The following is a 108,033-nucleotide window of genomic DNA, read 5'->3' as shown; positions in this document are numbered from 1 at the left end:
GTGCCATGTGGGGAGGTCCTTCCCTTCTCTGTTAAGTTTTGGGGTTTGTTTTCCTGAGTTCTGAAGGAAATGCGCGTCAAAATCTCAAGCTGCTCAAAAGTTGAGCAATATAAAAACAAAGCATATAGTTCAGTAATTTAGCAAAGTAAAGTCTGGGTCTTAATAGAGTTGTTTTGCAGTTTACTTTCTGTAAATTGGTTTTACTGCAGAATGGTTGAGTTGACTCTACAAAAATACTGGCCTCCCAACATTTTTTAGCATATTTAGTGGAAAAATTAAATGGATAAACTTAACGTGCATGTTATAGGTATTTATTTTGACTAGTTTGACTTATTTTGAACAGTCCTGAAAGTAACAAGAGAATTGTCCATTTAGGTAGCTGTGGATGGGTTAAATCTGTCAGAATTATATTTTGTTTTCCAACATTTTAATGAGGTGAGGGGGAAAAAAGAATTCAGAACTCTGAAAGCCTTTTACCACAGTGGCAGGGTGGAAATGGAGAAGAATTTTTAAATTTTGTCTGTTTTTGAACCAGGCAGCACACCTAAAATTCTGCTCAGGAGACTCTGTGCTATCAGCTCATTGTGGGGATAGATTTAAATTAATATTGACATCTAGCGTAGTTTTATTCGGTACAGAATTCCTGCTTGCTCTGTGGCCAAGAACCAAAAACATACTCGGTATGAAGTTCGAAAAAGTGTTCTCTTTAAAAACAAATCCTAATATTAAATTAGGTGGAGTGGGTGTCTTGCTGTTTTAATCATTAGTATGTGGCTTAGGTTTGAGTTCAAAAATTTGCAATAAACATTTGAAAGATAAGTAAAAATCTTCTGCCAGTGATCAAAGCCTTGAAACGCGTGCCGGTCATCCGTCGTGAGTCAATAAACCGTGATGCCGAGATCGTGTCATTCAGCCCCTGAGCATGGTTTAGTATTTTAGTGCAGCTGCCAGAAGGAAATCCAATGCTAGATTTGATGCTAGAATAAAAGAGATGGGGACTTAAGACAAAATTTATCGCCGTAAGGAGTTGTTTTGATGCTCTTTAATACTGCAGCCTCAAGATGCGTGCGTTGGCAAACAGCGATTTCCGTTTTGTCAGGTGTCGGCATGATGTTTTACAGTATCCGTTCTGTATGAATTCCGGTGCCACGGGCTCCTGCCTGTGTTTTAACAGCTCGAGATGGGAGTTTTTTTCTTAGAGCTGTATATGAAAATTGTATGAAATTGTGTGAAATAACGCCCGTTTTCTCGCTGTACTTCTGGCTGTTAAGTGCTGTGATACGCTCTCAGGGAGGAATAGGCTTGTATTCATGTTTTGTAAGGCGTTCAAAATGTTCATAATGAAACTTAGAACAACTTAAAAAGGAAAAAAATCTACAAGGTTAGAGCTGATGTATCAAAGTATATCAAAACTTCATCAGAACACTTATTGGAGAACATAAATATAATCTAGTTTGTGTACATCATGGCTTTAAAAAAAAAAAAGACTTTTTGAGGAAACAGTGAAATTTTAAAGCTCATTAAGTTAAATTTGTCATTCTGAGAATATAGCATTTGTCTGAACAGGGTTATCTCTGTGATTCCTTGGGCATACGCATGTATTGTATGTGCATAGTACATGTATCCAAAAATGAGACTTCCCTAATATTTCTTTATAATCTTAACAGCATATGGATTTGTAACAGAGCAGGTCATTTTCTTTAAAAAAAAAAAAAAAAAAAAAAAAAAAACAAACCAAAAAAGTTCTACAGCTGAGAAAGAAAACATAGCTGTAAATACAGTAAAAATGTTATTTTTAAATCAAACTTTTACTGTGAGATTAAAAGCAGGGATCTCAATTCTGTGCATGAAAAAAACGTTTAGCTGTCTCCTGGGAAGTCCCTGCTGAAACTACAGTATATACTGAAGTAGCAGAAAAATAATCTTGTTTTGCAGTTTGTCCTTTGCAGCTACGTATTCCTTATGCGATTGCTTAAATGCTGAATAATTTAGTACTTCATTTTTGCTAAATCCTCTGATGGGGCGCTGTACGTCTAAGTAGCCAGACTGATTGATTATGATCTCAGTGATGTCTTTTTTTTTAAAAAAAAAAAAAAAAGCTTTTGAAGGTATTTTATTTAGTAGAGCTGAAATTTAATATTTTCTCGACAGCTTTTACATTCTGAAAGTGTCTTTTTTGCGGTCTTCTATTTCCATAGCTTTTGGCTATTGTGTGGCTCTGCATTTTAGCAAGGTTAAATATTTTTTGACCCTTTTGCATTTCCCAGCATGTTTGCCAAAAGAGCACAGGTTTAAATTGACCCCATCTATGCTGTGGCCTGTGCTAACCGCAGACACCCCAAACGTGCCTTAAATTGAACTGCCAGCCCCCTTGTAAACTTCTCTTGGATTTTAACAGGGAATAAGATTTCGGAAAAGTGAAGAGTGGCCGAAGTTTGTGCCAAAGGTGGTGGCTGCAATGACGACATGAAATGACATTTAACATCGAGGTTAGATAAAAAGAGCAGGGTTATAATTTTCATCTTAATTTAGTTCCAACACCCCTACCTGGCTGCCCAGGGAGGACAAAAGGCAATCTGATGTAATTTAAGATAACAGCTTTAATTTCTTTTTGATTATTTCTCTTTAATCATCTGCTTTGTCACTTGATGTTTATATGTTGTAGGGGCAGAGTTGAGCAGTCAGCTAATGCCTGTGGTAGCCGTGCGCACCCTCTGTCTGTAACAGGATATTCTGGGACCATTTCCTAAAAGCAGCAATCGGATGAGAACCTGATGTCCTCCCTCCGGGCGGCTCTGTGATCTGGCGGCCACAGTCCAAGATCAAGGCGTTTCCTTGGTAGTGCTTTGTCCAACCCACACATTTCTTTTACCCATCGGTTTGTCGTGCTCCTGGGAACCTCTCGTTCTGGGTTGGTTTTCTTAATGGGATGTTTCAAGTTCATTAAGTCCGTGGGTCATAGTCGCGGACCGAGGTTTTGAATCCTGCTTGCATTATAATCCAAAGGCATGGGTAACTCCCGTTTGCAGCTTGCGCTGATTTCAGATGGTCTTCTGAGCTACAGCTGTAACTTCGACACAATCACACAATGCTCAAAAAACCAAAAACTAAGAGTAAATGCAAATACCTCAATTTCACACTTAATTAAAATTACTAGAAAGTACTTAAGAAGGAGCACTGCAGCTAACTTTAATTACATTTCTCTCACCGATCTGCAGTCAAAGCAGTGTTGTGCAGAGTCCGTGTGATTTGGGGCTCACCCTGCTGGCAGGGGCCTGCGGAGGCGAGGTTGGCTCGGAGAAGCCGAGCTGCCAAGGGCCGGTTAATGCCGTCTTCATCAGAACTGCCTATGCAGCCCCGGGGGAGGGCAGCCTCTCTGGTGGGGTGGGTCTGAAGAAAGAAAAGAAAAAACACAAAAAAAACCCAAATCCAAACAAACAAAAAACTCTCCACAAAAACAAAAGTGAGGAACAGCCTTTCTGAAATCGCCACCTGGTTTTGTAACAGTGTTGAGAGCGTAACAGCGCATGGTGTTGGGAGCCAATTCTGTGGTGCGGTTTTGCACATTTCAAATAAGGGGAGATTCCTGGAGGATGATGCTGCTGTCTTCAAAAGGGACAATCCCTCTAGCCAGGTGATATTTAAACACAGGGCCGTTGGCGTATTGCATGATCGGATGCACATTCCTCTCTGTTTAATCTTTGAGCTTGCGAGACCTTTCTCCGAAGGTCACAAAGCATTAATCTAAATGTGACTAACCAGTTCAGAAAGGTTTTGGCAACAGGGAATCTTGTCTCGGTCGGTCTTTGTATGATGCCTGGAATAGCTGTGTCTCTTGCATTCTGTATTACCACCAAAAAATTCAAATTAATGAATCAGAATTTAAAAGCCTGTATGGTTGCAAATCTTTTTTTCACTGCTCAGGTCTTTGCCGTCCCGGTATGACAGACTTTGGAAGGAAAAACAAGCTGTGCTGTAAATTGAGCGATGTTCATGCATTCTGGTTTTAGCCAGAAATGTGTGCTGAAGCTCCAGATTCTCTGTCTCGATTTTGAGATGATGAAAAGTGGGTGGGACAAAAGGCCCTGCAAGTCTGAACCCCTCCTGGCCAAGATCAGGACTTAAAAAAATATCTATATCTATATATATATATTGCTATTGTATGGTTCATTCCCTCTTCGCTGGGTATGGAAGCTGTAACTGTAATCTGGCAAGAACCGCATTTAATCTACAATTAATGCTCTGGTCTAAAAGCAAGGAAAAGGAACAAGAAGGTTTAGGGTTGCTGCGGCTTGGCACTTGCGGGTTTTGCCCATCTCCTTCCTGATGCGGTTTGTCACGGCCGGTACTGAATGGCAGATCTTAAGAGCAGGTTCCAGCTGAGATTTGTAGGTAGAATTTAGTAGCATATCACTACCTGGTTGGCAGCCCTTTGAAAGCCACGGAGACCTTCCTGCTTTTGCAGGTACCTTCAGATGTCTTCAACAAGTCCTAAAAGACCTTCTCAGCTCACAGGTGTCTCTTAGAATCCTTAAAACTTAATTATGTCTTAATTTCAAAAATCCCTTGTGAAAAGATACTCTCTCATCCAAGTATAAGGCTCTATAGTGAGTGTGGTATGTCTGCATGGCTGGTTGGCACTGGAAGTTTCTTTCGGAGAAAAGGACTCCTGTTCTGGCTTGGTACGTCTCGCAAATTTCTCTTTCATCATGTTTTTCTCGGTAGGTACAAGTGATAGACCAGTTTATTCTGAATGTCTGTGTTCAAAAGTGGTTAAGAAGAGCGTGAAGGGATGGGGTGTGGAGCACGTCTATCTTCCTCTCCTCTCCATTTGTCATCTAAAGCACTAGTGCCGTTGGGCAAAGGCTTCCCCATCTTGAGTGGACATGGACCATTGGCTGTGATGGTGACAAAGAGTTTGTCAAGCAACTACAACCCGGAGTTTCCAAAACTGCTTTCTGCTTCTGATGAACTAAAAGCTTCACTGGGTACAGGCTGTCACTCCGTATCTTAAACCCTCGTGCTCCATCATAGTGTTACAAAACGTACTCGATTCTACCTGCATTTTGGGGGGTTTTGTTTGTTTTTTGTTTTGGGGGTTTTTTTGGTGTATGTATGGTTGGACTGAATGATCTCAAAGGTCCTTTCCAACCGTGAAGATTCTATGATTCTAAGTATAAACACGTGCCAGGATGCTGCTCATCCCGGTCAAGATTCTATAGAAATACGGAATTATTTGAGTCACGGGATATTTGGTAACTGCTTTGTTCTTTTCTGTTTTAAGGTTTGTGCTGTTTTGTCGTTCTTCGTTGTTTATTCCAAAGATAAACCAGCCTTTCCTGGGCGCAGAGTTAGGTGAGACACTATTATGCAGCGATTAATGGAAGCCTAGGTGCAGTTAGCAATTACTGCAAATGGGTTGGATTTCCTAATGATTACTTTGTTCTGTATGCATTTATTTTGCCGACAACTTATTATACTGAATTCTTCTTGGATAATGAATTTGTGAAAACGTTTTCAGCGTCACCCTGAGGCGCTAGCAGAAATTGCCTCCTTGCTGACGACGCATGACAAGTAACTAAAATGGATGGGATGTTGCCCGTATCCTGCACACTTCAAAGGCCTGCACAATTCCTAGCTTTTTTGGGGGGGAAAAAAACCAAAAGGTGACGTGTAAGTGAGGAGAATTTGAGCACTATTGTCATGGTGCACTGTTCAAGTCGTGGAATATGTCTTTAGGTTAGAGGCATGAACAAATTATATGCGAAAACCAAACTGGAGTAACTGGAAGCTCTCCTAGTGTTTCCCTTTCTGCTTTATTAGTCACGGTGAACCTCCTGCTTACCCGGGTTATAACCTTGGGATTATTCTTTCTACGATGAGAATAGAGTGAAATTTTGTGTCCCATAACTTTAACTGTAGCATACGTTATTAAAAATTAATTTAATGGTCCTCTAGGATCCAACTCTGGAGGTAGCAAACAAGTGTCTCGGTTATATATGGTCTTCAATTATTCATTAAGAGCTACGGGGATTTTCTAGAACATATCTCTAGCGAAGCTCAAAGCTGTTCTCCTAATGCCAGCTGCAAAGCTCTGCTACTTAGTTTAACAGAAACGGACAAGATTTCCCTGTTGGGTTTCTCTGTTTGAACTGTGTAATATTTTATCGCATTTAATAAAGTTTATTACAAACATGACTTGGTATAAGAAAAATCCTGGCGGTAAGGCTGAAGCATAATTTAATTTTGAATGGACATTTTGCCAACAAGAATTTTAATATATCACCGTGTGTCTGAGCATAATAAATAGTATAGCACACAAATGACACAGCATCATTACGGATAATTTTCTTGTACACTAGAGCCTTTTTCTCGGCTCTTTGCACTCCCAGTTATGCTCCTTCTATCATAGAATCACAGAATGTGTTGGGTTGGAAGGGACCTTTAAAGGTCACCTAGTCCAACCCCCCTGCAGTAAGCAGGGACATCTTTAACTAGCTCAGGTTGCTCAGAACCTCGTCAAGCCTGGCCTTGAATGAATTCTATCTTCAATGTTATTCTGGTTTGGATTTTGCTGTTGTTGCCGGTTCTTTTTTTATAATGCAAACCCATTTTCCTCAAAGAAGCTGTTTAATGATGGAGCTGCCATGGCCGCGTCCTCGCCCTGGTCTCGTTCCACCTGGTGCATCAGATGCACAGTCACACAAATGCGTGCAGGCCGATGGGAAGAGTGTGTCTGGGAAAATGTCACCAGTTTGAGAGCCAAGAGTTGAATTCAGGGCAGTTATAACAGCGTAACTCCTTGTGTGGATACTTGTTCCAGTATTTCGTCTTCTTAGTTGTTGCGTTTCCTTAAGCACGTACTCCTAGCCATAAGTAAACTTTAAAAAGTATATTAACTGTTCCAGAAGTGAGTTCCCAGTGGAGAACTACACCAGAGTTACCATAAGTTAAATGTAAGCTTATAATGCTATCACTTTTGTGATGACAAGCCTTTGCTTGACTTTGGTGAAGCTGTTTCTGATTTACACCGCAGCTCATGTGTTTTAAAAATATTTCCCCATTCCTAAAGGATCGCATTGGGGTTCAGTGTTTCTGTACTCCCTGGCGGATGCTTTGCATCCAGCAATCGCTGTTCAAACAATAGTGCCCCAAGTGTCCTGGATTTCTTTTTGTCGACTTTTAATTCCTCCTATGAAAAGGTCAAATGCATAGACTTTGTGGAAAAACTTCTTTTTTTTTTCCCCCAACCTTTTTCCTTTTTAACCTCTTATTTTGAAGGGTAGAGCTTGCTTTCTCCTGCAATTTTCCTGCCCTAACAGGAGGGCAGAGCCCAGGCATAGGTACGTAGGGAGAAGATAGCTCGGTTCCATTTTCAACGTAATTATAACTGAACTTCCAACAAAAGCAATGCGACTTTTCCCTCCCGATGTGAGAAGGCTCAGAAGAGAATACTGTACCGCAAACGTCACACTGGCAAACCCCCTCTGCGAAGGCAGGCACTGGTTTTTGAAACCTTGCCGGTCACTTGACTCCGCTTTTTTGTCATGCAGAGATGGGGTTTCCCTACAGGATTCCTCATGGAGAAAGGTCCTGGCCACTCACATTCCTAGTGATATGCTGCTTCCATGGCAGAAGAGCTTGCGATAACCAAACACGGAACCGAGCGCTTTCCCTTTGCGTCTGCTCTGGGTATTTCCTCACTGATACCTCCAAAACCAGCTTATCTGCTGCCCTGCTGGTACCTGCCAGCTGGTGCAAGTCCTTTCCCAGTGGCACGTGTGTGACCTGGAGGGTGAGGGACTGGTGGCATTGTGTTGCAGGCTTGAGGGGAGCTGCTCCACTGCTATCTTCACCCATGCCAAGGCAGGAGGGCTGGGTGGATGGCAGGGTGCAGCCTCCCCCAGGAGCTGTGGGGGAACCTGAGCTGCTAGAGATGTGGTTCCTGATTAATTTGCTGGGAGAAGTTCTGGATATCTGGACCCATAGTTTCTTCGATAACCCAGATTCATATTTGACATTGGGATGATGCAAGATGACCCCCACCCCCACCTCCCGTGTGCATCTTTTCTCAAGGCCAGGCTTGATGAGGCTCTGAGCAATCTGATCTGGTTGGAGATGTCCCTGCTTACTGCAGGGGGGTTGGACTAGATGGCCTTTAAAGGTCCCTTCCAACCCAACACATTCTATGATTTTTCAAATTGGGAAGGAGTTTTTAATCTTCCTGGGCAGATTCTGTCCCTTCCACCCTTTAGGATAGGGGCACTTACCACCTCCTGGGATGGCCAGTGTCCTGCTAATGATAATTCCTATACTTGCCTTTCTTGTGACTAATTCATTAAGCCATTTTGAGACAAAACCATAATTTTTTGACCAAAGGACTGCTTTTCCACACACACATTTTCCAGATTTACCCTTATATGCCAAATGTGCATGAGTGTGTGTGTGTATTTGCTACTCGTACCTTCCAAAGGCATGCACGCAGCGTGCTGCTGTCACTCGAGGTGAGGAGAGCCGCTGGGTTAAGTGAACACCCAAGTGGGTCCCTGTACATACCCTCCCTGTGATTCATTTCCAGACCTTCTGGTTTTTTTAAATAGCTGGATCCTCTGCTAAACTTCCAGCAGACTGAAGGTGAGTAAAGGTGATCCGGCAGCTCGGAACAATTTGGCAGGCTCCAGCCCCAAGCTGGAGGGAAGAGCTGTGAGTACACAGGCTGCGCTGGGGACCGTGGGGACCCCCAGTCCTCCTTCCCTGGCACCACCTCCGTTCTTGCTGCAAGGGGAAGGTTTTGGTGATCCATCAGTATGGTCCTTGTGGGAGGAGATTCATGCATATTATTGGATTTCCCAGTCTCCATTGTCTCTGCCACCTCTGGGAACAGCATGAACCAGCACCTGAAGGACCCATTGACCTGCACAGAAAGATCATGAAAGCAAAGGCGTTGCTGGCGGTTCCTGACCATCATTCAGGTCGTGAGCTCTGTGGAGAAACAGCGCTTGGTCCTGTGATGTACATACAGTGGAGACCAGGTGAGGGTTAGAGTCCGTCTGCAGGACTTGTGGAGCCCTCAGCGAGAGGAGAGCATTTCAGCCATCCCTGCAGCGGTTCATTTGGGGGTCCCCTGCAGACAGCCTGGCTGTGAGGGGCAGCGCTGGTCACGTTGGTCATCTGCAATGAGGATGCTACATCTGATGTTACATCTGCCAGCGCGGCCTGGGGACCTGCAGGGAGCAGGTATGTCCCGGTGGGGCAAGGGGTTGGCTTCTTGTAATGGAGATGCTTAGGTTTGGTGTGGGATAACTATGAGAATTGTAGTCATCCCGGTATGGAGGGGTCACACCTGGAAAGACCACACAGTCCCCGCCAGCCTGAGGCTGCCCAGGCTCTGTGAATGGGGCTGCTTGTGGGGCAGAGCGGGCTGAGCAGGCTCCCCGCGTTTGCTCACACTTTATCTCCGTAGGTTTGCTTTATCTCCAGGCCTTACAGGTTGCTTTTCCTTCCCGAGTACGGGCAGTGATAGTCAGCAAGGGGCGTCCCTATGGGGCTACCAGATAAAAGGGCTTCAGGGGAAGGGTGCTGTAGCAGCAAAGCCGGCCGTAGAGACCCTGCCACGCTTCTCTGCTGCCCATCAGGGACCTCTCAGGATGGGCTGAACACCCCACCTCTCCATCATCGCCATGTGCTGCCCTCCTTAAACACTCACCGGGGCACAGCATCGTCTTCCCAGTGCCTTCGTGCGCTGCCACCGCCGCGTCCCCTGGGAGCACAGCCAGGCCCCTCATTGCTAGCCCCCTAAGTGGCAGTGCAGGACACGCTGTTTAGGGCTCCATTAGCTGGTAAAATTAATGATATCCTGTCTTTTTTTTAATAGCACATTCAAAGACAGAAATATCCAGGTTACTTGTATATCTTGATTTGTATATCATTCAGTCTGTCTGTCCAGGTGAACTCTTTGGGTCTATCTTTCTGAATACAAGATAGAAAATGTCTTATTTTTAGGTTACCTATTTCAAAGAGAAATGTAGTGCGAGGTGTGGTCTGATGCGGAATGAATCTCTGAAATGTTCTAACAAAGGGGAGGAGGCCGTGTGAGAGCTGGAGCTCTGTCCTGCCGGAGGAGCAGCCCCGCCAGCGCGATGAAAGATATTCCACCGGGGGATTTCTGACACACGCTGCCCCTACATTTCTGGTATTTATTATAGAGGGAAGGGAAGACAAAAGCTCAAGGGAAAACAAAAATCTAGGTCTGCCTCAGGTTATTATAAACTGAGAATTGATAGGCAGTCTCAATTGCCTGTTGCTAAGCAGCCAAGAGAATTGGTTGACCAAACCCTGGGCCTTTAAAAAAAAAAAAAAAAAAACAACAAAGCAGAAAGCTCCGTGTGTATGTGTTGGGGTATATTAAATAACATGCAAATATTGTATTAGCATACAAAGCCTCAACATTTTTTTTTGTGGAATGTGTTTGTGAGGCACTGCTGCGTGGGGGGTGTGGAACAAGTCAGGCCTTGGGTGGACAGGGTAATCTTTCTTTAAAATAAGAAGAGAAGGAGAAAGAGAAAGAGGGCGATTCTGCCATGTCAGCAAGGCCAAGCAGCACTTTCTTGGGTTTTGAAAGGTTCCTTTAGGGCATGATCTTGTGTCCCCCCAAAAAGCTGCGTGCTGATGGTCACGGGGACCAACTCCGAGGGGTCCAAGTCCCTCCTCTCCCAGCCACTGTCACCAAAGTGGCCTTCAGCGTTTTTTCAAAATGGCAACAGAAAGCACTGGGGATTCCCCATGACTAATTCCCACCAGTCCTGGTCCCAGATTACTTTTGGCCGGAGCCGTGGGAAAGGCAGGATGCAAAGCTCATAGTGGGTGAAGTGACACCCCCCCACCAGGTGCCGGCAGCCCCCGCTGCTGCCCCTGGGGAGGGGAGGGAAGGGAGACCCCAGCCCTGCCTGGGGACCCCCGCACGCTGGCCCGTCCTGCTCAGCTCCCGGCTTTTCCCCTTTGCACTCCTGGCAGTCGGGTAGCGGGAGTGGGAGAAAACCAGTGTCTGCCTGGAAAAATAGTCTGCCAGAAGGTTATGGGGTTTTTTTTTGTTATTTTCTTATTGCTCAGCTAAGCTAAAATGGTAAAGTAAAATAGACATTATGCTTGGTGAAGGGGGTGTTTTTCTTGGGAGTCAGCTTTCCTATCGCTACCCATGATTATTTCACCTCTTTTTCCTTGCTTCTGCAAGCGTCATTTTGCCTGTCTTAAATGGAAAAAACCCAGCGCCTACATCGGTTTGCAATAATCAGTCTCTAAATCAATGATTTCTACCTTCTGCCTCTGCCATGCCCAAGTCCCTCCTCCGCTCCGGTACCTTCCCGGCAGTCCCTCGCTGACCAGCCGCGCACACGGGCTTCTCCCAATGCAGAGCAAACACCTGGCAGCGCCCGCGCTCCTTCGCACCAAACCTCCTCCTTCCCCTCGCGAATCCCCAGAGCGAATCCCCTGGGGAGCTGCTCACAGCCGAGCACCGCTCTCTGTCCGAACCAGGAGATTTGGGACGGTGAAAGCATCCCGGTACCAACCCTGGCTCACTCGGGGTGCGCGGGGGCGCATGGGGCCATTGCTGCGGTGTGGGCAGGGGAGGGACAGCAGCGGCGCTGGGCTATGGGGCAGGGTCAGGCCACCCCCGCCTCCCTCCTTCCCCAAGCACGGGCCTAAAAATAGAGGTAATCAGGTTTCAAAGAGGAAAAGAAATGAAAAGGTCGAGTGTCATGACCTTAGACATGCTCTGAGGCTGCTTTTCTCCCCACGTGGCTCGCCTTCCCTGGGCCTCCCCCCGGCGTTTCCGGACCAGAAGCGGCCGGGGCGCACGGCCATCAGCCGTGGCGTCTGGTCAGGGGGTTCTTCCTTTTTATCCCTCCCTGTCTGCCTTCCTGCCGCCTGCGACCAGCTCCTTCCTCGCCTGGGGAAAAGCACGGGAGGGTGCCTGGGGCTCCATGCTTGGTTCCTCGTGGGTTTGACCAGCTCTGCAGGGGATCCTGCCGAAGCCACACTGATTTTGGGTGCTTGAGCCCCGTGCCAGGTCGACCGGGGGGAGCACCCAGCCTTTTCCTTTGGCGAGCCCACAAGCATTGAGTTGCCATGGCCGGCCCATATGGCTGCACTGCTCTGTCTGACTTTGTTCACATCATATTATAATAAAGTGGCACATTTCATGCTGGGAACGCAAGACTGGGGGCAGGGAAGGCAGAGGGTACGATGTCTTTGCAATTACAATCTCGTTTTTCCCGGTTGGTGAGAAATCCCTCCATCCTCCTTTGCTTTTCCCCTGCTCAAATAATTTCTAAAAATGTTGGATTATTATTTTTAACACATATGTGTTCTGTGCAGGCATGACTCAGGACTCACAATTTGCCTTGTCTTTCCTTTTGGTGCAGTGAGGAGCACGCAGCCCACCTTCCAGGTCCAACCAAAGAGCCAGGTAGACCATCCTCTGCCTCCGCCAGCAGCAGGTCTGCCCCAGCAGTCTGCATTTATGAAAGCGGTAGCAGAAGACACCATATTTCACCATTTATCAGTGTGTACCAGGCTGGCACAATAACAAAAACCCACTCTGTGTTCTCCATTTGCAGATCTTCGTGTTTCCTAATCGGGGATGGCTTGATTTTCTTGCAGCAGGAGAACGTAATAGCGCAGCAAACCCAACACTTGAGTGATTTCAGCTCCATGCATCCCGGGGGCAGATGAAATCTGCACCGAGCCCTGGCTGGTGCCTGCATATGCAGGAGCTGGTGGAGTGCGATCGCCGCAGGCAAAGCTCCCATAACACATTTCTTCTGCAGAGGGGAGAGAGTTGGGTCTGGGTTTCTGGGGACGCCATGCAACATCATCGTGGGAGGAGAGCCCCTCGCAAACTGCCCCTGCTCCCGCCTCTGCAGGGCTGGGGGCAAGAGGGACAAAAAATGACATATTAAATACACCTCAACATTTCTGAGGCGCCGATGGTTATTCTAACCACTTGAGGGCTCTGGAGCCCTCAGCATAGGAAGGACATGGACCTGTTGGAGCAGGTCCAGAGGAGGGCCACGAAGATGATCAAAGGGCTGGAGCACCTCTCCTATGAAGACAGGCTGAGAGAGCTGGGGTTGTTCATCATGGAGAGGAGAAGGCGCCGGGGAGACCTTACAGCAGCCTTGCAGTACCTGAAGGGGGCCTATAAGAAAGCTTTGGGGGGGCTGTTTGCAAGGGCATGTAGTGATAGGACGAGGGGCAATGGTTTTAAACTAAAGGAGGGGAGGGTTAGATTAGGCATTAGGAAGAAGTTCTTTACAATGAGGGTGATGAGACACTGGAACAGGTTGCCCAGAGAGGTGGTGGAGCCCCCATGCCTGGAGACATTCAAGGCCAGACTTGACGAGGCTCTGAGCAACCTGAACTAGTTGAAGATGTGCCTGCTTCCTGCAGGGGGGTTGGACTAGATGGCCTTTAAAGGTCCCTTCCAACCCAACACATTCCATGATTCTATGATTCTGTGATTCTATGAAATATGCAGCACTCTGTCTTTGGCACTTTGCTGTCCACTCGCTTTGTGCTTGGCCCCTGCTTTTATCCTAAAAAGCTCCAGCTGCCGCATTCCCGGTGCTTCCCTCTCGCTTGCCTGCGCCTCCTGCATCCTGCATACCTGCGATCCTTCCTTACAAAGCCAGGCGGAGGATTTCAAAGCCAGTCGTCTCCATACCAGTCCACCCATCCTTGCCCAAAATAACCGTGGCACACAGGGAGGTGGTAGCCGTCGTGCAGAAAATAACTGTTTTCCAGGAGCAGTGAGTAGCCATGAGCACAAGCCATCCTGCCAGCAGGTAGTGTCCCCGATGGACGCATGGGGTCTCACCAAATTTCCCCTTTTGCTTGCTCCTGCCGGGGCTCGGCTCCATTTTTGCATCCGCGGGTGGCCAATGCCATCCTACGCAGCCGCCCCCATCCTCTCCCGCCGTTGTGCTAAAGCTGAGTGAAGTTCTGCATAAGCTGACCATGAAAATATGTAAATAAAACCGTTATCACATATAAGAAGAGGCAGCAGAAAACAAGAATGAAAACCAGCGAAGAAGCTGGTAAGTTAGAACTGAATTTGTGGCTGATGATCACAGGATTGATGTGTTCTGCTTTGCAACTAAACATTTTTATTTATATTGATACAACAGATCAATAGATCAATATACCAATATACAGATCATATATTATATATCAACAGTATAGGTGATAATTGCTTAAAATCAAAAATGTTAATACTAGAAACTCACTCCGAAAGGATATATTCAGAATAATACCACTTTTTTTTTTACACAAGAAGAAATATCTACTAAACAAACATATTCTCTGCTTTAAAATGTTCATTACTTCTGCAATTTTTTTTCTGCTTCCATACATTTTAAATCTATTCTGGGCACGTGCCTTCCTCCGTAATGATGTGTGGAAAACCTGGTGCATGTCATTTTACTGGTTATTTGCTTCATCTGCAAAACCAGGATCCGCCATCCGAGGCGGGATTTGCCTCGGGATACTTAAAAAACATTAGCTCAGCAAATAAATCAAAGAGCCGCTTTAAAAAAATTAAAACCAAGCCCTCAGAGCAGGAAGTTTCCCTGTCCCAGATGGGATCTGCCATGCAAAATGGTGTTTTCTGTAGGAGGCTGTCTCAGCCCGGCTGGTGGTACCAAGTGGTACCTGGAGACATGGAGTGTTGCATGAGCTTTTGGCAATCCTGATTAAGCACGAGGAAGCTGATGGCCATGGGCATCCTCAGACCTGTAAGGTGTCTCCAGGCTGTGAGCCCCCCTGCTCAGCATCAGGAAGGATGTGTGTGTGCCATCTTCTCCAAAACATGCTAAGTGACCTGGTGGAGGAAAGGCGAGGTGGTGTTATGAGACTGCAGGTTTAATGCACTCGCACCCTCTTGACCTGAGGTTTGTAAAATGAGATCCATCAATTATTATTTTTTTTTATTCTTCATACTGAGCCATTCTTGCTAGAGCTATAGATGCCAATGCTCTTTTCCCTCGCTCCCCTCGATCCACCCCTGGGACGTCAGAAATAAAACCACTCGGTGCCAGACCATGTGCAGCTCCAGGGAAGGACGTGGGGACTTAGGGGGAGCCATTCCCACAGGGCTCCCACAGACCGTGCCTCAGCTGACGGAGACATTGTCAGCGAGACCCCTGCGGGCTCCCAGCCCCCTCCTCCGCCCAGGGACAGCAGCACCCAGAAGACTTCGACGACGACTGGCTTTATGGTCTTGAGCGCCGCGTGTGGTAGCTTAGCACACCCTGGCACAGTGCCCCACACCGCTGGTGAGCAGGGAATGCTATTTTGGGGATCAAAATCTTATTCTTACCGAGCTGGGGGGTTGTCACAGGCTCACTTTTCCCACCAGAGTCGGCGGGGGTTGTGTCTGTGTGTCGTCCGCCAAACTGCGTCTTGTCGGCCACATGACTGCCAAAGTGCGTGGAGCTGTGTCAGCGCTGGGAGTCACAGGATTAACTCGTGTCTGGTCCCAAAAAAATCTATGGATTTTTATGAGCAGAGATCACAACCTCTCCTGAAAGTTGATGAAAACGTTTCCCACAAGTTGGCTTGCTCGTGCAAGGAGAGCTTCCCTCTATGCCTGTCTTAGCTGAGCATCTTGAGCAGCTTGAACACGGGCATCAAGGAGGCTGGACCCAAACCTCGTGGTGGGTGGTGGGACCTCTCCAGGCAGACGAAGAGCCGCACTGGTGACCTGAGCTCTGGATGTTTTTCTCAAGGTTTTTTTCCACAGTGTTGCCTGACCTTGGCCAGATCCTTGGGCATTTACCCGCAAGCAGAAGCATTGCAGAACACATGGCAGGGGAACAAGAACACGGCAGCACGCGGTGCAGGGGGTTCTGGTACATGGAGCACGTGCCGTGGCGTAGGACCAGTGTTAATCCAGTGTCAGGCCTTCTGACACATTCCACAGAAGCCCAACATGCTTGTGCCCCATCTGCTTCGAATTTCTGCTCCAACTAGCACAACTACACGCAGACAGGGTCTGTGGCCTGCGCTATGAAGTGACTCGGCGTACCCTGTAGTGCAGCCCAGGGCCTGTGCCATGGGATCGTCCCACCTCCTCTTACTCATCCTATGAAGAAAGATGTGTGCTGGAAATGAAAACTTCCTGAAAGAAGCCTGATTTAGACAAGACTGAACACACTGGGTAAAGGAGAATTGGGCTCACTTCAAAATATTTCTTGTGGAGAGCACCAATTCCTCATGCCATTTCGGCATGACCTCCTTAAGCTCCACCAGCTTCCCAAGCTGTGAGTTTTGCATCATCCGTCCTTGAGAAACTTCATCTCCCGGCAGCCGAGTGGTGCTGCACAGAGCACAGCCGTGGCTGCGGCAGATGGAGTTCAATTAGTTGGTGTGTTGCAACCATGATTTGCAGGCTCCTGCTGCCTCGCACCTCGAGCAGGAGGGTCGGGAGCCCAGGTGCGGTTTCCCTACTGAACAGTTTGCACTTGTAGAATGGTAAATTAGAAGCAAACCTCTGGGGCCAGAGGTTTGTCTTCTGAGGTTGTGTCCACACAAAGAGCGGTCGCCAGTTGAATTCCTCCTGGCTTGTGAATCATGCTGCCGATCCCTCTGTGCCTTTTTACCCATAGTAAATATAAGGTATTGTTCTTCCCAGTCCCTGGCTGGATTGGTTTTCTCCCTGGGGGGAAGTTTGAGGCATGTCCCTGGGCAGTTACCAAGTGGTGATACCCAAGCAGGTAGTTTGGCCATCTTTTCCTGCCCTCCCGAAGGTGATACAGCTTTCTCATGTATACAGACCCTTGCTCAGCAAATTAAAATGTGACTTGGTGTACATAGTTCCTCATGTTGGACCACCAGGCAGAGGCTGGAAAGGATCTGGTGTTGAACTGTCCTTAAGAGAGGAACCAGGGAGAAATATCCGTTTTGCATGGGTGACTCTTTCCCAAAGCTTGATGGGAGGAGTGTGATACCCCTGAAACATGGAGCTCACATTTCTTTCTGCTGCTTGGCCATTTGGCTTACAACAAGGGGACTTTTTTCCAGTCTGCAGAAGTGGGATTGTCTCTGCTAATGCCAGGCACCCTGAGGACAGCACTGGTTACCCGAGACTGTACAGTCAGTGGAGAGGTCTGCTCTTTCGAGGTATGATGCCTCAGGACCTGGCACCTTTGCTAAAACTGAGAGCCAAATCAGGGTCATCATGTTCTGGCTTTTTGACACAGACACGTTTGTAAGCCACAATGCAGCAAACTGATGCCTCCAAGGTGTGTTCAATCCAGCAAGATGGACCTGTCCTATTTTAACAGAAGCTTTTTAATTACACTTTGGGGAATGCTGATGAATTATCAGAAGGAAAACTTCTCAGCTGGGTGTCCTCAGAAAGTACAGAGCAGTGCCCAAGGAAGGTGACAGACAAGCCTTGCTGAGCTGTTCGAAGTGAACGGGGGTTAAAAAACGAACACTACATAGCAGAAAGTAAAGGAATGGCGACAGTGGGTCAGATCTGGTGTGTCTCCTCACCCCAACATCCCTCTAGCAACAATGAGTAGCAGATGTTCAAGGAAAGATGAGAAACAGGGTAAATGCAAAGTGATCTTCTCCTTATACATCCTCCCAACTTTTGGCACACAGTGGTTTCAACAAATCCGTAAGTCCCAGGGAAAAATCATATACGAGGTCTTTTTTAATTGTTATTTCTGTGATGCATGACTATGGGACTTTTTTCCTGGGTGCACATGAGCTTGTTCAGCCACTGAACAGGCTTTTCAGAAAGACGGCATTATCGCAATAGCCAGATCTTCTGCGTGGCTTTCCACGTGACTGCTGTGGAAGGGCAGCCTGCCAGGCTATCTAAATCCAGCCAGGAAGTCTACCAAATACCACTCAACAAGTCACATCAACTCCAGTTTCCTAGTGGTTACGTTACTGGTTGCAACTCTGACCACAGGGGGAATGGTGCATACTCCTCTGTGGCATGACAGCAAGGCCACAACATTGTGGTGCTCAGTCCTCCAGGGCTAAAGGGACAATGACGTCCACCAGGATGGCTGCAGGTTTCTCTGTGGCTTGGTGGAACATCGCAAAGGTTTTGTGGAGATGGGAAATGCCTAAAAACACAGGGGAGAACATTTTGTCTGCGTGGGGAGCTCTACCCATGTTCTGGTGGACGGGTTTGAATAAGACCTGGGAGCCAGTTAATGTCCACCTCACACATGGAGCAAAATGCTCCGTTTGAGCCCTGGGCTTTGCACAGCAGAGGACGGGGCGGGTTGTGAGTCATAACCCCAAGAAGCTCCTGTCCCCATGCCCTCAGGGTGTCCTGGGATCCACCCCCAGGCATTGGCCACCTTGAGCCTGGAGAAGCTGCGGGTCAAGGAGAGGACATGGTCACCCCGAGAGGCAGTCCCAGGCTGTAACCCACACCGGAGACCGCCCGCTCGCTTCCACGGGCTGAGCGGTGGTAGGAGAGAAAAGGAAAGCTTGCAGCAGCCTAATCCAGCATTAAAGTCCTCACTAATTCTCTCCTTCCTGAGGACACCTGAGCCGTGGGGCTAGCGCATGGGGGCTGGTGGCCGCCAGAGCAGTTGCCTTGAGCAGCTGCCGCCATCTGCAGTACTCGTCTCCAGCAAGGTATGATTCCTGGGGGATGGATGGCCCAGGGTTGGATTTCTGCTCCTCAGGAGCCACTCCAAACCTGGGGAGGGAGAGATGCAGCTTTCTGATATGTCACACCAACATCTCTGGTGCCAGGTGGGAGGTGCTAAACCTCTGTGTCCCTCCCGTAGCATTTCTTGGGAGGAGGGAGAGTGGTTGTGGAGCTTTCCCCTTACCCGGGTAGTTTGACCTGCTGGGAGCTTGGAAAAATGCAGATGCTGTATTGAAAACTCTGCAAAGGGCAGGCAGAAAGAAGGCAGGGAAGTCCTGTCCCACGGGGGGAACAGGGCAGGTCGTGTTGTAACCTGTCCATCTAGAGATTTTATCCCCAGTTGCTGTCAACAGCAAGGGGAAGTTTTGAGTCTGGCAAAAGGGTACAATGAGAAAAACTCAAAGTGGTTCTAAAATGTATTCTTATAAGGTAGAAATGATCTATGAATTGTGGCTTTCCAGCTTTGGAGCTTTATAACGCGGTGATGCACACACCCAGAGACAAACTAACAGTAATATAAACTGACCTGAAAAAAATTCAGACTGATGCAAAACCTAAAAAGGAAAAATGGTATAAGAACAATGTGCTTCGCCTTTCCCTGTCCTTTTGGGTTGTTAGACCCACTGAGGCTGAAGCAACTTTCAAAGGGCATAAACAAATCAAAGACCTAAAAATAACACCAAACGATTAACTTGTCCAGCTGTATATTCACAAGTGACACTTACTTTTAAAATAAAAGGATCAAGATCAGATTTTTTAAATCCTTGCTATGTTAAAGTACACCACAGACTGTGGTGAGTATACATATCTACATCCTTCATTGTCTTTGCTTCCTACCCTTCACACTGATTTTTTTTTTTTCTCCTTATCTATATTTTCTGCTGCTTGGAGAATGAAATCAGCCTGGCCGGAGAAGCCTCCTGGTTCTTCTACCTTGGCACAAAGTGGCTGGGCCAATCTCCACCAGGCCATGAACATCCATCTAGGGGCTCTCACCAGCCCAAGGGGCAGGGGGTGAGGTCCAGCCTGGAGGAGGCAGGAGAAGGACAAGTAAGGTGACCAGGGCACAGGAGTGACTCCCACGAGTCTCAGTACAGGCTCAACTGCAGGACTGCGGAGTGCCCTCGGGGAGGTCCTGGGCCAAGTCCTGGGCCACAGTCCCACATCTGTAAAATGGGGATAACGTTTTCAACGCTTAAGTGGCTTTCAGGGAGGTCGTGACTCTTAATGGTCATGAGAAGCTCCACCATGGCAGAGATGTGGACCTTAAAAGAGCTGACATTTCTCTCTGGAGAGAAAAGGCTTAATTCAAATCAGCTGTCTCCTCTGGTATTAAAATTGTTATCACTGTTTGTCTTTTGGCTGCCTTGGTGCAATCTTTCTCCTTTCAGAACTAAAACTGCATTTTAAAGCTTTAAACTGCAATTTGACCTCCACAGCTTGGCCAGATTCCTTGAAAATAGGGGTTGGAACTTGCTTTTGATTTTCTTCTCACACTCCTGGCCACGACTGGGCTTGAAAACATAAATACCCGCCATCAGCATTCAAATAAAAATGACTCTGGAGTCCAAGGAAAAATGGTACCATTATTTGGAAGCCGTACTGCAAACTGCCAGCTACCCTCCTTCCGAGCGATAAAACACGGATAGTTTTAGTGAAGAAGTAAAATTAGTTCCTGAGTTTCTGGCCCGAGTTTCCTACCCCTGACTGCTATTCCAGACTGCAGTTTAATTCAGCTGTTTATGTGAAGATGCCCTATTGGGATAAGGCAGTGAATCTAGCCAATGTTGCGGAGATGAATGCCTTTATTCTTCTTGAAATAAAAATGGTGTCATGGGATCTTTCATGCCTCCCCGCAGACAGAAGCTTGATTTAAAATGTCATCCGAGAGATCACATCGCTAGAAGCGCATATTACTTCCTAGCTCGGTGCTAGGGTGTTGACAGAAAGCAATAAAGTGTCCTCAGCCATGACGTGCAGTTAGACGTTGTGCTCCCAGGCGCGGCTCAGCACCCAGGCACCTGCGCCGCGGCGAGGGACAGCCGGGCTCTTTGGCCCCTGGACTATGATGGCAGGATTGCACCCCTTCGCCGGAGATGTTTTTCTGTTCGATTGGGTATAAGCGTGGCTTTGTAAAGAGCTAATGAACTTGAAACTTCCCCGCTGCAGCATTTACTCAGCTCGGCTTTTGACAGTGTAATTTACCTCTCCCCATCCACACCGCTATTTTCAGACATGGTTAGTACTAGCATTTCAAGTGTAAAGATCCTTGCTGAGCAGCAGCTTCTCTGTAGTTGATCTATTATTTAAACCACCCTTTGAAATATGTTTGCTTAATGGCGTCAGCGACCTCCAGCTGACACCACTGGACTTCATGGACCCCCATCGCGCCCCTGATGCGGGCTGGAGTCTGGGACACTGGGAAGCAAAGGTGGCTGCTCCTGGCATCAACCGGGAGAGGTGGGGCAGCAGGCACCACCACACCTTCATCCACCCACCGCTGCAGGACCATCTCTCAGTCCAAGCCTCCTGACCCGCCAAAGAGCTACAAAATCTCCAGGGGACATTTGGTTTTGCCGTGGTCCCCACAGAGTTTCTTGATGGGGGAAAGAAGGGAAGAGTTTCATGGTTAAGAAGGTAAAAGAGGGGACTGTGAGGAGGAGTGGGGCTTCACTGGCTGGAGTGGGATTGCCCCGGGCAGAGCAGGTCTGCGACGGGCATCCAGACTGTGCCCAGAGGTGGAGGGCAGCCCAGATGCGGCTGCTTGGAGAAGCACTTTGAGATGCAAAGTGCTGCTGTTGGCACTTTGTGACTCCCCAGGCTGTGGAAAACAGGCAGCCTGGGGGAATGGAGTGCATTGCGTGGCCAGGTACACTTGCAGAAGGAGTGAAATTTTCACTGAAGTTGCTAAAACATGGTTTTTGAGCCTGGCTTGACATCCTGGCCCTCCTGTTGCCTGGTGCATTTAGGAAAGGCAGGCAGCAGGCAGCCAGGGCATTGCTTAACAAACACTTGGCCATGAGGAAAAAAAAGACTTTGTCCACAACATGGAAATCTTGACCGCACTGAGGTTACTACCAGGAATGGAGCCATCTCACCACCACCACCCCCCAGCATGCTTGGCTTTCTGCCCCAGGAGCCCATGTCCTCCGGAGCAAACCCACTCCCTGCTCCTGCATCCATCCCCAATCTCCTTGTGGGAATTTGCTGTATTGAACGCCAGCATGGGGCTAATTTTTTGGCATGGGGCCTCAGGGTCAGCTCTGCTCTGTGATGGCTTCTTCAGGTGTCCTCCAGAGATGTTTTCAAGACATTAAGTGAGCTGAATAGGTAAATTCTCCTGGGACAAAAAAAAATGTTCTTCGGTGATTTGCTGTCTTTACAACAAAGGCAAGAAGTAAATAAAATAAGCAAATAGGCATATTTGTGAGGCCATTAATCTGAGAGGGAAGAAGTTGAGCTGATGGGGGAATGATGACTCCGCAAGCGTTTATCATGTGAGAGGGTTTGATGGCAGGGGGCTATCTCCTCAGCACGCGAAATCTGGTTCAGCTCCTGCACGGCTCAAATCACCGTGTTGGTAGGCACTGGCCTGCATCACTGCTGACCATTTCTGCGAGCCGGGAAAGCTGCTGAGCAACAAACTTGCATGTTTGTCTGCAGCCAGGCTAAGGGACGCATTTCGTGCCTCTGCGCAGCATCGCTTGCTTCGCAGGTGTGAAAGGGCGGCTTTTCCTCTGGGTCTGGTCCCAGGAACAGCTTCTGAGTCCGGTCCCAGAAAGAATTCCGTGCGAAGCGTGCCGGCAGAGGCCGAGGCGGCAGGATCCCCTCTTACACTCCTACCACTGCTGCTGCTGCTGAAACACAACCCTCGTTTTAAATCAGCTGCAGTGAAACGGAAGGCTTTGAGAAAACAAACTCCCTCCAAACATATCCTTAACTTCATTTCCTCTGGTGGCCCTCCTTCTTTCTGGGCTAGGTTTCATGGGTCACTTTATATTTTATTTTTTTTTCCTCCGTCTAATTTTAATTCTTGTCCCACCAGGGGTTGTTCTTTCATAGGATCCCAACCACGAATTCTCAGATGGCAATGAGAGCTGAGACAGGGGCTTCCCTGTGTTCTCCCTGGTTTTCTCTGTTCTCTTTTTTTCTGGGTTTTAAGTTGAGCCCTAACATATCCCATATTTTATTCATTTAGGGGGATTCTTTTACACCGCAAGAAAAGTAGATTGTCTGCCCGGTCTGTAATCATGCTAAAAAGATTAAAACCAATAATAAGTACAGGTTTTTTTCTTAAAATATTTGTTCCACCAAACTCCACTTCTATTGAAATGCAGCCATTTGAGCACCATTTATTTATCACTTTCCCAAAACCACAGTTGGATCATCCTTATCAACAGTCTCTTCTTACAAAGCCAGCAATGTTCAATGCCCCAGACAGGGGTAGGGTTGAGATCTGCTCGCCCTAGGAGTTCAGCCGGAGTAAAACCATTTCTCTTGGAGCTGCCTTCTGGATCAGACCCGGAGGAGGAAGATGAGTGACAGGCTGCCTCCTGCTCTCCAGTTTGCTCTGCTGGCTGGGCTTGGTGGCCCATGGGCTCCCGCAGCTGTATGGCTCTGGCTGCTTTGCCCACCTCCAGCTCTTACCCAGCAGACATCAACTGTGCTTTGCTGTGGGCTCCAGGGCTGCTTCACTCGCCAGGAATGATTAATGTAGTCTTTGATATTCTAAGACAATGGATTAAATGATTTTTGCCAAAAATCTGTTCTTAAGTGTACTACTCCCAACCCAGGCACTCTGGCAGACTCGGCAACTCCACCAAAATGCCGCTGACTGGGATTTGGGGTGTCTCACAGATGTTCATCTCCTCTTCCATTCCATTTCTCCTGTTGGCAGAGAAAGTTGAGGTTTGTCCCGTGCAATCCAGCCCCGGAGCACCGCTCTCCCCACGCCGGGAGGCCTCCCTCAGGACAAAACGGACGGGTGGAGAAGCCCAGCTCTCTGATACTTGTAATAACAGCAAGATAAAGGTCCCAAAGTGTGTAGCTCCTTTTCTCCCCTCTCAGCACAGCAGCAGCAAGCCCAGACCTTCCCACTGGCTTCCCCAGGCCTTTGCCACTCCCTCGTGTGTGGGTGTTTTATTTAAAAAAAAAAAAAAAAAAAAAAAGAAAAAAAAAGCCAGTTTACAAGTCCTTCCCAAGGCTGGGAGCCCTGGGCGGGTGACCCACCTCCAGCCCGGCGGTGTCCCCGGCGGTGTCCCCGGCGGTGTCCCGCTCCCCGCGGAGCCCAGCGCTGGCCGCCGGCCCCTCTCCGCAGCCGGGGGGACCGGTGGCGAGGGGAGCATCCCTGTGATGGAGTCACCAGCCGCTGGGTGCCACTCTTGTCCTGCCAAACCCCGCCGAAACCGCCGCCGAGGCGTCAGACGCCGGCAGCCGGTGCCGGGGCCGCCCGGGCCGCGGGAGCTGGTCCCGCCCGCCGCCGTCTCCGCAAGAAAACCTGCGAAAACGGGCAGAAAAGCGGCCCTTCTGTCCCAAAAGGCGGCTTGCGGTGCGGGTAGGTATTCCCGCTCGCCGTCCAGAGACACGGCGAGCACGGGCACACCGGCCAAGAGCATCGCTGGGTTCACACTTGGCGTTTTCTGCGTGCCACAGCATCAGTTTGTGTGGCTGATGTCTGCCTCCTCAGCAAGCCTGCGGCCACTGACCTGCACCGCCTTGGATGCCGTGATCTGGAACAGGTTGCCCAGAGAAGCTGTGGACGCCCCATCCCTGGCAGTGTCCAAGGCCAGGCTGGATGGGGCTTTGAGCAGCCTGGTCTAGTGAGAGGTGTCCCTGCCCAGGGCAGGGGGGTGGAACTAGATGGTCTTTAAGGTCCCTTCCAACCCAAACCGTCCTATGATTCTACGACCTCCCAACCCCACCACCCGGGAAAGGTACAGGTGGCTCTGCCCAAAGACCTGCAGCAGTGGTCCACATTTCCCCGTTGAAAATGCAGGCTAGGGCTCAAAGGAATGCTGACCAGCCCTAAGAGTCAAACCACGTGCCAAAGCCCTGCCAGGGTTATGCAGAATGAAAAGCTGGAGACCCTTAGACCAAGTTTTGTAATGGTATTTAGGTGCTTTACTCCCATTGGTTTCAATGAGAGTTTGACATTCAAGTATCTTCGTGGATCTGAGTGTTAGATTACACTACAAAAAGGCAAAAGAGCAAGAGAAGTAGGCTAACATAGGCTCTTAATTTGGCAGCATCATTTCACAACATATTTTCATGATGTGAGTTCATTTTCTCCCTCTGGTAACACTAGCTACTGCATTTTTTCATGGCTTTTATTGAATGCAATTAACTTTTAGATGGAAAACACTGAATCGTGTAGCATCAGGATAATACTCTAAATTATCATCTTTTCATGGTATTTGTGGATGTTTATTTTTAATCTGGCAAAGAGCAGATGGGCAACTATCAGCAAATACCGGGTAGTGGCAAGAGCAGCTGGACAATGCATTACCTCATCTCTAGTAAAAGTATATAATTGGGACTTCAATATCAGAATTCACTCAAAAATAGGAAGCAAGTTCTTACTGCAAACATCAAACAAATTTTCCCGTGTTCATCATTGGTGAAGTTCAACAACCGACTGTACTCATGGACAATTCAGTCTGGTTAGAGAATTTACATCGACAGTTTCCAAAGAAAAGATGAAACAGGACATGGGAGCGATGACTAAGTATGGATTTCAGATGTAACATCTACTGAAAAATTCATTAAGTACCTACCTATCTGTTTGACTCCATGCCCATTAATCCCAGAGTGAAAGCTCTGACAACTACCTCTTGGTGTGGGCTTTTGGAGATGTCTTTCTTCTTGGTCCACAAGGTCCGCCCACAAAGGAAGCCCCCATCCCACGTGTGCACAGCAGCAATGTCCCCGTGTGACTTTTATATCCACTGGAGATTGACAGACCCAGATCTCCACTGACTTCTGGCCATTAAGCTCTGAGATACCTTTCTGAGTGGCTACCAACTACACTCAGTCAGAGGAATTCCTCCTGGAAATGTGTATATTGAGGGAGCGTGGATGGTATGGGATTTTATATGCTGTAGGACTGACCTTTACTCAGCCCCTAAACCGGGGAGGAGGGTTTTAATTGATGTGCTGGAAAATGTCCCCTGAAGATGCTAATCTTATTCCCTTCTTTCTTATTTCACATTAAGCCTTCTTCAAGAAATTGCCTGCAGTTTAAAGGTGAGATCTCTGATCTACCAGCAAATACATCTCCCAGGGGCCCAAATCTGCATTTCACACACAAAACCCACTTTAGCCAGCTCAGGTGTCTGTCAAAGCACTAGCGTTTAATCCAAGGCGAAGAAGAGATGCAGAGAATGGAGAAACGTGGTCCTGGGGCCACGGCAGGGGAAAGAGCCCATCTCCAGAACTCAGCAGGGAGCTCTGAAAACCGGGATACGGCACTAGCGAAACGGTTTGAACGGCCAAAGAAGTGATGATTTACCTGAATGAAAAATTGTTGAAGGTTAGGTATGCTTTTTCTTGAGCAAAACTGTATGTTGTCTTTTGGGTGGTTTGGATTTCTGAAGGCTGGATTTCCCATGTAGTCCAAATACAGCCTGAGTGGGAGTCTGGCCATTTATCACCCTGGGAATGTAAATCAGACCGTGGACTGCCCCCAAACTGCCCATTCTTGTAGGGTAATCATGAACGTGAAACAGGTTTACGTGCTTCAAACCTGAGTAGCCAGTACTTAGCACAGCAGGCCAAAGAGCATTTATTATCCCAAATCCTGCAATGAGCTGTAAAGATTTCAATTGCATCCAAAACATATTATTAAGCCTTCTCTTGATTTTTGGTAATCAGAATCTTCCCAAATATCTCTGAGCATTTTCATTACTTTGTAAATTTTCCCCAAATAGTTTAGACAAATTATTTTCAGCAGATGGCTTGTTATGAATAGCTTGTGAATTTTTCACTTTGGCATCTGCACTGTGTTTACTGGGTGGTTTAATCAGTTCCTGGGCTGAATGACTGAAATGTTTGCAAGGGAGGAAAAATGAACACAGGATACTAAGTAAGAAACAGTGCGTTTCAAGGACAAACATATTCACAAACACTTTCGGAGATATCCAGCGATCGCTGACTGCCCTGTGGATGCTGGATGCCACCATGCACCTCTGCCCGCAAATAAAACTCATCTCGCTCAGTCAAAAGCGTAATTGTGAACCTCTTCTCATTTTTAGCAGCCACGTTAGGTAGTCAGAACTCATTAGGAGAATTTTTGCCCCAACGAGTTACATTTTAACCACATGGCCAATGCTGACTATCACAATGCTGATGTGGAGGTATTGTTAAGCAGAGCTGCATGTCCAAATGGGCTACTTTTATCTCCTTGCTTTGTCTTTCTCAAAATAACATTGGAAGATAAGGTACGCTCTTTCTTTGATCACTAATCTCCGACTCTTGAATGGTGACCACAAAGGATAAGTATGCATTGAACAGAAGCCCTAATGATCAGCACATGATTACAGTTTCAAGGAATGGGAAAATTAAAACAGAAAGCGAAAACCCCAAACATGGCCGAGGCTGGAAAGGAGGGAAAAAGGGCCGGTATAGAAAACTTCAAATATCTCCAACAGAGCAAAACCATGAAGGAAACATATGCATTTGCTGATGAGAATTAGCATATTCTTGCTTTAGTGGCATCCTCTCCTACCTAAAGATAGTTTCATTAATAAGAAAATCACATTAATAGGGAGCAAACCACTGGGACAAGGATTTTCTTTGCGGGATGTTCATAGGGCGCATGGTGCAAAGGCATCCTGGCTCCTGGAACTGCCATCACGCAAATCTTAAATAAAAAATAGCGCTGTGGGGGTGGGGGTAGCGGCAGGAGGTTGTGAGACGGCAGCACCAGTGGCAAAGCCATCTGCAGCGGCGCGGGCTGCAGCACGCCGCAGGCTCCAGCCGTGCCTTTTCTCACACCAGATGCTGCTGCGCCCACCACCTCGGCTCAGCCCCCGGTCCCCGGCACGTGTGGCAAGCCACGGCCGGCCTCGGCTCCGGCTTCCTTTGAAGGCTTGTGATTTTCTGTGCTGAGGAGTTGCCATCCAAATGGTAAGTAATAAATGCTTTAATAATTCATAACCAGTCGGTAGCATCTTAAATAATTTAACCAACAATTTGTCATCTTTCCTTGTGATAGAAGATGCTGGCCGAAGAGCGGCTGAGAAAGGTTTTGTGTCCACCTCACCCCGCCCCAGGAGCAGGCTTTGCCCCAGCAGAAGCTGATCCGGGTGGATGCAGCCTTCAGGGGAGCAACGAGAGCCCACCCTAACCTCGGGGGGTGCGAGCACAGACCTGCCGGTCAGAGGAACAGGGGGACACACGTTCAGCAATCTTCTCCTGTAAATGTTGGGTGCGCTCAGAGATGTATTTCTGGAGCCCTTCTCCTGCCCACTGGCCTCGGCGACACTGAATTCTGGTCTCCTTTGTCCCTGCTTTCCTCCTGCAGAGCAGCACAGACCCTGGGAGCCACAGCTCCTGCTTCGTCAGCCAAGCTGCGACAGGATCGCAGCGGGACTAAGGCAGGCTGGCGAGTCAAACGGCCCTTCGTTCCCATGCGGTTTAAGCAGCAAGTCCCGACAAGGTGGATGTTATCTTCCAAAGGCATGGAGAAGACCTTGGAGCAATGCTTAAGTTCAGAGAACCACCTCAGGAGATAAAAACCCAAGAGAAATAACAGACCAAACACGCTGGAGTCAAAAAGGGTAGTTTTACCTGGTTAGACTGTAGCGTATATCTGCAGCATAACCCCGGCACCGCGCTAAACACAAACAGGATCCAGTGAAGCCAGCCAAGCTCTCCAGGTGCTTAAAATCATACGAGCGTTTAAGATTGTAATTCAGCAAAGCACGTAAGGAGCACAAGTACTGTCAGCTTAGGCATAAGGAATATGTAATAAGTCATAGAGAAGCGGTCTTCTTAATATGTTTTAAAAGAAGTCTATGCTCTTATTGCCAAGGAGTTCCAACCCTGCTGATGGATTCAATCCCCTGCAAACAGGTTTTTTTAGGAGAAGGTGTTGCATTGGCTCCAGTGAAGTTACGCTGGCAGAAAATGTGGTTCCCTACATCTCAGCTGTTCCCCAAAAGTCCCTTTAGCTAAGGCATTTGCCATATCTAAATATGTATTGTCATTTAAAAGGTGTATTTTCATTTAATAGCGGCCACCCCCCTATTGAAAATGTTTTAAGATGACCCCAACCTTGCTGCGGGCACTGGGCTAGAGCAAACAGCCAGCCAGCCCACTGGAGCACTGGGGAAGGCCACGAAGGATGGCAAGGGAAGCAGGACGGAGTATCAAAGAGCTGCACTGCCAAAAAACCCCATCAGAAAAGAAGCGTGGCCCGTTCCTGCCACCACAACACCCATGCTGTGCTATGAGGGCGAGAGCTCGGGCGTTTTGCAGGGCTTGCTCCCAAGGAAATGTTCTAGCCCAGAAAAGCAGGGGAAGCTCAAGCAGCGTCGTTCTTACCCTGCAAACATGTTCTTACCCTCTGAACACATCTGCGTCTAATTGGCATGGCACAGCATTTTCAACAGCACCAAAGCAAGGTTTAGGAGCTTTACCCGTCCCCAAACAGGTGTAAACTTCTAAGCATTAGATCACTTGGAAAATTCCCTCTGGGCTTAAAAGTCACTTTGGTGACTCATGACAGGAGGCTGCTTTTTCTGGGCCTTTTTAATGGTAACCCCAGGAGAAAGGAGAGCAGATGGAGACAAGCCTTTTCTTGCACGGGAGAGTGCTGGTCCACAACCTGCGGGGAGTCCCCTCACATGGAGATGCTTTTGCCAAGACCCGGCTGGTCCCAGGGACCCCTGGTCTCCTAGGGACAGCCCCAGCCCCATGGGAAACAGCCGGAGGTGGCAGGCAGCTAGGCTGAAGCGGTCCTGGAGATTTCTTTCAATCAAAGGACTTGGACTTTACCCTGTAATGCTTTCTCCGTAACGAGTGACATCTAAATTATGTCTCATAGCAGCTAGTATGGGTGTCAGTGCTGGCTGGGGGCTGCCATTGGCCCATGAAAAGAGCTTCATTGGGAGTTTCTAAATGATCTCATAAATATATGCCCTTGCCCACAGACCTGCTCACCCACAAACAGCAACGCAACGCTAATTAACTCCTCAGAAGCATCCTCCTAGCCCTCAATTCCTGCTGTCTCTCTCCAGCCCTGATGATGTTTCTTTTTTGATAGATTTTTTTGTGCTCGGGAGAATCCTAACATTGCAGGCACTGTGTGACGGCAGGGCTATCCCAAGGCTCACTCCCATTTGATGGCTGCAATAGTTTTGTACTTCTTTTTGAAGCGGTCCTTCCTCCGCCTCAGAGGTTTTTTCCCCTCAATAACCCCAGAACCATTTTTAAACAGATACAAGCTGACACAGTTGGTTGATGTCAGGAAAACTGTCAGCTACTATATGGGCAGAAATCAGCCTTCTGGGAGATGCAATACATTATTCATCATCTTCCGAAGATCATCTAAAGGTCAGGCTATTTTGGCCTGAAGGTGGATAAGATACGCATTCAGCCTTATGGGCTGGCTGCAGTTCCTGTACCTGGAAGCCTGAGGTGTTACGCAAGGCGCTTGCATCAGAAACCTGAAAAGCAGAGATGGCTTCATAGCTTTGCAGATCACTGTTGCTGGGATCAGATAGCTATTTACGGGTTTTTGGAGACACCCTCGGTGCTGGGGGAGAATCAGCACTTCAGGCTTTGCAAAAAGGTAGCGCTTTTCTGTTTCGCTGCTGAGGAACTACAGTTTTTTCACGTTTTAATCCTACCTCTTGGATCTGTGCAGTCAGAGAATAAAAGCCCAACAATAATTCATCTTAAAAGACAAATATATGAATTTAATTCAGCGCAGCTACCTGCCAGGGCCACCGTGGCAAGGTGCCCAAGGACAGTCAGGGCAGGGCAGATGCTGCCTCAACTCTCAGCTCCTGCTGTTGGCGTTGGGTGTTTTAATTTTCCCAAGATGCCCAGTTTTCCAGGTGTGCTCCGTGCTCTGGGAGCTTTGTTTTGACAGTCATGTAGTGACAGTCATGTAGTCAGTCATCCCCCAGCCATGCTTTTGGCCAATATTCAAAGTATCTTTGTATATTGGCCATTGGACATTACAGGGAGTTTAAAACATTTTCATCTTAAAACCAAAATATAATTCCCCAGTTAGGTGGAAGCTTTTAGGGTGCTGTGTCAAGCAATATCAAAACAAAACACAAAATCAATTAAAAAAAAAATTTAAGTTTTCCATATCTGGGATTTAAAAAGACAATGACTGAAAGAAGATGGGTTCCAGTATAGCTGTTACCAAGTAGAAATACTGTTTGCATTCAGGAAATACAAAGCATTTCCTGGTACCTCCAGAAATATCACAGTATTCTCCATCTGCCTCTGCATTCACTCTGCCATACACATGCAATTAAAAGGACTAGCAAGTAGAAGCAGAAATAGAAACACATAAGGCTACTAACTGTAGCAGCGATGCAGGATAATGTGTCATTTTTCTTCCACTTGAGGAACACCTGTGAATGAAATACAGTGATTTTCTCAATTGTTTGAGAAACAGAATCTAACACTGTGGATTGGTCATTGGTCAAACAGCAAGACTTCTGCAATTTTAATTGCAGTCATTAACTGTCATTGTCTTGTGTTGTCCACTATAAGCAATACTTGGGGCTTTGCAAGGTTGCCGTTCTCCAGGCTGCGCAATGCTCACTGTGACACCATGAGCGGTGGCTTCTGCAGGGGTAGCTATCACACTGCACAGGGAGCTCCACTTGCTCCTTTTATCTTACTGGAAGGCTGCTTTGTACATCCGTCAGCTTCAACCAAGAATGTGTTTGATCTGCCAATCGATACCCAATTGGAGGTCTGCTGTTAGCATCAGCCCATGTACTATCCTGTTTGGATTTGGTTGGTGAGACATAAAACATGATATTGTTTCGTCTCTCTGTTTGGGTAAGTGCAAAGCACACCTGGCCACGATGGAAAATGCAATACACGTGCACACACACTGCTGCTGGTGAAGGGCGTTATGTCCCAAATCCAGACTTAGGAACATGCTGAATAGCTTGGAGTTACGCTGGGGACCACTCTGCTGTCTCCCATCGTCAGGTGCAGACAGTAAGAGGGGGCTGGGTGCCAGCGGGAGACCCAAGTAATGAATTACCTGGTGCAGAGTTCAGCCGCAAGAACTGTAATGAGCTGCTCTGTATTTTAAATGACATCTAATTTTCCAGCTTGCATATGGGGCAGGCACCAACCCCACCAAGCTGTGATGTGCCCTGGCACACAGCGTCCTACCTAGCTGACACTTGACAATGGAAAAGCCTCATTCAGTGCCTTCTTTGCCTTACTTTTACTGGAAAGGTCTCAGCCCAGTTCCATAGACCTGGGGAGAGAAGCACTCCCCATGCTACAGGAGGGACTACGGAGATAAGCTGCACACATGCAAGTCCATGCAACCAGAGGGGATGCACCTGGGGGTGCCGAGGTGATGGCCAATGTCACTGTGAGGCCATGATCTCTCATCTCTGGAGGGACATAGGAACCAGGAGTGGTCCTGGATAACTGGAGAAAGATTCTTGCCTTCAAAAAATAAAAGGCAGAAAGGAGAATCTGGGGAAGGACCAGCTGGTCAGACTCAATCCAGTGCCTGGGAAAATTATGAAGGAAGTCCTGAGGGACTCTGTGTCCATGTCATGAAGGACAGGAGAGTGACCGGGAATAGCCAGCATGGGTTTCCAAGCACAAAATGTGCCTGACCAGCCTGCCTGCCCTCCTGGTGGAACAAGTGACCTGCTCTGCAGGGTCAAGGAAGGCAGTGGATGTACTTTCCTCAGCTTTAGCAAGGCTTTCATCATGGTCTCCCATAAAATCCTTGTAGATAAACTGAGGCGGTATGGGCTGCAAGGATGGACTAGAAGGTAGGTGAAAAACTGCCTGGATGCTTGGTCTCCAGAGGGAGTGGTTATGGATTCAGCATCCATCAGGCAGACAGTTGTAAGCAGTGAGCTTTGGGGTCAATACTGGGGCCAGAACTGATTCACACCAATATCACCAACAACTTGCACAACGAGAGATCCCATCCTCAGCAAGCCCACTGACAATATCCAACCAGGAGGAGGTCATTCCCCTGGAGGGCAGGGCTTCTGTTCAGAGGCACCTGGACAAGCTAGAGAAATGGGGCAACAGGGACCTCATGAAGTTCATCAAGGACAAATGTAAAGTCCTGCACCTCGTCTGGAATAACTCCCTGCAACTGTGGGGACCTACTACCCGAGCACCAGCTCTGCAGAAATGGACCTGAGGGTCCCAGTGAGCAGCTGGATGAACACAAGCCAGCAGCGTGCTCCCACAGCAATAAAGGCTAACCCCAGACTGGATTGGATTGAACTGGAACGTGCATAACCAGCAGGTCAAGAGAAGTGGAAACTGGTGTTTTCAGCACTAGTGAGACAGGACCTGGGGTATTGTGTCCAGTTTGGGCTTCCTGGTGAAAGAAAGACATGAACATACTGAATCAAGTGCAGCAGAGAGTCGCTAAGAAGGTTAGAGGACTGGAGCGTGATGTGTGAAAAAAAGCTAAGGGAACTGGGTTTATTGAGCCCCAAAAGACTGCAAGGACAAAAGGCAGCAATCACGAGTTGCAGGAGGGGAAATCCTACCTGGATGTAAGGAAAAATCTCTTTGTTGTGAGAGGTGGGTCAGACAGGAGCACAGAGAGGCTGGGGAACCTCCATTCACGAAGATTTTCAAAACCACCCTGGTAGCCTTTTCTCTGCCTGCTGCCAATGCAACAGCCAGTCTTGCAGGGACTACAAGAAATAAACATTTTTACTTGGCTTATTCTTAAATGCCTAGCAGGAGCCAGAGCAACAAAAAGTATCATTTACCTACCGAGTGAAGACCTGAACACTTCTTAGGACCAGAGACACTGTGACTGGCCCAAGGGCATCGTAAGGGCAGGAAGGTGAGTGCCTGGGGCTGCGGCAACACTGGGTTTCATCACCTTGGTATGGGACTTCATGAAATGATTGAGAAAGCTGCTAGCGGCCACGGTTTAGTTGGAATTTGGCCCGGAGTGAAGTCAACAAGAAAGAAAAAAGCCTCTAACATCAAAGCTTCCCTTTCAGGGTCAATTTACACCCTCAAATTGTCTGTTGTCCAAGTCAATCTAACAGCTCGCTGCTGAGCAGGGAGGGTTTGCTTACCTCCAAGGACCCCAGCCCTCTCCTGCTCATCCAGCTCCCTGGTCCCACCACCTCCTCTGCTCGAGTACTCATCAGCCCCTGCTGTCAGCTGCCCGGGGTGTCTGGAGATGAGCAGCAAAGGGCAGGGGGAAGGAGCTAGAGGGAAGGAGCAGGACTTGCCCCTTTCTGAAGTGTTGAGCTGTTAGATTGGCTCAGCCACCTCCTATCACCTCCTGCCAAAGGGCTGGGTGGGAAGGAGGGAGAAGGGACTAACGGAGCTATCTAGCTGTAAAAGAAAATCCTGCCGTTGGAAATGCACAAGACCAAATTTCCCTAACCCTCACTTGAACAGGCTCAGCATGGAAGAGGTATGTGGTGGCCACAGATGTAGCAGGGGTCCTCCCCGAACGCTCACCCTCTGATGCCACTGGCAGTGCCAAGGCAGGCACTGGCTGCTCTGCTTGGTCCCTGCAGAGCGGATTGCAGGGTGCGTTCACCACCTGCAGAGGGGAGGTCACTTACTCTGTCCCTTCGAGTGCCCAGAAGGGCAAAACCACAATTTCCAGATGGATGTTTTTCCTCCATCTACCTAGGGCCAAGGAAGCAGGATCTGCAGTTATTTAATCCTGCCCGACATAGAGACTGGAGAGGGGAGTTTATGGACTAACCATTTATTTTTAGGTAAAAGAAGCCAGCAACACGTGCGGGTCAAATTATGTTTCCACTTCATGCATCACAACCTAGGAGGCTGCTTTCCTACCACTGTTGCAAATCAATCCTTCAAAAGTTTCCCGGCTTGGTCTCCAAATCACTTATCTTTGATTATTTCTAGTTCTACTGTGGAGTCCGTCGTGTCTCAAGGCCACAGGACAAAAGCCAGGAGTCCTACAGTGCAACTGCTCACTTAATTCCTTGGGTGTCTTCCCTGCTGATACATAGCAGAGATTGGCAACTAATCTATATATAGTACAGCTCCACAGCCGAGACACAATGGCTGCATTCAGCGTGCATACATGATGATGTCAGCAATGGCTGTTTAATTGCATCATGGGAAGTGAGGGGAGAAAAGAATTGGAAGAGAAAAAAAAAAAAAAAAGAAAGGGGGCCCCTGGCCCCTCCACTTTACATAATTTCCTTCACCGCCAGATGGGAACGCATGGGAATGCCGGCCCTGCATCTCAAGAGCTCCCTCCCCAAAGCCTGGCACGGCCACATCTGTTTCCCTGATTTCCTACCCTTCTGATCTTCTTCACCTGCCCTGCACCCCACCACCTTGGGCGAGCTTCCTGAGATGCTGCTACCGCCATTTGATTTGGCTTCCTGAGGCTCGCTCCCTCCTTCCTTATTTTTACTTCTCCGGCTTGCAGTAGCATCCAAAGGCCGGTAGCCATGAAACACTGAGGAAGGGTAGGGTCTGCACTGCGGAGACCACACAAGCCCCTTGGCTGCTTTTATTTAAACAAATGAGCATCTGTACTGCCAGGCAGTGGTTCACAAAAGGGGCTGTCAGGCTCAACACAACTCCACTGCTCTGCAGCTCGCAAACAGAAGATATACAAACTTCTCTTCCCAGCAGCCATCCATCATCGTAAATGTACGTGGGTTTTATTTGAAGGGAGAGACAACACCCTGCTTTAGTAAAGCGAAAAAGGGAAAAGATCCTCAGAGCGACGGTCCCCTCTTTGAGACTTACAGCATCAGCTAAATCAATCCTGGTCTTCTGGCTCAACAGATTTAAAATTTCCCCCAATCCCCGCCTTCCCTTTAAAGTACCCGCTCCTGCAAACAGGACCTGTGGTGTCCTCCATTTTAAGAAAGCTTCCCTTTGTCTTATCCCCCAGCCTATTTATAGCTCCTGTGGCGGAGGTATACTGGGAAGGATTTACACCAGCAGGCGCACGGAGAGGAGGCACGCTGCAAAGGGACATTGAGCAGCCTCCAAGACACACACGGCTCCTTGAGGCACATTTTCTGGGAGGAGGCTCTCACCCAAAGGGTTTCAGCCACGTGTTTTCCCAGCAGCACCTGAGAGGGGCTTTGGACTGTGATGTGAGTGATGGGCTGCTTTCATAAGTCCATTTTTAGGAAGGACAGCAGGGATGCCAGCAGGGTCCCACATAGGAGAAGAGACAGCCACCCACTCCCACTGCCAGGGAATGCTGCCCAAGCAAGAGATTCTTCCTCCTTGGCTCCCTCTTGCAGCAGCGAGGAGGGGAAAGGCCTCTTCATGGGTCACTTAATGTTCCCAGAGACTTTGCAGAGAAGCCAGGACCTGAGACTCCAACCTCTTGCACATCCCACAAGCGCACAACAGCCTGATCCTGTAACCTGAGTCTGGAGGAACCGCATGATGCAAGGTAGCAAAAGCTTCCTCTGAGTCCATCTTACAGCTTTCCCTGCAGGAAACGCAATTATAACCACAAAAAATACTCAAATGAACCAGAAACTTTCATTATCACCCTGCACAGCTGCTGGCTTGTTCATTCGCTCTTGTAAAGGAACGTATTCCCTTTGCATGTACCGACCCTGACCAGTGTTGGTTTCAACATATAGAACCCTAAACATTTCAGGTCCTGATTAGCTCAAAGACCTTCCTGCTAAGGACAGTACCTCCACCTTTCTCTCTCAGCGTTCAATTTATACTTCTGGAACTGACCTGCCTTGGTCAGAGCAGCTGTGGGAGGGAGCAGCACCTGAATGCGGGCCAGGATTAGTGCTACACACATTCACACGTGACACAAAATCATCTGAGGACACAAAATCATTCTGAGGGTCACAGTTTGCCGGCGCTCAGGGAATTACATTGCATGGTCCTGAGGGAGAAGCAGTCTGTCCAGGTCCCCCGGGGAATGACGAGGAGGCAGAAGGGGATGGGCAGCGCTTGGACACAGATAGCCTTAAGATGTAGATGGTGCCTCTTTGCAAACAGGTGAGGAGATGGAAGATACTAGTGTCCCTCTGAACAGGCTACGCAAGCGCCTCACCCTTCCCAGCACAAGGTCAGCCATCACGGTGCTGCAGCGCGTTCGGGGACGCTCACACGTCCCAGCTTAGGGGCTGAACTGGGGGGGCTGGTAATGAATAGCTGAGGGTGCCAGGCTTCCCAGCTCCTGCAGCCAGATCTGGAGGGGAACAGCTGCCCGCGCCCAGAGTTTACACAGCTGTGGGGAAGCATTAGCAGCTGACAAGCCATTCTCCCTTCAGCGTAAGCGTATACCACCTCTCGCAGTTAAAAAGCACTCCCCCAGCCGAGTAAGAGGATCTTGGGGATGTGAACAGGAACGAAGGTAGGGTGGACTTTTGAGTTCCAGACAAGTTAACTGTGCGGAGAGGATAAATGCGAAGTGAGGTATCGGAGAAGCAGTAGCGTCAGGAAACGGGAGGGTAAGAACAAAACATTTGCAATTGTTAGCCCATAATGCCGGCACCTGCTTTCTACCTCCAGCTGCTCAGAGCTTGCATTTCTTGACCTGCAGAGCATGGTTACAAGACACGGCTATTCTGCCAAGCTTTTCCTGAAGGGAAAAGTGATCTGGTGGGAAATTTCATTGAAGGTGAGTTTGAAAGACTTTAATACTACTCCAGTATCAGTTTTTGCACTAGCCCAACATCCAGACAGTAAAGTCACTTCCTTGTGGGCCAGAGTCTGGATTTAGACCATTCTTAATGGCAGGCATCATGTTTGAAAGCTGTGACAGGGTATGGGTAGAGCCAGGGGGAGAACAGACATTTGCATCTTCTGGCCTTGAGCCCATCCTGGAGGGCAATAGTCTCACTGTCACCATCAGAGATTAAAGCCAACACAGGTACTTAGTCTAACAAGAAATCTGGTTGAACAGATGGTGAATAGAGAGAGATTTGAGAAGTCTGGAAGAAGAAACTAGTTTTAGAGATGCAGTCATCGGGAGGTAAAGGTGCTAAAGTCCTTGTGATGCTGAATCCCACTACATGGTTAGAAATGGATGATTTTCAGCCAGAATTTCTGAACAGAAGAAGGAATGAATCAGGATGCACAGAGGAAGGGGAAAAAAAAAAAAAGAAAGGTCATTTATTTTCCTCTCGGATGCATACCAAGTAGTAGATGAGCTACAGAGAGGCTTGAGCAGAAAAGATGCTCTGGGAGACTCTATCAATATAAGTGAAAAAAGCCCTTTCTTTAGCATATCCAAAAATGACACCTTTGCATCAGTTGCCTGCAGAGCTCTGTGCTGTAAGACAAGACAGTAGGTGTTTAGTTCTTTCTGGGAAGGGAGGGCAGAGGATCAATTCCTAAACCTGGTCATGTCTCCGGGGTTAAAAGTAATGCCAGCTGTTTGAATGCAAGATCCTTGCTTCCCAAAGCCAGCCCTTGAAGGGTGCAGAGATGCACACCAACAAGATCTATAGATTTGGCTTGCACATGTGTATAGGGGAGGCTACCTTTGCTCCCCTCTGGATCCCATCACATCCTAACAAGCACATCTTTAAACTCAAGGTGACCCTGCTGGAGGGGAGATGGATGGGAGGGGGTGTCAAGAACTTGAAATAATATGCTGAGCAAGCCAGTTCCCAATGATTTATACCATGGGGACAACACTTACTGCTTCTTTGGTCCCCAACCTTCCACCCTGCTCGAGATCCAGCATACCATACAGGAAGCTCAGCAACACATGCAGAAAGTTGAACTTACTACTGTACTTACTAATGGATCCAATGACAGATATACGGTTGAGCCAGAGTCACTACGCAAGAGCAGGCATGGCAAATTTGGAATCTGAGGCAAATTTAGAAGTTTGTGCTCGCAAGAGGAAAAATGAGGAAAGCAGGGCGGGGGGAAGCACAAATCAGCGCTAAAGTGGCTGGACTTAAGTGGCACAGTTGTCTGTGGAGTACAGTTGTAGTGAAAGCCAAAAAAAAGATGGATATTCCTCTGAGTGTAATGAATAAGTTGCTAGTAGCGAGCCAAAAAACAACAGCAAAACCTTCCTCTTTCATTTAACTGGGACTATATGACAAATGTGAAATCCCCAAAGGCTACACCAGCATCAAGGTCTTGCTTGAAGCCCTTCCCTGTGATAGACCTGTTGGAAGTGCTCCCTTTGCACATTGATTTACTAGTCGAATTCTTGAGTGTGGGAGGCAAAGATTCAAGCAGGATGCAACGCTGTGTCTCTTGCCTCTTTGTAACTGTTGACAAATAAAGGAGGAAGGGGATTCTTGGGTGCACCAGGATAGGGGGAGTTTTAGGTCTTCATAATCTCTACAAAATATTATGCAGAACTTGAAGTGCTGAACCACTGCCTTGGCTTTTAATGTCCCAGGACCTCTTTAGTATAGCAATACTGGAGACAGAAATGTTTTCTGGGTCCTTAGGTGCAAAGCAGTAACAATGATAACAGAAGTTCAGCCCTATACGGTTGTTGTTACCTGTGCACATCTGGGGACTTGCACCATCTACTCGGCTGCTTCGGTTCGCGAGCCCTGCTGCACTTTGAGCTCGCACGCTGCCTTAGCGCTCAACGTAGCAGGGCAAACAGTATCTGGCTGCTGGACCGTTTCACGCAGGTGGTAGAGGGGAGAGCTCCTTCTGTGAATGTTTGCCTCTAAAATTACAGTAAAATATCCCCAAACCCACAATTACTGTACCTGGTTCTATTTAACAAAGCTTTTAACCTCCAGACCCCTGGCTTTTCCAGCTGTATTGCTTTTGGCAGGAACACCGTTCTGTTTGTCCTGTAGTGCTGCTGGCGGAAAGCAGATGCTTTCCTTCAAGCAAACGAAGTTCCAAGTACGGCCAGTGGAAAGCACATCCCAACATTGGAAGCAGATGCTACAGAATGACTCAGGTGCAGTCTTCTGCCCCAATGTCCTATTTTCCGCTGAAATAAATGGGGAAAAGGGAAAAAATAATATGGATTTTTAACGCATAGTTTAGCTGTGGTGGCTGGGTAAGTTAGTCAAGGACAGACAAATGTTGCCAAATAGAGATTTTCTAACTAGGTGGAAGTTGGCCCATATCTTCAGAGCTATTTTGATGCTCGTTAGGTGTCTCTGAAGATCTGGCCAGTCACGCCCAGATTTTAGCATTGTTAGAATATTTTAACGGTTAATGTTTTAACACAGTTCTGATGTGATCTTGACACAGTTATGATTTCAACATGGTTTAAATGACGGGCTTGCCTTTAGTACAAACTACACCGTTTCAAATTCAGACCAGCAACAGCATATGAATGGAGGACAAAAGAAAGATGAGAGAAATGGGTATGAAAAATACTGGCGAGAAGGGAATAAATGCGAGAAACCTCAGCAGAACGACACAAAGGAGAATGAGCAGAATGCAGAGAAATGCCTGAGACGCTCACGTAAGCAGTGAGATTTCATTTATTTGGCACAGAGGGACAATAGCCCTGCTAACCAGGATAGCTATTGTTCTTTTGTTTTTAAGAAACAAAAAGGGTAAATGCAAAGCACTAGCTTCCCAGGGAAAAATCATAAAAATAAGTTCTCATCCTGCTGTCTACTGAGGAACCAGAAGCCTCTCGTACTTCACCTATCACCCTCGCGCTGTTATTCACCCACGCGTTTGTCGGCTTAGAAAACAAATGAAATATATTGAGGCCTTGCTCTACCTGAGGAGAGCTGAGGGGCTTTTTATAGCAGAACAAGTTAATTGGATCGAAAACCATCGAGTCAATGCACTAAGCAGAAAAATGCACGGTGCTATCTGCTGTGTAGTTGAGCGCACGAGTGCTCCAGCAGCTAATGTTTCAGAACGGAGTATAATATTGGCGTATTCCCTTTAGTTTTATTTCAGCATTTTTCATAACGAAGACGGAAAGCCACCCATAATCAGAGGAAGCCTCAAAATGTCGCATTCCTTCGGTGGTGGTGGAGGGAAAAGAAAAGGAGGACTTTGATTTAGAAGGACAGAGGTGCTCAAATACGAGGATGACAGCTGGGGAAGAAGGACCCCACTGTTCGGGGACAGTGAATTGCTTATAGCCTTTTACAAGCTGAGGGAGGGTATAAGCTGTAAACGAGGTTCGGGAGCTTTGGCACAAATACAGTGGATCCTGTCAGTGAAAAGGACCTTCTGCAGCGTATAGGTAGCCTCATGAACCCGTTAGAGCCATCTGAAGCACAGACGTGCAGAATTGCCCTCTTCAAGCCGGTTAGCTGGCAAGCAAACAGCTGTCACTGAGGAAGGCAGGGGTGTCAGATATGCCTGGAGACATGCATCTGGGAATTTCTGCCCAATTAAAATATTTCTGAATGCAAAAGATGACAGTTTCTACTGAGGGAGTTAGTGGAAAGCGTTATGTGGGAAACCCAAACAGATCAACCGCATATTTATTGTTCAGGGAGTTACCGTTCTTCACAATTAACTGGCTTCATCTGGAAAAGGACAAGCTCCGCAGCATCATAACCCTCTGCGGCAATCACAGGACAAACAAACAGAGCTGAGGCAAGGCTCGATGATTTTTTAACCTCTGCTAGTCAAAGCTGCGGTGGGTTTCACCTGCATGCTCAAATGTGAACATATGGATATGTAACATAAAGAACGCAGCCCCCGAGCCAAATCCTTTAGTGGTACATAAGGCAAGTTCCCAGCTGAATATACTACTGAGGGGCATAATAAATATTCATGCTTGTTTACATCTTAACGCACATTAGCTGCCCCGTGGACTTCATCAGCGATTCCCATTGCTTGGTCTTGCATAAGGGCGTTAGTGCTGATGAGTTTCTCAGTTCTCTGAAGGGCTTTTGGCAGGAGATCCTCACAGGCATGGCTCATCGCTGTGTTCAGTACCTGTCAGCAAAAGACATTTTTATTTTTAAGTAGACAATTTAAGTTGGTGTTATTTGTGTGTCTAAGGCCTAAAGAGAAGAGGAATATCATTCAATATATTTTAATAGCCAGTTTTCCTTTTCTGTGGTGTTTTTGAAAATTTGTTATCATTACTTAACAGTAACTTGTTTTGAGTTTATTTTGCTTATTTACAGATGCTTTCATCCACAAATCTGTCTGTATCTTCTCCTGGTTTTATTCCTTTTGGTATTATTTTTTTGGCTTTCCAATCCCTAAGTCCAGTTTTCGTGTTTTAAAACTTTTCAGCCTTTCCAGTTTCCTTGTTAAGGGCAAAATGCCATGTGTCCTCCCTGGCTAGGACAAGCCCCACTAAAATAGGAGGGTGGCCACTGAGCCGCGCCGCAGATGAAACTCGCCTTTTAGCAGTCGCTGGTCGCCAGGCGCTTTTCGTTAACGCAAAATAATTGTTGCGTTTTGATTTAAGTTCGGTCTCGCCGCAACGCAAATGGCATCGCCGCTAATTTTTGCTTAACTTCATCGCGTCAAGTTTAAAGGAGAAGGAAACGCCTGCCCCTGGCTACCAGCAAACCTCGGGCTCGCCCTCCCGGGGCACGGCAGACCCGGCAGCGACCGCAACGGCGCGGAAAGGAGCCAGAGATCGCCCCGAGACCGGGCGTCGGAAAACAATTAATCGAGCGACTTAACGTTTTAAAGCTGCGTTAATGCTTTCAAAGAACGGCCCCGGAGCCTCCAAACCGAAAATAAAGGGCGAGGAAATCGCCCGAGCCGCGGTCGAAGCGCGTCAAACCAAAGGGGGTTTGGGATGTGGGGGGTGGGTGGGGGGCGCCCCCCGTGCCGAAACCAGCGATATTAACAACGGGCGGGGGTGGGGTTGGGGGGTGGCAGGGCTGGATGCTGGCGGATGGGGGGGGGGGGGGTTGGGGGTGGGAGGGCAGGTCGGGCGGGCGAGCGAGCGGAGGGCGAATGTTTCCTGCCCGCCGCCACCGCCCCCCGGCCGCCCCCCGCAGCCGGGCGGAAGTCAGCCCGCGCCGTCGGAGCTTAAAAGGCTCCCGCACGCCGCGCCGCCCCAGTGCCGGCGGCCGCAGCGGGGCCGGAGCCAGCGCCGCCGCCAGCCCTGCCGGCCACGCCATGCGCTGCCCCGCGACCTGAGCTGTGTTCCCCCCCCCCCCTTATCCCCTCGCCGCCCGGCTCTGCCCCTCCGCACCCCGCCAAGCAAGGGGGGGGGAAACGGCTCCCGGTGCGATGGCTCTCCCCGGATCCCACGCCGCCCGGGACGGTGCTGCCGCATCAGTGAGTAATTCCTGCTAATTCACCCCCTGGGGTCGGTGGGCTCCGGCTCGGCAGATCGCGGGGGAGGCGGGCATTTTGGGGGTTTTTTTGCTGCTTTTTTTTTTTCCTCCTCCTCCCTCCCCTTCTCTTCGGGTTTTATATTATTTTTGTTTTCTCAATAAAACACCACGCGAAGAGGCGAGATGACAAAGGAAATGTGATCCTAGGCGCTGCAGGGGCTCAGAGCGAGCGAGAACCGGAGAGGAGGAGGAGGAGGGGGCGAGCGTAGCGCTCTCGGATAGCATTGCACAGCGGCTCCAATTTGTGCGAGCGAATATAATACACCCCCCATGAATAATTCAGGGCGGCCGGCGGGGACCTGCCGCTGCTCCTCTGCCCGGCCGCCGCCGCAGTGTGTGCGAGCCCCGCCGAACCCGCGGCGCTGACCGGGGGAGCCCACCGGAGCTCAGCCCGGCTCCGGGGGCTTGGTGCTGCCCTTTGCGGGGGGGGGGGGGAGGGGGGAAGCCCTGCTTTAAGGAGGGCGTCCAGCGGGAGCCGGGGCTCTGAGAGGCGAGAGGGGATCGCGGCTCTTCCCAGCCGTCCCCGGAGCCCTTTTCTTGCCTTCCCATCTCCTCCTCCTCCTCTGTGTCCCGCCAGCGTGAGTCTCTGCCGGTGGGGTGGGCACCAACGCCGCCCTCCATCCCCACCCCCCAGTCATGCGGTGGTGGAGCAGGCGTCGGCGGGGGAGGACTGGAGCCGGAGAAGTCTGCTTGGCCACTGTGTTTCAGTGCCTCTCTCTCTCCTAGAGCTGCTCTGGATTGCAAAAGTGGAGGGGGGAACTGAAACGAAATTTCCCCTTCCCCCCCGACAAGCACAGGTTTAAAGGAAAAGAGGAAAAAACCCAACGTCCCAAGAAGAAAGATCGAAACTTGAATTAAACCCCTGCTGCCCCCCTACCCGCGTCCTTCCCGCCCGGCCAAGAGGGACTTGCACTGTCGCCCCGGCGCCCCGACCCCGTCCTGCGGCCGTGGGAACCGGAGCCGAGCCCCGGCGGAGAGAGGTCCGGTCCCCGCTGGCTGCGGAGGGGACCGGGCGGTTGGCGCCCATGCACTTTCTGTTTAGGAAGAAGACAAGTAACCAAACCACGTTGTCAAACTGCTGACCCGAGGGGGAAATGAGAAGACTGTGTGAGGTATTGACCGATCTGGGAATCGATACAATTTGTCTAATGCGACGGGGGATCGGGGGTTAAGTACATGTGAGGGAAGAGAGAGGATCCATTTGCTGAGAGAGAACGGGACAGCTACACCTTGATACCAAAAATACGCCGCCCCCCCACCTCCGCAGCAGCGAGGTAGGAGGCGAGGATCCCGCTCCCTGCAGACCGCCGGATCGATGACACCGTATTTGCAAAACCGGCCAATCGATCCCACTTGGCAAAACGACTGATCGATGCCAGCTTGCCCGTAAGCCGTTTGCAGAACTACCTTCTCCCCACACCGCCCCAAACGCTTCCCGCGGCTTCCCCCCCCCTCCACCCATACTTTTTTTTGTGAGGGAGGGGAGATACACTTTTACCCCCCCCCTCCTCCCCCCGCATCGGGGAGTCGGGCCCCATCGCAAATGGCTTCGTTTCCCGAGTCCGACTTCCAGATCTGCCCGCTGTGCAAGGAGATGTGCGGCTCGCCGGCTCCCCTCTCCTCCAACTCCTCCACCTCCTCCTCCTCCTCGCAGACCTCCAGCTCCTCCGGGGGGGGCGGCGGCGGTGGCGGCGGCTCCTCCTGCGGGGGCCCGCCGCGGCGGCTCCACGTCCTGCCCTGCCTGCACGCCTTCTGCCGCCAGTGCCTGGAGGCGCAGCGGCACCCCGGCGCGGGGGACGCCCTCAAGCTGCGCTGCCCCATCTGCGACCAGAAGGTGGTGATCTCGGAGCCCTCGGGCATGGACGCGCTGCCCTCCTCCAACTTCCTCCTCAGCAACCTGCTGGACGTCGTCGTCGTGGCCGCCGCCGCCGAGGAGCAGAAGAACGGCCGAGCCGCCGGGGCCGGCCCCGCCGCCGGCTCCGCTGCGGGAGGAGGAGGCGGCGGTGGTAACAACCGCCACCACGGCCGCCCGCCGCCGCCTCACCGCGCCGCCGGCTCCTCGCCCGCCGCCGCCGCCTCGGCCGCGCCCTCCTCGACGACGTCGTCCTCCTCCTCCTCGGGCGGCGGCTCGGCGGCGCTCCTGCTGCGGCGGCCCCACAGCCGGCAGGGCGAGCCCCGCTGCAGCTCCTGCGACGAGGGCAACGCCGCCAGCTCCCGCTGCCTCGACTGCCAGGAGCACCTGTGCGACAACTGCGTGCGGGCGCACCAGCGCGTCCGCCTCACCAAGGACCACTTCATCGAGCGCTTCGCCGCCGCCGGACCCGGCCCGGCTGGCGGCCCCGCCGCGCCGCTCGCCCTCAGCCCGCCCTATACCACCGCCTCGCCCTACAACATCCTCTCCGTCTTCCCCGACCGGGCCAGCTACTGCCAGCACCACGACGACGAGGTGAGCGAGTGCGCGACGCGGGGAAAGGGGGTGGGGGGCGGCCGCCCCTCACCGGCGCCAGAGGGCCCTCGCACCCTCAGCGGCGGGGCCCTGAGGGGCGGGCGGGGACCGGCCGCCGCGCTTCCTCCGCCCTCCGAGGCGCGGTGGGGTCTTGCCGCCCCCGCGGGGCTCGGGGCTGGGGGCAGAGGCCGCCCCCTCACACAGGGGGGCTGGGAGCCGTTAACGGTCCGGGGGAGGGCGTGAGGCGAGGCGGCGGCCCCCTCACACGGGGGGGCGGAAGCCGTTAACGGGCCGGGGGAGGGTGTAAGGCGAGGCGGCGGCCCCCGGCGCGCCGCTCCCTCTGCGCCGCCCGGGAGGAGGAGGTGAGCACGGGGGGGAGGGGACGGGCGGCCCGCTGCGAGGTGCTGGAGCCGGTGTCCCGGGAAGCGGCCGTCGGTGCTTCGGGAAGCCGCCAAGGCGGCGCGGGGCATCGGCCGGCGGCGGGCGCTGCCGTTCGGAGGGGGCCTGTGGGGCGCCTGCCGAGGGGGTGGCGAGACCCGGGAGAGGCGAGAGGGAGAAAGTCCGGAGTCCCTTCCCCCGAGTGTTTCTAATGCGAAGTTAAATTACTTCGTGGGGTCTGCTTTGTACCGTGCTCGGCGGGTCACCCACCGGAGAAAGAGAAAACGAATAAATAGGGAAGATAACCGTAAAACGAATAAATAGGGAAGGAGGACAACTGTAACGAGGGAAGGACTCCTTTTTCATTTTAGTTATTTATTTTTTAATGGAAGGTAGTCAGAAAGCAAAGATGTTCACCACCCTTGCCTATACAATCTCCTGCTCCTGGGTGTCATTTTAGCTATCCCCGTGGTGCAAACGAGAACTTTGTGGAAGTAAAAAAAAAAAAAAAATAAAAAAAAAAAAAGGAACTTGCTTAACGTGGTCTTCATTTAAAACGCTTTGCTGGCAAGTTTTGTTTCTGATGATCCCCGGTATTGTTTCACGGATCTAAAAGAGAGGCTGCGGCTTCTTCAAAATGCACTGAAAAGTGTCTCAAGTTTCATTGGGACATAGCTTCTTGCTGTGATAGTTTGAAACTTGATTTTCATCTGAAACTGGAAAATGGCCGTCTGCTGTCCCCCCCTTCTGCTCTGGGGGTCAACGCGGGGGATTTCGCTGGAATTTTCCAGTAACTTCAGTGTTGGAGGTAGTTTCCTCCCAGTATTAAATCGGACAGCACAACAAGCTGCTCCAGGGCAAAAACCTGCCTGAGGACGGGGTAGTACAAGAGTTTTCTGTGGGATGCTTGCCGAACTGATATATGAGGGCGTTTAGCCTGGTGAAATGTGGTGGGTGATGCCTTTGTCTTCCGTTTGCAAGGAGGCTTTTCCAATCTCCTCTAATTCTAATGTACCTCTGGGATTTCTAGAAAGCTCTGGAAGAGCTTTTCTTGGTTCTTAAAAGTCGCTGGTGTCAGCGGACAGAAAGTATGGATTTGGTAGAAAAAGGAAAAACCCTAACGTGACATTTGGGGGGAGTGGTGGGGTATGCTTGAGGGCCAAGGAGGCTCTAAAAAAAACCCAAACAAACAACAAAACACCTTACTGGTGGTTGGGCTGCTTACAGCTTATAGTGGTGTCTAAGTATCTTTCTGCTAGTGGGCTTCCTAACGAACGTATGTAGTAACTGAATGGCAGAATTAAATGAAGCATGGTACTCTTAATATACTAAAAAAAAAGCTATGTTTCTGCCTTCATTTTGGAGTATAACTTTTTTGGACTTGTGGTACGGGCTAAAAAGCGTCTAGTTCTTGTGTTTTCAGTATGAAAAAAACCTTATTGTTGAAGCCTGTAAAACGAAACAATGGAGGGCTGTTGGCTGTAGCATAGACTATCGGGCTTCTAAAGCAGATGTGTTCTCCGCCACTGGGTGAAGAGGAGCTGGGACAGGAGTTCCAAGGTATTTTGTAGACTTAAAAGCTTAAATTGCAAAAGGAAGAAAGATTCTATCTGCGCTTAAACTGTACAGCTTTTCTAGAAGTAAATTCTAAAAAGGCTAGTTAACTTATTTTACATAATAAATATTTTCTCAACAGTGTGCTTTGAAGAGTATGTGTCTCAGGATTGGTTTTGGGTGTCCTTGTGTCCTGTAGACCTAGAAATCGTTTTAAAACAAGTGGGCATTTTCAAGCCTTCAGCTCCTGTTGAGAAAGGCTTTTATTCTGCAAATTAATGATCTACTACTGTTCTTGATTAGTGGGTTTTGGTGGTTCCTTAATGTGGGTGTGCCTGATCAGTATTTGTGAGTATGTATTATTCACTCAAGGGGAAACTTTGCTCTTTCTGTTGGGAACAGTTTATACTGTAAATCTTTCTCACTTTCACTAAAAATGTGGGCGAGGTGTGCAACTTTTTTGAGAAAGGGTGGCTGCAAAACTGTGAGGGTTATTGCTTGTTTAATTCTAAGAATGCTATTTACAGCCTCATAAAAGGAACGATAATAGAAGGGCAGCCTTCCAAGAGAGTGCTTCAGTGATGCACTGAGTACTTTGTTTGGCTGTCTAATAGTGTAAAAACAAACCTAAAATCCAAGGCTGGAATGGTAGCTTGAAACCATAATATTAGTAGTTATAAACTCTGGTTCTGCTTAGTACATAAGTGGGAAAAGCTGGTGACAGAGCAGGATATTTCCTCAGACTAATATCATGCAGGTAAGTTTGAGCGCAGGCAGATCTCATCTGTAAGCTGCTAGAATAGTAGTTCTTTCGGATGCGGAATTCTCCTTCCCTGGGATGTATCCTCCTCATGCTGTCTGAGATCAGTTGTTACAAGGAGTTCGACTCTGACGCTGTCCCTGAGGCTTTCCTGGGCCAAAGCAGCTGTGTCCCTTACTTTTTACCTCCTTGCCTAAACATGATACTCCTGTCCTTCCAACATCACTAGTTCAACTGTTACCTTTGGTTCTGTTCCTCTCTGGTCTTTCCACCCCTCTTCCTGGGAAGCACTGTCCATTCCCCATAATTTTCCCTCCTCCCACCCCCACTTTGAGGCTCCCTCAAGTGAGGAGGGAAATCGCACTGTGGGTGGTTACTTACTGGGTGTTCCAAGTATCAAAACAAGACCACAGACACACATTTGCCAGACAAGATCGATGTAGTTGCTCGTCCTTTCAGTGCAGAGAAGTGCAGACTTCAGATCTTTACTGTGATGTCTGGAGTGGTTTCTCTTTAGTTGAGTTGGTTCTGCTCTCAGTGGAGGTGTTGACTCATGTAAACTAACAGTAACCTGTTTTGTGCTATGAGTATGCATGCAGTCACTGATAACAGAATATTGGCTGTTATTGTAGTGGCAAACATTGAAGAAAGTGGAACTCTAGTCACTGCTTTCAGGGTGGCTAGTGCCTGCAAATACTACAGTGCATGAAAGGAAAGTAAGTAAACTATTCCTGGAAAACAAACAAACAAAAACCAAAACCAACAAAAGCCAGTCTTTGTCATAGAGCTGCTGCTAACCCAGTCTGGTTGCTTACTGCTTGGAACTCCACTGTCTGAGGTAAAATGCTCTCAAGGGCAGCAAGGGAAATGCTTAATCTCAGGCAGAGTCTTCAAAGCATTCTACAAATGTAGCCATATTTGTGTTGCAACCCTGAAAACTTTCTTCTGTGTGACCATGTTTGTTGTATGGACAGAATTGTCAACATTACAGTAGTAACTAGATGTTATTGTCAGACTCTAAACCTGAAAAAGGATTTACCCTAGTCTTATCTGTGATTAAATCAAATATGATAACTGATATGTCAACGTGTGCTTGATTGTCTCACTCTCGGATTGAAAGGCACTTCCATTTCTCTTTTCATAGAATTCTCGATGACAGGCTGCAAACCAAACTGGATGCTTAGAAAATGTTGGAACAGCTGTAGGATACTTGTCTTGTATAAATAAAATACCTGGATTCAAATGACTTTGCTGTCGCAGAAAGTGGAAAAGGCCACAAGTCTCAAGTTAACTAATGTGGGGTTTCCTTTATGCCAACTCTCAGCTGCTACATGCTTTAGTATCACCTGGTGATAACAGTGGCGGATGGTCAAAACACTTCAATAGCAGACTTCCAACACTTTCTAGGGAAAGTGTGGAGTTGCCAAATTCAGTCAACTTAATAGTCTGTGACCCCCTAGTTCTCATGTTGCTTCACAGATTCTGTTTAGAAGTGGATCACAGACTACAAGGGAAAACGCTGCTGCACCATGTCTCTCCCCCACTGCAAGAAAGGATTTTAAAGTTCTTTCTCTCCTTGCACTTAGCCACACTGTTCCTTCCTTTTGCTTGCATCAGTTCTGGCTTTGGTCAGTTTCTTCATGGATCAGATTAATTCACAAACTCTCAAGTTTCTTGCCAGATTGGTAAGATGAAATGGCTCATGGGGATATCAGTACATGTGGACAAGACAGGCTAAAATTAGATTGCTGTATTGAGTTCTGGAGTTGCATGTATTCACCTGTTTATTCTCTTTTTAGACTATAAAAATTACAGTTCTCTTTATTTTGTTGTATATAGTGTAAAAGATGAATTTTCGAAGGCTTGCATATGTATAGGGGAAGATGTTCAAACATGTAACTGTCAGCTGAGCTGAAAGCTACTTATCTGGTACCTTGGCTAAATTTGCTGATTGTAGGGTAAAGCTCTGGTTTCACAATAGGGAGTGAGCCATCTCATGGCTACTCATAGGAGTTTCACTTCCCTCCTCAGTTCTTACTAGCCTTGGTTGTGTGCGCTTAGGAGATGCTTCTGTGAGCCAATTGAACTTGCTTATCATGCTAGAAAACTGTTTTCCCTTCCTCTTCTTTCTAGCATTGGTCTAAGTTTATTTGAATTGCAGAGGAATCTGGCCCAAACTGAACTGGTATGAGGGAAAACAAGGAGTAGGAAGGAAGGGGTAAGTTAGATATGATCCCTTTTGTGTAATGGCTTGCCACCCCTGCCAAACACTGAGCTTTACTCCATGGTGTTCTTAACACTGTGCGCCCCCATATCTCACCAATACAGTTGGTTAACACAAAGGGAAGATACCTGTGTCCCCACTTCTGTGTCTCTTGCTCAAGGGCTATTTACATGAAGCTGCAGCATGTGATACAAATGGGATGTAGGCTCTTGATGTTCCTTTTTCTAGTGGTTAGGGTTTTTTGCTTCCTAACAAAATGATTAAAACGTTTAGGAGTGCATCCTGGAGGCACCGGTCTTAATATGTAATACTTTACTGTGTTGCAGCTGTTGTGGCTGCTATAGCTTCAGCTTTATAGGAGAATGTGCATATGAGCTAGAGAAATATATACTTCCAGTGTATGTAAAGAACTGTGCATATACTTCTTTGTACTGATGCACCCTTCATTTATTGTACTTAGTGTCTTTGCTCTTCTGGTAGCAAATGCACATACAGGTGCCCAATCTGAAGACAATATCTTTAGAATGATGAAGGGTTTTAATAATCCCTAATCTCACACTTTTTTGACTTACAAATAATGTTCTGATAGCTGATGCTAAACAGGTCACCTCTTGAATTACTCCACCTTACTTTACTTTCAGCTGCCTCTTCCCCAGCATATCTTTAGCTCCTGTTTCTCCTCTGTATGTAAAAGTATTTTTATTTATCTGCTTTGCTTTTGTTAGAGAATGAAAAGGTTGGGCTTGAAACAGCTTTAATGCCATACTGGACTGAATCAAAACCTCCCTTCCTTTTCCCTGCTCTGGTGTGACTGATGTTAAAATATTTTCAATGTTTTAGGGTAAATACAGCAAAGTTGTCTGTTTTGTTTTTTTTCCTTGGTGATAATCTGATATCATTACACTACTGGTCTAATTAAACATGACTTCAGATAGTTTCTAGTGAGTAAAAACTGGAACCAACAGAAATGCCTCATCTGTTCAGGCAACTTTCATGGACTGTTTTTACTTCGAGAATGTCTTTGAAAAACCAACAGTATCAATATAGTAGAAATGCAGGCTGCAGCGTACATAGACTTCTGAAGTTACAAGAACTTTCTTGAGAAAATAGGACTGGAAATGTGCATACAATAAATAGGCATGAAACTAGTGTATACAGAGAACTTCATTTTCTTTAACATCAGTTTTGCTAAAACTGATGTCTTGAAGTGTATCTCATGATGTGGAGAGAGGGCTTTGATTTTGCTTTGATTTAGAGAAGAAATCTTGCATCACGTGTAGGAGTTTCTCCTTTCAGCTAAATCTTCAGAGCATGTAAACATGCTTGCTAGACCTTGCTTCCTTAGAGGAAAACTACATAGTTCCTCTGTTTTAAAGTTAAGAAGGTATCATTCTTCTTTCAATACTGTCTTGACCCTGTCTCTTCCTAGTTCTCCTCCCATACTCCCTTCCTTCCTGCAAAGTTGTTGGTGTCTTTCCATCAGACAAAGAATCACGATGTGTTGAGAGCACGATCTTAAGATGTACGAACAATGCACTGAATGCAAGACTAATGTTACCACAGATAAGATTTCACAGAAGGGGTTTATTGTCTTTAGCTGTAATCCACTTTCAGTAGAATGGCTACAAATATAATCTTGGATCATAATTATGTAGTACATAATTTTTAGTAATGCTTTTACCCTATCATTCTGAGTCTTAATTAGAGTGTGGAAATACTGGATGGGAATAGGACTACTGCTTGGCAATGTAAGTATTGGTTAATGTAATGAATGGATGTCCCCGATCCTAAAATATATTAGGCATATGTCTTTGTTTTAGCTGTTCTTGTCATGGGCTCAGCTGCAGCTCCTTCCATGGGACGTTTTCTACTTTCCCTGTCTGTGCTTGTTTAAGGGCTATGTGGGTGGGATGGGTTTGGTCCTCTTATCTAACAAATTAAGCTTGTGCATCCAAATCAATCTTGAAAGTCACAGGAATAGAACAAAAACATGTTAAAGAATTGGTGCAATACTGTCTGCTAACTGTTTTCTAACTTTAGTTCAAAAGCTTCTTTGCTATGCAGTAACACTTTGGACAACTTTATCTCTCCCTCTTCCCCTTCCCATCTTAAAGAAGAGAACTTGTGTGTGGCTAATGAGAGTAGTACTTATTTCCTGAAGTTCTTTTGACTCTGAGCTACTTTTTTCTTCTTCATCAACACGCAGCAAAATAACACAATTTTCAACTATAGAGTCTACAGCTAATAATCTTATTTAGGATCTAAAAATGCTGACCAGCTGTGAATGCTCTAGCTGTTAAATATGAAAAGCTGTAAAACTCAGTAACCACAGATGAGGCTCACAAATATATATTCTGTGTTGTCCTACTGTGCTGCCTCTTGGATATGTGTGCAATACTGACACTTCCTCACAAGAATTAATTCATAGTTACATGTTCAGCTGTAAGAAATAAGAGCTCCGTTCCTGTTATTTCACTTGAGTGTATAACATGCATTTCTAAAACCTCAGATGGTGAGCTTGTTGGATAGAATGAAGTCTGGTCAGCAATTTTCCTACATATGTAGGTGAAATATTTTTGAAGTGACTAAGACTTGTACTGGAAACTGTAAATGAGAAGCTTATTGTTTTATGATTCTGCATACTTTGTACTATGCACTGGTGCAGACTTGGAGAAAATGGCTTACCTTCCAGGAGTAGGTAGCTTGAGGCAATCTTAATGTCTCACTAGCAATGGGTGAAAGTAACTTCTTACAGCTGAATGTTTAAAATTTTGGGGATGGTGAGGTGTCTTCAGTGCTGTAGTGGAAATGGTCTCTACTGAACAAAGAAATGTGAAATACCTTAAACTCGTTTCTGAAACAAATTAGTCCAATCAAAGGCTGCTGTCCTCCTGTTACCTCAGTAGTTATGTCTTACTTCTGTTGGTTATGAGGGTATGATCTTCACTAAGATCACACAAGTAATCACCAAGGCTGCGCTCAGTACCAGTACTTTCCAGGACTGTCAAAATAGTGACTGCCCTTGGATCTCAGTACTTTGGGGGGAGAAGGGTCCTTTAGCGAGCTAAAGGTAATGGCTAAACTTGTGTTGCATCATTTTCCCTTTAATGTTGGTCTCCATGCATAACCAAAATATTTAAGTTTCTTGTCGAGTTTGCTAAACCTTATCTTTTCTAGTTGTTTGCTTGTATTACATGCCCATCACATACATTTTGTGAATAGCCAATGCTGTTATAAAGTACCATCTACTGTAAATATTTCCTTTTTCTAGTTAAGGTATTGTAAATGTACAGAACTACCAAATGCTGTGTTTGGATGGATTAAAAGGCTGGCAGGGACCTGAGATTCAGAAATCAAACTTCAACAGGATTCTTGGATGATAATGTTAGAGATTGTTGCTCTTCCCCCTTGTCCCACGTTGTTTTGTGGGTTCTGTTTGCATATTTAGGTACTTGCCTGCCAGAGTGGCAGGCATATGCTAGAACACTAATGTTATACAGCCTTTTGTTCAGCTGCTCTTGGTTAACAAAAGGCAAACTATTATTTAGGGGGAAATGTCAGCTATCAAACTTCAAATCCTCCCCTTTTCCCTCCCCCTTCACTTCTGTGGTTCTTACTACTCACACCATTCACGCTGTCAGACAGTTAAGCGTACAATATAAAAATCCCTAGCCTTAAATCTTTGGTGCAAGCAAGGCTTGAAAGCTGTCTGCATTATGGATGCCTTTAAGCTTTGTAATCCAACTTAGCGCTAGAGAATGCTGCTCTCCTATGTAAGGGTTGGTAGCGTGGTCTGTGAATCCCTGCCAGCGAACTAGTCGGTACTGGTCCCTGTCGCCTGACAAGGCTACTATTCCTGATCTTCCCTAACTTTGAGCAATGCCATGTCAGGTGATCGAGGGTGTAGGAGATAAAGATCAGGTAGCTTCTAGGGGCTTGCTGTTGCTGTCTCTTTCTGTGGTTTGGAAGCCAACTATATGGTTCTGAACTGTGAAGTGCGTGTATATGGGAGGCAGAGCGAGTCTGTTACTCTGAGGATCTAAGGAAAAACTAGTTAGAGAATGGAAAGACTCATCATGCCTCCAAGCTTTCTTTTTCCTTTAAAAGCAACGCCGGTAAAGAGTTAAATTTCACCCCCCTGCAGCACACCCCGCCCCCACTGCTATATATGGTGTGCCCAAAGGCACTGGAGATTTAATACATTGAAGTTGGAGCGTGAAGGGGGTCTGCAGGCTGCTAGACAAAGTCACTCAAATTTCAAGAATACTTGATCCATACAAGGATGTTACTTGAGAAAGGCATGACTTCTCTGTAAGAAACTGTTTGCCAAGTGAGCTGGCTGAGTGTGTCCTAAACATGTTTTTTTGGGGCTAGATGAGCAAATTGGAAACCAGATTTTCTTTAATTGACTGGCTTGCTTACCAGTCATCAAAGTTGTTGTGTGAACCATCTCCCTTCAGAGAACAATGGTTATTTGTAGGGGGAAGTGAAAATTGTGATTCTCCCACTGAAGTGCTTGCAAGTTACAGAAACTATTGTGCAGATAATTTAGTTATCTATTGTATCATATTGAATTGACTGAACAAATGGCAAGTATAACTTTGCCCCCCTATTTCTGTAATGTTGCAATGTTGTCCCAGCACAATGCATTTGGTATCAACTTCTGTTAAAGGCTTTTAAATGGATGGGCAAATATTTTGGGAAGAAATAAAAACAAAAATTAAAAATTTAAATTAACTCAGAACTGGAAATGTCAGGCAGTGGTCTGGAGTGGATTCTACCCTGAAATAAACAACAACCAAACTAACAATAAAAAAACATTAGGGAATTAGAGAGGATGAAGTACAAAAGAATTACTGTAACACTGAGGTCCCAGTCTTCCCAGTGCTGCTCTTGTACTTAATTAAATGGTAATGGGGGAAGATGTAATACTCTTCCTGCTTCTTCCCCCCTTGTACTTAATACAGTTGTATTAAGTATGAGTAATAATCCCCACCCAAAATCATGGAAGCATTGGTAAGATTAGAATTAGGTTAGGGTTATAAATGATTGCTGTTGACAGTGTCCCAAAAGGTAACAGCATGCCCTTTCTTAGAGTGAAGCTATCATCTTTCTCCATTCTAGCCAATATGTATTTTAATTGACAGTACTGTTTCATGGTAGCTCTTGCTTTCTTACAGTGTTTCTTACTTTCTCAAGGACTCTGAGCCTCTTACTAGAGCAGAGATAACAGATGTATAATCCTTGAGCTTTCTGTTGCTGAAGCATGGCTCCCTTACTTGAGTTATGGGTGTTGGTGGGATGGTTAGTGGGCAGTCTAAGCTGGCTGGTGTGAGTGGAAGTAAGCCTGGAGAGTCTTGACTGGACTTCCTCCGCATAGCTGGCATGCTGCTGGAGGGCTGTCTACTCCAAACCTCAGACCACGCTTCAGAGGTGCTCTTCCCAATGACAGACTGCATACAAATTTGATATACTTGACGGGATAAGTTTTAGACAATTGTGACTTGTCAAAACAAACAGGATTCTATCTTCATGTTACTGCCTTTCTGGCAAAGGTGATGTTATTCCATCTTTGCATCTTGTCAAAAAGTACTTCAGTAAGTATCTCTGGATCTGAACTGTAACTCTCTAAACAATAGCAGTTATGTCAAGCCAGTCTGACTTCTTCGGCTCTGTACCAAAGACAAGTGGAAAACCTCTCAGATAATGTTCATGTGAGCCTGAAGGGATGGGAGGGCTTCCATTCAGAGTGTCTTACTCCTGAAATGATATTTTCAGGAAGCCAATAGTAGGCTTTGATTGCATGTGATGCTGCTAGTTATAATTAAAATATCTTTGTGATCCAGGAAGATAGGCCTTCCAGAGAACCATTAGAGAGATGCTACTGGAAGTTCTGAAGCACTGATTGAAATTAATGTAATGTATACATTCATTTCCCTTTGCATGAGCCTTTGGCATTGACTGGGTATAGGTAAGGTCAGCATGCCTCTGCAAAGACTGGAGTAGTTTGGGTGGCTGGCCACTTGTAGTGGCATACTGTACGCTTGGACTTGGATTAGATCCAAAGGCTCTTCTTTCACCTGGATGCTTCCTTGTCAGTTCTTTCATTACTCATCTATGCCTCTGAGTCAGTGAAGTGAGTTCAAGTAGTATGTGCTTACTGACAGTATTTACTAGTGTTCCTGTCTTGGTCTCTTGGCAACAATGCCAAAAAAACTTTCTACATTGACAGTATAAAGGGGAGAACCTTAATTTAAAAGTATAAATGTTAAAATGAAGCTTACTCTTACAAACTGGAACAAAAAATCACCTTGAACCATTCTTTCAGTTAATAGCTTCATTTTCATATCTCAGTCCTTAGATGCTGCAGCAATTAAACTGTATTTATCTACTGAAAAGACCATAATTTGTATAGTTATTGTAGAAGTAATTTAGGGTGTTGAACCTACTCAGCGTTATTTTCACTAAGTTTCCAATTGGCTTATGTAGCTACAAAAACTTTGTGTGGAAGACTTACTCAGCTGTCTCACTTGGCAACCAGTTTCTTACACAGAAGTCATGCCTTTCTCAAGTAACATCCCTGTAAATACAATTTAAGATTAGTATTTTCATTCTGTATATGATGTCACTTCTGAAACCTATTCTTAATGCAAGCCCATGCCATTTAGCAAAGAACAAGGCTGCTAAAGAGCTCAAGCTGATGAAACCTCTCAATGGTGTGGACTCATGCAGGGTCCAGGTGTGAAAAGCTCTGTTCATTGTGGGGGGAGGGAAGTGATATAATGTTTGATATGCAGGCAAAGCAAGGTGGCTTAAGCAAAACCCAGCTAGTTGCCTTACTAGCCTTGGTACAAGTATCCCTTCTCATCTAAATCTGCGTTTCCTTTCAGCTTCAGCCTCCTTCAGACAGTCTGTGTTCTGTATCTGATCTCCTCACACATTGATTAGCAACAAGTAGCAGGTAAACTGGCTCAAATCTAAGAGGAAGGAAGCCAATGCTAGGCTGGCTGAAATCATCAGACAATGAAGGTAGCAAAACCCTGCAGCTGAAGATGCTGTAGGGAAGAAGGAGAAAAAGTACTGAAGTTCCCTTATTCTTGTCCAAACCTGTACATCTCTTCTCCTTCCCCAGCTGTGCCTTAAATCTAACAACCCAAACTATGAAAGGGAATTAATGCTTTGAATGAATTTTTGGTTAAAGCCATAGTTCTGCTTTTCATTGTAAAGCATTCTTGTGACTAAACATCTCACTCTTAAGTCGTCGTCTTTTTTTTTTTTTTGCTGCTGCAAGTCACTGTCTAAACATGGAACACGTGTTCATTCAGCTGTTTAGTAATATGCTTGTTCTGTTCCTGTTCATTTGTCTTCATTATGTGTTGTCATATACCTATATAAACATTTTTATATAGTATTTATGAGGGTTTGGCTAGCATAGAGGACCGACTTATTTTTTCCTAAATGAAAGATAAATCTTGACAGTTAATCAATCTAGGAATAATGTATTGAACCAGTATTCTGTCAGAACTGCTGTTTTGTCTTCACCAATGTTCAATACAGCTGTTTCAGAAAAAAATTTGGAACGCTATATAGTCTACAGTTCTAGAGTAGCTGGTCCACACAGTGTCCTTCCATTTTAGTTTATACCTAAAATTGTCATGGGGAAGCCTTGAAGATGTCCTGTCTTAAACTCTTTAACATTAGTTTTTTAATATGAGCAACAGAAGAAGTCTCAACTGAAAATATAATGCATGAAACTTGATATCATCATCAGTGTTTTTATTGTTTGAAGCTTAAACTAATTTTAGTGCCATCTGAGGAGGAAACATAAAAGGAAACACTTCCCATAAGCTAGGGGATAGATTAAAAAATGAAGTGTTGCATGTTAAAACAAACACCAAAACAAGAAATGAGAACAGTGATACTTTCCATCTGAGATTATGGTGTGCTATCCAAATACACTATCAGCAGGTGAGAGACTCATTGAAATGGTATGCTGTCTTGAAATCTTGTTTATTCTTCCAGGGTATTCCTCAGCATACGAGAGAACAGTGTTACCTTCTCGCAGAATTGAAGTGCTTTTGTATATAGCTTAACTTGGGATGGAGTTCTGAGAAACTACTCATGATGATGAGTATATTCTCATAACTATTGTAGTTGTCTCTTCTTGGGGAACTGTCAGAATTTGGTTTATTCCTTGCTTTGAGAACAATTATGTCATTCTATGTTGTGGCTTACAATTTTACTACAGAGCTTGCTGGGATGAATTTTCCTAAGGTGTCTGTAAAGAAATAGTTGCCACCTGTATTAGTGGATTCTCATTTTGGAAATAGATAGGCAATTTTCTGTTTGGCTCCTGTGGCACTGAGATACTTTGACAGACAGATATATAGTTCCTTGCCCTGAGGAGGGAAGTAGGGGGATATAATAATCCAAGGTGACTTCCACAGCTGTAAATCTAGTAACTTGGTTTGGATCCTCATATTCTAATGAAGTAGGACATGTTTTTGAGCAATATGATGTGAAAAGATATAAAATACTATACTTCTGATCTAAGAAAGGAAACTCCTCTTCAGAGACCCCTGACTGACCCAGGCAAACTGCTGTCAGCAGTTTGCTAGGAGCAAATAGCTGTTGTTGAAAGTTACTCTCCTAGATCAGTGAGAGTCAGAATATCGTGGTGTGGGGGTTGTTTTCCCCCATTTCATGTATCTGTTTTTCTCCAAGCAGGGGAGACATTCCTGCCAAATATGTATACCATGGCTCTTTTTCCACTACAACTAGGTAGAAATGCTTTCAGAATGATAGATCTTTATAAATCCAAGTTTAAACAAACAAAAAAGAAACAAAACCAGCCAAACAAATTCTCAAAACACCCAGCTCTCATGTGGTCAAAGAAGCCACTTCTTGGAGTAAGCTGACTTGTTTCATGTTTGATCCCATATGGAGTTACAGAGGGAAACCATTCCTTGAGTGCTTTTGTTAAATAAAGCTGTTGCCATGAATTAAGCAACACTGCCCTGGAATGTTTCTGATCATGGTCTTGCAGAGCTTATGACCTTTGCACTGAACATGTGAACTGAAACTTCATCTTCCAGTGTTCAATAACCATGTTAAAAATTCAGAGGTGAGGCAGTCTTGGGATTTCCTTAGGCTAGCTTAAATGCCAAGTGTAATTTAAGTACTGATTTATACAGTTACTCATCCTTTTTTGTAAATCTAAGTCAAATTTAAAAACGCTAAAATCTGTAAGTATTCTAAGGCTTAGAATTCTTTGTCAAGTTAAACTGCGTATACAGTCTCTTAGAATGCTTTAATTTACTGGAGCTTACTAAACCACTAAATATTGCCACCTTCTTGTCTAGAAGCATCCAATTACTATTAATCTGGATGTTTGTAGTTGTATACTACTACTGCTACTTACAGCAATTGCTTTCATCGTGAACTGGATGTAGCACACCTGAAGAGGCTCTTCAGTTTAACTGGGCTGCAGCTGAAAGGGAGAGAGTAGTTTAAAAATTGCCTCTTGCAATGTATCACTATTTGATGCTACTGGACTTCTTACCCTACTAGAATGCTATAAAACAACTAGTATTTTTCTTGTTTACCAGATAGAAACACTGCCATCTCTTGGCTATTCACTGTCCTGACCTTTTTAAAAATACTTTTTCTGGGTTCTTGTGATGTCTTCTGATGCTGTGTTTCTGAATAATCAGGTGGTTGGGTAGTGATAATAAGTCTTAATATCACATACTGGAAACTTGAGATTTTATATGGAAATATTAATAATCTAGTGATCCTACCCTGGAAGAAACGTAAGAAGGGGTACTACTTGGTTGTAGTGACTCTCAACTCTTTCTGATCTGCCTTTGTGTATACCTCCCTTAAAAATATATTTGACTAAGATGAGCTTCTGTCCCTACTAGATTAGCTGACCAGGCAATTTGGCAACAGTGCTGGCATCTGAAAGTAATGTCTGGCAGAATGGGATTTAGCCTCTGTGCCCTAAAAAGGATTGACAAAACATTTCCCACTGATGTTAGTTTTGACCAAATTCAAATAAACGATGTTGATGAAATACTGAGTTCTGAATTCTGCAGAGTTGGGGAAGAAGGTAATGTTGAGTTCTGACCATGTTTCTGATAGCAGTTTTAGTGAAGCTGGCTTGAGGACTTGTTTAAAATATTGCAGCTTCGGTATTGCCTATACTGTGTGGGGTTATAATAACTATCCATTAATTCCAGAAGACTTCCCAATTGAGAGGGAAGTTATGCTTCTACCCAAATTCTTTTTCTTGCTGTAAGCAGCTTTGTCTCTTCCTGTAAACATCCAGTGTTGTGCTAACCCAAGTGTTTGTCTGGTTGCACAGTGAACCTTATTCTTGAGAATGTTTAAAGAAGGGTGACTTCTTCAGCCCAGTCAACCTGCCAAATATGACACCAGTCTTGAGGAACACCCCTGATGCTGGTTCTTACTCTAATAAGCCAATCCAATGGGCTGGAAAGACTTCCAGCTTTAAAACCTGCCCAAGTGTAAGAGAAGTCTGATTTGCCACTACTTGGAGGACTCTTCTCATAGAATAACTCTGGTGCAAAGCAGTAACACCCATGTTACTGGGCTGTAACACCAGTTAGTGCAATCCCTGCCTCAAGCAGCAAGTTTTAGTGGAATGCAGAAACTTGAGACAGAGACAAGGTGCTTATAGAACATGAGAGGACTTCAGTGGTTGAGTGGGATTGTCAGGATGCTAACAACATCCTGAGTCCTATATTAGCAACTGGAATTAATTTCTTCATGTGTAACTTAATCTCCATGATGGGGATAGAGGATCTGGGTTTCTAGCATCTGTTCAGAAGTGGCAGCTCAAAACCCTTTCCCCAAAGGTAGTCTCCTTCTTACACGCCGTACCTCAGCCCCTTCAAGTGTGGGGGTAGGAGGTCATGGTGGAAAAGTGACTTTGCTGTGTTGTATGCACATCTCTAAGATGAGGCAGGTGTAAATCCAATTTCCTGTGAATGAACTTCTGGGATGGTGGTTTGGAGTCTCTTGTGGGAGCTGTTCAACTTTATAGAGCAGAAACTGAGTGACCGGCCCAAGAGAGAGCAAGGATGAGCCTGGCTTCCTCATCAGTAGGCTGGGTTGTCTGTGGTGCCAGTCTGTGCTCCAGTGGCTCTTACTTCATATCACTAAATTCTTCAGCCTGAGTTTAAAAAAAAAAGACTCACTCTTGTATTACTGCAGTACAAACTTGAAAATAAGCTGGAGTTGCTTAAAGACATACTGTAGCTGTAGCAAATAAGGTTTTACTGTGCAAGCTTATATGCTTCCTTTTTGCAGATTTTTAGAGTGAGGGAATAAAAAAGGATGAAAGATACTATACAAGCTTTACTAAGCCTTCTTTCACATCTTGACTTGTTGTAAGCACTATTAGTTGTCTAGCTTTGTGAATCATAAGGTTTAGAAGCGCTCTGAAACTTCATTCTTGAATTTAAATTACAAGTAATATGACAGTTCCAGAGGTTCCTAAAATATTTTTGTTTAGCAGCAAAAAACCCCCTATGTTGTGTTTAGTTTTGATAATTAAAGGTGTATTGTGTGTAGTGCTGATGCTGTGTCATTAATAAAACTGCTATTTAGTGTCTGTTTTCCAGCATCCTTATTATTGCGGAGTCAGTCATACTGTATAAGCAGTAGGGACCGATTTTTAAAATTTATATTATCTGACAGGAGGAAGGATTCACAAATAAGGTGCATCCAAAAATTACTGGAAAATAGTAATTTTCAGAAATGTTTTTGTAGTGGCGGATTCATTAGGATAAAATATTAACTGAATAGTTCTGGTTCACTTGTGATTAAAGTAAACAGATAACAGAAATTTCAGAATTGCTTGCAGCTATTATGACGGTGATGTATTTTGAAAGGAAGAACAAAAACCTACCTTAAGATTTTTTTTCAGTCTTTCTGACAAAGCTTAAGAGTTTTTAACATCTCAAAACATGTTTGACCTCCCCACCCTTAAGCCATTTTGACACTCTTTACCATTGCATTTCAGCAGGAAAGAAAGATCCTTTTTATAGCCAAATGGCTTCCTCTTCTCTTCTCCCTCTTTTCCCTTCCATCCCCCACCCTAGAGAGCCTTTCTAACGCTCAGGCTTCAGCTGCTGCCTGGATACTGGCTACATCTGTCTTGTTTAGATGGTCCTAAGGAAAAACAGCACAGAATGTGACCGGAGGGGCCAACAAGATATGTTTCTTTTCAAATTTGAAAGGAAGCCCCGCACTTGCTTCTGCCTGTTTGCCTAAACTGTTTTTAAATCAATCATGACTAGGGCTGGTAAATGCCTTCGCTTCCCTCCCTCCCTGAAATGGTCAAACTCCAAAACATTTGAAAAGTCTAACGAGTTAAATATGGTGGTGTTCACAGGACTGTTTCCCCTTGTACAGCTTCCAGTTTGATGAAATAAACTCTTTTTATGGGCTCTTGCTTTGAGACAGCCATTGGGAAAAGTTTCAAAGAGAATAGTGTTGCTCTGGGTGGAATTTGGAGGTTTGCAACTCCATAAAATGCTTGCATTGACAGCAGACTGGGCTTTTGTACTTGCATTAAAAAGGACAGCATTAAAAGCTGATTTTGGGTCTGAGCAGTGCTTGATGTTTTGTGGGGATTGTGGTGTAAAAGATGGTGACTGTCAAGGAAAGTAATTATGCAGGGCAGATAGAGGACAGTGTAGTTCCCATTTTGGGGGAATTTTCTGATATTTTTGTAAGTGCAGGATGAAGGCTGGGACAATGATGATGACAGTCAAGAATGGTGTTAAAGTTTTGTGGGGGTGGTGGTTCTTGTTTTTAAAGGTTCATCAGCTGGGGGTGTGGGGGGAAGAGAAATGCGACTTGATCCTGTTCATAAAATTCAGCTATAGTTGAAATGGATTTGCCCTTGTGACAGTATCTTGTTACACACAAAATAGGAGGACTGTCTTAAAACATGAGCATGTTCTCATGCATTTCCATCACAACCTGTGTGTGTCTGGCTGTTCTGAGGGTGCTAGCTTTTGGCTAGCAGTCCCTTTACTACCCCCCACCCTGGATAATGTGTATTATAATAAACTGCAGGGAACAGAGGAGAAACAAATAGCAGCAGATCAAATAGCTCTTGTAAGAACTCTTACCCTGTGTTTTAATAATGGGTTACTACTACTTTTATCTGTTCATATAAGCACATATTCGTCGTTTCATTTTCTAATAGGCTTATACCGCAGCAAATATCTATAGCTGTATGAGCTGTTCTTTATTTTCATTGTTGTATTTTACAGTCATGGAATACGGACAAAATAAGCATGTAGGCTTAGGGGATGCAGCCTAAATAGTTTGCATGTTATTAGTGTGACAGAGGTGCTCAAGAACTTGGTCCTTTACATTTTGTGGAAATCTTGCTATTTCTCAGGGTTTAATTTCAGGATTTCCTCTGTAGTAACAGTGCTTGAACTTTGGAATCCACTTTCCTGGCTTTTGTGTGGGGAGGCAGAGCAAAATGGATGTTTGCACTAAACTCAGCACGTGCACTGAGCTTCAGATAACAATTATTTGGCTTTTTAACATCCTTGTATTTGGCATGTTGAACCAGCCACACAAGGTTCTCCCATGTATTGGTATGCAGAGTGCAGAAAGTAACCTGGCCAGCTCATGGGAGCTTTAGCTTTCATTAACCATGTGTTGCTGAAAACTGGCCTGTGATTCTGTGCAGAGTACATAACCTAACCCAGCTCTCAGGCTGCTTCAGCTTGTGTTGTGGGGAGCAAAGATGCTGAAGCTGAAGTGTGTGTCTAGGATGTGCGTTATAAGGACAGTCTCTACCTCAGGGCAGTCTCTCTTAATATGTGTTGCAGAACTTGTAGAATGGGTAGCTTAGGCCTAAAACTAAAGGAATGCTTTTTAAATATGTTCCCTGTGAAAATGTGGATTAAATAGGGAAATGGATTTGCAAAAAGTGCATTTAAGAACTCTGACTTGGTTTCCTCCAGACCTGAAGGGGTAAATTTCAAAAATCCACTAAAATCCACTGACTTAATAAAAATTAGCGGCCTAGCATCTGTTGATTTTTCAGGAGACCTGAAAAGTCACAAAATGGAATAAGCTGTGCCTGCTTAACTGTACCTATACTGGTGGGATTTAAGTGCTGGCACATACACTAGCTGGAATTTTGTCTTAACCAGAAGAGCTGTGGAGCCCACTGAGTCCAAACACCCTTGTAAATAAACTGTAGCTTTGTCTTCAGACTGCTCTTGAGAGGTGTGGATTTCCCTGGCTGAAATGACCTGCTAATGCCAAAGATCTCCTTATTTTGAAACCTGTGTACTGTGTTACAGGCTGTGCCTTTTCCCTGCAGAAAACTGGGTAATGGGAGAGAGGGATGCGGATTAATATATTAAAATGACTAGCCTTTGCATTCATTTTCAGTTTAGTAAAAGCTGAGAGATTCCAAGTTTGTGACTTCCCAAGGCCATGCCGTGAGGACTGGTCTCGCTGTCAAAATCTCGCACTTGGCCCCTAGCTCTGTGTGGAGCCCTCTTCCTCTGGTGTGGGGTGGGAGAGGGGGCTCAATGCCCAGGTTACTGGGGAGGTGGACCTGAAGGATAAATAAATGTTCACTACACACAGAAGCAGCATGTGACTGGGGGGAATGCTGCAGGCATTAAGGACAGCCTGTGTTGGAAAGCGCTAATAGGAATCTGCCATTTGTATTCCTAGTCATGGGAAGCTGATGTTTGGCCTCTCCAGAGTGCCCTGAAAGCTCCTCAAAATGGAGGCTGTTTGCCGATACAAAGGCGATCGGCAATGCTGCCGGAGGGCGTTCCCTCTCCACCACATCCCTTCTCCAGGCTGTGGTTCTGCTCTGGCCCCTGCCAGCGAAGCGCAGGCTGCTGTGGGGAGGAGGGGCAGGCTGGACGGCCCTGCTTACTCGTCCACTGCCTCTGCCCACCACTAGCCCTTACACCTGTAGTAGTATTGCTGTGACTCCCCAGCATCTGTACACCAAGCTGTATTAGGCATCTGAGCTGACTTGTCTATAAAGAGTCAAGTTCAGGCTAGTCTTCAGCCAGATCAGTTCTCTGATGGCACTACAAGGTGCTAACATTCGCATGAGGGAGTTGTCTAAACTGGGGGGATGCTGGTGGGGTGGTTGTCCTTTAATAGGAGGGATTTCTTGGGTCAGTTGTGAAACCCCCACTTCATATTTGACCACACAAATCTGTGAGGTTGTGCTGCATCATGGAGTAGATAAATGCTTTATAAAAATTTGTAATCTCTGTAGAAGTAGAGCTGACTTCCCCTGACAGCTTCCACAGCATAGCCCTGGGGACTTTCAATGCTGACTAAACTAGAGGGGAGAAAAGGTGTGGGACTGTGATAATTACCTGAAGCTGACAGTCTCTCAGGATTGCATTGCTTCTGTTTGATACCATGAAACCATAGTAGTAAACAGTTATCTCTTACAGTAAACCTTGAACCACATGCGCCTTCAAGTCCAAAGTATTGCCTGCAGTGCATTTGCCTGCTCCTTTTTCTTCAGCACATTAAACTACGCTGCTAACAGAAGAGCAGTCTTTATCAAGAAGAGGCATTGGTCCACTGCATGAGCTGAACACAGTGTTACAACTGAAATCTGTAATAGTGGGTTCTTCCCTCATTCTTCAATTTACTGAAGCCTTTTGCAAATACAGTCATGGAATGGAGCTCTTAACACTTTCAGAGTTGTTAAATTGTAATCCTTTGTCTTTCAGATTTGCTGCTTGTGTCTGGCACTACAACTTTTCACCTGTCTTCCAATTCAACACTTGTTTTTTGAATCTGGCTTTAATGAACAAATGTAACTTTGGGTTAAGGGAAGAATATTAATGTACAGTGTAACTGGGGCTTCTGTTCACTGTAAGGGTCTTTTGACCTGCTTATTAGTGGGGGCATTGTTCTGGTAAGCCATTCCAGGACCCATCCTGCCAGTCTTCTGCACAGGATTAATCATTTCCTCTTGACCTCCTGCTCTCTTTTCCTAACATGTTGCATTGATCAGAATCCTTAACTCACAAGTTTGCTCCTGTTTTTTAAAAATGGGAGGAAAAGGGGGGGAGGAGGAATGCAAAGAAATTAGATATAATGTCTGCTGTTAACATTCTTAGTAAGCATTTTTCCTTTTTTCCTTCTTGACTCCTCCCTTCTCCCAAGAAAAGAAATCCCTTCCTGGTATGTATTAGCTCCAGATCTCAAGCATCTTGAGTGCCTCTGTTTCACTGGAATTACTTTTTTTGAGTATGCAACTTCCTGCAAGATCAGCTTTGCTTATAAAGGTCACATTTAAAGCTTTACCTAGTTGAGGCTTTCAGCTACTGATCTACCAGATTGGAGCACTCTAATCTTCTTGATCTGTAGTATTTTGATAATAGGTAAGGCAGTGTCAAGAATAATACATGTGGCTCTTAATTTTGCTCTATTTTTTTTTTATGCCAGCAGAGGAAGGTATTTATGAGATTATACAGGGTGTAATACTCCTAATAGAGAAAAAGAACACTCTGTGTTTATCATTACTGACAACATCTTTGTTATGCCTTTAAGGGAGCTGTTGACTTTAAGGTACAAGGGTCTGCTGCCAGCCAGTCCCAGATTATATCAGTAAAAGAAAGGAATACTTGCTCTGTTCAAATCACCCACAGGTCCCTGTATTCCACTACTGCCTGTGGCTGGTAGCTGAACCAAACTTTGTGGGAGCTGGTCTCTAGACTTCAAATTTCACTTCTGCCTTGGAGCTGGTTGTTCTGACCCACTGTGTCCAGGCATGATCTGACTTTTGAGAAGGCTGCTGTAACTTGCGTGTCATTTTCTGAAGTGTTAATGGTAGCTCCAAGGGGGAGATATGAGCTGAAGAAAGCCAATGGCATAAACGCAAAGGTCTGTTTCCTCTTCTCATAGAACCTCTTTCAGTGAGGCTGCATGTCAGTGGTAGTCTTCCACTCTTGGTTTTCTCCAAGCAGGGAAGACACCAGCAGTAGGACTTACCTCCTGGAAATAAGTCATTTAGCCTGCCTTGTTATGTCTGAACAGAGTGATGCTAGCTCTTAAGCTGTTCTAGGTTCATGGTCTTGCTCAGATCAGATGAGTGCTAGATGCCTATGACTGTTCCCAGGAGTACTTCGTGCTACTCTGGGTTACCTGGGGATTCATCTTTGCACCCCAGTTTAGGCTTGGAATGGTTCCATAGCTCCATGACTGACAAAGTGCAGACCTTAACACACATTTCTGAATAGCAGAAACAAAAAAGCTGAAGTAGACCATGAGCTAGAAAGTAAAACTGGATATGGTTCTCCTAGGAAAAAGCAAACAGATTAGAAGCTCTGCCTCTAGTGAAACTCATTGTCCCATGGAGTGAGAGAGCTGACTAGAAAGCCCATCTGCTAAGCCCATGGAGTCTGAGATTGAGACACAATAGCCCTTTGTTCTTGAAGCTGTGGGAGTTATTAGCTTTTGTTAACTAATCGTTTTGGAAGAATCTCCAAATTCCATTTTGTTTCCTGCCCCGAGGTAGGGTTATGGGACCATCCTCCGTGTAAGAAAACTACGGTGGCTATTGATGTCTTCTCACTTCCCAGAGCAGCATGTTAGGACCAAGCAAAAAGACCACATCACAAAAAACACCTTTTTGTACCTTTGTATGCATCACAAAGGATTTAGAGGCAAGAGGGCCTTTCACAAGAACACCTCTGTGGAGATGGAAGTGGGCCTGTTGTCTGCTTGGTAATAGACAAAGTAAAACAAACCACCTGCGTTGAAGGAGGGTTCAGTCTGGTAATTCTGGCACTATGCATAGGAGGTCTAGGGCTAGGTGAAGGGAGCCATATATCTTTTCTGCTTCTCTCAGAAGGTACTGTGAAGTGTGTGTGTGGGGTGGAGGTGCTTTCAGCCATGCCCAAGATTCTGCATTAAGTCGTTTTTAGCTGCTGTTGGCCACCACACCCGAACATCCAGTCTGTTGTCCCTGGCTTCTGCTGCTGGCTGTTGGGCTCTCCACCAGCTCCCCTAGCATCTGGCTCTACTGATAAGAGGCACAGTAGCAAAGATGAGGAGGAACATGCATGCAGTCACAGAACTGCCTCTTGGTTGCCTCTGGTCTAACCCCCAAAAGTTTGTCTTCCTTCTCCCCAACCTTCTTTCTAGAAGGCTACAAGGTTCCTTACTGTCATTAGGTGGTATCAAATGGGCCCCTTCAGTTGAGGTGTGGACGGGGATAGTTGTGTAGCACTCTGCCCTTTTCATGTGTTACCTTGATGGACTGTATTGGCAGTTATTACCCTATTCAATAAAAAAAAATGGCCTGTTGGCTTATTTTTAAAACTTCAGCTGTGTGGGCATACATAGGATTGTTGTCATCATTGAGACTGGATGCCTGCAAAAATCATTACATTAGTGATTCTCTAGTCCATTTACAGAGATGAGAATGGAGGTCTCATGTGAGCAGTTCCAAGCTTATACTCAGTTCCATGTGGCAGTAAGAATAGGGCTGAAGCAAGATCAGGGCTAGTCAGTCACCTGGATGGTTTGCATCTTGTTTCGCTCCCATTCCGTATTCTGCTTTAAGAGCAAATGACTACCTGTAATGCTGGTCCAGCATTCGGAACTATCTTTTTGGGAGAAAAGAGGGTATCCGAGTAGCTGTATTTCATAAGTTTTTGTGGTAGAAGCCACATCACAGCGTAGTAACCAATTCCGGAATACCAATTACAGAAATAGCCTTATCATCCACTCCTAAACCAACATTTGGTGATGGGCCTGCTTATGAGAATGAGCTTTTAAACAGAAATGTGGTGAATAGCTATTTAGTTTTTTTTTTTCAATAAGGCCTCTTTCTAGCTTTGCACATCTTGCACCTCTCTCAGGACCATGGAAGGTAGTGCAGCAACAACTGCAACTGTTAACTGAGTTAACTCAAGTTGTAGCTTGAAGACCTGATGCAAGCTTTAGTCTTTCTCTCTTAGAGGGAAATTTGCAGTGGTAGAACCTATCCTCTACCTAGGAAAACAGCAGTGGGCATGTGCAAGCTGTATGAAGTGGGGGTAACGCTTCCATGGTGTCTCAGTGAATGTGAGCTTGTGCTAATGTGATTAAGCTAGAATGCTAACCAAGCAAAAACTAGGTGTTGTTTTTTTTTTTTTTCTCTGAAAGGTCTTGATGAGGAACTATGTGTCTTCAGAGTCTATGTAATAGAAGGTTTCTGGTGTCTTGTTTTGTTCCTTCAATGGTACCAGCAGAAAGGATTAAGACCAACTGCTCATCTCTTTATCTTAATTTGCTAACTGGGTGAACACTGAAGTTACTTCCTCTAAGAAATTACCAGTATGGTCTTTTAATGTTCTGTTTTGGTAGCATTTGTTACTAAAGCAGACTTAAATACTCTTCCACTGGTTTGAGCATTATAACACTAGGCTCTTTAGAGAGAGAAGTCTTGCTTCCTGTGGTTAGCTCTGTGATCTGTATATAACAGTCTGTACGTTCAGAATGTGTTATGTTTATATTGGCTGTGTGATCTTGAACCTTTCCTAGAAAGAAAGGGTGTGGGAGGAGATGTTGTTCTGCCCATCCTTATTCACTTAGATATTTGCTAAGGGTGGTGTGCTTTTCACCTTGCCAGTGAAAATACTGATTGTATTTAAAGAAAAAATGCAACACACCTGGGTGGCTAGCAGCACAGGGATGTATTTTGACTCAAGCTGTTAATGCCTAACTGCAATTTTCTGAGAATGCTACTTCTCTCCCTTCTGCCATTAGGGGTTGTGGATATATGACTTGGTCTGTGCCTGAAGTTGCTGCTGTGACTCTTAGTTTCTCACTAAGGAACTGAGGAAGCTGGTAGTGACTAATCCTTGAACACTGGGGCATAAGATCGGGAGGGGGCTCTCTTATGTTCTGTTTGGACAACTTGCTGCTCCCTAAATCACAAAGGAAAGCAACAACTTTTAATTTTTTTATAGCCCTTACAACAAAGTGTGGGCTGGGTGACCCTTTTAGAGTAGCGAAATTGATTGAAATTGCTCAAAAAATACACATAGAAATTTCTTAGCAGCTGATTGTACACCAACTGGTTTTGCCTGTGTGTGCATGTGCTCACCTGCTAATGGAGGATCAAACGTCCTCTTCAAATGAACCTTGGCTGTGTCAGAAACCCCTTTGATACCTGTGCTGCTCTCTGCCAAGCTGCAGTAAAACCAATCCCTTTCTAGGAACTTGGAAGCAGCCAGACAAGAACTCTGCATGTACAATGCAGACATTCAGCGTGGGCAGTTTATAAGGACCAGTCAGGAGAAGTATTACCAGAGGGCAGTAGCAGATAAATTTAAGATCATGGAGGCTAGAGACAGGCAAAAGAAACTGGCCTTTGCTTTCTGTCTTTGCTACCTCAGCTATGTTAAAAACAAATAAACAAAACATTAATGGGGATACAAATAGATTAAATGCAGTGTTCTAGTTCCTCAGTCTGAAGAAGCATGATCTCTATCTCGGATGTATTGTTTTAAAAATAAGTAACTATGTAAATGGATTTCAACTGTAACTTCTGAAAACTTTAAATCATTCCAGGAACGAAAGACAATATTCTAGTATTCTCTGAGGTGCATTCATTATGGTCTTAAAATCTACTTGTTCTCCCTGCTATAGATGACTAAAAGCTACTTGAATGATTCAAATGCTTGAGTCTTTGCTTTAAAGTTAGATAATTTTATATTTTTATTTGCACTTGCAGCTTCACAGTGCAAATTTGGTCTGGAGAGATTAAAGAGTTAGTTTAATCTTCGCCTGTAAGATCTTAAACTCCTCCTTCCCTCCCACCAACCCTTTTCAAGGATAATATTCCACTGTGCCAGATTGCCCATATTGCCACCAGAAAATTGCTTGGACCACTTCTTACAAAATCAAAGGTCAACTCCATGCCTTGGTGGCAGCTGGGAAACTAATGATTTAATGCTGCTTTGACCTTTGGCTTCCTAGTCCGTTTGAGTCTGACCCAATGTTTTAATTTTCCAATACTGCTGGGCAGTTGGCTTTTGTCTGTTTCCAGATGTAACTTGCATATTGAGGCCTGTTACTGAAGTGAGAACAAAACAACAAAACATCTCAGCCTACAAGGGGAAGGAAAAATAACAGCATCTACCTTTTTTTATGCTGCAAAATACAGCTGTCCAGTGAGACTGACTCTTCTACAGCTAACAAGGTCAGGTTTAGAATAGCAAAATGTGAATATTTGTCTAGCATTTACATCTAGACTTTTTAAATGTATTTTAATGGCAGCCTTGCTGAAATGCTGTTCCTTTACAGACTTGTAAAAAGTAACAGAGTAAAAACAGTAGCTCTTTCTCCGTCTGCCCTCAACTTCTCCAAATCAGTATTTTTTTTTTTTTATTGGAAGAAAAGTCACTGTTTGATCCGATGCTGGGAAACATAAATAACCAGTTGGCTCTTGAAAAATGAGTGTGTTTGCTGTTGTGGGGAAATAGAAGTGTAAAGTGAGATGGAAAGGTGTGGTGACTTAGCTTTTAGTGTGATTAGGAAGTTCCTTTTTTTTTAGCACTGCAACTTTTAATCAGGAGTACTCTGTCGTGTGTGTTTGATGTATATACAAGGTGAATACTGCATTCGACTTTTGCCATACTGGTAACTTTTGCAGTCGTTGCCGGTACAGTTTGAATTTGCTATTAATGATGTGATAATGGTGGGGAAAGCACCCTAAAGTGGGTAGCCTTTTCTTAATGGAAAGACTGACGATTGTTTGGAAAGATTCCCCTTGAGTACTGATGCATATGGAAACTCCTCTTCGCCTGAAAGTGCAACTCTCTTGTTTTATCTGGTCTGTCTGCCCATCACAAGTACCAATCTTGATTCCTGCCTGAACTACCCTGCTGCTCTCAAAGGTCAGCTCATACCCGGGCTTGTGTGCGAGAGGTTAGTTTTTGCAGAACAGATGGGCTCCTAAAACTTTTATGGTCTTCAGTCAAATCACCTCAAGCTGTAATCTCATTAAATCTTAAGTGAATCAGTGGGTCTGGTTATTACTTAAAAGCAGAGTTACAGGAAGCGATGTTCCTGATGCAGTAGGTCTCTCTTGGTAGTAAGCTACCAGAGGTTCTTGCCTGTGTGTGGCTCTTAAAGCTGCTCCATTACTTTGATAGCAAAGGTGGTATGTGGGGTGCAGCGAGTTAACCTTTTGGTAGAGGACAAAGGTAAAGATGGCAGCTTTTCCTGAAATCCTTATTTTGTTAACCTACAGAGTTTTAAATCTTCCCTGCATTTTTGATCGCATGCATATTATGCTGTCCTGGTAAGCCATTTGTGTCTTAGAATAAATTAACCTACTGACTTAGTTGGAATGACAGCAGAGTGCTCAGCACTGAGCACACAGTTGCTGAAAGAATTGTGTAACAGCACTGTTCAAAAGCCTGGCCTTCCTCTTATTTAATTCAGCATATTGTCTTCAGGAGTTCCTGTGCTAGAAGACACCACATAGAAGAATATTCTGTAGGCCGGCTGGTAAAACACTTTCCTTGAAAGTTTAACCAAGCAGACTTGGCTCAATAGTTTAATTGTCTTGGGCTTGGAAATCTGGTTAAACATGTTTTGTTCTTTGCCTGGATTGCAGAAAGTCTTTTTCTTTTTTAGAGAGAATGAATCTAATCTATGACCTCTTCAGACTTTCTTCGTAGCAGGTAGGGGACATGTAGGACTAGTTTGGCAATACATAAAAAAAATGATGATCATGGCTTAACATGTAAGACTTGTGTGTACACAAGAGTGTTCATAAAAACTTCCTGCTGATTGTGCAGAGATAATAAAATTTCTTCTGCCTTGCCTACCAGCTTCCTCCCTTGGGGGCAGGGAGGGACGAATGGAGAGACTGTACTTTGTGTAAGCCCAGCCTTTTGGTGAATTGGTGTACCTAAACTGTAGTCAAACTCCTGTGAGTGCTTGTGAGAAATAGCATATTTCTAATATAGATGTTTGTGGTGCACTTGTCATACGCTTTCACTGTAAGAGAATGGTCTCTTTCTTGGAATTGTATTGTATGTAACAAGACAGTATAGATTATATAGTAAAATAGCATTTTTTGTAGTAAGAGTAGTGTCTGTTTTTCTCTGCAAGAATTGGGCAAGGATTTAACCTTCTTAGCCATCCCTTCTTCCTTTGAAGTGAGTCAGATCTGACTCTTTCCCCTCTAGTTCAGCCTGGATAGCTTTTCTTCCCTTCACTGATGATTGAGCAAGCCTTCTATATTTACGTTTATCCTGATTTAAAGCTCAAACAAGGCTACCGTTAAATTTTAGGGTAAGACTAACTTTGCCTGCACGGTAGGGAAGCAATCCAAAAGCTAGTGTTACGTGGAATGGTTGATGCAGATACTGAAAAAAGGCTGGTGCTTTCAAGGAAGGATTCAGAGTATTTAAGCATTTTAAAAGTTCAAAATGCTTTCAAATTCTTAAAAGGTCCTTGAAATATATCACGGAACCATGACAAGGTGGCACCACCCCACTGTAGTTTGGTTAGACCAAAACTATAATTGCCCTACAACAGAATTTATTTGGTGGCGGTATGAATACATACATTATATACTTGACCCATGGGACCCCCCTGGAATGGGTTAAACATAGAATGTGTGTATCAAACAGAACTTAAACCTTGACTGGGATGGAAGGTTGTCCTCATTCTCGCAAAACTGAACCTACTACTCAATAGTGGTGTCTAGGGCAAAATGACAAAGTGCAACACAAAGTATTTCTTATTCATTGTCAAAGCGCCTCAAATCTGTCCTGCAGTTTGAAGCAGCAGTAATCTGCAATCTTAAATCCTCTCCATGAGCAAAAGGTCTGTTATAGTAGGACACCGTGCAGCACTTAAATCTGTGTCAGAAACACAGAAAGGTGTGTGTTTTCTTTTTTTGGGGGGTGTGTGTGGTTAAAAAGAAAAAAACAACCCACCACTTTGTCCGGATGGGAAAGCATAGCCTTTAAACTTGCTTGTACCTGTATTTCACCAATTTGGAATTAAGTGTGGGGCAGGTAAGCAATTAATTTAGAGTTCAGATACTTCTGAAGTCTTGCCTTCTGCTCTGCCAGAGAGGCAGACAGCTAGAGATGTATGAAGATGTACTTAAATTGTCCATCAGAACTTGTCTTAAGTCTTTAGATAGAAATAAAAATGTCTCTAATTTTGTGTTAATGGCTTGTAGACAAAGGTTTATCTGTTGTTCTTGCTGTTCTGTAGTGATGGAGAAAAAATGATTCTGAGTAAACACTTTTGAATTCCCCAAACAGATCTGTTTCTTAGATATTTTTCTTTTATGATTTACAGCACCTTTTTGGCACTAACTGCAGAGCTGTGTCATTATATGATAGATGGACAAGAATTTACTCATTTACTCGCAAGGGATTAAAGAGTAACCTGCAGTAATGTTTGTTATATGATTATTGAAATGCCCTGAGGCTGTTAAGACAGCTAGGTCTTCCAAAACAAACATTAAATACTAGAGTTCAGTTGGAAGTAATAGTGCACTAGCACCCATAGGATAACACTTTCATGAGGAGTCTTTCATAAAACATGGTTGTGTAATCCTCCTTAAAATTAAGAGGAATTGTAAGAAGCGTATTAATCTGACAAATTTAGTCTGGCATTCTACTACAAGCAGCAAAGCTTTGATCCTCAAGAACAACATTGTTTCTTTGCATGAGATAGTCTGGTGTATGTGCTGAGTCCTATGCTGGGAGCAGATAATGATTATTTTTGACGTAATTGGTACAATTTGGTATTGGCTGAGGAACCCTGATACAGTGTATGTATAATACTCTTCTAGAAACTACTGCCTGGATCTGGAGCAAACAATTTTTTTTCTTTCAATGCAATCCAAATTTGTTTTTGCTTAATTAAGATTCCTCATTTATGAGGGATCCCAACCGAAACCTCAACATGCTGTAATTTTTCTTCCTGCTCTGAAACATGTGTACTTAAGCTAGTAAAAATTTTACACTTGCATATTTTTAGTGGGTGAGCGTTTGAGAGGATGATGGTATATAGGGAGAGCTTGAATGGTTTTTGAGAAGATACCTTCCAAATGTTCATTTTGGTCATTTTTGGGATTCAGTGAAGTTCCTTCTAAGACCTTATTCTATAAGACTTGGTATGTGGGTATATATTTGTTTTTAAAATAGTGTTTGGGATGGAGTATGTAAGGCAAGAGGAGCAGGGAAGGCAACAGAGTGGGCCAATTCAGTGCTGCCTTTGTGCTTTTTACAAAACCTGTTCCACATAAGCAGTAACTAAAAACATTGCAGTATAAAACACTTGGAATGGGTTTATATGTCAGTTTTCCCAGACAACCGTCTTGCCTGTATTTCCTAATAAAAGGCTATAGTTGGTCATATTCACTTTGTCCTGAGTTTGATGTGCATATGGCACTGGTGGTAACTGGACTTGTTTAATAGGCATGGATTGTTTCACAATTAAAGGAGGAAAAAGAATTAACAGCTCCTGCTGGGGGGCGGGTGTGTGTGTGTTCAGTACCATGGCTGTTCTTGTTACAGCTTTCCTCTGAAGAGAGGTGAAAGGCAGAAGTGGGAGGAACAGCAGAACTACTGTTGCCATCAGATGTCCAGGCTACAGTAGCAGCCAGTGCCTAATGCTGGGGTGGTGGTGGGAGAAGGATGATGCTTTCTTTCTGCTCCCCTGTCTGCCTCACACACTTGGCTGACTGGGCAGTTTCCCACTGAGAAAATGTGTGAGGAAGGAGGAATTCTTTCCTATAATATCCCAGGTGATCAGCATATGCCCTAATGCATAAATTTATATTACCGTTCTTTGTTTTTACTCCATGTAGTTTAAACTGCGATAGGATCACTATGGTTCTGTTTCTAAATTTAAACTGATAGTGGTATTTAATTTTTTCGCATATGCAAGAGTAAGTCTTACCACAAGGAGTCATTTCAAGTAGCTTAATCCCTTCAGTAATTGCTGTCTCTGTAGTGATACTAGCTTGCATAATACTAGGTAAATCTCTGTTGAGGTGCTGATATTGGAAATGGGGGAGGGGGTGTGATGGGGACAGTGTCTTGTACAAGTATGTGTACTGATTTGCCTACCAGGCTATTACACAAACTGGAGTTAGTCTAGTAGTGGTGGTTAGAAATCTGAATTGCTTCATGTATGTATGCTAAATGTATGTTAACAACCCTCTTTGTTAAAAGGGCTTTGAGATTTGCTAGGCTAAAAGTTGGTATTTTTTCTTTCATCCTAACACAAATTTTCCGTTTTAAAAAGTATAGAGAGAGTTTTTTAATTCAGTAGAGATTATGTAATAATACTAAAATTATTTTAAACGAATAATCAGTACAGAGACAAACTTTGCACAAATAGAGTACGCGCTTGAAGATAGAAATTAAAAATGTTGAGCTACATCATACTTCTGACTTTATATTCATGGTACTTCCATATAAAAATGGCTTTATCTGAAACATTTCTTTTAAGCGCTGTTCTCTCCTTGTTGTTTTGACTCTGGGTTCTTGTGCTTTTCCCGTATTACTGGCAGGAAGGCCACACAAGCAAGGGGGAACAACCAGATAATAAAGCTGCAAAGTGGACTCCAAATTCACAATTGCTTAGTTTGCTAGTATTCTCTAGCTAACTGCTGTTTGACTTACGGGTTAAATTCACATGGTGGTTAAACTGTGGGAGTCTAAATGTGCGCTTTCAATCTTTTATTTTGCAACAAGTACGTACTAGATGACGTAACTGAAGCATTACTCTATGTGAAAGAATAAGCACAAACTCATGTTCCAAAGAATATTTTTTTAACCAAGATTTCTAGTATTGCTTAAAACAAAAGAAGAAAAAGAAACCTACAAAAGCCCACTAACCCAAAAACTGCACACGAAACAAAAAACCAAGGTAGAACCTATCACAGTGTTAAAATAGGTAAAGCCACAGTTTCTCTGGATAAATGTGTTCTTTCTCCTCCTACTCTGTTTTTCCCTAACAATTGGGTGCTATGAATTTAGGATGTCTAGCCTGATAGGCTTTCTGACCCCCCCCAGAGGAGCCCTCTAAAAACATTAATGGGAATCTGTTGCACCAAAGTAAACTTTCTTAGGTAGTGGTGATTTGACTACAGACTGTCTCTATAAGAAAATGAATCCTACAAGAGACCTGTTTGTGCTGGGATCAGGATGTTGTTTCACAATTGGCTTGTCTTCGGCATGAGGGCTAGCTGGCCCTTGAGTGAAATCCGGGAACTTTAGCATTAGTTTCTCTTCCCATTCCCTTACCCCTATCAAATCAAACAGCATAAGGTTTGTTTCTGGTATACTAAGAGACAAAACCATTTTCTAGCTATTTGTTTGCAAGGCATATAATAGCATCCTTGCCATGAGCCTTCCACACGAAGGTCAACAGTTGCTAAGGACCTGAATGGAGGTAGTGTTCTCTGCAGTGCTGTAGGAACAGCACGGCGTTGAGGAATATAGATTTTGAGAGGCGAGGTCTATGCTGATGTTAGTCACAGAGCAGGAGCCTTGGGTGTACCCAGACTCCTATCCTAACCCTTCCTGTGCATAGAAAGAAAAAATTTCAAAAGCTTTAATGCTGAGCTGTGCAGGAAAAGGGAAAATGCATTATGTGAGGAGTTTGTAAAGATGTTGAAGTTTATTGGTTCTCTATGTCATGTGCAATAGAAAAGCAGTTGTCAACCCATTATGATTTACAGCATCAATGAAATCATGGCTAAGCTTTGGCTGAGAACTATAAGACACTTGAACTTTTCAGAGCTGAAGAGTTTGGGAGGCTTGGTGAAGGATTTTTAGGGACTTACAGCAGTGACTCGGACAGATGGGTTTGAAAGTGGAACTGGGTCCTGACCCAGTCTAACGTCTGCTTACACAGCAGGCTATTAGCTTGCTTACTTGAGCTGTTGAATATTTAGATCCTCCCACTGTCCCCTGTGCCAAGACCACCCTGCTGCTACTCGTGTCATGTAGATTTGGCACAGAAGCTGCATTTAAACAGCTAATGAGTTGCATGTTGAAGCACAGGCTGGTCTCCCCTATTGAAATCTGTAAAAGAGCTGACTTACCACTGGCTAAGTAATCTACTAGCTACTGATACTATTACATCTTTCTATATAGGCTGGCTATTTTACCTGCTTTAGTGCCAAAAGCAAATGCTGTGATTCTTAAAACAAAAGAAATGCAGATTTTCTTAAAACAAGCAATTTCTTTAAAAGAAAACTGCATAATGTAGATGTACTGTTATGCACTAATTAAATGATAGCCCACTGTGAGATAATTATACCTGTGCCACCGCAGTATTAACATTAGAAGACTATTAAGCCTGGCTTATCCCTATTTAGGAAGAATTGGAGTGGTGGGGTGGATGTGAGCTGTTCTTTCCAGCTCCTCAATAAGGGAAATCTCTGAGGTAGTACATTAGATCAGCTGGCCAAGTTATCTTGCACCCAAGAGCTTTTAGAAAGCTAGCTGATGAGATGTTAATCTCCAAATGCCGGGCAAGTTCCAGGTGAGTGGTGTAGTGCTCCCTCCGTATTTAGAATGGATGAACAGGAGGGTGCTGCGGCTGCCAGAAGTGCTGCTGTGAGAAATGCTTGGGATTGCTGCAGTTCCGGGGCTTCAGGTGAGTGGCTGTAACCAGGAGCTGCAGTCATCAAATGTAGCTTTACTTTAAGATTTTTAACTCAAAACACGGAGGATGCAATTTTATAGTATGCTGGAGCCAACAGATCCTTAAACCAGCTTTGTCAAAGGTGTGACTTCATGTCTCCTGGCCCCAGTTTGCAGTCTCTAGTGGCACCATTACAGTGGTGATGTGTCCTTCAGAGCGAAGTGGATCTTGATTGTCACTTCTAACCCAAGTCCTTTTAAATTTGCAAATGCTGTTTGTATTGACAAGGGCAACTTAAAATGGTCTCTGCACCATTCCCAGTTGACTGTTAATACTCACTGGGTGTTCTAAACTTGGTTGATGGAACTATGTGTCTTCCAAAAAACCTTTGTTTTTAACTTAGATGATTTTACTGACTCAATGTTTTCATGTCACTGCTCTAAAATACGTAGCTGTTCTTACTGGCTTCATGACATCACAGGAGAATTGAAGAAGATAAACATCAAGAATTTTAAGAGTATGGTTGGTTTGGTTTGGTTCTGTTTGGTTTAACAGCCTGTTTAGCTTCTCAGACCCAACTCCAGTTAGATACTGTTCTTCCAGTTAGAACTTGAGTTGAATGCTACCGAGGAGATTTATACTGATTTCCAGCTGTGAGGTTGGCTAAGCACCAGAACTGAACCATGTGGCTTAGCACTGTAGCTCAGCTGATATTTAATAGATAGTTGTCATCAGATGTCTCCATGCCCTTAGTTGTGGGTTCTTCCCTGCTTGTGCTGGCCATGCTGCTATTCTGATCTCAGGGTCAGCTGATTGAATAAATTGTTTTCTAAAATTAATTTTTCTGTTTGTAAAGATCCCCAAATCTCTTCACTGAGACTGGAGGAGCAGTGAAGGGAGGAGGAAGGCAGGAGGTATAGGGCTTCCTCTTAGAGTGGCTGTCAGTTTAATTGTGGAGCGAAATGACAGCCTTGCACTGTGTGTGGCTCACATTAGGAGCAGTGCTGGTTAAATTGGGGTTTTTATAAGTGAGCTTCCTTCCCCCTCATGTGCTGGGCCAAGAGATACCCGTGTGGCTGAGAAACTGGAGCAAGGAACAGAACCCACTGGAGCGTCTAGGGGAAGGAAGCGTATTAACATGAGTGCTAGGCAAAATGCATGTGGAATTACAGCTTTGTTTCCTACAAACAGACTTGCATGTGTCTTAGTCATCTGTTAGCTGAGCTTTTATTATTCCATGTGGGGTAAGGAAATCAAGCTGAACTTAACAGAAGGGCTGAACAATCCTCTCACACTTCATGAACTTATAAATGGACCAAAACCCATCTCTGTTCATCCAAGTGGCAAAGGAAGGTAATAAATAGCAAACTGGTTTCATTAATCCCACTTGGTACAACTTTCTGTGCATACTGCATGCCCCGTGTAGTATGGGCTGTAGTGCTTCAAGGTGCCAATATTCTTGTAGAAATTTTATTATTAGAATATTGACTTGAATTTGAGAGTTAACTCTTTAACTTACGGAGACCTTCTGGAATTGGTGTACCATTTCCCATTACCACTGGATGCAGCGAGGAAAATCGGTGTTAACTCAGTCTCTTCTACACATTAAGTCAAAAATAGAGATTCTAAGAGTAATTTGATCATTAATTGGTACACAGAAACAAGAAGTTTTTAAGTATCTCTGAAAGTGAAATGTTTGAGGTATACCAGGAAATATCCCATAGTTCTGATGTGTATCACATGGCTTGCTCATATCTTTAATCTTTATATTTTGTATTTACATTTCAAGAGTTATATCAGTGCAGAAGTTAACTTCCTAAAACTCTGATTATGGTGTGAAGCAAGTTAATTGTTACAAATTGCTATTAAAATGGAAACCATGGACCAGCTTCCTACAGAGTAAAAATATTACATCTTTCCACTTAAACTTGCAACAATTATCTGCACCAAACTCTGAACCAGTCATCTTGGGTGGTTTGTTTATATGCTGTTTAAAAAAAAATAAAAAAAAATAATTGCTGCATGTGTGATGCAGGGAAGCAGCTGCTTCTCCAGTTCAGGGGGGAGGGAGGGGACCAAACCAAAACACAGTGCTGAGGGAGGAGGACAAAATTCACTGGAAAATTAGTTTATACTAAAGTCATAGTCATCTAAGCTTTACACACTACCTAACAAAGCCAGTGGTGTTTGGGTTATTGTCAAGGGAACTAGATAATAAAACAGCTTTAGTAATGGAAAACTTTAGACTGACTATGGTAAGTATGATTTTTTTGGTCATAAACTAAGTTAACTTAGAAATGCCATACTGAAACTTTTCCAAAAGCAGAAACCAAGAGCCTACTGTTTTGTCTGTAGATTATTTTTTTTTTAGTGTTGGTTAAGATTACAGGGTAGCTTTCAGAGCATCAGGCTTATATTTTAAAATAATGTGACCTTATGTGTTGCTGCCTTGTACAAATTCTTAACACTATAGGCTTAAGTAAAATCATTGCAAGCCACTGAAATGTCACAACAGAAAACATGCTTAAACATGGTTAGATCCCACGTGCTTTGTTGACAACTGCATGCATATATGCTCTTAAATGTGCTCTGAAATGAGAAAAAAATCAAGTGTTTGCAAGCTTGGGAGGAGAAGGGCACTGTGAGTATTGCTGAAGGAACGTTTATTTAAACACAGGTTAAGTGTAAGCCGCCTCAACTGCTGTTTCTACTGAGTTTTCCCCTGTCGTGGTGTCTACTACATTCCATTGCTTTTGTCTGGGCTTGGTATTTGGGAAATTTTGGTGAGGGCTGGAAGGTGGGGGGGCATGCTGGAAGCTGGTCAGCAGTAAGGAGAGGAGTGCTGGTGTGGGAATTGTGGAGTGGGGTCAGGGTTTAACTTTAGTGGCCATTCATCAGATGATGATTGATTGCTGTGCAGTCCCAGGGGACGTTTAACAACATCTCCGCCCATCCCCCTGCCCCCTTTGAAAGCAGATGGACCAAAAAATGGGGAGAGCGACACCCAGGAATTCCTGCTGTTGTAAAATGTTTTTACGGTGCACTGTACAGCCTTTCCTGAAGCAATCACATTTATGGCCTTGCTGTTGTATTTCTTGGGCTGCTGTGGCTGTAAAAGATGAATAGCCCTGTAATATGGTTCACTGATTCTGTTTAAATTGAAGTAGGCTCCCTTTATTGTTTTGTGTCTAAAATTGTATGCCACCAATTCAGGAAATATTTCCTGTTTGGGAAATAATCAACCCATAGCTGATTTATTCTAAAATAAATCACTTCTAACTATCTCTAAAACTATTCCGCTCTTGCTTCTGACTTCTCCTTTCATTTAATTTTGGTGGAAATGCTAAAATACTAATTAACGTAGTGAAGCAGTTCTTCGTTTTGAAAAAAACAATCTACTAAAAGTATCTACTAAACTTGCTTATGAATCTTTTTTCCCTTACTAATTAGTTACCAAAATGGGTGTTGGAAGTGCACCAGTTTTTGTCTTCCAACACAAACAATTGTATTTTTAAATTACTTAACAATTATTACAGAAAGGAGCAATTCATTAAATGCAATTTACAGAATTCCGAATTTCTTTTAAAGGAGAAATCTGTCTCTGTTTTTCTCATTTCTCTCTTTCCTTGTTGCCAATCAGAACAGTGGTTTGTGGAAAAAACGGCATGCTTGAAGGTTTTTACTTATAAAACAATTTTTCATACATTTGGGAAAATAGTGAAATTAACAGGACAATGATTTACAGCTTGCTGGATCTTTTTGACTGTATCATCTCTACCTCTTCAGATAAGGTGGAGGGGGGCAGTTCTAAGACTTTCCTCTTAAATACTGTGTTTTGGTTTTAGCTTTTTTTATTTGTGTGGGTTTTTTTTAAGCTGAGTGTCATAAGGTGACCTCTTATGGAAGACATAATATTACTATTGCCTACCTTCCTACTACCCCTGCCCATCGACGTTTCAAGACCAGCCTTATTTGCTATATAATCATAGAAGGAGCAGTATGTTGCTATATTAACAGTGCAACTGAAATGTGAGGTGGCCTCTTCACACTGCTGAAATTGGAAGAAGGGAGGCTCTGCCAACCTTTTAGGTACGCAAGTACATCAAATCTGAATTGAGGACACACTTGTGTATTGTGCTACTCAGGTTGTTGGTATGAATTTTTTGCATTGGTGGATTTGGCTTATTTTTCCCCCCTTCTATTTAGAAACAGGCATAGAAACTTAATCCAGCAGTACGTGACCTTTGTGGCCGTGACCTTAGGGACTGGGATGTGAGCAGGCTTGAGTTTAACAATAAATGCCTGGTTGTGGTTGCAGGCAAGCTGGATTCAGTGCTCCAAGCTCCATTAGCCTGGCTGGCTCAACCCCTCACTGTTGCACCCTGTACGGCTGGGTACTTCCCAGTTTAACACTCTGGAAATGTGGCCGCACTGCTGGGTAGAGCTGATGGGCGCTCCTGTCAGTGAGTATGTGAGGTTGACCACACGATGAGAATGGCCATTCTTGTACCTCTTGCCAAGTTTGGGGTTTCTGTTACAGTCTTTTTGTCCAGAAAGGAGTTTATGGTGGGGGGTTCCTAGTTCATCTTGAAGCTGGCTGACTCTTCCAGTTCTCTTGTGGTGGCTAGCTGCCTTCCCCACTGAGAGCAGTAGGGTTATGCATTTGTGCTTTCTCCTCTGTGTATTTAAGGTAACTGTTTTAAATAAGTGTAATGGAGATCAGTCCATCACTGTGTGCTGCTTTTCTCCCAAGCCTGTTAAGTGTTTTGTCTCAGATTTAAATCAAGGTGGCTTTCACCATTTTGTTGACTAAGAAACAAATATGAGGCTTTATCAAGGGCTCTGTAGTATTTACCCAAGACTTTCCCCTGCCATGTCCTGCATATTTCTGAAATGAGATTATGGCTCTTGTCTCTCTTAATTCTAAGTTCAGGAGTGATGTTTTCCACCACGTTTTGGTGGGTGCCAAGAGGCAACCAAACAGCTTAAACTTTGCTTCTCTCTGGTTTGAATGGCTGGGTTACTCTTTACCACTAGGTGCTGTTACCTTGCAGCAGGGAGCACCTGTGGTGTTTTACCGAGCATTTGCTTCTGGTGTTGACTATCTTGGAGGACTAATAACAGATTTAACTTGCTTCTGGACTTCTGTTCATATGGTCACCATTTTCCTTTCAGCTGCTCTGCTTGATTGAGGCCCCAAATCCCTGCTGTATGTTTTTAAAGTATATCGGATTCATATGACTTAACTTGATACCCTGTCTTGGTTTTCATTCTCTCTCAACTTCTCAGTTGCTCAAGTGGAGTCATTCAGCAACATGTAATAAACATTCTCTGTAATTTCAACAGCAAAATTACAGAACTGCATGAGCAAGTGAACATTGTATACAGATTTAGACAACCGCAGTGTAAAGACAAGGAGAAGCCTCTAGTTGAGGAAGATGATGCATTTTGAGTAGTGCATTTTGGAGCCAAGGCAGCTTTTTTTACTTACAAAAGACAGAGGATTTGAGACACTACTTGAGGATTTAGTGTTAGTAGTGCATTTTGGAGCCAAGGCAGCTTTTTTTACTTACAAAAGACAGAGGATTTGAGACACTACTTGAGGATTTAGTGTTTGAACAGAAGCAAAACAGTTTCCCTACAGCAAAACTTATTTTTTTAAAAAAGTGTTTTAGTAAAATCTGACATGTGTGCACACACATACCCCTTTGAGAAATTAATCCATATACCACTTCAGCTGTTGCGCTTCTAGGAGCTTAAAATGTCACTTTATGCAGCACAGGCAATCTGAGGGAATCACCTGTCCTGTCCTCCCCCTTCCTTTTGAGGAAGAAGGGAAAGGGGGATGTTATGCACCATATCATGAACTGTTAGCTGGAATCGGGAGTGGCTGGATGACAGCTGTGAGAAGACAGGCATATCAAACACTTGTCCAGTCTTTGTTTTGCTCTTGCTCCTTTCTGTGAAGTAGATTTCAAATAGCTGGTGATGGAAGAATTGTTTGTAGCGTGAAACCCTGTTTGCCGTTGTATAGTGGATTTTTGACTCTTCCATGGTAATCTAGATTTTCTAACATTACACTCTAGCAAAAATCGTGTATGCAGTTAAGAGCAAGACTTAAAATGCAGAACTTTCATGTGTTGAAGTGTTGTACTTTTTCACTTGCATCTTTGAAAACAAAACAGCTGATTTCTGCTTGTGACTTAGAAAACACACTTCCATGAAAGATGCTATTTGTGTGCTGCTTCCCTCTACTGGATGGAATGGGAACAGTTATGGCTGATGAATAGGCCCGCTTCCTAGGCTAACATCTTGGTGTAAGACTTTCATTGTGATTGGAATATAGGGCTTTTAAGTGCTTTGTGAATAGAATGGGGTTTTAGGAGTTACCCACAGTTCACCGTAGCATTCAAATGCTCTGATGGGCATGTTAATGTTCCAGTCTTGTTCTTGGACAACTCGAGCATCTCTCACTAGCTGTTAGGAGTGGCAGAAGGGAGTCTTGCCTAATGTTGTCACTACCCTGAACATAAGGGATTTGCATATTTTGAAAAACATAGAGCTTGGTTCTCTGGCATGCATACTTAATTTTCACCTTCTGGGAGGTGGGTGTGCTGGTGCTGCAGTTCTCTGGTGCAGTGATTATTAAATGACCCACTTAAGAGAATGTGGTGTTTGTGTATGCAGGAAAAGTCTTCACCTGAAACTTGCCATAGATGACATCTCCAATCTGCAAGTGTTGGCAGATGGCTTCCGCTCTTAAGAGGAGCTGATGTGGACACTCTTCCTAGTATTGTATTGCAAAGAAAACAATGACACTTCCATCTAACTGTTAGGAGTATGATTTGGAGCTTACTGGGAGAGATAGCTCTTCCTCTGTGGAGAAGCGATTGTGAAGTCTTTGCCTATTTCTGCTGCCTCTAACCATCTTCGTAGTAGAGCTGTTGTATTTTTTTTTTATCCTGGCCCTATTTTCTCTTTGATACTTCATTAGATAGTGATACAGATTTATTTTTTTTCTTCTAGGTACTGCATTTCTACTGTGATACCTGTTCTGTCCCCATATGTCGGGAATGTACCATGGGACGACATGTGGGTCACAGCTTTATCTACCTCCAAGATGCCCTCCAAGATTCCAGGACTCTCACCATTCAGCTCCTGGCAGATGCTCAGCAAGGACGACAGGCTATTCAAGTAAGATACTTCCAACTTGAGTACTTTATTCCCCCCTACTTTTCCCCCACAGCTTGTCTGTTACAGGGCAAGGTGTCAAGGCAAAAAGCTCTCTGCTTCTGCTGTCAGTCTTCTCACCCCTTCTGTTCTCTCAGATCCCTGACAGAAGTGACTGTGGAGCTGAAAACAAAGTGTTGTTATATGAATTTTGCATTCTTGAAGCATAATCCTGTCATGTAAATCACAATATATATATGAAGCTCTGTACAAACACACTTGAGCACGAAGCATTTTGCAAAAAGTTCTGATCTTGTATAGCAGTGCTAAGCCTGGTTTTTGTTTTTACAACTGAGACTTATTTTCAGCTATCTTTTCTGCCTGTACAGCATCTAGCACTGTAACTACCTATGACTCCGGTTATGTCTTCAGTGTTGCTACCAAATATAAAATACTAATCAGCTGTTGGATTAGTGTGAAACTTGTAGCCTGCCTGTGTGAAGGATCTGGAGCTATCTCCGCGCAAGGATTACTCTTGCTTACACACATGCCTACTATAACTGTCTGCTGTTGCTTTCTACCTCAGCTATGTTTTATATCAGGCAAGGACTGGAAGGAAGGTAGTACAGTGCTTCAAACTACAGAAGAAACTTGCATAGGAAATTAACCTAACCTAATGTGTAGATAATTAGTTCTGCTGAACAATGTCTAGTAGTAAGTGTTACATGATACTAGTGGTAGTTTTGCCTGTATAAAGCAACTTTGGATGGGGAATGCATTTTGGGAAGCTACAGTACTATTGTCTTGTTTTGCTAGCCTCAAATGCTCTGGGTTTGAGCTGGATGTTCTGGAACTCAACACTTCTGTGTGATTTAACTAATAAAATTTTTTGAGTAAACATTGGTAGAATGCCATTTATAGGAAGTAAACTTACTTTCTGAATTGGGTGTGCTTTCTTGGCACACGTGGGACAACAATAATTAAAAAAAACAAACAAATTTGTTGTCTGCCCATCATCACTTGTTTCTAGTAGATGAGGATTTGAGTGGGTCTCTTAAACTTTCTTACTAACTAAAATCTGTTAAATCTCTTCTTCCGTTCCTTTTGGCAGTGACCACTCCTTCAGTATCTCCTAGCTCACTTTCCTGCAGCACCACAAAATTTCTGTGTACACTGGGCAGGTTACTAGATGTAGGGCTTGTGTGTCTTGGGGACTGGCTGTTTTGAAAATTGGATACCTTTCTGTGATGTGACAATTTTTCTGCCTTACTGGTTAGTGAGAATAAGCCATAGTTTTTAGCCTGTCAGATAGCTATAACTCTTTAGTAAGCTTCTTCAGTGGGACAGGAACAGCTAACTTTTCTCTCCTTAAGTCTTCACACCTGTGGAATGAAGTGATAAGTATTAGATAGTATAGATGTTAAACTGTTGTTGATGTCTCCCTTTAGCTTGCAAAACAGAACAGCAAACACCAAGATTTAGGAGGTGGATGGCTAGCTTAAGACTTAAAACTCCATCTTAAGACAGAATCCTGCAAACTGTAGCTTCTTCCAAGATTTGTTTTAAACTGGACCATAAGGCTCTTCATCAGTGTCCATACTGAAACATTTAACATGTCCCCAAAATGAGCAAGAAGAAAGAGATTATACTAGTTTTAAAGAACCTCACGGGTGCAGTGTCCTGAACTTCTCCAGGATGTCTTAGACAAGGGCTTGTCTGTTAGTAATTAAATTACTGCTCTGACCTCCAGGGCTCTTAATCATCTAACTGGTGTAGACAAATCATCTAAGAGAAGGGACTGACTCTTAGAGTAAAAACTAGTAGAACATCATTCAGTACCACTCTACTACTGAATTCTACAAAAAAAATTCTGCATGAATGCTTTTGTGCCTGCTTACTTCCTACTGGGTTTATTTTGCATATTCCTCCCCATTTTCTTCTGGCTTTTATGTTGGAGGTGCCTGCCATTGTGGTGAGATGACTATTTTATGACGGTACAGGTGAAGGGTGGGTTGTACTAGCTATGCTTGTGTAACTTGAACAAGCAGCTCAACTGAACTTAGTTTGTGCAGTTGTGCCCTTGTCTAGTTACAGCCCATCCAGGTTAAGAGCCTGTCTTGGAAGTGTTAACTGGGCAGCTTGTATAAAGATTCTGTAAAATAAACCATGCTTTTCAAGAACTGGTTTGTCTTATTAGTTTAGTGGGCTTTTTAATCTGGACTGCTCTACAGAAGGAGTGTAGTGAGCAAGCAGATCGGTGATAAAGCTGATGTGGTGGTAATCTGTGAGTGCATATGCAGGAATGGGAAGATGGTACAACTCGAGACAGCTGCTTCCTAAGCAGCATCAGCAACAACTAGAAGAGCATGTGATATGGTTAAAAGCAGAGGTGCCTGACTCAAAGGTTGGTACAGTGAGCCTGCTGCATAAGAAAGTTTCCATGGAGCAGAGCTTTCCTTGTTCTTGGGACGATAGGGCTGTGAAGCTATAAATCTGTCCTAGGGAGGCGACAGCATGTCAGCATGAATTTAAAACAAACTCTAAAGTAAAAGAAACTGGCTTGAGTGCTTTAAAGTTTGAAAACAGTCAACAGAGAATTAAATGCCAGTACAAGCTGCAATATGAGGAACATAGACTGGATCTCTATGGGGCTTGTAAAGTAATATGGTGTAGTAACACTTTTTAGTGAGACTGATCCATACTGTTGCACTAGTAACCCTTTCTTATAGGCTCTGAAAGTGATAGCTCTGACATGAGATGTTGAGGATGAATGAGGAAGGGTAGTGGAGAGTAAAGGGGAAAAGGTGGAATTTGAAGGGTGTTGCATGAGAGAGGAAATCAAGCCATGAGTCAACTGGCTGGAGAGTATCTGGTTAACCAAAGTTGAAGGCTTTTAGGAAGAAATGTTTATTTAAATTCTTCCTGCGGCTTTGGAGGAAAGACTGCTTTTCAGACTTAAAAAAAAAAAAATGCTCTGGGTTGAGATACATTTCAGCCTCTTGATCCACTGAAGTGTGATCTAGTCTGTCACTCCTGAAAAGTCCCAACCTCACTTTTCAAAGGAGTTTAAGTCCTCTGTAAGAAATAGTAACCCTGGCAGCAAAGAGGCTTGTGGGTTTTTTTTGGTTTTTTTTTCCTTAGTGAGGTCCTGCAGGAGTGGAAGGCTTCCCCTGCTTCCCTGTGCTGGTCCTGGCCTGGATCATGTGTTTCGAAGCTGGTCCCTAATATGAACGCTTGTGCTTGTGTGCCTGAGCAGTGAGCTGATACAGCTGAAAGGGGAACCTTTCTGTGATACTACTTTTTGGCTGGGTCACTGCAGTGCTACAAGGACTGTCAACGGTGCCAGGGAACAGAGCAGAAAGACCCAATTCTCTTGCTTGTAGGACCTCTTTCTTCATGGAATCATGGAATCACAGAGTTTGAGTTGGAAGGGACCTCTAGAGATCATCTAGTTCAACTCCCCTGCTAAAGCAGGATTGCCTAGAGCACATTACTCAGGACTGCTTTCAGGCGGGTCTTGAAAGTCTCCAGAGAAGGGGACTCCACAGCCTCCCTGGGCAGCCTGTTCAGTGCTCTGTCACCCTCACCGTAAATAAGTTGGTTTTTTTTTTTCCTCATATTTGATCAGAACTTCCTATGTTCCAGCTTGTGCCCATTACCCCTTGTCCTGTCACTGGGAACCACTGAGAAGAGCCTGGCTCCATCCTCCTTCAGCCCACCCTTTAGATACTTGTAAATGTTAGTAAGGTCTCCCCTCAGCCTTCTCTTCTCCAGGCTAAAGAGTCCCAGCTCTCTCAGCCTTTCCTCATAAGGGAGATGCTCCAATCCCTTCATCACCTTTGTTGCCCTGTGCTGGACTCTCTCCAGTAGTTACCTGTCTCTTGAACTGGGGAGCCCAGAACCAGACACAGTATTGCAGCTGTGGCCTCACCAGTGCAGAGTAGAGGGGGAGAATGACCTCCCTTGATGTGCTTGGCCACACTGTTCCCTATGCAGCCCAGAATTCCATTGGCCTTCTTGGCAACAAGGGCACATTGCTTGCTCATGGATAATTTACTGTCTACCAAGACCCCCAGATCCTTTTCTTCAGAACTGCTTTCCAGCAGGTCTAGCCCTAACCTTCTTGTCTCAGTGGAAAGCTATTCTCCTTGCTGGGATACTTTTTTCTAGTTTTCAGAGGTTTGAATTGATTCACAGGATGATATGAAAGCCAAAGTTGGTGTTGGATTATTGGGGTGGGGGGAAGCAGGATGTGCTGCCTTTCTATATGGGGAGCTTGTCCTGCTGCCTTGTTTTACCTCACGAAAGTGCACACTTAGCTGTCTTCTTTCAGAATTTTTTCCAAGGACTGGGTCACAAACTGAACGTAAATCTGTTATGATGAAAGATAGATGGCTTTTTCAAAATGTCATGTTCTTAAAATACATCTATACATGTGTAATTGTATATATGTATGTATGTGTGTGTAATCTAATGCACTTGCGTAACAGTAAAGCACCGAGTGCTCATTCCCATTTAAGGTCAATTTCCAGGTGAACATGTTAAAATACAATTTGATCTGTTCATGTCAGTTGTTTTAAGTGGTTTTATTGGAAAATGAACAATTCTTTCCTAGCTGAGCCTATAGCTGTTTTTGCTGGCACGTTTGTCAGTGCATTCATTTAAATGTGGAAGCGTGCAGTGGGACCAGTCATGTGCGGAATATGGAGGGGAGTGACTCTTATCTACCAGCATGAAAGGCTTAAAGAGTTGGTGGTAAGGCTGGTCAGACATTAAGGCAATGCCTCTTCTCTCCCAAATTGCGGGGGAGGTGGTATGAAGTAGATTAACACCTTTATTCTAGGCAAGGGTGGGGGGAGGGAGGTACTGTAAGAAACTTGGCCAGCCGGAGGAAGCTAATCCATTGCCTTGAGCCTCTGCCCTTGAGTGGAAGCTTCCCTGTGGGTTGCCATATGGATCTGTGCTGCCGGGAGGTCGATACCTGAGAAGGATGGCACTGCTGTGCTGCAAGGGATTGTTCTGGGGTTGTCACATCAAGTTAGCTCAGGCACCCTTCTGTGTGGCTTTGAAGTCAGGCTTGCCAGGTTTGAGAATCTAAAATGAAGCTTTGTAAACAAAATGGAGTCAATTGTGCTTTTCTAAATCTAGGGTTTATATCAATGGAGGCTGAATTTCTTTGTACTTCTAGTTATTGTTTTGTGTTGTAGTGAGCTCCTTAGTGTAACATATGAGCAGATGGTTATTGGGAAAGATGGATTTGACATGTGTCACTGTTCAAACTACTGTTCTGCTTAAAACTCTAGGCAAAAAGTCTGTTCTTGCAGTACAGACCAAAGTGATGGTTTGGCTTCTGACATGAGTTAACCTGTCCTCTAGCCCTCCCTCCATCAAAGCTTTTTTAAAAATTCTTTATATGAGCATTTTTCTTTTAAGTAAGAATTTTCTAGTGTTTTACAGTTTTTAGACTGAAACCTTTAAATTGATCCAACTACAGGGATTTGTGCTATAGCTGCACCAATATCACCGCAAAACCACTGCTCAGCCTGTTAATCCTAGTATCTTTACTGCAACTATACTTCTGTATAGCATCTTCCAATTATTTTTTCTAGTATAAGAACATTAGGAAGTTTATATCCAGTTCTTGATGCTGGAGAAAGCTGGTTATTTTATCCTGCTCTGAAACAGTAATAAGTAATTGGAAAAGTTCTTTGAAACAAGCTCTCCATATCCTTTTGTTACCATAAGGAGCTGAAAACAAACTATGGATGGAACACCTTTAGTGCCTGGTGGAAAAGGGATAACATGAGATATACAGAAAGATTTCCTTAAGTGTTTTTTTTGTATTTAGTGTGTTTTTAAAATCTTAGAGAGTGTTTGCCAGAGAACATGCATCTCAAACCTTTTTCTTCTAAGTAGGATTAACTTCCTCTTAAATTCTTTAGTGTTTAAAATGTAAATCTTCCATATTGATGTAGGAAAGTTTGTATTTAAGGTTCTTTTAGCCATTACCTGTGGTCCATTCACCCCTGAAATACTGAAGGATTCCTCTGAAGAAAACAAAAGTTTTGCTTTCAAGTTTGAATTTTCTCTCAAGAGGTTTGCACCTTCATTGAAAAACTTAGACTAGGAAACTTAAATATTGGAATGAATACCTGAAAAAATATACCTCCCTCCCATCTTTGGATGGATGGAATTAAAACTCTAAGGACCTTTTAAAAAATACACATGCAAGCTAACTGTTACTATACAGTTACAATAAGCAGCCTTTATATATTTCACGGTGTTCCCACTGTGGTGTGTTGTGCCACGGTTTGTTCAAATGGATATTTTTCTGAACTGATATAATCTAACACCATGGCTCAGCATCTGGACTAACAGGCTCTGCTGTTTGAGACCTAAGTTAGCCTCTTTAAATAACTCCGCTGTGTGGTCATAACTGCGGCCATACCGATTTAATTTGTGTATCGGGCTGTGGAAACCCTGCAGTGAGGGCATCAGCACCTTTACAGTAGTCCTGCAGTTCTTGTTTGTAGTCCATCAGAACACGTGCTTTGTAATGTTGGTGGGGTTTTTTTTTATTTCCTGGAGTGTTGTATGCTTCTGATCATTTTTTATTCTAAAAAAAGCAGCTCTAGTGAAAACTTGAAGTAGTGATATTTCTGGAACATTACATTTAAATATGCCGTGGGAATATTTAAGTTAAGATTAAGTTGTAGAAAGCTTTTTGTTAACTTGAGCCTCCAGTACCTGATGTCCAATAGAAGACAGGAAATGTGAAAAATTGCCTGAAACTGCCATTCTACAAAATGGCAAATCCTGATTTGGGGCCTCTCTGTAGCCAGCTCAGATATCCAGAAGTGCAGCAAAGTTGTATGATACTACTATACTACTTCTGGCTCTTGCAGTCAGTTTCTTCATAGCTATGTGTTGTAGCATCAGTTGCCATGTCAGAGCTGCTGTAGCAAGCTCATTACCAGTTTTTTCCCCCGGGTAGTTAAATGTAGCTAAAGCCAAGCACACAGAGATGCCCACCTAAAGGGGGCTTGTAAATGACACCTGGGGTCCAATACAACTTTTACTCTTCACCTTTTACTCAATACTGTCTGGATCTTATAAGAATTGCCATGTGTGCCTGGATCTGTTGTCCTCTCCTGGAAAGGAGTGTTTGGTTTTGCACCCTGCGTGCCAGTGGCACTTTACATAGGGGTGCGTTTATGCAGAGCTAGATCTAATAAGATGTAAGACGCTGTATGAATTATAGGAATAGCTTCCTTGAAGCATTAACAAAGTAGGCTTTTCTGTTTGGTACAAAATGTCCAGAGAATAAAAACTAAGACCTGCACATTTAATAATCTTCATTAAATGCTTTGAAATCTGAAAGTACATGTAATACTGCATGCCATAGTTCTCTTCTGCTAAAGTATGTGTTTTGAATGTTGTTTGTTGCTATTTTTATAGAGTTTTATAGAGAAGAGCAAGAAATCCTGAAATGTGCTGGTAGCAATAGCCAGTGACAGCCTCTGTATTGCTTTCCTTCATGAAAACATGCTTGTCTGAGCCACTCGAAGGTTTCCTTTGGCTGTAGCCCTCTGAGGTGGGCCATCATAGCAGGAGAGTATTAATTGCCTGTGGATGCTGTGATCTCTCATCTGGAGGAACCAGTTATGGTAGGGCAAGTAACTATACTCAGTAGCAAAGGTTGTCTACCAACAACTCCTGTCGTCATCTGGATTTATTTTTACTTGCCTGAGTCTGAACAGATCAGCAAAGAATGCCTAAAACACTAAGGCTCTAACGCTGTCAAGGATATTGGTGAAGTTTTGGTAAAATTCGTGTGATCCTGCACTCTGCCAAAACAGGTTAGAGCAGCGTAGGAAGGCTGACCAACATGAAACACCGCAGCAGGCAGTGGTATGGTGGTGAGGGAACAGCAATAGGCAAGTTATCTATCTGAAGCAAAAGCCAAGAGTTTTAAGAACAACTTTTGGGAGCCTTCTTTACATGAAAATCCCTTGTTCTCTTAGATTACTTTATGATATCACAGCTCTGCCGTGATAACTCTATCCTGCTGTTCTGCAGGCATTTCCTGTGCAGAACTTGTCTCAAAGAGGTCAACATTTTAGGAAACATGTTAAGCAGCAGCATTTCTTGTTCTGGTCAGACACCACACACTCTTTTTAACAACAAATCCTTTTAAAGAAAAGCAGCTTTTGTGATGCACTCTCCTCATGGTATGTCATAATTATTCCAGTGCTAGCGAATGAGATGATAAGCCAGTTCACATGCTTGGGAAACAGAAGACAAGACCTGTATTTAGCAAAGAACCATGCTGGGTTACTGAATTTGAGATGAAGAACAACTGTTTTGTTTCCTCCTGTTGGCTTATACAGTACATAGCCTATCTGCAGCTGTACCTAGTCACTTGTGACTTCTGAGGGGTCCAAAGATGGCCAATATCACTCTCCATCCTATCAAGAGATGTCACCAGTGCCTTGTGCAATGTATCTTGGTAAACTTCAGGGTTGAATCTGGTACTTCCAATTCCTCAGGGTAAAACTTAAGTAACAACAGTGTTTGTGCAGGTGTCACTGAGCACCAAATAAAATAGCCAGGCTCTGTCCTCTTTGCACACTCCCTTCAGGTATTTACATTGATAAAATCTCCTCTGAGTCTTCTGTTTTCTAGGCTAAATACCTCAATGTAACATAATTTAGTTCTATAATTTTCTAACTAATAAACTAGTATCTCCTTAACCTCTTAGAGGCTCACAACCTCATCTGCACATTCATGCTGGTTCACTGTACGATAAAGGTGTTGAAAAGATTCAGTTAACTGATTCTATTGAACCTTTTCCATTGGGAGCTGTGATCCTTCAGTTTTTCCTGCTCTTGATCTTGTTTGCTTTTATACCCTTTTTTGTAATATTTGTGAAACTGCGAGCAGTTTGAGAAGGATTTTTCAAGGAAGCAGTTTTTTCTTTGAGGGTAGAAGAGAGACATGTTCCTTCCAGATGCATTCTGCATATTTGGGGAATACTACTACAGTGCATTTTTAAAATATTAGTATTACAAAGTCCTATGTGAAAGGATTTGGTCTCTATGCAAGGTGTGAATAACTATGAATACTTTTTAATGATAAGCATCTAACCTTTGGTTTTTCTTTTAAAATTGATTAACTTCACATTCTGTTTGGGGTATTTCTGTGCAACTCAGATGCATAGATAGAACAGTCTGTTCCCTACAGTGTCATTTCTTACTAGAAGCAGAACCATCACAAGAGTCTGAAGCATTGTGATGGACAAGACAAACTGTGGGAAAACATGAGTATGAATTTCTGTGTGAGTCTTTTGCTTGAGTTCATACTAGCTGATTGCTGGAATTGCACAGGGAATCTGGCCCTGCGGTGTTGGTGCATGGTACAATGAAGGCATAAACTCCATGTCACGGATGTATTAAAAAAAAAAAATGTCAGCTTTTAGGCTCTGATGTATGAAATGGGTGAAGGCTTGGTAAAAAAACAGAGTTGTCGCTTTATGCCGTCACGTGTGAAGGTGTAGTTAAATGTAAGCAGCAGTCCTCTGATGCATTTCTAATTGGATTGATTGAGCCCTAAGTGTGTGTCTTTTTTTCTCTCCAGCTGAGTATTGAACAGGCCCAGGCTGTGGCAGAGCAGGTTGAGATGAAGGCGAAGGTGGTACAGTCTGAAGTTAAAGCAGTGACTACTAGACATAAGAAAGCCTTGGAGGAGCGGGAGTGTGAGCTGCTCTGGAAGGTATGCACCTTACATTGTGATTTGAGCTGCTTGACAAGTGCTTTTTCAAACTGAAAACATGTTTTTTAACTAGCACATGGTTAGATTCTGATATCTTCCCAAGGAACACTGAATCGAAACACAACGGTTTACTGTGAACTCATTTTTCTATAGAAAGCAGGGTGCTGTATTATTCTGGCCCTGGTTGGTTGTGCTGAATGTCTCTCTTAGTCTGCAAAACTGGTTGGGTTTTTGTAGGGACTTAAGGTATCCTCATACAAGCTCAGCCCCACAAATGGGGTGGGTGCTCCCCCTGCTGGCTCAGCAGGTGTGCCTCACATCTCAGCACTGACCAGAGGAAAGATCACCTTTAAATACATTGTTTAAAGAATGTCTTTAAAACCTCTTAAATATGTTGCTGTAGTAGGTATGTAGTATGTGGGTTTTCTTACATGATCCACTTTTCATAAACAACAGAAAGGAGCAAAGCTGTATATGCTGTGTCCTGAGAGGTTCTGTGTACTTCTTGGTCAAGGTAGTGTCCCATGGATTTTTTTTTTAATTACTAGTAGAAGAAAAGAATACCCTCTAGCAAGAGTATCTGCACAATCCCAAATTCCAGCACTCACTGCAGCCACAATGTGTGTGTGGTATTTTGTGAAGAGGAAAGGATGCAACAGCAAAGTTTCTTATTCCAGAAGGGTAACTTAGTGGTCGTGGCTCTTCTCTGCATGTTTAGGCACAGATTAATTTGGATTGGCACTTTGGGTCCCATTTGTAGAACCAAATAGAAACCCACTCTCTGCTGTTGGATCAGGCCTTTTAGATCAGCGAATCAAACTGACCAGTCCTACGACCACGTTATTTCTAATACTGGTATAGGGGAGCAAAAATGTGTGGTCAAGGTGGGAAAAGTTTAGAAGCAAATTGGGAGTGCTCCTATAGTATGCAGTTTCACCAAAAAAAGTATGGCAGGAAACTGTGTGGCTGCTGCCATGACACTATACTAGCAGAGCCAGGCAGGATGGCGTGTACCGTGTGGTTGGTGAGGCGCATGCTGCCAAGAAGCAGTGTCATCCTGCTAAAGTACTTCTCTCCCGCCTCTCCTTCATCAACACTGGTTGGAACAGTAGTTTTCTGGCTTAATACCTGCTGCCAACAAAGTGACCAGCTCTGGTAAGATTTTATTGTACAGAACTACTCTAGCTACAGTGAGATTAATCCCCTAAAAGAGAAGTTTGTATTTCCGTAGTTCTTTTATAAGTGTCAATGGAAAGATTAAAAACGCACTTTATCTAGTTACTGTATTTCTAATGCTGCTTTTTCTGAGGCATTTGGATTGAGGGGAGGCTAACACTTTCCACCCTTAGCCTTCCCCAAGAGGCTTGGCAGCTTTCTCTTTTGAGGTATTCCTAGTACAAGTGAAGTAAGAGCTGCTCCTAAGCTGTTTGTATCCCAAGAGGCTGTATAAATGCACTTTATTGGAGTGTCTGTGCTGAGAGCAAATTCTCTGCAGGTTATAAAACATTATTTTAAGAAGGAAACTTGGTGGTGGTGGTAAATCGTTCTAGAAAAAAAAAGCTGAGTGTAATAACCCCTCATGTGAAGTATGTTAGTGAATAATTCTGTGTACCAAAGTTGAGGCCAAGGATTAAGCTGAGACCTAAGATTAGTAATCTCTTGGAAATCTGCTGGAAGAAGCATCTCTGATTCTTTAACAGCCAGGTAAAACCTACATGGCTTAACTTTAAATGAAATAGCATGCTTGTACATCTGTTATCTAGTCTGTGTATAACCAAGGAGTCCTCATACAGTGAGTTGTCCCTCATTAAAATACATTGCCGGTATTGTTCTGCAGCCAAGCAGGTATTTAGACATAAGGAAATGTATTTTTACAACAATAAAGCAATTACATGTTTCATTTGTTTTACAAGGCGGGTGTCTTTGCCAGATGGTATAAAGTGATTTTTCACATGTAAAGATAAACATAGGCTTAGATAAAATAGTCACAAACAAACCATTTTTGTTCGAGCTTCAGTCCCCTAAGCAGGGACTGGCAGCAACCTTCTGTGTCATTTGAAGTGACATTATAAAGCATCCTGTTGTAAAGCACTAGCTCAGCATAACTGCCAGTATTTGCAAGAAAATATTAAAATAATTGGACCCTAAAAGTCCCTGGAGATAGAGGCCTGGTATTATCCAGTCACATGAAAACAGTTCTGACAGGCAGGGGAATGACAAGAGCCCATGTGCGTTAGCAGATGCTGACTCCTAGCCTCAGCTTTGTGTGATAACAGCCTGCCTTCTGAAATTGGTCTCAATTCTGGTCAGAGAAGCCTCAGCCTCTGCTCTTTCTTGAGAGCCTGCAGTAACCTCTGTCCTCTCTGGAATCTAAATAACACATACCTACAGATTATTTGTCAAGTACCTTGCAACTAGAAAATAGAATAGCATTTGAGGAAGCAAATCACTATTAGTAAGCAAGTGTCTGTTCCTTTCAAATGTCACTCAGATGGAGCAGATCTGCAGAGTAAGAATGTATGATTTTGGCTGGAGGATGAGAGAATACTAATCCTGAATTTGGACAAATAATTGCTTTTCCTAATTCCTGCTTCTCTATAATCACGGCTCTTTGGAGGCTTGTTCTGCAGTTCAGTGTCAAAATGCTGCAACAACTGCACAACCAGTTTTTATGTAAAAGAGCGACATCAGGAGATGTTTCTGTTTTATGGCTTGTCTTCCCTGATGTAAGTGTGCTTTTCTCTTTCCCCACGGTGCCCCCCTCAAGGTGGAAAAGATTCGTCAAGTCAAGGCTAAGTCACTCTACTTGCAAGTTGAAAAGTTACGTCAGAACCTAAATAAGCTGGACAACACCATTAGTGCTGTTCAGCAGGTCCTGGAGGAGGGTCGTACCATGGATATTCTTCTGGCTCGGGACCGCATGCTGGCTCAGGTGCAGGAGCTGAAGAATGTGAGAGGCCTTCTCCAGCCACAGGAAGATGACAGGATCATGTTCACTCCCCCTGACCAGGCATTGTATATGGCCATTAAATCAATGGGCTTTGTCAGCAGTGGGGCTTTTGCTCCTCTGACCAAAGCCACTGGGGAAGGCCTCAAGCGTGCGCTGCAGGGCAAAGTGGCCTCTTTCACAGTCATAGGTTATGACCACGATGGTGAGCCTCGCCTTTCAGGTGGTGACATGATCTCTGCAGTGGTGATGGGCCCGGATGGAAACCTTTTTGGGGCAGACGTCAGTGATCAGCAGAATGGGACCTACCTGGTCAGCTACCGTCCACAACTAGAGGGAGAGCACCTGGTATCTGTGATGATGTGCAACCAACACATTGAGAACAGCCCCTTCAAAGTTGTGGTGAAATCTGGGCGCAGCTACATAGGCATTGGGCTGCCAGGACTCTCTTTTGGCAGCGAGGGAGACAGCGATGGCAAGCTCTGCCGCCCCTGGGGGGTTAGTGTAGACAAAGAAGGCTACATCATTGTTGCTGATCGCAGTAATAACCGCATCCAGGTGTTCAAACCATGCGGGACCTTCCATCACAAGTTTGGCACACTGGGGTCCCGGCCTGGCCAGTTCGATCGCCCTGCTGGTGTGGCCTGTGACGTCTCGCGTAGGATCGTGGTGGCTGACAAGGACAATCATCGCATCCAGATCTTCACGTTTGAGGGGCAGTTCATCCTGAAGTTTGGGGAGAAAGGAACAAAGAACGGGCAATTCAATTACCCATGGGATGTGGCCGTCAATGCAGAGGGCAAGATCCTGGTCTCTGACACAAGGAACCATCGCGTTCAGCTGTTTGGGCCTGATGGTGTGTTTCTTAACAAGTATGGCTTCGAAGGGGCACTCTGGAAGCACTTTGATTCCCCCAGAGGTGTGACTTTCAATCATGAGGGCCACTTGGTCGTGACTGACTTCAACAACCATCGCCTTCTGGTCATCCATCCAGATTGCCAGTCAGCACGCTTTCTGGGCTCGGAAGGCACCGGGAATGGCCAGTTCCTGCGCCCGCAGGGAGTGGCGGTGGATCAAGAGGGGCGCATCATCGTGGCCGATTCCAGGAACCACCGGGTGCAGATATTTGAGTCAAATGGTAGCTTTTTATGCAAGTTCGGCACTCAGGGAAGCGGCTTTGGTCAGATGGACCGTCCTTCAGGTATAGCCGTCACCCCTGATGGCATGATTGTTGTGGTCGACTTTGGAAACAATCGAATTCTCGTCTTCTAATCTGTGTTTGAATTAGGAAGAAACTGTCTCAGGGAAATTCTTCTAAGAGAAAATGAAAAAAATACAACGTTAATTCAAACCTACCTCATCTTTAATTTTTTTACAGATGAATGTACTTATCTTTTCTGCAGGGAGTGAGCCTGTAAAGTTAAATTCTATCTACCTCATTGTCCTCCCTTCCCTCCCCGGTTTCTTGCCCCCTCCCCATCCCCACACACTCACAGTTCAGAACGTTTTACCTCTCCCCCCAATGGGGTTTCATGCACAAACAAGTGTTGCTGTGCACATTAGGTGGTTTGTGTGGTGAGTTCTGTAGACGAAGCCAAAAAAAGGCTCTATGTAACTTTTTTAATGGAGATAATGGTAGTAGTGTTTGTAGAGAATTTGTGTTCCTGACCATACTGCAGTTCTGTGGGTGGGGACATGGGAGGGGGGACTTTTGTGTTGCGTTTTTTTTTTTTTGAATTGCTGCTGCAGCAGAGAACTTTTTCCTGTTCTCCTTTTTATACCTCAGTGCGTTTGATTTACTGGTGAGCACAGCGTCTTGTTCCCAGATGACTTTGAGCGTTTTGTGAAAGTGAGTGGGATTCACTTGCCGGGAAGAGCAAGTTTGCATCTTTTTGGCATTTCTGTGTATTTTTTTCTGAAACACAGTAATCCAACAGCACAAAGTGAAGCTGATGAAAATGCACAAAAATTCTTTTAAGTTTAAACCAAATTGTTCATTCTAGTGGCTTAGTGCAGTTGTTGTAAAGTTTAGATAAAAAGCCAGGCTTCCTTTAATGTACCTGTCCTTGAGTATTTCTTTTTACCTTTTCACCTGAAAACTAAATTAGTTTTAAGAAAGTTATTGTTTCTTTTATCAGTACACCTAATCTGAATAACAGAAGAGGTTACAAGGAGCATTGAAACAGGGAAAATCAAACCCTTTTGATTTACTTTCTTGTAAGATGACTAGCTTTTTTTGCCCCTCCCTATAGAGAGACTTTAAGGGAATAACGTTTGATGGATTTATTGGAACAGAAGTGGTACCTTTTTCCAAAAGCGAGGAATAAGCACAGCTTTGGAGATTCAGGGTGCGTTTTGGAGAAGTCAACAGCCTTTTTGTGTTTAAAAGGATCGCAATAATTCTATCAGTGGCAAAAATATTTTTTTTCTGGCTTCCCCAAAGAGCTGGATGGAAAAATTCAGGAAGACCTGCTGTAGGTTTTAGGATGGGATGAGCCTGTAGCTCCATGTATCTCTTGCTACAGATCCAAGTGAAAAGTTACCAGTACCAGCATAAGGCAAACTGCATCAAAATATAACTTTGCTGCTTTTTTCAAGGGCAGTACCAAAGAATTCTGTGTAAAATAAATGTATATGATCCTTAAAAGCTTGGAGGCAGGGGGAAATTAGCCCTTTCAGGGACAAAAAAAAAAAGCTTTTCTGAGAAGCAGAAACTTTTTAGGAGAACAGAGATCTCTTTAGCAAAATGTGACTTTGAGTCCGTGGAAGTATTTGATTTTATTCTTCAATTTCTTGCCTACCAGTTTAGCTGTTACATGCAGATATGATCTCTGCAGAGCTGTTGCTTCACCCTCTGGATAAGGCCTTTGGTGGCAAACAAGAATGGTTAAAGCAGGGACCAGAGGGCTTTTCTGTCTCTCCACAATGGAAAAATTAACGTATCAGTACTCTGTCTTGGAAATGTCATGGGATTTACCTTACTGTTTGCAAGAGAAGATCTCTGAAACATAGACATGATCGTTATCAAAAAGCCTGAAGAGCCTTAGCCATCCTCCAAGGAAAGGGTTTATCTCTTTGCCAGCCACCATGCACAAAAGTGACCTGAGACTGAAAGGCTCTTCACAAGTTTGTGAGAAATCACAAGGTGCACTTTCCTTCTTGCTGCTTTTCCCCTCCAAGGAGTGTTAACTGTCTGGGTTTTGTAGAAATCCTGATGATGTGTGCAGACAGATAGCTGCCACTTAGAGGAGGCTTAAACTAAAGGACCAGAAAGAGACAGACGGATTCATGAGATAGCAAAACCTCTTTTGAAAGAAGGGTGAGGAAAAACACCTGAATTAAATAAGATAAAATAACTGTGCTGCCTTTCGGCCAAAGCCTCAAGGAAGCAAACTCTTCAAAGCAGTATGTTTCAGTTAGGCTTAATCTTAGGATAGCATGGTTTAAAAATAGTCTTTAAAGGATAATCTTTTATACAGATGTCTGTCATTAAATTTCTGTGGCCACTCAAAATATGGGTATGAGAGAAAGCTAGTTTACCTTCAACTTTTTCAAGTTCTGCTTGTGTACGTGCCTCCCTTCTTGGGGGTGGGCTACAGTTGTGACAGATGTCCATGTTTGTCTTGTATTACTCAGTCCAAGAATTATTTGCAACTTGGGCTGTGAAAACTAATAGCCTGCAAGATCTAGATACCAAAGAAAACTGGTTTAAAAAGCTTTAATGTTTAGTTTGCAGTGTCCTTGCATTTATCCTATCATGTCTTAATAAAAACGCCAGGTCTCTTAATACCTTGACCGGGGTGGCTGACAGTGTTGGAGTATGCTAGAAATGCTCCGGTGCTTTAATGCTTGTTGGGTTCCTCCCTTCTCTGGGACTAGAAGGGAGCTGTTTTCCAGGCATTAAAAAAAAGTTAAGTGTGCATTCAGGATTGTGTTGAACTGCAGAAACCTTTTTGCCCCTCTCCAGCCTGCACCATGTAGAAGGTGACAGACACTGACGTGTCCCTTTGCTGTTCTGTATGGAGCCATTGCACAAACCCCCCAGTCCAGCTCTGTCAGGAAGAGGAATGACTTTAACTCTCTAAGTTGCTATTTAATTCAGTGGGATTTGCTTACAAACTAAACCTCAAGTGTTCGACCTCATGTGTTGGGGAGCTTTTTTGTTTTAAAAACACTACTATTTAGCTACCCCAAATAATTCCTTATCTTTGTCATAGATAGTGCTAAGCACATTTGGTCTCATTGAAGAGTGGTAGTGTAGCTTATAAAATGGAGTGTTTTATATGCAATGAAAATAAGTAGCGCTAATATACAATGCCAACATCAGATGCCCCATAGGGGCTTTTAGAAAGTAATACTTAAATGAGATTCAAACCTTGCTCTGTTTTTTTCCATGCATGTTCTCAGGCTATGCATGCTTTCAGGTTAATGCCCCAGTGTCATAATATACATGGTGCAGAAAGAAAAAGCAAGGCTTTGGTGCTGGATTGCACTTGAACAAGTATTCAGAGTAATCTTCCGAACTAGTGGAAATGGCCTGGAGAAGGCTGAGGTGAGCTTGTACCTCTTTCTCTTAGCTCTGACGCTGGGGAACAACAGATGCGGGTGACAGACCTGTCTACGAGAACTCCCAAAGGAATTTCACTATGCCAGGTTAAAGCAGTGGCTCTCAGTAGACGTTTTGCGTGACAAAATGTTATCAGTGGCCAGTAGGGCTGTTTTGGGTTCAGCCTATAAAGCAATCTCGTCCTTTCTTAGAACTATTCAAGCAGGAACTTCAGTAGCAAACTGAAGCAGACTCAGTACTTGATAATGCAGGTCCTTTGAGATAATTCGCTCCTTTTTCTTTAGTACCTTTTAAATAGAACTTATCTAAGGAAGCCCGTAAACCTTTAAATTTGTAAAGAAAGCGAGGGAAGGATAACACCACCTGAAAATGAATGCATATTGTGGCCAGAGGTAACCAAGTGGGGGAGAAAAAAGAACAAGGCGCTTGGATCTGGCATTCCCTTGGAACTGCAGGAAAAATGGGCCCAGTCTGTTAAGTTGCAGTTAAACGAAAAGTAATTTCTGAAGAGAGCAGGTTTATAGGCTTATCTTGCCATAACTTCGATCGTAAGATTTCTTTGTTCAGTTCTGGTTTAAAAAAAAAAGATATTGTGCCAAAGTGTTGTTTTTTGGTTTGTGTTGTTTTTTTTTTTAAGGAGTGTAAGCCAAATGGTGCCAAAAGGTAATAGGGTATTTAAAGATAGAGATATTTAGACAAACAGTTTGGAGCTGTATAAAAGATGAACACTGGTACTTGCGTTAGACAAATATTGTACCTTTGGTCTTTGAGTCCTTGGGAGTTTGAAGCCCAGTTTGCTGTGGTACAAAATGCACAACTAGAGATGCCACTATCTTTTTCTTGAAGTTCTACCTCACTTTGCAGAAGTAAATCATCTACCTCAATTTAGCATCAGACAGGTTTGAGAAATAATTGAGAATCTGCCTGGGGGAAGGATTCATCCTGCCTGTTGGACAAGCATTTTAATTGAAACAGAGATACTACGTGTGTACAATGTGATGACTTCTTGCTTTTGTTTTTGCTACCTGCCCATGGAAATATTAAGCTGCCCTTGCTAGAGAATCTGTAAATAAAACCAAATGTTCAGGCAAACTGGACCGAGATACCTGAAACACTTTTGAGTTTGTTCTGTTTTCACTACGAAGTGTGGGAAATGTAAACTTTTTTCAGTATTACGACACTACTAGCTGACATGACATACTTCATGTTCATTTGCAGTGTTCTTATGTCCATAAGACCTTTAGGTCTTCTCTCTACAAGAGAAAAACTTTTATGCATGCCTACCAATATGCCCTGTTTGGAAAGACTAATGTTACGATTGCTGTAAACACAATGCTATACCAAATGCTTGAAGGGAATAAGATCCTGATTTTTTTTTTGACTTGGTGATTGTATTAGTAGCTTTCTTGACTCAATGGGATTTTTCCACCATGACAAAGCAACCAAGTTCCTATTCCTGGAGGGCAGTTTAGGTTTCAGACATTCTCAGGAGAGGCAGTTTAAAACCAGTATGTTGGGGTTTTATGCAGCTTTCATAGTGACATGCGACGTGCCCCTTGTTTTACCTGTGGAGTAAAGTTGCAGAAGCACATTTTCAGATTACTATGTTGAAAAAAAAAAAACCAACCTTTTTTCCTCCCTTGCTCATACAAGGGGGTGACAGAAGTGGGTACAGGAGACCCCTAATAGCGATAGGCTGTGTTGGGTTTGGTAAATGTTATGGTGGAAAATGTACATTGATGTCTCTAAGTGATCTTACGGGTTAACGAGCCAGACTGGCATCTTTTTCCATCATTGTTTAACCAATAATGGTTCTAAAAATGCTTTGTGTACCTGCATGGTCTTAGACCTTCTATTAATGATTGTATCAACTTACAAACTCAGGTAGATAATTTTTAAAGCTCTTTTCATAGAGCCTTACTGACTGAATGTTAAGTGTCTGTGTAGTGATGTAGTTAAGTAACTTCCTTTTGAACTACCAGACTAGTTTAAAAAAAAAAGTCCTTTTATAGGTTTGTAGAGTACTTTTCAGACAACGTAGTGTTTCCTTCAGAGGCAGAGATGTCTTTCTGAGTTTTTGTTTTTAGTTTCTTTTCTAAAATGACTAAAAAAGTTTTTTAACTAGTTTGTAAGGTGTGCTTAGTCACCTGAGTTGGTGGGGGTTTCTTACTGTATGTGACTCTTGTTTGTGCTGTGCATTACCTGTCATGCGCCCCTTGGTTCGTGCACAATTCCCTGGAGTAGTGAGGGTGCTGGACACATGCCTGCAACTGAAGTCCAATAGAAATTGGAAGCCTTGGACAAAGTGGAGGTCGTCCACATGAAACCAGTGTCACAAACACGCATTTTTCTCCCCTCGTTTAATTGACTGTAGATGTATAACCCCATCTTGTAAAACTTCATGACTGGTGTATAAGGAGCGTTGCCTCGGTGCAGGTTTGCATCGGGATCCAGAGTGATTTTGTCAGTCCTTGGATGTTGGGCATCTTGAGTTGATTGGGTTTGTAGTTTCCTCTTCTGTTGCAGTTGTTTCTTTTCTACTTTAGTGATTAATCATGCTGCTCTCCTAATAATAATAAAAATGTCTCAGCAGGACAGACAGTGCTCTGCTTCTAATGAGCTGCTCAGAGCTTTTATATCTAATTGATAATGACACAGGCTGTGACAAGAACTTCTATGCTCCAAAAAGGGTGTCACATTTCTACTTGGACAAAAAGTGACATAATTTTTAGATGTTGGATGTTGAGTACCATAGAGAAGAAAGCATGACAGGTTATGTGCAAACTTTTACATAGAATAAGTGAGCAAAATGTTAGAACCCTTGTATTAATGGAGGCTTCTGAATGTATCTTTGTGGTCCATAGGGAAGGCTGAAGGATGTAGCAAGGAGATGATGTATCAGCTACTGGCAGCCTTAAAACAAAGTCAGTGTCTCTCTGGACTTTAAAATGTTCCTATGCAGTTTATTTTATTTTTGTTTAATCAAATAAACGTGAGGAGGTTTTTTCATGGCAAATCTGTGTGTGTGTCTTTCTGTATTAGCCAGCCAAAGTTTTATCTTATGTTGGGATGCAAAAAAGAAAAAGCTCTTGCCTGAATTTGGAAACTTGAACCTGGCTGCCTCCAGGGGATGACTGCGGAAAACTTTAACCAGAGGCACCGCCTGTGAAAAAAGAGAGGAGGAGAAATGTTGGGGTGCTGTGGAGAGAAGTATGTTTTTTAAAAAGAGTTTTGAGGTAGCATCAAACTCTCAGTTGTCTGGTCTATTAAAAAAACAGCCTTGCTGCAATGCCTAGAGGAAACGGCTTTGACACTGAACTCATCAGCTGTACTCCATGCGCTTTTTGCAGTATTTTGCCAGAAAGTTCCTGGTTTCACCTTTTTAGGTCCAGCTCTAGGTTTCCATTTCTTCACCTTTGCAACTGTAAAAGTAATGGTTTTTTTCTGAGTGGTAGTGCAAAGCAAAGCCACCAGAACATTTAACGGTGTATCTGGCACCTTGCCGAGCAGACTGCCACCATCAGTTGGGTAAGTAGAAAAGGTGCTCTTTTTCCTTACTGCTACTTTGGAAAAGGTTTGTAAAGAAATGGTGAGTGTAGGAAGATGCTCTTTAAGTAAAGTTTGAGAATTAAGACCTCCCACTGAATTCCCAGCATGGGTCACAGTGGAGGTGGATTCCAGTTTCTGAAAGTGCTGACCGCATGAGCTCTTCAAAGCTGAGAAGCTTTCTAGCCCCAGCTGTGCGCAACTGTGGGGCTGCTCGGCACCATGCTGTGCTCTATCCATCAAAAGCCTTGACCAAACCATTGCTCTTTCCTCCTGCTGGAGCAGCTGCCAACATGTCAGCAGTACAGAGATCACTTGAAGTTGAGAGGAGGGACAAGACCCTGTGAAGGAGGGGGGAAAGGCTGCTCAGGTGAGTTTCAAGACTACCACCTTGTCCAGCTTTGTGTGGGACTCTATTCTTTTGGCTTCTCTGTACTCTCTCCCTGAAGACAACCACAACCTGAAAGCTCACTGAGTGCCATCAGATGGCGTGGGACACTGCTGAACAAGTTCTTGCACTGTGGCCATGGTCGCTCTTGTCCACTTTCTTGCCAAAACCTTTAGCTCTGAGCCCATGCCAGCATGTGGGCAGGGAGGCTGAGAGCAATGGGGGAAGGGGAGTGCAACCCCTCTCTCCTGCTGTGGGGGTAGGAGCCAGTGTGTGACTGCAGGGATGAGATCCTGGAGGCGAGGGGAGGGCAGGAAGTGCATTTCCTGCAGGAAGTGACCCAAGCCAAAATAATCATTTATTGACTTTACTTCTTTACTATCAGAGCCTAAAAGCAAGGGAGGAAAGAGGCAAAAGTTGACTGTGACTCTCTGCCAATGCCAAAGAGGAGACAGGTCCTTAATTGCTCCTTTCCTAGATGTATTTTGGTATTTT

The 108,033-nt window shown here is 44.6% G+C and overlaps 1 protein-coding gene across 1 annotated transcript; it reads left to right on the top strand.

Moving 5' to 3' along the window:
• The first annotated feature begins 43,920 nt into the window (after positions 1-43,920).
• Positions 43,921-100,667, top strand: TRIM71 (tripartite motif containing 71). The gene is made up of 4 exons (XM_063325254.1): positions 43,921-45,547; positions 86,176-86,343; positions 95,956-96,090; positions 98,858-100,667. Exons 1-4 carry the CDS (start codon positions 44,645-44,647, stop codon positions 100,307-100,309), a joined length of 2,658 nt encoding a protein of 885 aa, XP_063181324.1. The 5' UTR covers positions 43,921-44,644; the 3' UTR covers positions 100,310-100,667.
• Positions 100,668-108,033: the final 7,366 nt, after the last annotated feature.

Source organism: Chroicocephalus ridibundus, chromosome 2 (assembly GCF_963924245.1).
Source record: "Chroicocephalus ridibundus chromosome 2, bChrRid1.1, whole genome shotgun sequence".
NCBI lineage: Eukaryota > Metazoa > Chordata > Aves > Charadriiformes > Laridae > Chroicocephalus > Chroicocephalus ridibundus.
Note: the sequence above shows the minus strand (reverse complement) of the source record. Positions and strands in the feature narration are given on the sequence as shown.

Excerpts from the sequence above, each read along its gene's own strand:
- TRIM71 (XM_063325254.1), top strand. The coding sequence starts at position 44,645 with ATGGCTTCGTTTCCCGAGTCCGACTTCCAGATCTGCCCGCTGTGCAAG. Across the intron at positions 45,548-86,175 it reads GCCAGCACCACGACGACGAG|GTACTGCATTTCTACTGTGA; the intron begins GTGAGCGAGTGC and ends TTTTTCTTCTAG. Across the intron at positions 96,091-98,857 it reads AGTGTGAGCTGCTCTGGAAG|GTGGAAAAGATTCGTCAAGT; the intron begins GTATGCACCTTA and ends GCCCCCCTCAAG.